The 144,179-nt window shown below is 38.4% G+C and overlaps 2 protein-coding genes across 2 annotated transcripts; one reads left to right on the top strand and one right to left on the bottom strand.

Moving 5' to 3' along the window:
- Window positions 1-2,340: 2,340 nt before the first annotated feature.
- Window positions 2,341-120,594, bottom strand: LOC149843941 (mitochondrial import inner membrane translocase subunit TIM22-4-like). The gene is made up of 4 exons (XM_090000180.1): window positions 120,382-120,594; window positions 120,127-120,317; window positions 119,969-120,041; window positions 2,341-2,950 (listed from the first exon to the last, which is right to left on the bottom strand). The coding sequence occupies exons 1-4, from the start codon at window positions 120,560-120,562 to the stop codon at window positions 2,865-2,867; spliced, it is 531 nt and encodes a 176-aa protein (XP_089856306.1). The 5' UTR covers window positions 120,563-120,594; the 3' UTR covers window positions 2,341-2,864.
- Window positions 91,807-92,919, top strand: LOC149843942 (uncharacterized). Its single transcript, XM_090001996.1, has 3 exons — window positions 91,807-92,174; window positions 92,277-92,602; window positions 92,679-92,919. The coding sequence occupies exons 1-3, from the start codon at window positions 91,825-91,827 to the stop codon at window positions 92,789-92,791; spliced, it is 789 nt and encodes a 262-aa protein (XP_089858122.1). The 5' UTR covers window positions 91,807-91,824; the 3' UTR covers window positions 92,792-92,919.
- Window positions 120,595-144,179: the final 23,585 nt, after the last annotated feature.

Genomic DNA, 144,179 nt, shown 5'->3' on the forward strand with positions numbered 1-144,179 from the left:
TGAAGATCACGACACTGATTTTCCCACGTAGTTTCGTATCCTCTGCATTGATCCTTTGATCATGTATAACATCAATTATTTATTCTTAATTGTCTGTGTGTTGAATATCTATATTCTTAATTGGTTTAAGCAACCGCATGCCCTCTGTGTGTCTGAGCTGAATGTTTGGAATGTTACTATTGTTTACTGTTTAAGACTGTTGGATGATTGTCATAGGACTAAGCTTGATAGATGCATATTCTCTACTTATTCTTTAGCTTTGTGAGCAACTAAGTAAACATCACCACAAAATAACATTGATTTCATATCATCATCATCCAACACATCCATCCATATATGTTGGCTATCTAGGTTCGAAGAAAAAATGTATTAGATGATCATTGACTCCAAATATCCAGTTTTATGAGACATCGAAGCTATAGATTCTTCATAGCTACTATTTTTTAGAGATTGTTATAGATCTCCAAGTAGGGTGATCAGTGTTATGGTAATGTACTATAACTATTTTAGAGTTCATTATTATCAACCTACACCAACCACACAACATATTATTTATCTAATGAAAATAACATGTGAGAAAATATCATCCATTACACTTCATGCATTCAATTAAGATAACTACCTACAACAATCACTCTAAAAATCAATTACCCACTATAAACCCTAAACCCTTATTAAATCTTGTGCACAATAAACTCTAACTCCATTATTCTAACAGAAAAATATCGAATATTAACTAAAGGACAAGTAGACAAATATAAATCAACTACATCACAAACAAATATATATCTATAAAAAAACCTAAACATAGCAAATCCTAAACGATAAATTTGGTGACAAATATTAAATAAAATATGAGAGAACATAAAAAAAACATCTATAACAACAACCAAATACAAATATGCATGGAGCTATTAAATGCTCATATTTCCAAAAAAATAAAAAAATTTAGAATGAAATATAATATATATGTAGCTCATATGGAACTCAACTTTTGACCTAACTGAGGAAGTCAATGAGAATGATGATATCACAACCTCATCGAAATGCATCAAAAAAAATTACAAGACTCACTGCAAGGGGAGAGGGAAAATGCTTAAGGTTCTAGAGGGAAAAGAGTTACAGTTATTTTCATAAATAAACAAAATGAACAAAAATGCCTATATATGATTCAACAACGCATGCAAAGTTACGCAAGTTCGCATGCCAAAAATCTTTGCAGATCAATATGTATTTGCAGATCTCTTGAGAGAAACTTCACATATTAAGAAGATATATATTTGAACTTAGTTAGGTATTTGCGAAGTTTCAAGGTTTGAGCTTAAAACAATGTTTGCAAATATTATTATGTGAACTTCGTGATGTTCACAAAAAAAAATGTGCATATCCTTTAAGTGAGAGTTTATGATACCCGACAAACAAAACGATATATCATGTAAACTTCGTGAGTTTCGCACATGCAAAACGTAAAAGGGTTCTAACAAAGTTGGCTATTTGAGTGTTTGGTCATCGAGCAAATTTTGGCAAATTGTAAGGTTTAAAAAAAAACACATTATTTTTGCCGTAGAGTACAATAATTTTCCATAAAAAAAACTTGGTCACTGAAAGTTTTTCTTAGTGGCATTTGTTTCATACACTTTCTTATGAAAGAGGCGCTCTTTTTTAGGAAATATGCCCTTCCTACAAAGGGTGAAACAAACATGTTTTTGAGAAATATATGATGGGAACCACACGCTAAATGCAAAAAAATAGCTTTCCTGTCAAAATGGGTGCATACCTCCCCAGGAAGCATTTCCCTCAAAAGTGGCCCTTTCAAAGGAAAGAGGCTTCCCTTGAGTGAGAGTGTAACAAACGCCCCCCCCACTGAAGAGATTTGTTCAAATCCAACAAGAATCATTCTCACCTAAATGAGAAGGATTCTCGTCAGCTCCATTTTCTCACGTCAAAGCAAACATGAGAATGAAGCGTGAGAGAGTTTCACTTGTGGAGGCAAACGAGAGTTGTTTTCTCATTTGCACGTGATTTGGAATCATTTGATTTGGAATCGTTTCTGACCTCTATAGCTGAATAGAATAGATTCTCTCACGTCAAAGCAAACATGAGGGAATGAACCGTGAGAGAGTGACTCACTTGCTGAGGCAAATGTGAATTGTTTTCTGATTTGGGTGTGATTTGGAATCACAAGAGGCCCTTGCGATTCTGGATCTCATTTGATTTGGAATCGCTTTTGGCAGGGAAACGCCAATGTGCCCTTAGTGAAAAGTATGTCAGAACAAAACCTCTATAGTTGAATAGATCTAACATCAAGCCAATGGTTACAATGTTTTAAACAGAAGAAAATTAAGAATAACAAAAAAAACAAGGCATCATGCCTCATGATCTAAATGAAAATGAAAAATTTCAGAACTTCCAAACCTTGTTTCTTATAGTTTGAGAGACGTCTCCAACTACTGCTTTTCCATTCTACATTTTTTTGCCGCTATCTGAACAACTTTCCTATAGTTGCACTAATGGATGATTGTCAGAAAAGTTCCTTCTAATGATGGATCACAAGCAATGATGACACAAATAATCATGCACGTAGAGGAACCATGGAATAACCATCTTGATGGCAGCTGCAGAACGCTGAACAAACAGTATTATTGACCTCATTGTAAGCAAATAACATTCCCAACGCCAGAAAGTGCACACATTGCAATGCCAGTGCGCACCAAAGAGACAGCCAAGCTGTCGTGATTCAGTCATTCTCAAACCTTCAGCTTATTATATGCAAGTAATAGAAGAACCGAAAGGCCATTACATGGTGCCAAGAATGCTAAAAAATAAGGGGAAAAATGGATCTTCTGACGTAAGGTATGGCTTTGTTAATCGTGCCTGTCCAAGAATTTCTCGATCAAAACTGAAAATGCAGCAAAACCTGCACAACCTGCACATGCTGCCTTTGGACCACCTGCAGTGCAATTACATCCATTAATACTGATTAACAAAACTAGTACATTCAAACTAGGTTAGGTGCAGTAAATTGCAGTCAACAGATCAATCTTATGTAGTTTATACAAGGGCTGCAATACAGACGGAATGTTCTCAAAGGAGAAAAAAGGGCCATGGTTCAACACATCAATTAAGCAACAATGGACCTTTTCATTTATGTGCCACTCTTAGAAACTGCAGCTTACTCAACGACCTGGTCAGATTTAGTCAATCTCGATCTCAGAGAACCACATCCTTACAAATATTATAGAACTTTGTCAAAGCAATATACTTTATGCATAGTACAGATCTAATTATCCAGTTACAGGATATAAACAATGCAGCTTTAGGTTCTTTGCCAGTGATTTGGGGAGCTTTTTCATTTTTCCAACTTTAGAGATGGACGATGTGGTCTTCAGCCCAAGAAGTTGAAACACTGCCACCTTTATAGTGTTTTAGGTTGCAATACCGTACACTTCCTAGCTTCAAAATTGGACGACATTTCCATGTCAGATTAAAAGAAAGAAACAGTGTCACCTCCAGTTCATCTCAGGGTGCTTCAGGCTGCCATTGAGCAAAAACGTCCAGGCACCCCTTGGGAAGCAAGCATTGCAGTGTCTCAGATTGGAAAAAAGAAAGTCCAGAATGAGGATTCCACAAATATATTCTCCTACATCACATGGACATACCTAAAAAGGACATAGGGACACCCCATTTTCGTGCAGTTTCCCTTAGCAACAGCATATAAGGGGAATGATATAGGAGTAAATTGGACTATCCTTGTGACATAGATATCCTTTTAAATTTGTGAAATCCATTTCACAAAATTAACAAGGTTCAACTCATGGTACTCGGCCTCAACAAAGAATAAAAACCTATCTCTGCCCTGACACCAAATATCAAAATTTTGGACAAGAAAATAAAAGATGATAGTCACCAATGTATGCTCCACTCAGCATGGGATTAGGACCATCTCAAAAGCTGAAAGCAACGAGAGGAGCCCATGAAATATATAGCGAACATATTTAACATTCTGAGAACTGTAGACATATATGCCTGTTAGTAAGGCATCTGTAACAAAGACATCAACATATTAGAGAAAGAATAGGAGGACCCGCCAAAAAAGGATCTGAAAAGAACAAATAGCAAGTCATATGCAGATAAGAATTAGAAGTAACATTTTTTTCATGATAAATAGCTGATAAAAACATAAATATCATGTTTAAAACACAATATTTATGTTTTTGACAAAAAACTCGCGAGAAATTACCGTTTTTAACTTTCAGGAAATTTCTCGGGATATTTTCATAAATCTCACGAAATTTGTCACTATGGCTACAAGTGTAGCTTTATACTCCCCAAGGTTCAGTAGAGTCTATCTTCATCCAATTGAATTCTTCCTTACAAAACAAAAGTTACAGGTGCAAGATCATTAAAGTACGAAAAGTTGATAGTTACGAGATTTCCCCCCTCTAGTTTACCCACTGGTTGCAAGACCAAAAATTGAGGCCATGAAAGCTCTGTATTGTAGAGCAAGACTGGGAACAAATTATATAAACAAGAAAAAGTTACAGAGTCAGAGAAGAAAGGCATACTTCGAGCCTAGGGCATATAGAGGCAGATCTTGCACCCAACAAGCTTTAGATGAGAAGAAAACCTCACACCCATAATCGAAATTTTGATAAACCGACAAAAAAGATTTAAGTTAAGTTTTGAAATAACTCTAACATTTGAGACAAAAAAATCTTGTGAACTTTTTTTTTATTTTCTATATTTTTGACATTTAAAAAGGTTCCATCGGCGGTAGAAACATATGAAAACTATGAGTTGATGCAATCGGAAAGTAGGGATTTGTTTGGTGTCATATGAAACGAGGATCGCAAATCTAAAATCTAGGAGGACTTACCGAGAGGGAAAGAGGATGACACAACGGCACCGGATGGTGATGGAGTAGCCTTTATGTATTGTTGAAGGGCCTCTGCTAATTGAGCGATGGACAAGTCTTTGAGTTCACCTCTGCTTTTGCTTGTCTCCTCTCGTCTATGAGTGTCTTCACTTGTCGAGCCCACCTTTCTTTTGAGCTTAGGGCATTCTGGTTTTATATGCCCCAGTTCATTATAATCATGGCAAATAAATTTTCTTTCACCTCCATTAAATTTTTTTTTAAAGTGAGGAGATCTATATGTCTTCACATGATTCCCGGGTCTTGATATGGCAACGTCGGTTAAAATGTATATATATAATATGTATATATACAATATACATATACATGTATATATGTATACATACTTCAGTATGTATACATATCCATATATGTATATACTAATGTGTGTACATATATATTATATATATGTAAATATGTTGTAACTATTTTTTTCCTTTTTCTTTCTTCTTTTTCCTTTTAGTTAGGTTCCTTTTGGACTAGTCAACATAAAGTTGACAAGTCAATAGAGCTGTTGGAACAGTCCAACAACTCTATTTGTAGTTGTTGGACTGTTCCAACTCTATTGAAACTACCTCTTGTGTATATATATGGGTGAACCCCCTCAGTATTTGTAATGTATTTCTTTGCATTTTGTAATTAATAAAATATATTTTATATATTCTTTGTTGTGGAGGACCCCTTTGTGAGTGTTTGTGAGTGTGTCCTTAGTGGCACTTTCGTGCTTGTCCATTTGGTTTATTGGTGGACATTTTGGTTTGTAATTGGAGGATCGTATTTCTTTACATGGTATCAAAGCAAGGTGCTCTTTGAGATTGAAGAAAGTTTGTTGGCTCGTGAAATTGTCTCTTTCATGCTCGTGTGGGTGGTTGCAACACAAGCTTGCTTTCTTTTTCGTGAATCGTCTCAAGTGTTTGTGTGATCAAGTTATGCTCTCTTAAAGGTTGACTTGTTCGTTGTGCTTGTTGATCTTCTCAAAGTTCGTGAAAGTGGTGTTCATATTTTTTGTGTTTTCTTTCTCATCTTCTCTCTTTCTATCTCTTCTTACACCTGTAGAAATGGGTGACAAAGAAAGTGTCACCATCATGCCCATGAAACTAAACGATACAAATTATGTTACGTGGCCTTCAATTATGAAGCATCACATTTGGACAAAAGGTTGTGGGGATTAATGGATGGTTTCTATCCGAAACCTAAACTAGTCCTCACTAAAGGGGAGAATGAGAAAGAAGTCATTTCCGATGTAGAAAAAACTTAAGTTACAGTTAATTATGAAAAAAAGTGGAAAGAGTGGAGAGTAAGACATGTCAAGATTGTCTTAGCTCATCAACAAAGTTGACATCAAAATCTGCTTTGGCTTTGCGAAATTCTTGCATGTCAACAATGCATGAGAATACCTCAAGAACATGTATTCCCTTAAGGATACAATTTACAAGACAAAGTTTGTACTATGACTCAAAGAAACAAAAGTATTAGAGAATATTATAACAAAGCCTTGACCCTACTTGAACCAAAGTGGCATTCTCCTGAAGATATTGAGCTCCGCCAAAGACAAATCGATGTTGAACATTTTTACCAATTTGTGAATTGTTTGAGGCCAGAATTTGAGTCTGCTAAATTGGTTCTTTTGCATAGAGACAAAGTTCCCTCTATTGTTGATACAATAGAGGAACTAAGCATGGAAGATAACAAGTTGAAAAAGAAATTCTCTTAAGAACAATGAAGAATTTGTGTTGACTGTCTCCAGACCCGAATCTTATGCCCGTACACATAGACCACCTAACTTTGGGAAGCAGACAAAATGACTATGACAACAAAAGAAAAATCATTTGTCATTATTGTCATTGTTAAGATATATATATACATATATGTATATGTATATATACATACATATACATATATGTACTTAACTGTAAACCGAAATACCCATCAAGGGTATTTTGGTATTTTCACTGTAATAGGCGTCGACCCATTAGGGGCTGACAATCTATTTTTCTTTTTTCTGTTTTTTACTTTTTCTGTTTTTTACTTTTTACTTTTTCAACTTTTGAAGTATTGGGAGCAGCTCCAAAGTAGCTGTTGGAGCTGCTCCCAACAGCCATGTTTATGACTGTTGGGAGCCCAACAACTACTTTGGGCTGCTCCCCATGTGGCTTTGTATTATAAATAGGCCTTGTAGTTTCTCAACTCATTTTCATGAGTAAATATATGCAATAACAATTCTTTAGACCTTTGTGTGGGTGGATCGGTGATTCAATCAAGTATTCTACTTGATTGAAAGTGTGTTCTTGCATGTGTATTGGATTTTATCCGCTTCATTACATGGTATCAAAGCTTGGGTGTTCCAAAGGGCGTTTGTTAGAAGAAAGATCGTGATCAAGAGAAGGATCGTGGACTTGGCAAAATACATCAAAATTCCGATTGTTGCATCGGGAAGCAGACCATCTCCAAAAGTCTTGTATTGCATTCCTTTTCTCTCTTTCTCTCCTTCTCCTTTTCTTCTATTTCGCTTTCTCTTGTTGCAAATGGAGAATGAGAGGGAAGTGATAGTCTCCATTCCCGTACGCCTACGCCTAAATGACACTAACTATGTGATGTGGGCATGCATAGTAAAACATAAAATATGGGAAAAGGGGCTTTGAGGGTTGGTTGACGGCACCGAAAAGGAGCCTAAACTTATCCTTACAAAATTGGAGAATGGAAAAGAAGTTGCGCTTCAAGGAGAGAAAATGGCTAAAACCATTTCCGAATATGAGAAAAGATGGAAGGAATATGAGAAGAAGTTCCGCCCCCTGCCCCTTTTTATCATTCCGGCAGGGGCCATGGCCCTTGCCCTTCCCATTCATGTAGGGGCCGATGGCCCCTACCCTTCCCTTAAGAAAGGAAGCAGGAGCCTGCCTCACCTCTTGGAAACCCAGCAGGGGCCGATGGCCCCTGCCCCTCTCTTGACCGACAGGGGCCTCTGGCCCCTGTCTATTCTTTCTGTCGAGCAAAGGCTCGACAGGGGCCTTTGGCCCCTGCGCTCCCTCTCCCTACTCGTTTCCTTGGCAGGGGCCATCGGCCCCTGCCCCTTTCTTTTAAAACCTGGCAGGAGCCGAAGGCTCCTGCCCCTCCTTTCTTTAAAAGCCAACAAGGGCCTCCTAAGGCCCTTGCCCCTCCGTTTGAAGACTCAACAGGGGCCAAAGGCCCCTGCCCCTCTTACTGTTATCACGGCAGGGGCCGATGGCCCCTGCCCTCCTTTAGATATCCGGCATGGGCCGATGGCCCCTGCACCTATCTCTTTTAACGACATGGGTCATTGGACCCTACCCCGTTCTTTTTCATAACTATAGGGGCCGATGACCTCTGCATTGAGTTGCAGAGAAATCGAGTTTTCTCCCTATCCTTATTTGTTTTATGCATGCTAAACAACGTACTTTTGCAGTGTTACGCAACGGAGCCCGTTCGCACCCCGCAAACTAAACCAACGATCACCTACGCTCGTAGACGACTTCCTCGCAATACCCCAAGGTAGGAGAAGTTGCACAATGACTTAAATAATTAAATCAAGCTTAAATAATTAAAGGTTGAAAGGATTTAATTACATATTCACATACATATACGTATATAAGTACGATTTTAATTCAAGGATGCGGTTTCGCGATCCTTGTCCTTTGCTTTCGCATTTCCTATTTCTGTTTGTCGTCGCGCTTTGCGCCCAGGCTTTTGCTTTCATATTTACTACTTCTTGTCTTTTAATTCAAGGACGCAGTTTCGCAATCCTTGTCCTTTGCTTTCACATTTCCTGTTTCTGTTGCCGTCGCGCTTTGCCCCTAGGCTTTTGCTTTCGTATTTACTACTTACTGTCTTTTAATTCAAGGACGCGGTTTCGCGATCCTTGTCCTTTGCTTTCGCATTTCCTGTTTCTGTTTGCCGTCGCGCTTCGCGCCCAGGCTTTTGCTTTTCACATTATCGTCTTTCGTTTATGCCTTGCCATTGACTCAGCGTATTCGGAAGGAATACCTTTTCCACTATTTTGAGAAAATCCTTGATCTAGGACAAGATCAAGTTGTTGGGTGATTGGTTCTTTTGCGAAGCCCATTTACCAAAACCAGTGTCGACTTGCATAGCACCCAGACACTGCGTCATCGGCTGTCAGATTTGATAAAATCACATGCCATATGTTGGCAAGTTGTGGGTCGTTTCGAAAGATTTAAAAGGTTAAAATAGCTTTTTAAAAACATTATATCCTTGCGAGACACACTCCCGAGGCTCCTATTAAAGGACCTATATCCCTTTCCTCGTAAGTGTACTCTTGAACATGTGAGGCATGTTAGTACTACGACGATTGGATGAGATGGTCTTATGACCTCGATTAGTGTTTTGTGCACGTTGTTGAAAACACATATAAAAAGGAATGGATCGCCTTCATAGGCATGATGCTCGTTTTGGTCTAATGGACTAGAGCATAAAGAATGAGGCAACGGCTAAGAAACCCCGTCGCGCTCGATTCAACCTGGCTTCGTCAAGAGAGAGGACGAAGGGTACCAACTCCGATGGACAGACCATTTATAGCTTTTTCGGGCAAAAGACCCATCTTCCCCAGTCATCAGAGGTTAGGGGGGTAGAGGCTACATAAGTTAGCCTAACACTTCTGTAGAAGTTTGGATGCATCCCTATCAGGCCTTGGGGACTTACTCTCTCGACCATCGATTGTCTCCATAGGAATAGGATTCAGTCAGCCAACCGAGGTATCTTAAAATACTTAACATAATAAACACTCGGCTTGGTCTCGACTGTTTCGACTCACGTGCCATGTATGTACCTGCATGGCCGGTTAACAAGTAATAACTAAATTGAGCATGCTCACCTTTCAGTTTGTTGCACGTAGTTTGTTTCTCCAGTTTATTTACTTAGTTTGCTCAATACTACCTGCTGCATAAATTATTTATGCCTAATTTAGTTCTTTCTGCTTTTGTACTCACCTAGTAGTTTTTCGCAAAACTAACCCATTTCATGGGTACAGGTGACAAATAGGTGCATCAGGCGATGGCGCGACTGCGAGATGATTTAACGATCCACTGTTTCTGCTCGTAGTTCTTCTCCTGGACATTTTGGTTTTTGACACGATTTTCCCTAGAGAAAATCCAAATTTTGTACAAACCTGACACTCTCTTTAAATAGAAGAAATGGTTTCCTCAGTATTATTGCAGATCGTCCATGGTAAATCTTTGTTCTCTCGCTAACGTGCCCAAGGTTGTCAAACTTGTCTTTTTTCTTTTAAAGAAATCATTTCCACTGATTTTAAAAATAATCTCTGTAAAGAAAAGGAAATTTTCAACTATTTCAAGGAAATTCCAAAGTTTGAACTTTTGGGGCGTTACATGAATTGACTCTTCTTGAGCCAAAGTGGCATTGCCCACAAGATGTTGAGCTCTGCGAAAATCAAATCAAAGCGGAGCATTTTTATAAATTCATAAATGGGCTTAGGCCCAAATTTAAAGGAACTAAATCCGCTCTTCTCCGTAGAGGAGGGGTTCCTTTAATAGTTGAGACACTTGAAGAATTAACTATAAGAAAATAGATTGAAAAAATCATCCGCTTCTAAGGATAAAGAATCTCTGTTTGCTATGTCAAAGCCCGAAAATCATACGAAGAGTTATAAACCACCTCATTTTGTAAGAAATGAGAATAGTAGAAACCCCAACAACTATGAAAAGAGGGGTGATAATGATTCAAAAAAAAGTGAAAAAATTATTTGCTATCATTGCTATGAACTGGGACATATCAAACTTTTTTGTCCCAAAAGAAAGGAGGATTATAAAGAAGACAAAAGAGTGACTTCGGTTGAAAGGAGTGAAGTTGATGATTCCAAATGCATCGATTTGCTCTCCTTAGCTCAATTAATGGAGGTGTTGCAACCTATGCTTAAATCTCAATCTCCTTATTCGAGAGCGGCCATATCGACAAGTGACAACCATGGTAAGACCTCTTGGATCCTAGACTCCGGTGCTTCATTTCATATGACCCCTAATGAGTCCATATTGACTGAATGAAAGTTTAACTCAAATGATTCTTGTATTTCTATTGCCGATGGCACATATTTGAAAATCAAAAGTTTTGGTATTTATAAAAAAACACCTATCTTTCACATACCAAATATTAGAGTAATATCAAAATTGAACTTAAACCTCTTATCCGTTTCTCAAATTGCGGACTATGGTTGCAAAATAGTTTCTCATCTAATGATTGTCTAATACAGGATCTCCAATCCGGGAAGCCGATTAGGCAAGGCTATAGAAGAAGAAACCTCTATGTTATGGACAATCTTGAATTGCCAAAACAACTTTTTTGTAATTTTGTGGAAAAGAAAGATATAGAAATTTGGCACAAAAGACTAGGAGATCCTAGTGTGACCAAATTATAATTGTTATCATTTCTTTCAAATTGTAAAAGGAAAAATTTTGTATGTGAAGATTGTATTCTTGGCAAAATGAAGTCTTTACCTTTTGGAACAAGACATTTTATAACTAAGAATTCATTTGAATTAGTGCACTCCAATGGGACCCGCACCGGTCGTATCTAAAGAAGGTGTTTCTTATTATGTTGTGTTTGTAGACGATTATAGTAGACACTCTTGGATATTCTTTTTAAAATGCAAATCAAAAGTATTTGATTGTTTTAAAAAAAAATCATAGTCATATACAAAATCAATTTAAAACCAATATTCAAATCTTTAGAACCGATTCCGGAGGAGAATTTATGTCAAAAGAATTTGAAAATTATATTGACTTAAATGAGATTATACATCAAAAATCGTGTCTGTACACCCCTCAACAAAATGGTCTTGTTGAAAGAAAGCATAGACACATTATTGAAACCACTAGAACACTTCTGGTATCTAGAAATGTTCCCAAAGTTTTTTGGGCCGAAGCCGCTTTTACGACAGTCCATTTGATAAATAGAATGTCCTAAAAAAATATTAAAAATGTTTCTCCTATTGAAAAGCTTTATAAAACGTCTCCCGATTATAAAAGGTTGAGGGCATTCGGGTGCAAATGCTTTGTTCTTACCAACAAGAATGATAAACTCTCTCCTAAAGCAATTTCTTGTGTGTTTTTGGGTTATGCCGAAAACCAAAAAGGATATAGATATTATGACATTGAAAGAAACAAATTGTATATTTCTCAAAATGTTACGTTTCTCGAAAATGAAAAAGGTTTTTTTAAGGATAATATCCAAGAGAGTTGTGACTATTCGTTCCTTTTTTATCTAGACAATGATAAATGTGAAAATATTCATGAAAGCCAAGTCATACACAAGGCAAATGAGAATGTAAGTAGAAGCCTTGACAATATAGACCTATCTCACGATAATTTACAAACCTATGCTCGACGTACCGAAGGTCATCCACCATGTGCTTTAGAAAGATACTCTCAAAGCCAAGAAGAAGACCCTTCTAGCCTTAGAAAATCCATAAGAATTTCAAAAGCTCCTAGTAGATTTGTTTCATACGATTCCTTTGAACCAAGGTATAGATCTTGCCTAATGGCTACTCACTCATATGTTGAACCTCAATCATATCATGAGGCTAAGCATCAACATCGTCACAAATGAGTTAAGGCCATGAATGATGAGTTAGAAGTATTAGAAAGAGCAAAAACTTGGGAGATTCAAACATTACCTAAAGGAAGAAAAACTATAAGATGCAGATGGGTTTACAAGGTAAAAACTAAGTACGATGGAACATTAGAAAGATATAAGGCTAGGTTAGTGGCAAAGTGATATAGTCAAGAATATGGGATTGACTATGATGAGATATTTGCCCCACTTACTCGCATGACTACTGTTAGAACTCTCATTGCTATAGCATCAATTAGGAAATGACCTATATTTCAAATGGACGTCAAAAATGCATTTTAAAATGGTAATCTAGATAAAGAAATGTACATGGATCCTCCACCTGCCTCACTTTAGCACATGGAGAGACTCTCTGATTGCGTAAGGCCTTGTATGGCCTAAAACAAACTTCAAAGGCTTGGTATGATAACTTCAGTGATGTGATGACACAACTTCATTTTAAATCATGTTTTACTGATATTGCATTGTTTGCTAAGTCTTCTAATACAGGGATGGTGATTTTACTACTGTATGTAGATGATATGATAATCACAGAAGATGATAAGCATGGAGTTAATCATATCAAAGATGTGCTTAAAGTCAACTTTGATATGACAAATCTCGGTTTTTTATGACACTTTCTTGGAATAGAAGTTGCTTACACACATCGTGGTTATTTTTTGTCGCAAACTAAATATGCAGCATAGATCATTGAAAGATCAGGACTCTCGAATGAAAAATTAGTCGACACTCCGGAAGTCATAAACGCCAAAATGAAAAAAGATGATGGAGAGCCCTTGCAAGATCCAACGCCCTACAGACAAATGATTGGGGCTTTATCTTATCTTTCTATTACCCGCCTTAATATATCCCATGCTCTTCATTCTGCTAGTCAATTTCAGCATCCTCTCACTACAGTGCATATGAGCGTTGTAATGAGAATTGTTAGATATATTAAAAAATCTATTAATCTTGGCTTGTTTTTATCATCATCTTCCTCACTAGAAGTCATTGCATATTCTGATTCTGATTAGGGAGGGGATGTCAATGATAGACGCTCAACCACTGGTTTATGTGTATTTGCATGTGACTCTCTAATTTCATGTCGATGCAAAAAGCAACAAAATGTGTCACTTTCCTCCACAGAAGCTGAGTATCGTGCCATGACGACTACTACGTCTGAGTTAGTTTGACTGAGATAACTTCTCGAAGACTTCGAGGTTCATACTATAGAACCTTCAAAATTGTGTTGTGACAACCAACGTTTAAAAACTCGCCGAGTCAACTCGTTGACTCGGCTCGGCCCTCCAGCGAGTCAACCCGGCTAGGCATACTCGGATTGCCAAGACTCGGGCTGACTCGGCCGAGTCACGAGTCATGGCGTACTTGGGCGAGTTCTGCCACCTTTGCCTTGACAAAACTCGCTGGAAGGATCGCTCTGACTCGGGCGACTCAGACCGAGTCAAGAGTCACTGAAGACCCGCTGGTTTAGTGAAAATGGCAATTTTGAAATTAAAAAAACTTTACCTTTTAACGAAAACCCTTAAAGGGTCTTTAGGGTCTTAGACTCTTCAGTTTTCAAGCATTCTCGAGACTCTCGACTGAAGAGAGGAGAAGCCGAGAAGGTCTTCGACTCTTCAGTTTTCAGCCATCCGACGACAGCTCTGGCATGAACAGCGACGCCGACAAGGATTTTCTGGCGTGAACAGTAACAGCGACGCCGTGCGTTTTTCCGGCACGATTTTCCGACGAGATTTGTGAAGGTATGTATCATTATTTTTTTTGGGAATGAAGCAAGCACATCGATTAAATACATTAAGGCGTCGTTGCAAATCCAACACATCTTATCCAGCAAAAACAGTGTGTCGCCGCGCGATATTCCGGCGAGATTTTCCGGCACGATTTTCCGACGAGATTTGTGAAGGTATGTATCGTTATTTTTTTTGGGAACGAAGCAAACACATCGACGGTGAACAGTAAGGCGTCGTTGCAAATCCGACGCATCTTCTCCAGCAAAAACAGTGTGTCGTCGCGCGATATTCCAGCGAGTGCAGATTTACCGGCGAGTTTTTTCGGAGAGATTTGTGAAGGTATGTATGTTGTATGCACACTGAGGCGAAGCGAGGCGTTGAGTCTTATGTTGTGAGACAGTACCTGAGGCGTACGCCTCAGTACCATGCATTACATGGTGAGTTGCACAACATTCCTCTAAGTTTTCATTTTCGCATGTCATTTCTGTTGCTTTGTATTTTCATTTTTATCCGCATTTTCCCTGCATTAATTGCTTTCTGTTTAATCTCATTGTTGAATCATTTGTTCATCCTGTATTAGAACAGTTTCTCATATCTGCAAATTTTTTTTACCTGCATTTCAAATTTGGTGGTTTTTTTTTATTTCAGTTCATTATTTGTCGTATGTTCATTTCTGTGTATCATTAGTCTGAATCTCATTGCATTTGTTGTTTTAGTTTCGGTAATTTCATATTTTTTTTTTATTTGCAGTTTGTTTTCCAGAATTTCTGTTTGTTTTCATTTTACTAAGTTTATTTTTTTGTTTTGTTATTTTACTGAGTTTTGCTCTTCATTTTGCTAAGTATCATTTTTTTTACTGAACTTCCTGTCTTTCATTACATGCATTGTCTGTTTTTCAATACATTTCAATTTCTGTTTTGTTAATTCTTTGTTTTGTTTTTACTTTTTACTGATTTTTCTGTTTTGTAATTTCTTTTTAATTTCCTATGTGTTAATTTCTTGAATTTCCTATATTCTTCCTTCATAATTTCCTGTTTTGTTTTTTTCTCTTATCTCGCCGGAATATCATCTAAATGTCACATGTAACCCTTTGTTCTTCTAGCAGTTGTAATAACCACGATTTTTTTTATTATAACGTATGTGTTATGGGCCTGGGATCCACCTTTCGGATCCAGGATCCATAAGTAAATTATATAATATTTAAAAAATATATATATATATATGTAATTTAATAAGTTAATAAAAAGATTTATAAAAGTATGCAAGGGATTCATAGTTGGATCCATTTTGGACCCAGCCTATGGATCCACTTCGCAATGGGTTGCGGGTCCAAACTTGTGGACCCTAATAATCAGGTGAACATGCACCGGGTCCCGAGTTCGGACCCGAGTCATGTCCCCTGTAGCAGGTAGGTAACGAAAATATATATATATAATTTAATTTAAAAGCAAGAAAAGCCCTTAGACCCGGGTCGGACCCGACCCGAATCCGTAACCCGATAGGGTTTTTAAAACCCTATATCGGGCTGCAGTTTTTTTTAAAGAAGGGGGAAAAGCAGCAATCGTGCCCAGAAAGGAAGGAAAGGGGGGGGGGGGGGTCGGCTGGCGTAACCGATCCCCACCCATCTCGGCATGGAGGGGGGGGGGGGGGTTCGGCAATAAAAAGGGAGGTGGAAGAGGGGGTCTCACCCTCTTCCCTCATCTTTCTCTTTCTCCCTTCCCTCGTCTATCTCTCTCTCTCGTGTGGGCGTGCAGCGGAAGGCTGGAGGTCGCCGGAAGGCCGCAGCCACCGCAGGCTACGACAGCCCCCTTCTCTTGTCCTTTCCCTTGCGTGCGACCACCACGACACCGGAGCAGTCGAGGCCTGTGGAATAGCTCGCCTTCTCACGACAGCCGCAACCCCCAAACGTTGGATTTTAGAGGTACGGGTTTTTCTTTTGGGTTAAGTGAGGAAAACGAACATGGATTCGATTTCCATGAAGTATTTTAGGGTGGAAGCATGTAGGTGAGTAAATCCAAGCATTTATTCTAGGATCCATGGATGAAATCCATGTGTATTCATGTTTTTTTTTATGCTATTGCGGAATAATACTCGTGTAGTGGTGTTTTTACATTAAAACAGAAGGTTTGATCCATAAAAATAAAAAAAAACTGACTCTCTTATGAATGTGCAGGCTAGTAGTTCTGACCCTTATGAAAAACCCATATTAGGGATTATTAATGCTTGTAAATCTGGAAATAAAGCCAAAAACATGGGCGAACGTAAGTTATGAACTTTATAAACCTGAGTATGTTTGAGTTATGCAAGCATACCTGCTATTCTGCAAATTTTTGGGATTTTGGTATGCTGTCAGCAATAATAGAAAAAAAAAACCAGAGTTAATAATTTTTTTTTTGAATAGGGCCCAGGTATTAAGTCGGCTGGGCTGTGTACTAGATCCAGCCAACTGGGTCGGCTGGGTGGGTCTGGCGGTGTGCTAGACCCAGTTGTGGCTGAGGCAGTTGTTCAAAATTTTAAGATACATGTGTTTTCTAAATTTCCAGATTTCATTAACTGGGTGTATTTCAAAGCATGTAATTAAATTGATTTCGAACTTCTGGTTATGGCTATATATACTGACGAGGAATTTTGTGGGGGGGGGGGGGGGGGTTAATAAAGTTTACTCCAAATTTTATTATATCAATCTGAATCAGTTATTTGAACCTGATTTGTTAGAACAAATCGAGATTTCATCCATTTTAAACTCTGATATGTCTTGGTCAACTAAATAATGTATTGAAAATTTGATTTTTAGTTTAGAAACTGTTAAGCTTATTCATTTTAGACATTTAATTAAACCTGAAGCTAATAGGGGCTGAGCCTGGTGGTTGTGGAGCCTCAGCGGAGTGCATTAGGCTGGGCATTTTCGGCCTTAGCCCCAACTGATTACATGTCGGCTGGACAATGATTTTTGGGCTCGGTGTGTCTTCATTTTGGGTTGGGTGCAGTTAACATATTGCTTTTGTTGTAATGGGTATGGCAGGCTGCACTGTTACGGAGGAAATTGTCTAATAGGAATAGTCCTTGCGTTGGATCGAATCTGAAACAAAAGACCCACTTAGCATGCAAATTCCAGAATTTGCTTTCTTGTATTAAACCAGCCATCTACAGGCTAAAGAATGGATTATTTTCAGATGCATTTACTTGACATAAAATGTTGAATTAAATTAATATCACAAGGCTCCATCTTATGCATGTGTGTACATTGCATCATGGTTCACTTGGTTATTTGAGAAGATTCATGAATAGAGGCATTTAATTGGCATGATTATGTGATCACATGCATATGAAGCTTGTCTAGTTCATAACTCAAAGTTTGCATACACAAATATGCATCGCGAAACATGGGAAGTGAATGCTTGTTCTAAATTATTGTTGTAAGAGAGTGTACTTGTGCATGGACCCATATGGAATTTAGATGCTTTTGCAGGGTCAAAATGGCATGGTTGTTCGTATGTTTTAATTTGATCGATTCATGAATGAACTCTTGCATTTGACATGAGTATGTGCATGTCATGAAAACATGCATATAACGTGGGTGTGTGAATTTATGCTTATGCTATGAAATTTTTGCTTCATACACAACTTACATACATGAATGCGCATTAAAAAGCATGTGAAAAGAATGCATAAATGGCATACTCTTTATGATTTTTGCTTATGAATGTAGTAATGATCAAATTGGATCATTAGGGGCTGGGTGAGCCTCGAGAACCAGTTGTTCTCTGTTTTAGTTATTTTGATGCATTGCAACAAATCAAATGTGATATTATTGTTTTACCACACTGTTCTATGTTGTCACGGGCTGTGGACCCGTGAAAAGCTTAGCATGCTGATGTGCAAGCTTATATTATTAATTCTGCATGTAAATTTGCAAATGTAAGAGAGATGAATTAATAACCAGATAAAAGAGAATAAAGAACAGTGTAATTCACTTTCTCCTTGATGTCCCTGCTTTGGCGTGGGAATCTTGGATGTTGCGGTTTGGGGAAAACCGTGAGGATACAAAAACTCCGTGTGCGTTGTTACCCCTGAACCCGATATTGAGGTTCTTCTCCTTGCCACGGTTTTAGGGAGAGTCCGCCACTATTCTTGGGGGTGTGTAATGAAATGGTGGTCTTCAACAAATGCACAAATAACTCACAAACATGTGTCTATTGGAGACACTACAAGCATGACCCTTGAAAGGGTATAAAGGGAAGAACACTTGAAAATAAAATAATACTTTATTCATGAACAAAATGCTTAAGAAGCATGGTTATTTACATTGAAGGGGTTCACCCCTATATATACAAAAAAATGGGAGAGAGAGGAGAGCTCATTTTGAGCTCTCCAAAAAGAGACGTTGGATTCCAACGTCTCTTAATATAGCTGTTGGACTATAGTCCAACAACATTTATTATTATAGCTGTTGGACTATAGTCCAACAACATTTATTATAGCTGTTGGATTACAGTCCAACAGCTACTTGCACAGTTAAGTTCCAACACACAGTTAAGTTCCAACAGGAACATGACTGGATCAAAATATCTAGTTTCTATTGAACTAGATGCTAAAAAAATAAAATAAAAAAATAGAAAAAAAAATAATAAAAGAAAATATAATAATATTAAATAATATATATATATATATATATTACAATTTACATTTTAACACTCCCCCTCAAACTTACGGTACAATGAGCGAAAGTTTGTCTAAGAGGAAGTGAAATCTAGGAGCAGCGAGAGGCTTGGTGAAGAAGTCTGCTAATTGATATTCTGATATAACATATGGCAGATCAATGGTTCTATGTAAGTATTCATCTCTGACATAGTGACAGTCCATCTCAATGTGTTTAGTGCGCTCATGGAATGTCCGGTTGCTTGCAATGTAGATCGCACTTTTGTTGTCACAGCACATCTTTGAAGCTTGCGTTGCTTTAGCTCCCATATCTGTAGCAATCGTCTGAGCCAAACAACCTCCATAGTAGTGGTTGCCATGGCTCTGTATTCAACTTCGGTGGAGGAAAGAAAGACTTTCTGCTGCTTCTTGCACCTCCACGAAATTAAGGTTTCACCTAGGAACACGCAAAAACCAGTAGTTGAGTGTCTATTATTGGGATCACCTCCCCAGTCAGCATCAGTATATGCAATTAAATTTAATGAAGATGAAGCAGACAAGAAGAGTCCTCGTGAAAGAGAGGATTTTAATTATCTAATAATACGCAAAATCGCTCCCATGTGCACGGAGGTGGGAGCATGCTGAAACTGACTGACTGTATGAACCGCGTGAGTTATATCTGGCCTAGTAATGAAAAGATAAGAAAGAGCTCCAACAAGCTGTCTATAAGGAGTAGGATCATCAAGAAGTTCTCCATCATCAATTGTCATTTTAACATTGACAACTTCTGAAGTGTCTACTTTCTTATCATCTGTAATTCCAGACCTGGAAACGATATCAAGAGCAAATTTAGATTGAGATATCAAATACCCCCGAGGGGAATAAGCAACTTCAATGCCTAAAAAATATCTTAATAAACCTAAGTCAGTCATTTCAAAGTGAGTTTTAAGAAGAGATTTGATATTTGCAACTCCCTGTTTGTCGCCTCCGGTGATGATCATATCGTCCACATAGAGAAGAAGAATAATGATGCCTACATCAGATTTCTTAACAAACAAAGCAATGTCAGTTAAACAAGGTTGAAAACCAATATCAAGCATAACATGACTAAATCGGTCATACCAGGCTTTTGGAGCCTGTTTAAGACCATAAAGAGCTTTTTCTAGACGAAGAGCTTTACCCTTAGGGATACTAATACCAGGTGGGGCTTCCATGTATACTTCTTCAACGAGATTCCCATTCAGAAAAGCATTTTTGACATCTAATTGAAAGATAGGCCATGTTCTAATGGAGGCCAAGGCTATTAAAGTTCTAACAGTGGTCATACGGGCCACAGGAGCAAATGTTTTTTCATAATCGATGCCATACTCTTGGGCATATCCTTTTGCTACTAAACGGGCCTTATATCTTTCCAGGGTCCCATCACTTTTGGTTTTGACTTTGTATACCCACCTACAACCTATAGGTTTCTTACCCGGAGGAATATCTTGTATCGTCCAAGTATTGGCCTTTTCTAGTGCATCCAATTCTATTTTCATGGCTTCTATCCATTCTATATGATTTTTTGCTTGAGAATAGGATGATGGTTCAACATATGATTGTATTAATGTAATGGCGGCCCTATACGTGGGTGAAAAAGATTCATAAGACACAAATTTTTCTGGAGGTTTAGAGATTCTAGACGTTCTTCTAGGAGAGACTTCAGAGTATTTTTGTAATGCACATGGAAGATTTTGCTCTCTACGTCTTGAATATTGTAGACTAACATCCCTATGGATTTGCTCTTTATTATCATCATTTTCAACAACAATAGGACTTTGATCATTGTCAAGGTCACATCCAACATCACATTCATTGGATTTTGAAGTTGGATCAATTAAAAACGAGTATTCAGTGACATCCTTGGATTTTTCAAATTCAAAGAAGCTTTCTTTTTTAAAAAAAGATGCATTTCTTGACACATATAATTTGTCATTTTGAAAATCGAAACACCTGTAGCCTTTTTGTTTATCAGCATATCCTAAAAAGGCACATGGGATTGCACGAGGAGAGAGTTTGTCATTTCTGTTGGTGAAAACAAAACATTTGCATCCAAAGACTCTTAATCTAGAATAATTTGGAGTTAAATTAACAAGCCTTTCTATTGGAGTTGTATTCTTTAATGAGGAAGATGGCATCGTATTAATGAGGTAGGTGGCAGTTAGGACCGCTTCAGCCCAAAAACTTTTTGGAACTTGATTTGCAATTAGCAATGTCCTAGTAGTTTCCATAATGTGCCGATGTTTGCGTTCGGCTAGGCCATTCTGTTGTGGAGTGTGTGGACATGATCTTTGATGTGTAATACCATATAAATTGAGATAGTCTTTGAATTCGTTGGACATAAATTCTCCCCCTGAATCAGTGCGAAAAACAGAAATATCATTTTGAAACTTATTTTTAACCATTTTATGAAATATTTGGAAGTTAGCAAAGACATCAGATTTATGTTTAAGAAAATAAATCCAAGTATGTCTAGAAAAGTCATCAACAAAAATGACATAATATGTATAACCACCTTTGGAAATAACTGGTGCGGGGCCCCAAACATCCGAATGTATTAACTCAAGTGGTCGTGAGGAAACAAAAGTTCTACTAAGAAATGGTAACCTTTTCATTTTGCCAAGAATGCAGTCTTTACAAGAAAAATTTTCAGAATTACAAAATTTTTCCAAACTTGGAAAATATTGAATTTTAGACATATGAGGATGGCCAAGCCTTTTGTGCCATAAATCCAATTCTAATTTTTGAATATTATAACAAAATGCATTCTTGGGTAATTCCAAAAAGTCCATGTAATAAAGTCCTCCTTCTCTATGGCCTTCCCCAATCAGCTTCCCTGACTGGCGATCCTGTACCCAACAACCATGAGAAGAGAAGGAGATATTACATCCATAATCAGATATTTGCGAGACAGATAAGAGATTCAAATTAAGTTTAGGGATATATCTAACTTCTGGGATAAAAAATCTTTTGGATTTTTGAAGATTTTCAAAACATCCTATTCATTTTACTTCGAGAGATGTGCCATCGACTGTAAAAACCTTTGACACACTTGAGTTATTTTTAAGACATTCGGATAGACTATTAACATTTGGGGTCATATGAAAAGAAGCACCAGAATCTAAAAGCCAAGGAAAGTTACCTGGACCGGAGAAAGATGCAACTGCCGCTCCAGTTGAGGCTTCGGTTGAGGAGGATACCCCTTTGAGAAGAGGTTGAAGGATTTCCATCAGTTGAGCCATAGACACAGGTGCATCTTGATCTTTTGACTCAGATTCAACAGATGCAACTCTTTTTTCTTCTCTTCTTTTTAACTTTGGACATTGAGGCCTATAGTGCCCCGGTTCATGACAATGATGACAAATAACTTTTCTTTTATCAAAGTCGCCGTTTTGCCTTCCAAAATGAGGCGGCTTGTAAGTACGAGTATGATTCCCCGGTCTAGATACAGCTAAAACGGAGTCATCATCAACTTTTGGAGTACTTTTTCTAAGTCTATTTTCCTCCATAGTGAGCTCTTCTATAGTATCAACAATAGAAGGAATTTTTCCACGATGTAAAAGGGCCGATTTGGTGGATTCAAACTCCGGCCTTAGACCATTCACAAATTGATAGAAATGTTCCATATCGAGTTGCTTTTGGCGAAGCTCGATGTCTTCGGCACAATGCCATTTGGGCTCAAGAAGAGCCAACTCTTCCCAAAGTTCGGACAACTCATTATAATATTCTCGAATAGTTTTATCTTTTTGAGTCATTGTCCGAACTTTATCTTGTAAATTGCATACATGTGCAATATCTTTAAGGGAATACATGTTTTTGAGGTATTCCCAACCTTATCGGCATGCTCAAACTTAGCTAGACTAGAGCATTTTTTAATGTCTACGCTATTGATGAGCCATGACATAATTTTTGTATGCCCTATCCTCCATTCTTTCCATTTCTTTTCATAAGTAGCTAACGCCTTACTCTTCTCTTCTTCCGTTAGAGGAACCTCTTTATCACCCTCTTTCTTGGTAAGAAATAGTTTAGGTTCCAAATCGGAACCATCCACTATGCCCCATAAACCTTTTCCCCAAATGTGGTGCTTCATAATCGAAGCCCACATTACATAGTTAGTATCATTTAGCTTCATAGGAATGATGGTGATCTTATCATTGTCATCCATCTTTTACAAGGGTAAGAGAGGAATAAATAGGAGGAGAGAGAGAGAAAAATAAAAAGAAAAGAAAAAGAGTAGACAAAGGAATAAGAGAGGATACAAAACCAAATTTTTTTGTAGCACAAGTTCGCCTTTCTTCAAACAAATCTTCTTGAGCCAAGAACAGGGTGATGAAACACCTTTTGTAAATGTGGCACGGAAATCGAGGCAGAAGCACTTCAAGATCTAAGGATTTCGTAGCTTTGATACCATGTAATAAAATGGTGGTCTTCAACAAATGCACAAATAACTCACAAACAAGTGTCTATTGGAGACACTACAAGCATGACCCTTGAAAGGGTATAAAGGGAAGAACACTTGAAAATAAAATAATACTTTATTCATGAACAAAATGCTTAAGAAGCATGGTTATTTACATTGAAGGGGTTCACCCCTATATATACAAAAAAATGGGAGAGAGAGGAGAGCTCATTTTGAGCTCTCCAAAAAGAGACGTTGGATTCCAACGTCTCTTAATATAGTTGTTGGACTATAGTCCAACAACATTTATTATAGCTGTTGGACTACAGTCCAACAGCTACTTGCATAGTCAAGTTGGATCAAAATATCTAGTTTCTATTGAACTAGATGCTAAAAAAATAAAATAAAAAAATAGAAAAAGAAAATAATAAAAGAAAATATAATAATATTAAATAATATATATATATATATATTTCAGTTTACATTTTAACATCAACTTGGATCAAACGGATCGGATCCGATCCAATCTAGAATTAGTTATATCGAGGCAGATCATTTTTTAAAAAATGTGATTTTCAAGCCAACCGTAGCCCGAATTCAGAAAAACAAACTATCAATGTTTTCAGAATTTCGAAACTCATCTAATGATATATTACCTGAATTTCGCATGAATTTAACCTGAATTTTGCTCAATTTTAAAGGTCAAAAATAAAATGTTTAATTATTATCTTAATTGGCTCATTTAGGTCTTCTCAATGGGTCCTAGGCCACACCTAGACTCAGCTGACGCTACCTAAAATCGAGGATTTTATCAACTTTACTAAAACACTTAACCAAATTTTCTGAAATCTCAGAATTTAATATGGTAGAAAAACATACGATATTACACTTGTTGCCCGTATGACCACCATTAGAACCCTAATGGCAAGTGCTTCACTTGAGAACTGGTCTATATATCAAATGGATGTTAAGAATGCATTCCTCGATAGAAATCTTATGGAAGAAGTGTACATGAAAGCACTCCCAGGTATGAGCATCCCTCAAGGGAAGACTCTTCGTTTACAGAAGGCTTTGTATGGTTTGAAACAATCTCTCAAAGCTTGGTACTATAGATTTAGCAGAGTTATGCTTGTGACTGACATTGTTTTGTTTATTAAGGATTCTGATATAGGTATTGTCATTTTACTTCTCTATGTTGATGATATGATCATTACTGGAGGCAATAAACAGTGAGTACAAAATATTAAAAGGATTCTTAAAACTAATTTTTAAATAACTGATTTAGGTTTTCTAAAATACTTTCTAGGTATAGAGGTTGTTTATTCCCCTAGAGGGTATCTATTATCTCAATCTAAGTTTGTTTTTTATATTGTTCTCAAGTATGGTATCATAGATGACAAGAGGGTTGATACTCCAGAAGTGACAAATGTCAAAATGAAAAGTGATGATGGGGAGCCTTTTAATGATCCAACACATTATCGACAACTTATTAGAGCCTTTTCTTATTTGTCAATTATTAGACCTGATATAGCACACGTACACATAGCTAGTCAGTTTCAGCACGCTCCCACAATTGTTCACATGAGAGTTGTTTTGTACATCATTAGATATCTTTAAAACTCTATTTCTAGAGGCTTGTTTATGTCTTCTTCATTTGCATGAGACTTCATTTCTTATACTAAGGCAGATTGGAGAGGTGATCCTAACAATAGGCATTCAACCACGGGTTTTTGTATTAATCTCGTGGTGGTGCAAAAGGCAACAAAAGGACTCTCTTTCTTCGATAGGGGCCAAGCCATGGCCATTACTACAATGGAAGTGGTATGGTTGAGAAGATTGTTGGCTGATATAGGAATCCAAATTCAAGGAAGATGCATTGCGACAATAAGAGTGCATATCTACATTGCTAGCAACCACACATTTCACGAAAGAACCAAGCATATCGAGATGGATTGCCATTATATATGAGAGAAATATCTTCAAGGCATCATTGATCTGCCATATGTCACATCCAGTGTTGTGAAAAGCATTGAGGCGTAGCGAGACGCTCCACCAAAAACCGAGGCGAGGCATAAGCCTCGAGGCGTAAAGCGTAAGACTCAAAAAAAAATTTGAAAACTTAAAAAATATTATAAAAATATCTAAAAATACAAATAAATAAAGAAATGCTTTATTGATTAAATAACAATTAATAAGAAATAGAAAATCTCAAATAAGTACTAAAAAATATGAGATTAACATATAAAAGTAACTAAAAATTGATTACATAACTGAAAAATATATGAGAATAACCAAAAAAAGTTAAAATATACTAATAAACTGATTACATAACTGAAATAACTGAAAAATATATGAGATTAACCAACAAAAGTTTAAATATATGAGACTAACATATAAAAGTAACTAAAAAGCTGATTACATAACTAGAAAATATATATGATTAATCAACAAAAGTTAAAATATATTAAGAAACTGATGAGTTGTGGAGCCTGATTCAGAGCTTTTGCCCTTACAAAAGGGGGGGGGGGGTCCGGGGGCTCCCCCCCGACGCGGGTCCAGCGGGCGGGGGTCCAAGGGGGTCGCCCCTGGCGGGGGGTTATAGGGGGGTAGCGCCCCCCCTGAAGATTTTTTTTTCTTGGGCTTATGTTTGGGACCCGGTTTCTTATGGATCAGACCCGATTTGTTTAGGTTTAGAGTTGTCGCCCTTGCCTAACAAAAACTAATTACATAACTGAAATAACTGAAAAATATATGAGATTAACCAACAAAAGTTAAAATATACTAAAAAACAGATACTTGTTTACAATAGAACAACATAGAAAGACAAACTCTTCTCTATTAATTATTTTATTTGGCAATGACAGGAAAATGAGAAACTATCCTCAATGGTAAGATGAAGAGCACTCGTGCAACTTTATACTGGAGACAATGACTCAGGTCAAAGCTATAGCAACAACTTCTCCATGGCTAATTAAGAAAAAAAAAGAGATTTAAAAGGACAAAAACTGGTTTGGTTTGGAGCTCTTGTGCAAATGCCCCAACAAGGTCCACTTCAGGCTCAAAACTTAATTCAAGAACTTTACCTTTCAAGTTCAATCAATCAAGTTGATTCAAGCAAGCACCTTTCACCTAGGGGTGTCAATGGTTTGGGTTTGATGATAAATAAAAAGGTTAAAAAAGAATCTGGGTCAGACCCGAAGGGTCCAATTAATATATGATATGGTTTGTGAACTTTCTAACCATACATGGGCCAGACCCGAGTTCCAACCGAGATCCTCATATTTCAATGTAAAATGGATGAAAAATATAAATTTACCAAAAAAAGGTGAGGTGCGTACGCCTCACCTTGAGGCGCGCCTCGCCCTAAGGCGTACGCCTCAAGGCGTATGAGGCATGCGCCTCAAGGCTTTTGCGCCTTATGCCTACGCCTCAAGGCACAAAGCCCCTCGCCTTGAGGCGAGGTGCGCTTTTTGCGCCTTGAAGCACGCTTTTGATAACACTGGTCACATCAAAGTATCAATTGGCAAATTTCTTCACCAAACCTCTCGCTGCTTCTAGATTTCAATTCCTTAGCAAACTTTCAGTTATTTTACAGTAAGTTTGAGGGAGAGTGTTAAAATGTATATATACATATAATACATATATATACAATATACAAATACATGTATCTATATGTATATACATATGTATATACATATATATTACATATATAAATATGTTGTAACTATTTTTCTCCTTTTTCTTTCTTTTTCCTTTTAGTTAGTTGTTGGAATAGTCCAACAACTCTATTTGTAGTTGTTGAAACAGTCCAACAGGTGATTAATACAATATATTTTATATATTCTTAGTCGTGGAGAACCCCTTTGTGGGTGTTTGTGAGTGTTTCCTTAGTGACACTTTTGTGCTTGTCCATTTGGTTTATTGGTGGACATTCTGGTTTGTAATTGGATGATCGTATTTCCTTACAAGGACCTTTTCACTTGACTTGTTCACGCCGAGTCTTGTTTCCTCATGACATACTTCGGCAAGTGCCTCACTCATAAGAGGCAAAGTGGTCCTGGGAAGAAAGGATGATCTTGCTCGAAAACAGGTCTAAGCCCATACAAGAAAGAGTATTTTCTCTCTCAACTTTCTTTTGTCTTATTTCGCCTTCCCATTTAGGTTCACGCATTGCCAATTCATCCCATAATGGGGACAATAGACCATAGTAGTCTCTAACACTTTTACCTCCTTGCTTCGTAGTTCACACATTTTCTTGGTGATAGTATAGCCAAGTTATATCCTCTTGAATGAATATGTTCTTGAGAAATGCCCAAGCATCACATGCTTTTATGAACTTAATAATGTTTGTGGCGATCTTGAACTCTATGGTATTCATAAACCATGAGAGAATTTGTGCACTGATCGCCTCTCAATCCTCTAACTTGTCTTGAACCTCCCAATCCTCTAGCTTGTCTTGATATTCTTTTAAAGCTTGTTCCTTTTATTCTTCAGAGAGAGCTTTTACTTGATCTCCTTCTTTTCATGTAAGCTTCAATTGGGGTTCGGTAGTGGTTCCACTAACGTATCCCCATAATTTCTTCCCTTTGATGTGGTTTTCCATAGCGGTTGCCTACATAAAATAATGACTTGTTAAGTTTGAAGGAGATAACGAAAGATTCCCTTTTGACTATGATCATGATCTAAGTGAGAGGGATGGCTTGAATATGACCACCAACAAGAGAGCTCTCAACAATACAATCTTCAAGTTATAAGAGCTTGTGGCTCTTATACCACGTAATGACATGACAAAAATACAAAAACACAAGTACAATTGGCAACATGCCAAGAATACAAGCCGCTATGGGCAATAAAAAAACCAATATAGGCAAACAAAAGCCACTATGGGCAATACAAAGCAACAAGGCTCAAAGGAGAGAGAAACAAGAATAGAAAAATTAATCTTTTATTCACCATAAAGCTCACAAGGAGTGAAGTAATACAATGGGGATTCATCCCCTTATACACACACACAAGGCTAGATCTAGCCGTTGGGAGTGCCCAATGGCTAGTTCAACAGCCATCTGGTACAAATAATAAAAAAGAAGAAAATAAAAAGCATAAAAATATTATATACATTATTTGATATAATATAATATATATACTAGTTAAATAGTATGGTACATACTAACTAGTATATATATATAACTGTACAAAAGTACAGATAATTTAACAATATATATATCATAGCCAATATTTTGCAAATATGATTTTTATCAGTATTTTTAGGTGAGCCAATAATATCAGAAAAATATTGTGATATCATCATGATATTATCGTGATATTTGCACGAGATTTTAAAATTTGTTTTTGTATATATTTTGAGCTTATGTTTTCTTTTTTTGTTTCTTTTGTTTTTTAATAAATTTTCTACTTATTTCTTTTTATTTTAGCAAGAAAATTTAGTACAAATCCTTTATTTCTTATTTATTTCATTATTTTTGTTTTTTAAAGTTTTCATAACTCCAAGATTTTCTCGAGAATTTTTTGGAGAAAAACCAAAAAAAAAAACTCTCAGAAAAAACCCTCAACAAGAAATTGCCAATATCGATATTATCAAACACAATAGAAGAATAGATGAAAATAACCATGATGAAGAGACGCAAGGATATAACATAATAGGTAATGGATTATCTCTGAATTGAATCAGATCCAAAACTGGCCTGACTCGTACCTATGAAGTACCAATACTAGTACCAGTGTCGACATAGGTACAACATCCTTCTGGAGGAATACATGTTTACATAGCCTATCATAGTTCATGAGGTGCCATTTATCTTAGTAATGTCCAGGCACAAAAATTTCTCATATGGCCTCTATAATGGGAGATAAAAACTAGGGTTGGGCATTAGGTTGAGCAGCCAATCAAAAGCTTACCCTTTAAAACATTTCTACATAAGCCCGTTCACTAATCAAGACAAATTCAACATTTCTGATCAAAACGGCCAATCAAAAGCTTTCCCCTTGAAAAGTTTTTACATAAGTCTTCCCACTTCTTGTTTTTTGAGGTTCGTATCTATGATTTTACATGGTTCAAACTCAATGTCAGTGTGCACAATAACAAATAGCAAAGAAACAAATATCCGAACAAGAAAAATAACTCTACATGGTTCGACAATATGCCTACGTCCATGGGGAGAGCCCCAGGATTTTTATTAGTATAAATCAAATACTGAGTTATTTCAAGAGAGAAAATAAACAAATAAATCAAATGAGAACAGCCACACCTGTCCTCGATTGGTCTCTAGGCAGATCCACCTTGTATCCATTATGTATCGACCTTATTCAATGAAGGAAAACCTCAAGCTTAAACCACCGTCTGCAATACCATTCTCAAAGCCAAGAGAAATTCACATTCTTTCACTTTTAGCGTCTTCTTTTCATGACCCAAAAGGAAGCTCCTCTAAAACTACTATTAAGAGAGAACCCTCTCTTTCTTCTCAATAAACAAGGCCCATGGAGAGAACCTCTCTACAAACTTCAAAGAGAGTTCCTCTCCCCCCCCCAACCTCTCTTTTAATCTACAAGGCACCTAGACAGTGGTCTTGTTACTCAAACTCATCCACATTTTAAATTATGAGTTTGAAGAGGACTCTTTAGTATAGCCTATAGGCCTTACATAGGATTCATTCAACAATTTCCACATTGACTTGAACAATTTTCAACCATATGTTTTTAAAGGTCGTCTACCTAGGGCACAAACACTCTAGCTTGTCTTGCCAATAAAGTTTAGGTAATACATGATCTTATGTTTCATCATCTTATTCTTTCCACCTGCAAAAGTTATTCTTTACATGCACGAACTCACGTACTCAACTAAAAGAGCATACGCCACCACATTATCTTTTTGTGCACATCCATAGGAGCATGTCCAGTCCTCTGTAATGGAATCACCTATTATGATGCATTTTGTCATTCAACCTGAGAAAAACCTAATAAAGAACTACGAACATTTCCTTTCTTCTTAATTTTTCGATCCACTTGCATCGAAGTTCTCCCATTCATCTGAACACTCAGAGTTTCTTTTTTTGTTGCTTCACCATGGACCTCTTGTTGATAATTGCGTTAAGACTAGTCATGTTCCCTTTATCCAACTCAAGCAAGTCTCCCTTCGTCTTACTGCCAAGCTTCACATCTCAAATATCCATATTGTTGTCCATCAAGTTAGAAGATATTGTATCAGACCCAACTAAAGTTTTCTCAACCAATCAATGTATAGGTTACCTAACATCTTTCCTTTCATCAATACAAGTGCACCTTTTTTAAGTTTCAAGGTTCCATCCGTTGCATGAAAGTTGCATTCCTTGAAATCCAATACACTTAAAAGAAATCAAGGTCATGTTTGAATGCCTCAAACCTCATATTAAAAACAGTTTTATAAACATGGGGATATGAGATCCCTTGATCTCATATCGAGGATCTATGGCACAACATCCCCCCACCCCAACCAGTTGAGCCAAAATTCTTCAATTCTAAGGTCATTTTGGAGATCTCACATTGGGGATCTGTAACGCCCCCAAAATTTTAACCTTAATTATTGTTTAAATATTAAAATTTTGAGACCAATTTTTTTTTTGAATAATAAGTAAATCAGATCTTATAATGTGAAACAATTTTAAAAAACGGTTAAGACTTTTGGCAAGGTTACACTAAAGATAACAATCAAATCAAAATGTACGAGATATACACATTTCAAACCACATACAATATAAGACTAAAATATGAAGAGTTTTAATTTTATTTCAAATCAGAGTATAAAAACAATAGTCCAGTCTCCACATGATCAAGTACTTAAAACGAAAAGATCATGTTTACCAAGATCACAAGGTAAGAATGGACCCTTGAGGATGCAGCTCGACTGGTCCTTCGCTCCAACTACTCATCATACTTTACCTGCATTATCTGTCCCCTATAAAAAGGGGTCAGACTCGCTAAAGTCTAATAAAGCAACCCAAACTCAAATTTTAAGAAAACATATCAAGCATTTAAAGGTAAGACATGATATATTATTCATCAATCGTCAGGTGATAGGCAAGGGAATGTCTTATGAGTCATTCATTTCAAGCATTCGAACATAAAGCAGTTAAAAGCATTTCATCACTTAATATTCTATTCAACCTTAACTCACATAATAAAACATAATTTATATGCATTCAAGTCATACAAATCATCGCATATATATATATATATATATATATATATGCATCCAAGACATTCAGATCATTGCATCAATTTTATATGCATTGAAAATTCTTATAAACAATAAGTCAAATCACATTTGACCATTCCAACATGAAACGCACCCACGTACCGTCTAAGTAATTTAGTTAGATATTTATGATACACATCAATCATGATACATAGGTATAATATATTCACTCAGACAATCATAATACAATCATTTGCAGTAAAACTATGTAGGCACAATGCATCATTCACCTAATAAGTCAAAGCTAGTCATTTGTAGGCGTGATGTATCATTCACCTATACATTAACATAAGCGTCACAATTGTTAAGACTAGTCAACCATTAGTTATTTTCAAGTGTTTTATCCTTAAAGTTATTTATTTACTCTTAAAAGATGGTTCTTTAGATTTTTTCATATAATGAGGGACCTACTTGTAATTTGTCTTTTAGGCTAACCTCTATTTAAACAAGAGGTGTTTAGCCCTAAAGGTTCACGATTTTTCCCTCTCTCTCTCTACCTCGGTTCCTGTATAGTATTGGATTTCTCCACATGGTATCAGAGCTGAAGGTCTTGGGAGCGTGAGCACGAGTTCGATCTGCGCCAAAAAAAAAAAGGTGTGTGCTCTCCCTCTTTTAATTTGAGTGGCATAGATCTGATAACAGATCCGATGTCTGACAACAGTCAAGACACAGATCTGTAATCAGATCCATAGAGCTCGGTAAGTTCTCTATCAACTGGATTGTGTATCATCAAATATGGGACACAGATCTGTAACAAATCCATAGAGATCGGTGAGTTGTCTGTCATCTGGATTGTGTATCATCAACGTCAACTGTGATGTGCAAAGGCTGTGAACTTAGTATTTTCTGATCTGAAAAGAATTTATCAATTGAACCTGCCCTCAGTCGTGAATCTGAAGAAAATCCTATGCTGTTAATCTTGGATCTGAATGAAAAAAATTTATTCTGTTGGAACCTTTCGATTGATCTAGGGTTGCCATGAATGGTGTATCGCATAATTCCATTTTTTTTATATGTCGTGAATCCTGTACCGTGGGCAGTCTTCATCGGAACTGTGCTTCTAACATAGCTGTGATTAAATACACAAAATTTTTTGTTGTGGTCAGAGATGACGTGGAGGTTTTTTTGCTTGCTCCTATAGAGTTGTTTAGACTGGTTCAGATCTGATCTCAGATCTGATGTCGTGATTCTTCAAAATATCGTGTGGTGTCGTAGCTTATGCAGTGTGTGGAACTGACTGTGGGTTCGTGACATATTCAGATTCAATCTGAAAAAAAAAATTATTTTTTTTGTCGTACATTGCAGCTATGTTATCATTTCCTGCATAAGCATTCTTCATTATGGCTGAAGCTCCGAAGTTTGATTCTAAGAATGAATCTATTGGGGAATATAAGGCTTTTGCAAATCCTTTTTCTTATGGGTCTTCGGTGAAATTAAATGAAACCAATTATGCCAGGTGGTCCGGAACTTTTATGATGTCGGTATCTGGACATCGTAGAAAACATATTTTGTTGGAAAATGAACCGAATGATAAAATGGGAAAATATGTTACTTGGGATGAAGATAATGACATTGTTATGTCATGGATCATGAATAGTGTTGAACCTCATATTGCAGATGATCTAATTTATTATAATACAGCTAAACAGATGTGGGATAATCTTTGAGATACTTACTCTCAAGAAACAAATGTGAGCTGTATTCTGCAAGTTGAACAAGAGATGTATAATTTGCAGCAGAGAGATCAGACCTTGACCCAGTACTATGCATCCGTTAAAGTTGTCTTTGAAAGGCTTAATGCTCACAGGCCTCTGTGTTGTTCAAAGCAAAAGGATCATCAAGAACGGACTATGGTTGCTCGGTTCCTCACAGGGTTATCTTCAGAATTCTCGGTTGCTAAAGCACAAATATTAACTGGGTTTGATGTACCTACTCTAGCCGATGCATACAATCGCTTGAGCAGACTTGTTTTTTTTCTCCCACAATCTCATCCTATATCCCAGACATCTGCCTTAGTTGTTCCTTCTAGTTATGGTCGTGGAAATACTCTGAACATTAGAAGACGAGGTCGTGGAAGAGGTGTGGGAGGTAGAGGTAAACTTCAATGCACATTTTGTGGAAAATCAGGACACTTGGAAGACCGATGCTGGGATAAACATGGATGGCCTGCCTTTCCTGCATCGAGGCCTAATGTTCCAAAAGCTAATGCTACAAAACTAGAGGTAGTAAATGCAAATGAAGTCGCTTCTCCCCATGACTGCATCTCCCTTAGTCGTGCAAAATATGAATAACTGGTAGCTCATCGTCCTTCAAGCTCCTCTTCTCCTGTAGCTGGTGTGGCCTACGCAACAGGGGACCATCTTCATCTCAATGATAGTGGATTATTGACTCAGGTGCATCCAGACATCTGTGTGGAAATTCTCATTATTTTTCAGATCTAAAAGATATTACTGCTCATCGGGGAGTCTCATTAGCAAATGGGAGCTCTTCTCTGGTGGTTGGTCAAGGAAATGTTTCTATATCTTCGTCCTTACAGTTGAAAAATGTCCTTCATGCTCTTTCATTTCCTCAAAGTTTACTTTCAGTGAGTTGTCTTACAAAAGAGCTAAACTATAGAATGATATTTGATCCTGTTCGTTCTCATTTTCAGGATTTGCTGACGGGGAAGAAGATTGGTGGAGGCTATGAAGAAAATGGAGTCTACGACTTACATTATCCAGTGGGAAACAATTTTGCTGCAGTCAACTATTCCTCGAGTCTTGTTCAGTGGCATCGTCGTCTTGGTCATCCTTCATTGTCAAAGCTTCGTCGTGTCATTCCTCAAATTTTGTCTACTACGTCATTTCAGTGTGAAGCATGTCAGTTGGGCAAGCATCATCGGAGTTCGTTCCCTTCTAGTCAGAGTCAGTCAAGTCATAAGGTCTTTGAACTTCTTCATACGGATGTATGGGGTCTTAGTAAGATTCCTACTAGGACTCAGTGTCGATATTATCTTGTTATTGTTGATGATTTTTCTAAGTTGTCTTGGGTGTTCCTAATAAAAGAAAGATCTGAAGTTCCTAGTATTATTAAGTCATTGATTCTTGAAATAAAAACTCAGTTTGAATCTGTTGTTAAGATTATCCGCACTGATAATGTGCTTGAGTTCAAAACAAAAGCCTTGTTGCAATTTTATCAAGACCATGGCATTCAACCTCAAACCTCTTGTGCCTATACTTCCCAACAAAATGGGGTGACTAAGCAAAAACACAGGCACCTTCTTGATGTAGCACGTACCCTTATGATTCAATCCAATGTTCCTACTTCCTATTGAGGGGATGTTGTTATCACAACCTGTTATTTGATCAACTGTATGCCTTCATCATCCGTGGAAGATAAAATTCCTTTCCACATCATGAATCCCAATGCTCCTCTTTTCTCTTTCTCGCCCAAAGTATTTGGGTGTATTTGCTTTGTGCACAGACTTGAACCTGACCATGATAAATTAGCTACTCAAGCAACTAAATGTATTTTTATAGGTTATCCAAAAAACCAAAAGGGGTATCAATGTTATGACCCGATTTCTCATCGGGAGTATGTCAATGCAGATGTATCTTTCCTGGAGTCCGTTCCATATTATTCTCATACTGGATCTCAGATGCAAGTTGATCTAAACGACTCATTTCCCCTTCTTGTTTCTCCTTTCCCTTTGGAATCTGTACCTCCATTACCGGGTCCCACCCTACCTTCCTCACGGTTTCATAATCCCCCATTGGTATATGTGCATAGAGCTTCACCTCCTCCTGAGCCTTCTCCTTCTTCTTCTCCTGAGGTAAGTGTTCCTGATCACAATGATCTTCATGTTGATGAGAACACGCCAATAGCTCTACGTAAGGGGACGCGACAATGTACCTTATATCCTATATCTCATTTTGTGTCTGATGCCAAAATTGGAAGTCAGATGAAAGCTTTTATTTCTGCCTTATCTGCTGAAACTATTCCTTTGAACTATCAACAGGCAGAGCTTGATAGTAGATGAAAGCAGACAATGCAAGAGGAAATTGATGCCTTATTGTCTCAACAGACGTGGGACCTAGTTAATCCCCCATTGGATGATGTAAATGGGTATATAACATTAAGTACAACTCAGATGGTTCTATTGAAAGATACGAGGCTAGATTAGTAGCAAAAGGTTATACTCAGACATATGGTGTTGATTTCTTTGAAACTTTCTCTCCTGTCGCACATCCGTCTAGTTCTCTCTGTAGTTGTTCACCATGGATGGCGTCTGTGCCAACTAGATGTGAAAAATGCATTTCTATATAGGGATTTGTCAGAAATAGTATACATGCAACAACCTCCTGGGTTCGAGGTTGAGGGAGAGTGTCAGAAGGTGTGCAGGTTAAAAAAGGCGATATATGGTCTGAAACAAAGTCCTCGTACATGGTTTCAAAAGTTGTTTGACGTGATGTCAAAGTTGCGGTCAGTGTCAGACCACATATTATTTATTAAGAAAACTAACTCAGGTCTAGTTGTTATGGTGGTATATGTGGATGACATCATCCTTACATGAGATGATATGAACGATATTGTAGCTACAAAGGCTCATCTTCAAAAACATTTTGTTACAAAAGACCTTGGTCCTCTTAGATATTTTCTGGGTATAGAAGTTGCTAGAAGCAGTGAAGGCTTGGTTTTGTCTCAACGTAAGTATGTTCTTGATTTATTAAAAGAGACAGGAATGTTGAGAGCCAAACCAACAAATATTCCCATGGATCACAAAGTTCAGTTGTTGGAAGAAGGGTCAAAACCTGTGGATAGAAAAAGTTATCGCTCTCTAGTAGGGAAGCTACTATATGTGACAGTGACTAGACCTGATATTGCTTTAGCAGTAAGCAAGGTTAGCCAATTTATGAAAAAATCGAATGAAGTACACTGGAATGTTGCAATGATGATTCTCAGGTACTTAAAATCTTCCCCTGGAAAAGGGTTATTATTCAAGAAAGGGGGAACCCTGAAGATAGTTGCTTACTCTGATGCTGATTATGCTGGATCTGTTGAGGATAGGAAATCTACCACTGAATTTTGTGTGTTTATGGGAGGTAACTTAATTTCATGGAGAAGTAAGAAACAAACCGTGGTTGCTAGGTCGAGTGCCGAATCAGAATATAGGGCTATGACCCAAACAACAGCTGAATTGATGTGGGTTCGAAATGTATTAAATGATCTTCAAGTGAAGGTTTCATCTCCTATGGTGATGATGTGTGATAACAAGGCAGCTACGTATATAGCAAATAATTTCGTGTTTCATGAGAGAACAAAACATATTGAAGTTGACTGCCACTATGTAAGAGATATGGTTCAAGCTGGTCATATCTCTACCAAACATCTAAACTCGGAGGATCAAATTGTAGATATGTTTATAAAGCCTCTTGCTAGGCCCAGTTTCTCAAAATGTTGCAGCAAGCTAAGCATGATTGATATCTATGCTCCAGCTTGAAGGGGAGTGTTAAGACTAGTCGACCATTAGTTATTTTCAAGTGTTTTATCCTTAAAGTTATTTATTTACTCTTAAAAGATGGTTCTTTAGAAATTTTCATATAATGAGGAACCTACTTGTAATTTGTCCTTTGCTAACCTCTATTTAAACAAGAGGTGTTTAGCCCTAAAGGTTCATGATTTTTCCCACTCAGCTGCTCTCTCTCTCTCTCTCTCTCGGTTCCTGTGCAGTATTGGATTTTTCCACAACAATCATAACCACATATCAAGATCTAAAATCAATAAGGATATGATTCTCACATCGGAGTTCAGTATATAATCATGTTACACCAGAAAAGTTAAATCTATAGATTCATAACTGGCTATCTTAATCAACTCAGAAGATCATCACAATTCATTATAACATTTTATTTAATCATATAAATATTCACAAGATCTACGTCGGATCGCCCAATTTGGAAAATATACAACCTCACAAGGAGTTACCGCCCTAGACGAATGGTCTGCCTGGTCTTCGACAATGCACTTCCTCACAGGAATATACTGTCTTCGCGGTCTACCCGCTCTTGGACAATGCACTTCCTCACAGAGACTTACCGCTCTAGCCGGATTACGTGATTTGGTCATGCACGCCTTCCCAGAGAATCCTTTGGGAACAGTTCCTTAACGGGTATCATATCCAGTAAACACTATTGTGATACATACATCAATACAATTGACCACTCTCTGGGTCGATAGCCACCAACACGGACACAAGCATGTATACAATCAATATGTATCACATCATACATCACTTCATACGGCACTTAAATCATAAAATTACACATTTAACTAATAAGGTTTCATGAACCATAGTTCCCTATTGAACTTAAACATTTATCGCATGCATTCATAATTTCATATCACGTGGCATTTAAATCATATCATACAGAAGAATATTATCATATGCATCATATCATCGCCACAAGAAACATTGCATTTCATAAATTGAACCTCTAAGCATGTGTAAACAAAACATGAGTTCTATGCATGTAAAAACCCCATGAAAAAAAATTGAACATGGGTCGGATCCAATAACCCATTAGGGTTATAACACCCGATGCAGAGGGCGCAGGTTTTTAAAACCCTCTTCTCCCCCCCCCCCTCCCCATGTGCCGCACTCCCCCTTGCGAAAAGGGAAACCCTTTGAGGGTTTCCCGAATCACACTCCCCCCCCCCCCTTCCATTTTACGAAAGAGGAAACCCCTCTAGGGTTTCCCTATTCGACACCCCCGAACTCTCTTTAAATCAGTACAGAAGGGAGGAGGGCTTCCATCGTCTCCTCGTCCCTCTCGACTCCTCTCCTCTCACATCCCCCTCTTTGTTGCGCCTCCGACGAGCCCCGAAGCCACCAGCTTCCTGCGTGCGACCGCAACCCCAGCGTGGCCTCCTCCCCCTCGATGCGCTCAGTGCCGTCGTCGCCGACAACCTCATAGGTACGCCACCATCTCTCTCTCTCTCTCTCTCTCTCTCTCTTTTCTTCTTCCTCCATCTTCTTTCTCTCCTTTGTTTCCCTCTGCTGTCGGAGGCCCAGTAGGAGGCTGGCAATCCCTGTCATGCCCTCCCACTCTCTCTGTGGTTGTCTATTAGGTCGGCAGGGGACTGACGGCCCTTGACGCAACTTTTCCTTCCCCCCTAAGCATGCCGGAATGCCGACAGGAGGTCGTCGGCCCCTGTCGTGCCTTCTCTCTCTCTTTTCTTACCGAAGGGCTGGCAGGAGGCCGGTGGCCGCCTGTCGTGCCCTCCCCCTCTCTACCGCCTCTCTGTTCCGGCCGACATGCAGAGGCGATGCCCCTGCCTGATCCCCCTTTTCGGTAAGAGCATTGGGGGCTCCGCTAGTCTGGCAGATGCAGTTAGTGCACTGTCACCTTGTGTTGGGACGCTGCAAGTTCGAATCCCAAATAGTATGGTTGTATAGCTGGTCAGGGTTTGCTTAACCCCAGCCTTCAGGTTAGCCAAGCAGGTCTGGGCTCACCTCATTGCCGAGCCCACACATGTCGCCCCCTACTTCCACTGTGTGGGGTCGACACCCCCCTGTTTCCCCTTGACCGGTCGGCAGACAACGGTGATGCCCCTGCCACCTTCTTTCATGCAGTAGGTTGGTAGGGGCCGAGCCCCTGCTACTCTGCATTTCCTGGTAGATCGACATGGGATCAGCCCCTGTCGCCTCTTGTGTTCGTCAGCAAGACGGCAGGGACCGAGCCCTGCCGTTTTTTCGCCTTTCTAGCAAGTCGGCAGGGGCTAAGCCCCTGCCCCTGTTTGCAATAACAGAAGGTTGGCAGGGGACTTAGCCCCTACAGCCATCTGTCTTCTCTAACGATGTGACCTACTGTCAGGTAGGAAGCAGGCCCTTCTTGCGCCTGTTTACGGCAGGCAGGGGTGCAACCCTGCTCCTCTCCTTGTGGATTGGCGGCCAAGGGCGGTGCCTTGCATTTTCTTTTTCGTTTGATGGCCTACTAAGTGTTCCTCATTTACGCAGACTGCACGACAGGTCCCGCTCGTACTCCACGGCCCGAGCTCCGCATCACTGACACTCATAAGAGCACGCAACGACGCAACCTCTCGAGGTAGGAGAAAGTCGCACGAGGACTCTGGATGAATTAAATAAAGTAGTTGAATCTTAAGATAAGAACAACTGATATTTTTATGCATGCGCACATATAGATGAATATGACTGATGATGGTCGGTCCTTTACTTGTATTAATTAGCTAACTATGCTAGTTAACTACACACAATGTTATTTACATCTTGTGTTGTCTCTTTCCTTCAGTTTAGATGTTCTTTGCATATGTTGCTCAGATTTAATTTCTCGCAATTTACAAAGGTTATTACTGCTTTCAATGAAATAAATTGCTTATCTTGTGATGTCCTACTTTATTTATTCTACTTTGTCTATTTGTGCACCTACCAGTTTACTATGAAACTGACCCATTTCATGGGCAGATGGCAAGTAAGACTTTACTGACGGTCGATGGCGCGATGCAACATGGCTCGAGATCACCCTCTTTCTACTGGCATCCTGGCTATTCTCTGTAAGTAAGATTGGTTTGTAAGCTAACATGCCCATAATTGTCAATTTTTTTTTTCTAAAAAAAAACTTCTACCGCTTACGATTTGAAAGATCAAAATCTTGAACTTTGAAAGGTTTTCTCTAAATGTTTTCAAAATTACAAGTTAAAATTTTGGGGCATTACAACTTGGTATCAGAGCAATTAAGAAAGAGATGAATCTTGACCGTCAAGCATCCCATCGCGCTGTAAGTCTTTTGTGTTTGATTTAAATGCTTAAACTAAAAGTAATATCCTTGTTTTGTCCGTCTGCTTGACCAAATGGTAGTCACAACGAGAAGTGGCGGACCGTGTCTATTTCACCATGACAGATTAGGTAGAAAATTAGCGAATAGACACTCTGATAGTCTTGGGTTAAGACTTGTTTTTTAGTACGGATTTTTTCAAGCAAAAGTTTATCAATAAAATCATGTATAAATTTTGAGCCCCTGAGATTCTTATGATTGTGATGCTTACATCAACATTTAGGTGAATGACACCTTATTAAGAGTGACTGGATCATTGTACTTATTACGGGTTTGGGTCTGGACCCGAAACCCATGTATTTATCCCAAAGTCATTGCACTATTTGTATTGGGTCTGGATCTAATATAACATCATGTAATATCCAGACCCAACCTGTTTTCAATATAAATATAACATATAGGTAGGGCACGATCCTATTGTTGAGGATCGTACCTTTCGTTGCTGCAGCCTCTCCCTCTCTCTCTCTCTCTCTCTGGCGTCTTCTCCCTCCTTAGCATCAACCCAACGTCGATGGACACATTCTTACATGGTATCAGAGCGGGATCGCATCTGACTGCAGTTCAAGGGCGTGAATCTGATTCTCTCGAGAGATTTGTTTTCTGTTCCAGGTTAGTAAAACCACAAAAAAAATCTTTTGTTTTGCCTATCGTTTCTCTTTGTTTCCTCCATCAGCGTTCCTTCTTTCAAAACAGATATCGATTCTTCCATCTTATTTATTGGATCTGCTTCTCTTCTTATCGATTCTTTATTTCAATTCAATCTTTGGGTTTCCAGATCTGATTTTGTTCCAGATTTGTTTCTCTTCTCTTCCTATTGCAAAAAGAAATCTTTTTTACCCACCTTCGTTGATTCCAGATCTGATTGGTGCATCAGATCTGATTGGTGCAAACTCTGTCTTTTGGAGTCTGCGATAGATCTGTCAAGACTCTGACCAGTACAAATCGTGCAGTTCACTAACGGTATTAGAGAAACAGTGACCCGTAAATATAAAAAAAAGGGTCGTGAACTTTGTTTGTTTCTCTAACGTGTGGGACTGTCTTGCTGATATATTTCTCGCTATTCTCTTCAATTCCATTTATCCTTATTCTTTTCATGGATTCTCCTTCTCTTCCATCTGGCTTCCTTGGTCAACTTATTTCTGAGAAACTCACCAACTCAAATTACTTAACTTGAAAGAGGCAAATATTGCCTTTTATTAGGAGTTCGGATCTCTCTTGATATCTTGATGGATCTGTCCCTACACCACCAAAGTTTGTTTTGCAAGAGGAGAGAGATGATAAAAGGGAGGTTTCCAACAAATTGGTTCGTAATCAAGAATTCACAATATGGAGGAGAAAGGATCAGGCGGTTGTGGCATATATTACCTCTACTCTTTCCCAAGAGGTATTAGTGGGCATTCTCGATGAATGCTCCGCTATAAAGCTATGGCAGAGGTTGGCGCAAACCTATTCACAGATTTCAGAGGCCAAAATCCTACATTTGAAGAAAGAATTTCAGCTCTTAAAGAAGAAAAACTTGTCAGTTACAGAGTACATGAACAAAGTCAAGACCATCACTGATCAACTAGCCATGGTGAGTTGTGAAATTCCTGACAAAGAAAAAGTTCAACAGGCACTAAATGGTCTTGGATCGGATTATCATATGCTGGTCACATCCCTCCTATGCCTTCTTTACCAAGTTTTGAGGATCTTCGCGCGAAGTTATTACAGTATGAAGTTACCATTCGAGAAGAGATGCACTCCAGCCACCATGATGTATTGGTTACAGGGATGATGACAGGACGAGGACGTGGAGGCTTTCAAAGTGGACGTGGACAGGGAAGGAATAGTCAAGGAGGACGAGGATTGTTGCCCACGCCCAATGCGTCACCCAATTCTTTCCCAGGGAATCATAGCTCCAGAAACATACTGACATGTTTCCAATGCAACAAAAGGGGGCACATCAAAGCTAATTGTTGGTACAATCCACAGAACAAGAGAAAATTCAATGGTGCAAGATCCTATCACAGAGGAAGAATAGGAGAAGACTCGAAGGATGATGAAAAGGATAATGTGAAGAATCTTCTGATATCTGCTCTTTCAAGTTTAAGCTTCAAGCAGAATGAGCAAGGAACCTGGTCCATTGATTCTGGGGCTGCAGCACATATGACAGGTGATGTCAGTAATATTTTAAAACCTGCTCCTTATCGTGGAAAATTTCATATTAAAACTGGAGATGGTACTCTTCACTCTATATCTCATACTGAAAATGTTAACCTTTCACTCCCTAATTCTTCTCTAAATTTGTCCAATGTCTATCATTCTCCAAACATTGTCAAGAACATTGTCTCTGTATCTAAACTTGTTGATGATACTAATTCTTCTGTTGAACACTTCTTCTTCTGTATGTTTCAAGGATCTTCTCACGAAGAAGACGCTCGTTGAAGAAGAACGACAAGGAAACATGTATATCCTCAAGGAACTTCCTTCTTCTGTTCGTAGTGCTTCATCAAATTCATCCATCATTCAGTCAGTCCAGCCAGTGTCGTCTAAAGATTGTTTTAGTTTATCTCAGTGTAATAAGCCAAAGATTTGGCATCGTCGTTTGGGTCATTATAATGGTTCCTTCATTAAGAAACTTGTGTCGAGTGGACCTGTTCCAGAGTCTAGTCTGAGTGTTGAGTCTGATACTTCACTTTGTTCTAGTTGTCAACTATGCAAGAGACATGTTTTTCCTTTTAATTCAATAAATCAAAGAGCTTCAGTACCTTTTGAAATTGTGTACTCTGATGTTTGGGGTCCTGCCCCACAATCTTCCTTATCTGGTAGTCGCTATTATGTAACCTTTATTGATAGCTACTCCATATATACTTGGATTTATTTTATGAAACATAAATCTGAAGTGTTCAAACTCTTTCGTTCATTTTTCGCTTCAGTCTGTAATCAATTCTTGTCTAAAATTCAGCATTTCCAATGTGATGGAGGAGGTGAGTATTTATCAAAGGAATTTACTGAATTTCTCCAAGATAATGGAATAAGTCGTCGTATATCTTGCCCACATACACCACAACAAAATGGTGTGGCGGAAAGAAAACATCGGCATATTGTGGAAAGTGCCTTGAGTATGTTACATGACACTCACGTTCCTGTGAGTTTGTGGACTGAGGCCTTCCACTCAGCTGTGTATATCATAAATCGTCTACCCATGACATTGCTAGAGAACCAATCCCCTTATTTTGCTCTTTTCGGGATTCAACCCGATTATAATGAACTGCGAGTGTTTGGTTTTATATGTTACGTCCATATTGATAGCTCTCAACGAAATAAGTTTTAGAACAAGGCATGTGTGTGCAAGTTTGTGGGATATGTTGACCAATACAAAGGGTATTGATGCTATGACCCCATCACTCACCGCATCAGAGTCTCACAAAATGTTGTATTTGATCAAACCATTGTTCAGGACTCAAGAAGTGTAGATGGACACAACGAGGCCGTTGAGTGGTATCAGTCGTGGCTTGCCACTGAGTTGCTTAACCAGATAGAGACGTATGATGCTTCCCCGCGTCACACGTCACCTGTTGAACCGAGTGAGACTGCCATTGAACCTCAGATGGAAGAATTGAGAAATGGGCAGGTTCCTAGCATGTCTACTTCAGATGCCACAAAATTTCAAGGAATCGTCTATGTACGATGAAACAAGAATAATGATCAATCAATTGATGTGCAACCCAGACGAACTGGAAGAATTCACCATATGAGAGATGGGTCACTTATAACTTCTCTACAAATCTGCAATTATTTGTTTCTCAGAGTGAAAAGCAAGATGAACCCGTCAGTTTCTCGGATGCATACATGTCAATCAAGTGGATTGAGGCCATGAATCAGGAGATGGAAGCCTTACATGAATGTGGAACTTGGAAGATTGTCCCTAGATCCTCAGACAAAAATGTTGTAGGTTCTAAATAGGTCTATAAGATCAAGTATAAACCTGATGGATCCATTGAACGCTACAAAGCGAGACTTGTAGCCAAAGGCTTTACTCAGGAATACGGGCAAGACTATGATGAGACCTTTAGCCCTATTGTCAAGATGGGAACAATCCGATTAATTTTATCTTTGTCGGTTCAGTATGGTTGAACTCTCAGTCAACTTGATGTCAAAAATGCATTTTTGCATGGCAGTCTAAAAGAAAAAGTGTATATGGAGCAGCCCCCTGGTTATGCAGAACGCAGCCCCAACACTCATGTTTGTAAATTACGAAGAGCCATCTATAGACTAAAGCGGGCCTCTCGTTCTTGATTCGATAGCTTCTCTGTCGAAGTTCAACGACATGAATTCATTCGATCTTACCTCGATCATTCCTTATTCATTTTTCGAGATCATTAGGTCAGTACTTTACTCCTCATATATGTAGATGATATTATTATCACTGGGAATTCTGATGAACATATAGAAGCCATAAAGGCTCTCTTGAGTCGAAAGTTTATATTTAAGATTTGGGGGTTCTGCGTTATTTCTTGGGAGTTGAAGTAGACCGGCGAGATAGATATCTTTCATTAATTCAACACAAATATACCTTGGATTTACTGGATAAGGCAGGTATGAAGGACTGTAAACGTTTGTCCACTTCTAGTGTATTGAATCATAAGCTCAGTGCTCTAGATGGGGAGGCATATGAAGATCCCAGACAATATCGAAGCCTTGTGGGTATGCTTCAATATCTCACTTTCACTAGACCAGATATTGTGTACGCAGTGAATCAAGTTTCGCAATTCATGCATGATCCACACACAGAACATATGAATGTTGTCAAGAGAATTCTTCGGTACTTAAAGGGAACACTTGGGGATGGCTTAGTTTATCATCAATTTAAGACTAAAGGAGAGCAACATAGAGTAATTGTGTATGCAGATGTCGATTGAGCTGGAGATCCAGATGACAGAAGGTCAGTGTCTGGCTATTGTGTTTTTATTGATGGAAACTTAATAGCATGGACTAGCAAGAAACAGCGTGCAGTTGCACGATCCGGAGGCTGAGTATAGGTCCATGGCAGCAGCTACAACAGAGGTTACATGGCTGAGACATCTTTTGGTAGAATTAGGAGAAACCATTCTACCCACTACTCTTTTATGTGATAATCAGAGTGTCATCCAGATTTCCTCCAATCTCATTCATCACAGTCGTACAAAGCATATAGAGATTGATCAACATTTTATTCGACAAAAGGTAAAAGACAGGAAAGTTGAACCTGCTTATATTCGGACGGCTGATCAGGTGATGGATTTGTTCACTAAAGGTCTTACCAGCATACAATTTTGGTTCTGGAAGAGCAAGTTGTCCATGGTACATGACCATGCACAACTTGAGGGAGGATATTAAGATTGACTGAATCATTGTACTGGATCATTGTACTCATTACGGGTTTGGGTCTGGACCCGAAATCCATGTATTTATCCCAAAGTCATTGCACTATTTGTATTGGGTCAGGATCTAATGTAACATCATGTAATATCTAGACCCAACCTGTTTTCAATATAAATATAACATATAGGTAGGGCACGATCCTGTTGTTGAGGATCGTACCTTTCGTTGCTGCAGCCTCTCTCTCTCTCTCTCTCTCTCTCTCTCTCTCTCTCTTCTCCCTTCTTAGCATCAACCCAACGTCGGTGGACACATTCTTACACACCTCACAGTGATTTGATGTAAGAATTGTGAATGCTTATGAAGATGATGCAATGATCTGAATGTCTTAGAGATATATAAACTTGAATCTTACTTGCATAACTCGAACAAAGTAAGAGTTACGTATGTTAAGGTTTAGTTGCTTCGTGTTATGATATTGGCATGTTCACGTGTGCAGAGAACTCATGCTTTATTTACACATGCTTCGAGGTCCTATTTTCGAAATGCAATGTTCCTAAGGGCAATGGGAAAATATATTAGTTAAAAGAGGTAGGGGTAGGCCTAGGAAGACTTGGATGGAGATGATAGGAAAGGATATGAATGCTTTGAACCTCACCGAGGACATGGCGTTGGATAGAAATGATTGGAGGAAAAGGATTCATGTGGAAGACCCAAAATGAATTTCTTTTTTGGTTCATATCGCTGACCCCAATTGTTTTGGGATGAAGGCGTAGTTGTTGTATGATTGAGATGTCACGTGATCTGAAATTATGAAAGCATGTGATAAATGTTTAAGTTCTATTAAGATAAGTCGACTAATTAAAGTTTTATCCATGTTTAAGGTTGTTTCTTATATTTTATAAATAATAAGGGACCTAACTGTAATTTTACTCTTTTGGCTAATCTCTACTTAAAAAGGAGATTAGACCTAATTTAATAACAAGAACGACTCTTCCTCTCTCTCTTTTCTCTCTCTCGGTTCTCTACTGTACCAATCTACATGGTATCAAAGCCGACGCTCTTGGAAACGTGACCTTTGGTTCTGCACCAAATCTTGCGTGAAGGTCATCGGATTTCGTGACTTCAAGATCGCGTGAAGGTGGATCATGTGAAGAAAATCGCGTGTTTTCGAGATCGCGTGAAGGTAAATCGCGTGTAGAAGATCGGGTAAGGTGTCCGTTTTTTTTTTGGTGGTACAGATCAGTAGTCTGACAAAAGTCATGACTCAGATCTGTAATCAGATCTACAAGTTGTGGTGAAGCCATGGGCTTTCGGTCGACCCGATCTGGTGAGTGTAGGTATGGGTGTTGTGCAGACGTCGTGAAGCTGGTGACAGGCATTATCTGTGTTAATGTTTTGGTGATGATGGAATGACAGCGTGGGGCAGACGTTCTCAAAGTTTTTTTTTCAGCAGCGTGAAACAGACGTTATCAAAGTTTTTTTTTTCAGATCTGATACAGATCTACAGTATGGATCTGCGTATTGTGGAGCAGATTATTACTAATGTTATGTTGTTGTGCTTATGCTGTTATCAAAGTTTTTTGTTAGATTTGATACAAATCTGCAGTAAGGACCTGCCTAGTGTGGAGCATATATTAGTTTTTTTTTTCAATCTGATACAAATCTAAATCTGGGTGTCGTGGTGAAGACAAATCACCATCGTCGATCTGCGTATTGTGCAGCAACAACAGTTGTTGAGATTTCTGAGTTACTTCTTTTTTTAATCATTATGGGTGAAGCTCACAAATCTGATTACAAGAATGAGGCTATTGGGGAATACAAAGCCTTTGCCAATCTTTTCTGATATGGTTCTTCTGTTAAATTGAATGAAACAAACTATGCAAGGTGGTTCAGGATGTTTATGATGTCGGTGTCTGGACATCGTAGAAAGCATATTTTATTGGAATCTAAGCCAAATGATAAAACTGAAAAATATAATACTTGAAAAGAAGATAATGACATTGTTATGTCATGGATCATGAATATCATTGAACCTCATATTACAGATGACCTAATTTATTATAATACAGCTAAACAGATGTGGCATAATCTTCGAGATACATATTCTCAAGAAACGAATGTGAGTCGTATTCTCCAAGTTGAACAGGAGATATATATTTTACAGCAGGGTGATTAGACCTTGGCCCAGTACTATGCTTCTGTTAAGGTTGCCTTTAAGAGACTTAATGCTTACAGACCTCTGTGTTGCTCAAAACAAAAGGATCATCAAGAACAGACTATGGTTGCTCGGTTCCTCACGCCTATCGTCAGAGTTCACAGTTGCTAAAGTCCAAATGTTGATCGGGTCTGATGTTCCTACTCTTATTGATGCATAAAATCGATTAAGTAGACTTGCCATCTCTCTTCCACAATCTCAACCTGCATCTCAGTCATCTGCTTTAGCTGTTTCATCTAGTTATGGACGAGGAAATACTATGAATGTTAGAAGCAGAGGTCGTGGAAGAGGTACGAGAGGTAGATGTAAACTCCAATATACCTATTGTGGAAAATCAGGACATTTAGAAGATCGTTGCTGGGATAAACATGGGCGGCCTGCATTTCCTCCATTGAAGCCAAATGTTCCAAAAGCTAATGCTATAAAACTAGAGGTGGAGCATGAATCCAATTCTCCTAGTGAACCTATCACTCTTAGCTGTGCAGAATATGAGGAGTTGGTCTCTCAACGTCCTTCAAGTTCCTCTTCTCCTGTAGCTGGTGTGGCCTACTCTACCGGAGACCATCTTTCTCCCCATGATAGTAAGTGGATTATTGACTCTGGTGCTTCTAAACATCTATGTGGAAACTCTAAAAAAAAATCAGATCTAACAGCCATAACTGCACATCGGGGAGTCTCATTAGCTGATGGGAGTTCCTCCCCGGTTATCGGTCAGGGAAATGTCACTAAATCTTCTTCCCTGCAGTTGAAAAATGTCCTTTATGCTCCTTCATTTCCTCAAAGTTTAGTCTCAGTGAGTTGCCTTACAAAAGAGCTAAATTGTAGAGTGATATTTGATCTTGTGCTGTCATTTTTAGGATTTGCTGACAGGGAAGAAGATTGGTGGAGGCTATGAAGAAAATGGAGTCTACTATCTACATCACCCTGTGGGAAACATTTATGCTACAGTCGATTCTTCCTCGAGTCCGGTTCAGTGGCATCGTCGTCTCGAACATCCTTCATTGTCGAAGCTTCATCGTGTCATTCCTCAAATTACGTCTACTACTTCATTCCAATGTGAAGCATGTCAGTTGGACAAGCATCATCGGAGTTCGTTTCCTTCTAAGAAGAGTCAGTCCAGTCATAAGGTCTTTAAACTTCTTCATACGGATGTATGGGGTCCTAGTAAGATTACTACCAGGACCCAATGTGTAAGAACCACAAATTTTACACTAAAACTTAAGAATTATGTGGATTTGGGCCTAGGATCCGTTATTGGACCCAAAAGAAAATTTCAGAAATTAGAATATTTTAGTAATATTATATAAATAAATATTTAAGAAATTAAATATTTCAAATCCTCGGTTCAGACCCAAGTGGATCCAACCCTTGGGTCCACTGCTGTTTAAGCGACCCGGACCCAAATCAAAGTTGGGTCCAGCATTTCGGGTCGTGGTTCGGACTCAGACCCGATCCACCCCCCTGTTAAAATTAAAGAGGGGTTAATAAAGGGGGCAACCCGATATGGGTTGCCCGATAAAATTCTTTTGAGGGGAAACCCTCTCCCCTGCGATAACGAGTGTTAGGGTTCAGTCGAACCCTAACACCTAAGATGATGGGAGGTGGGGGGAGCACCCCGCAGCCGCCGGGAGGGTGTGCTTCCCTTCCTTTTCGGGGGGGGGGGGCACCCACCTACAAAGGGGGACCCCGACCTCTTCCTTCTCCCTCTCTCGCTGTCCCATTCTCTCTCTCTCACCCTTTTCTACCTTTCTAAAACTCGAAGCTCCCTCCAATCCCTAGCCGCAGCTCGAGGCCTTGCAGTGAGGAGCCAACCTCGCCGGTGGTGGTGCTGTCCAGGCCGACCGACCCCTCTCGTAGCTGCCGCAACAACCTCACCGGGAAAATGGTAGGGTTTCTGTGATTGTTTTTCAGGTTAATCATGGGTTTGGTGGGGTACGGGTTGTCTATAACCCAAATCGACTGATAAAATGGGGGGGGGGGGGGGTGCGTACAATAAAAGGAAAGGGACTGCGAATGGGATAAAATGTTGGCTGAGTCCTGTCAGGGGATTCTCGAACCCCTAAATAGCTGTATATGTTCCTTGCTGTTCAAGGAGATCCCCAATTTGGGGTCGTCTGCCACCTCCAAACCGAAAACCCCAAATCTACGATTTGGGGGTTTCAGATTGTTATGAAAAAAAAAGGGAAAATGGTTAATTACATCTGGTATGATTTAGTAGTATATCCTCTTTTGTTAAGCTAAATATGTCATACAGATGACCCATAGGTTATGTAGTTCCTACATTTTGTTCTTTTGAATGTGAATCCCTTATTTTTTCGCATCTTAGAAATCTGTACATGGAATATTGTTATTACTAAACCAAATGGGTAACTAGTAGGATTATTAGCTTGTTGATAACGTACAGAGAGGGCACTCAATCAGATTACATAGTTTTAATTAGGGTTATGTACTTAATTAATAAGTTTTATTTGGGTTTTCACATATAAACCAGGCTTTGTCTTATTGTATTCCCATTAGTTAACCTTAACTGCATACATCGATATATTCTAATTGGTTAACAACAGCTGTTCATATGGATTCGTTCAATTTAGTTAACAATAACTGCTCGCCTTGAGATATTCTAATTAGTTTATGATAACTGCATACATTGGTAGATTCTGATTAGTTAACTTGAAATGCATGCGTAAGTTTGTTGTTTTCAATTGATGAATCATTGTGCGATACTGCAGGCAGTTGTACAAGCCTTGTGACCTTTTGTCATCTGATCGATTAATGTAGAATGCATGCTTAATTCCAGTGTTTTCATTTAATTCATTTTTTTTTATCAAAGTACAGGTCCTGCTCGAGTTCTGGTTATATGTTACTTCATGCCCAACACAGAGTAGAGGTTTTCGGTTATATTCTATTTCATAAATCGCACATATACATGTTTTTTTTTTATTGTACATTGCGCAGTTATATGTTCAGATTATACCCTATTTGATTATACATGGTATTGCACGAAAACACATATGTAGTTGCTGAATAAGTACAGTAATCAAATTAGCTCCTCTGCTGCTCATTCTTTAGCTATTATTGGATATTGCGTACCTTTATATCAGCATGTTGTTTTGTTAAAAGCAATGACAATTGGAGAGTTGGCATTCAAGATAGTGGCTGAACTTAGCATAGTTTAGGATTAACCGATGTTGATTGTTTTAGTTTGTAAAGCTATGCTGAACTATCATAGTTTATGATTGTCTGATGATGATTACTTTATGCTGTAAAGTTATGCTGAACTTATCATAGTTTATGATCAGCCAATGTTGATTATTTTATTCTGTAAACCTATGTTGAACACAACATAAATTATGTCGACAGATGCTAATGGTTTCATCCTGTAAAACATGGCATGTTTATGCTGGCCGATTGAAACTATTCCATTATGTAGACCCTAACTTGTTTAGGTAAATTCCTGTTAGCCTATTTTTTTTTTTTGCCTATGTCTTATGATAACCCATGTTAGCTGTTGAAGATACCGGTAGTTACCATGTGTGTGGGAAATTTTCATTTCAATATTGAGACCCTACATGATAATAAATTATACGGGGCATACATAGAAACTGTCATAGATTAAAGGTTGACTCAACACATAACCTGGTGCACGCAGCAATCTTGGGACTTGTTCCTTGCCTAATGGGCAAGACAGATTGGACTACCCGATACGGGTTAAGTACCTAATGTAGGTACGTGGCCTGGTTCAAGTATATTGGTAATGAAACTAAATAATAACTTTTGTGCTTGACTGGTTTAAAGGCACCGGAGCACTTTGGGTGGGTTATGCAATTAATAAGACAAATGATTGGGACTATACTCTGCACCTTGGTATGATGACTAAGGTTGAGGATCCTACTACTATGATAGTAGAAAGAAGTTGGGGAAATGCCCCATACTTCGGGAAATTAATTAAATGAAAAGATTAACCCACTCAGTTTCGGGCTTACCTTGGAGAGGGTAAGTGGTACAAAACTCTGGGGACATGTGTTAGTTTCGAGCGTAAAGCGACTCATTGGTCCCAGTCCTCAGAGTCGAGGGACCCGGACTACCAATTTTGTCCTAGGTGGTAGATCCATGTTCTTCTGCAGAAGTTAGGGATGCATCCTGTCTTGGTTTTGGCCTTTGGGAGTTTCTCTCGGTCACTGGCCGCTCCCTTGGGATTTCAGTCACAGTTAGAATGTTCGGGTTAATAAAACAACCCTGAATAATATACCCCCGGACATTCTCTTCTGTGATGGTTGCCTTGGCCCGTGTGTACCCGCGGGATAAGAAAAGATAAACACTAACTAGAACAGTTAGGTATCACTGTATGGGAGTCATTAAAGAGATAATTGCTTACTCTTCCATCATGTTTTATATTCGGTGCTTATGATGAAACGACATCCTAAATTGTGTATGTATTAGTTAGTTGAATTAATATTATGGATGTTATTCATGTTAGTGTAAGTTCTGCTTTAATTGCTTAATACCTTGCTTAATTGTTGTAGTTGCATAAAATGCTTCTTGTGCTTAAGTATAATTGTTACATAATCTACCTTTCTATTCAGATATATGTTTATGATTGCTATTGCATCGAATTCCTTATGTGTTTATGTTTAGACTGTAATTCAAACACGACATCCACATCACACTTGACACAAGATCTACTTGCAAGAATAATTACAGTTTTCCTACTTAGACGTGGTAGTCTAATTCCTATAATTTCTATTATTTTCAGGAGAAGAGTAGTTCTATGAGCGATGCGGGATGAGGCGCTGACCGAGACTTGATCTATTTGTTCCCTGGCGGTTCTGTTTACTTTCAGATTGAGATTTTTGTTTTGAGACTCAATGTGAAAACTCTGATGTTGGATTTTATTATTATTGAAGTGGAAATAAATGGTGTGGTTTGCTTTTACCTTCCTGTATTGTTCTGAAATGCTTAACCCGAGAATTATTAGTTGTTTCCGCTTTAAAAAAAAAAAAATTGGGTTAAATTTCGGGGCGTTACAGTTATGGTATCAGAGCCTGGGAACAATAAATCAAGGATCACGGTCATGCCACATCCTGAGATCGCTCTGTGAGTATATTTTTATCATTCTTACTTTATTAGGCATGATAATTGCATTGTTTTCTATATAAGTATAGATATATACATATGATGATTTTAGGGACACTACAATTCAAAGATAGTAAAACTGTGTGTATTGAAATGATTATTAGATGTATCGTCGATCCCAAGCTAGTTCGAGCACGGCGAACGAATGGCAGGACCAAAGGGGTTTCGTGATGGAAACTCTCGGTAATCTGGCTCAAACCATGGACACCCAAATGCGCCATCAGGCGGAGTTAGCCGCAGCCATAAGTGAAAGGCATAATACGAACACAATCACCTATGAGAAGTTCTTGAAGTTGAACCCGCCTACCTTCTCAGGCAAGGCTGATCCTGAATTAGCTGAGAATTGGATTGCAGAGACAAAACGAGCTTTTCGGGTTCTGTCTGTTCCCGAGGATAAGCAAACGGACTTCGGCACTTACCGCTTGACGGAAGATGCACAGAAATGGTGGGACACAACCCGAACCATCCACTTTGCCGGAGAAGATACTATTCCATGGGAAGAATTCAAGCGGACATTTCTAGAGACATATTTCCCCCAGTACGCTCGTGATCAGAAGCATCAGGAGTTCTTGGAGCTTACTCAAGAAAACATGAATTTGGTGGAATACACTACCAAATTTCGGACCTTGGAGCGTTATTGCCCAAATTTGTTCGCGAATGATAAAGCCAGAGCAACTAGGTATGTGCGCGGACTCAAGGACGGATTGCGACCACGAGTGATGATAAATCTGCCATCCACCCTCGCACAAGCCATTGAAGTGGCTACTATGCTGAATGAAGAATGGGAGAGATCAAGGAAGAGTCAAAAGGACACACCGGGGAAACGGGGAGCCGGTCCGCCGCAGCACCACGGTGGCAAGAAGTACCAGCCACCTTACAAGAAGCAAAAGTACAATGGTGAAAATCGTCCTCCGCAGCAACAAGGACAAAATCGGGTGTGCCAGAAGTGCAACCGGTCCCACTACGGACAACCTTGCCCTAGAGACACAGGAGCATGTCTCTACTGTGGAAAAATGGGTCATTATGCCCGTCAGTGCCACAAGAAGATGGCGGATATGCAGAAACGTAATGCCGGAGGAGGACAGCAACATCAACCATCTCAACCGCAGCAAACACCACAGCAAAATGCACAGAAGAGGGTGCCGGGACGAGTATATGCCACCACTGCGGAAGAGTTGGAGAAAGGAAATCTGGTACAAGGTACTGTATTTGTCAATGGCTGTGCTGCACTTGTTCTATTTGACTGTGGTGCTACACATTCGTTCATATCCGTAGAATTTGCAAAATTACTTGGTGCACATACTGAATCTCTGAAACATGAATTATATGTGTACAATCCAGATATAATTCGATATGTGTAAACTACATCCCTGATGTCATAATTGTACTTGAAGGGCAGAACTTACCTGCTGACCTAATCTTGCTCGATATGACTGAATATGATGTCATTTTGGGGATGGATTGGCTATATGAACATTATGCCAACGTTCTCTGTCGCCAAGGAAAAGTGGTTTTGTCCAGACCAGGATTGCCAAAGGTTGAGTTTCGGCTCTCGAGATCTACAGTAAAGGGCCGAATGGTATCAGTATTAAAGGCCCAGAAGTATATGCGACAGGGGTGCCGAGCATTCCTAGTAAATGTATTCTCCTGCGAGTCGAAGGTCACACCTTTAGAAGAACTTGAAGTGGTTCGTGAATTCCCAGAAGTGTTTTCGGATGAGTTGTCGGGACTACCTCCACAGCGTGAGGTGGATTTTCATATCGAGTTGGTGCCTGGGACGGCACCAATCTCGAAAGCACCTTATCGTATGGCTCCAGTAGAGTTGGAGGAGCTGAAGAAACAACTCCAAGAGTTGATGGAACAAGGTTTCATTAGGCCAAGCGTGTCACCATGGGGAGCACCAGTTTTGTTTGTAAAGAAGAAAGATGGTTCTATGAGGTTGTGTATAGACTATCGGATGTTGAATCAAGCGACCGTCAAAAATAAGTATCCCCTACCTCGTATTGAAGACTTGTTCGACCAATTGCAAAAGGCTAAAGTGTTTTCAAAAATCGATCTTAGATCTGGTTATCACCAACTTCGGATCAAGGACGATGATATTCCTAAGACAGCCTTTAGAACAAGGTACGGTCACTACGAGTTCGTAGTTATGCCATTCGGACTGACAAATGCTCCCGCAGCATTCATGGACTTGATGAATCGAGTATTCAGAGCATACTTGGATACGTTTGTAATTGTCTTTATTGATGATATACTCATATACTCAGAAAGCATAGAGCAACATCGTGAACATTTGAGGATCGTATTGGGGACTCTCAAGGAACACCAGTTGTTCGCCAAATTCTCCAAGTGCGAATTCTGGCTCGAGAAGGTCATGTTCTTGGGTCATGTCATATCGCGAGACAAAGTCGCTGTAGACCCGGCTAAGGTTGAAGCTGTATTAAATTGGGGTCAACCGAAGAATATCAGTGATATCAGGAGTTTTCTAGGATTAGCAGGCTATTATAGAAGATTCATTCAGGACTTTTCACGGATTGCTATGCCCATGACCAAGCTCCTGAGGAAAGGAATCAAGTTCGAATGGACGGATAAGTGTGAGGAGAGTTTCCAAATCTTAAAGAAGAAGCTTACCACCGCACCAGTGTTGGCTTTACCTTCAGGTCATGGTGGTTTTGTGGTCTACTCCGACGCATCAGGTACTGGGTTGGGATGTGTTTTAATGCAAAATGGTAAGGTGATAGCTTATGCCTCTCGCCAATTAAAGATTCATGAACGAAACTACCCAACTCATGATCTCGAATTGGCAGCCGTGGTGTTCGCGTTGAAAATATGGCGACATTACCTGTATGGGGAACAATTCGAGGTATTTACTGATCACAAAAGTCTCAAGTACCTGTTTTCCCAGAAAGAGTTGAACATGCAACAACGACGATGGTTGGAGTTTATAAAGGATTACGATTTTACCATTTCCTATCACCCAGGAAAGGCAAATGTGGTAGCTGACTCTCTCAGCCGAAAAGCTGGTTGCAGTTTGTCTAGTCTTTTGACAAAAGGGTGGAATTTGGTGGAGGAATTCATTGATTGGAAACCGTTCGCAGAGGTAGTGGGAAATATCAAATTATCTAATTTGTCTGCTCACCCGGAAATCCTTACAAAGATTATTGAAGGTCAGAAAGAGGATCCCCAGTATGAGAAACTGAAGTCACTAGCCCAACAAGAAAATTCACACTTCTCACTCAAAGAAGATGGCAGTATCTGGATGAAAAAACGACTTTGGGTCCCTAGTGACCCCAAGTTGAAAGAAGAACTATTGGGAGAAGCACATAGGTCCAAGTACACCATACACCCGGGGGGCACAAAAATGTTTAAAGATTTACAACAAGGGTATTGGTGGAATGGAATGAAGCGTGAGGTCGCAAGTTATGTCTCGAAGTGTTTGACTTGTCAACAAGTCAAGGTAGAACATCAGAAACCTGGTGGAATGATGCAGCAAATGGAGATTCCACAGTGGAAATGGGAAGAAATCACCATGGACTTCGTGGTGGGTTTGCCGAAAACACGGAAACAACATGACGCGATATGGGTAATAGTGGATCGACTGACGAAATCGGCTCATTTTCTACCCATACGAATAAATCAATCCCTCGAGAGCTTAGCGGACTTATACGTCAGAGAGGTTGTTCGACTGCATGGAGTACCAGTCTCTATTATATCAGATCGAGATCCTCGATTTACTTCTCGGTTTTGGGGTCAGTTGCAACAGGCTTTGGGTACGAAACTGAAGCTGAGTACCGCCTTTCATCCCCAGACTGACGGACAATCAGAGAGGACTATCCAGACACTAGAAGATATGCTGCGAGCATGTATGCTGGATTGGAAAGGTGAGTGGGACAAGCATGTTATTTTAGTCGAATATGCTTACAATAATAGTTACCATGCGAGTATTGGCATGGCTCCTTTCGAAGCTCTGTACGGGAGACCATGTAGATCACCTGTGTATTGGGATGAAATTGGAGAACGGTCGATAGAATCACCAATCGTGTTACAACATTACACCCAACAGATAAAGATGATAAGAGATAGACTGCTCACAGCCCAGAGTCGACAAAAGAGTTATGCAGATCAAAGGCGCAGGGAGCTCACTTTTGATGTGGGGGATCGAGTCTTTGTGAAGGTATCACCCACCAAAAGTGTGTTTCGTTTTGGTAAGAAAGGAAAATTGAGTCCCAGATATGTCGGACCTTTTGAGATTTTGGAACGGGTTGGAGAAACAGCCTACCGTATAGCCCTACCTCCTCAGTATGCTCAGATACATAACGTATTCCATGTATCTATGTTAAGAAAATATCTTCAAGATCCGTCGCATGTCATCCAATATGAGGACGTAGATATAAGGGAAGACCTAACAATGGAAGAAAAACCAGTGGAGATATTGGAACGAAGTGAGCGAGTCTTGAGATCAAAGACCATTCCTCTCGTTAAGGTGAGATGGCAGCACCATGGCATCGATGAAAGCACGTGGGAACCGGAGGCTAATATGCGAGAAAAATACCCCGGCCTGTTCGAGTAAACACCGACAGGTAAATTTCGAGGACGAATTTTTTTTTTTAGGAGGAAAGGATGTAAGAACCACAAATTTTACACTAAAACTTAAGAATTATGTGGATTTGGGCCTAGGATCCGTTATTGGACCCAAAAGAAAATTTCGGAAATTAGAATATTTTAGTAATATTATATAAATAAATATTTAAGAAATTAAATATTTCAAATCCTCGGTTCAGACCCAAGTGGATCCAACCCTTGGGTCCACTGCTGTTTAAGCGACCCGGACCCAAATCAAAGTTGGGTCCAGCATTTCGGGTCGTGGTTCGGACCCGGACCCGATCCACCCCCCTTGTTAAAATTAAAGAGGGGTTAATAAAGGGGGCAACCCGATATGGGTTGCCCGATAAAATTCTTTTGAGGGGAAACCCTCTCCCCTGCGATAACGAGTGTTAGGGTTCAGCCGAACCCTAACACCTAAGATGATGGGAGGTGGGGGGAGCACCCCGCAGCCGCCGGGAGGGTGCGCTTCCCTTCCTTTTCGGGGGGGGGGGGCACCCACCTACAAAGGGGGACCCCGACCTCTTCCTTCTCCCTCTCTCGCTGTCCCATTCTCTCTCTCTCACCCTTTTCTACCTTTCTAAAACTCGAAGCTCCTTCCAATCCCTAGCCGCAGCTCGAGGCCTTGCAGTGAGGAGCCAACCTCGCCGGTGGTGGTGCTGTCCAGGCCGACCGACCCCTCTCGTAGCTGCCGCAACAACCTCACCGGGAAAATGGTAAGGTTTCTGTGATTGTTTTTCAGGTTAATCATGGGTTTGGTGGGGTACGGGTTGTCTAAAACCCAAATCGACTGATAAAATGGGGGGGGGGGGGTGCGTTCAATAAAAGGAAAGGGACTGCGAATGGGATAAAATGTTGGCTGAGTCCGGTCAGGGGATTCTCGAACCCCTAAATAGCTGTATATGTTCCTTGCTCTTCAAGGAGATCCCCAATTTGGGGTCGTCTGCCACCTCCAAACCGAAAACCCCAAATCTACGATTTGGGGGTTTCAGATTGTTATGAAAAAAAAAAAGGGAAAATGGTTAATTACATCTGGTATGATTTAGTAGTATATCCTTTTTTGTTAACCTAAATATGTCACACAGATGACCCATAGGTTATGTAGTTCCTACATTTTGTTCTTTTGAATGTGAATCCCTTATTTTTTCGCATCTTAGAAATCTGTACATGGAATATTGTTATTACTAAACCAAATGGGTAACTAGTAGGATTATTAGCTTGTTGATAACGTACAGAGAGGGCACTCAATCAGATTACATAGTTTTAATTAGGGTTATGTACTTAATTAATAAGTTTTATTTGGGTTTTCACATATAAACCAGGCTTTGTCTTATTGTATTCCCATTAGTTAACCTTAACTGCATACATCGATATATTCTAATTGGTTAACAACAGTTGTTCATATGGATTCGTTCAATTTAGTTAACAATAACTGCTCGCCTTGAGATATTCTAATTAGTTTATGATAACTGCATACATTGGTAGATTCTGATTAGTTAACTTGAAATGCATGCGTAAGTTTGTTGTTTTCAATTGATGAATCATTGTGCGATACTGCAGGCAGTTGTACAAGCCTTGTGACCTTTTGTCATCTGATCGATTAATGTAGAATGCATGCTTAATTCCAGTGTTTTCATTTAATTCATTTTTTTTTATCAAAGTACAAGTCCTGCTCGAGTTCTGGTTATATGTTACTTCATGCCCAACACAGAGTAGAGGTTTTCGGTTATATTCTATTTCATAAATCGCACATATACATGTTTTTTTTTATTCTACATTGCGCAGTTATATGTTCAGATTATACCCTATTTGATTATACATGGTATTGCACGAAAACACATATGTAGTTGCTGAATAAGTACAGTAATCAAATTAGCTCCTCTGCTGCTCATTCTTTAGCTATTATTGGATATTGCGTACCTTTATATCAGCATGTTGTTTTGTTAAAAGCAATGACAATTGGAGAGTTGGCATTCAAGATAGTGGCTGAACTTAGCATAGTTTAGGATTAACCGATGTTGATTGTTTTAGTTTGTAAAGCTATGCTAAACTATCATAGTTTATGATTGTCTGATGATGATTACTTTATGCTGTAAAGTTATGCTGAACTTATCATAGTTTATGATCAGCCAATGTTGATTATTTTATTCTGTAAACCTATGTTGAACACAACATAAATTATGTCGACAGATGCTAATGGTTTCATCCTGTAAAACATGGCATGTTTATGCTGGCCGATTGAAACTATTCCATTATGTAGACCCTAACTTGTTTAGGTAAATTCCTGTTAGCCTATTTTTTTTTTGTCTATGTCTTATGCTGTGAGATATGGCATGCTTATGATAACCCATGTTAGCTGTTGAAGAAACCGGTAGTTACCATGTGTGTGGGAAATTTTCATTTCAATATTGAGACCCTACATGATAATAAATTATACGGGGCATACATAGAAACTGTCATAGATTAAAGGTTGACTCAACACATAACCTGGTGCACGCGGCAATCTTGGGACTTGTGCCTTGCCTAATGGGCAAGACAGATTGGACTACCCGATACGGGTTAAGTACCTAATGTAGGTACGTGGCCTGGTTCAAGTATATTGGTAATGAAACTAAATAATAACTTTTGTGCTTGACTGGTTTAAAGGCACCGGAGCACTTTGGGTGGGTTATGCAATTAATAAGACAAATGATTGGGACTATACTCTGCACCTTGGTATGATGACTAAGGTTGAGGATCCTACTACTATGATAGTAGAAAGAAGTTGGGGAAATGCCCCATACTTCGGGAAATTAATTAAATGAAAAGATTAACCCACTCAGTTTCGGGCTTACCTTGGAGAGGGTAAGTGGTACAAAACTCTGGGGACATGTGTTAGTTTCGAGCGTAAAGCGACTCATTGGTCCCAGTCCTCAGAGTCGAGGGACCCGGACTACCAATTTTGTCCTAGGTGGTAGATCCATGTTCTTCTGCAGAAGTTAGGGATGCATCCTGTCTTGGTTTTGGCCTTTGGGAGTTTCTCTCGGTCACTGGCCGCTCCCTTGGGATTTCAGTCACAGTTAGAATGTTCGGGTTAATAAAACAACCCTGAATAATATACCCCCGGACATTCTCTTCTGTGATGGTTGCCTTGGCCCGTGTGTACCCGCGGGATAAGAAAAGATAAACACTAACTAGAACAGTTAGGTATCACTGTATGGGAGTCATTAAAGAGATAATTGCTTACTCTTCCATCATGTTTTATATTCGGTGCTTATGATGAAACGACATCCTAAATTGTGTATGTATTAGTTAGTTGAATTAATATTATGGATGTTATTCATGTTAGTGTAAGTTCTGCTTTAATTGCTTAATACCTTGCTTAATTGTTGTAGTTGCATAAAATGCTTCTTGTGCTTAAATATAATTGTTACATAATCTACCTTTCTATTCAGATATATGTCTATGATTGCTATTGCATCGAATTCTTTATGTGTTTATGTTTAGACTGTAATTCAAACACGACACCCACATCACACTTGACACATGATCTACTTGCAAGAATAATTACAGTTTTCCTACTTAGACGTGGTAGTCTAATTCCTATAATTTCTATTATTTTCAGGAGAAGAGTAGTTCTATGAGCGATGCGGGATGAGGCGCTGACCGAGACTTGATCTATTTGTTCCCTGGCGGTTCTGTTTACTTTCAGATTGAGATTTTTGTTTTGAGACTCAATGTGAAAACTCTGATGTTGGATTTTATTATTATTGAAGTGGAAATAAATGGTGTGGTTTGCTTTTACCTTCCTGTATTGTTCTGAAATGCTTAACCCGAGAATTATTAGTTGTTTTCGCTTTAAAAAAAAAAATTGGGTTAAATTTTGGGGCGTTACACAATGTCGTTATTATCTTGTTATTATCGATGATTTTTCTAAGTTGTCTTGGGTATTCTTAATAAAAGGTATTCTTAATAAAAGAAAGATCTGAAGTTCCTAACATTCTAAAATTTTTGGTCATTGAAATAAAAACTCAATTTGAGTCAATTAAGATTATTCGCATTGATAATGCTCTTGAGTTTAAAACCACAACACTATTGCAATTTTATCGGGATCATGGAATTCAACCTCAAACCTCATGTGCTTATACTTCTCAACAAAATGGGGAGGCTGAACGAAAACACAGGCATCTCCTTGACGTAGCACGCTACCTTATGATTCGATTCAATCCAATGTTCCTGCTTCATATTAGGGTGATGCAGTTACCACTGCCTGCTATTTGATCAACTGCATGCCTTCATCATCTGTGGATAACCAAATTCCTTTACAAATCCTGTATCCGAGTGCACCTCTCTTTCCTCTTTCGCCCAAGGTATTTGGGTGTTTTTGCTTTGTGCACAGACTTGGACCTAACTGTGATAAGTTAGCACCTCAAGCCACTAAGTGTATATTTATAGGCTATCCAAAAAAACAAAAGGGGTATCAATGTTATGATTCAATCTCTCGTCGGGAGTATGTCAGTGCGGATATATCTTTCTTGGAGTCCCTTCCATACTATTCTAGTACTGGTACTCGGCTGCAAGCTGATCAAGATGACTATTTTTCACTTCCTGTTACTCCTTTTCCTTTGGAATCGGTGCCCTTATTATCGAATCCAACTCCACCTACCTCACGGTTTCACAATCCTCCATTGGTGTATGTGTGTAGAGCTCCAACTCCTCCAGTGACTCGATCTACTTCTTCTCCTGAGGTAAGTATTCCTGATAGCAATGATATTCATGTTGATGATGACAAGCTAATCGCTCTGCGGAAGGGGACACAACAATGTACCTTATACCCTATATCTAAGTTTGTGTCCGATGCCAGACTCGGTAATTAGATGAAAGCTTTTATTTCAGCCTTAACTACTGAAACTATTCATATGAGTTATCAAAAGGCAGTTCTCGATAGCTGATGGAAGCAGGCTATGCAAGATGAAATTAATGCTTTACTGTCTCAACAGACATGGGACCTCGTTGATTCCCCAGAGGATGTAGACATTGTTGAATGCAAATGGGTATATACCATTAAGTATAACTCAGATGGTTCAATTGAAAGGTATAAGGCCAGGTTAGTAGCAAAAGGCTATACTCAGACATATGGGGTTGATTTCTTTGAGACCTTTTTCTCCTGTAGCACGAATGGGCACCATTCGTCTTGTTCTTTCTGTAGTTGTTCACCATGGATGGAGTTTGTGTCAGCTAGATGAGAAAAATGCATTCTTATATGGAGATTTGTCTGAGACAGTCTACATGTAACAACCTTCTGCGTTCGAGATTGAGGGGGAGAGTCAGAAGATGTGTAGATTAAGAAAGGCGATATATGGTTTAAAGCAAAGTCCTTGAACATGGTTTCAAAAGTTGTTTGAGGTGATGTCAAAGTTTGATTTTAATAGATCAGCATCAGATCACACACTATTTATTAAGAAAACTAACTCAAGCATAGTAGTTATGGTGGTATATGTGGATGACATCATCCTTATAGGAGATAACATGAACGATATTACAGCTACAAAGGCTCATCTTCAAAAACATTTTGTTACAAAAGACCTTGGTTCCTTTAGATACTTTCTGGGCAGTGAAGTAGCCCAGGGCAGTGAGGGTGTGGCTTTGTCACAATGGAAGTATGTTCTTGATTTACTAAAAGAGACAAGAATGTTGGGAGCTAAACCAACAAATATTTCCATGGATAACAAAGTTCATTTGTTTGATGAGGGGTCAAAACCTATTAATAGCAAGAGCTATCGCTCATTGGTAGGAAAGTTACTATATGTGACAGTGACTAGACCTGATATTGCTCTGGCTGTAAGCAAGGTTAGTCAATTCATGGACAAACTGACTGAGGTACACTGGAATGCTATAATGATGATACTTGGGTACTTAAAATCCTTTCTTGGAAAAGGGTTGTTATTCAAGAAAGGAGGCACTCTGGAGGTAGTTGCTTATTCTGATGTTGATTATGGTGGGTCTGTAGAGGATAGGAAATCTACCACAGGATTCTGTGTATTTGTGGGAGGTAACTTAATCTCTTGGAGAAGCAAGAAGCAAACTGTGGTTGCTAGGTCAAGTGTTGAATCAGAATATAGAGTTATGGCCCAAACAACAACTGAATTAATGTGGGTTCGAACAATGTTGATTGATCTTCAAGTGAAGGTTTTATCTCCTATGGTGATGATGTGTGATAACAAGGCAGCCACATATATAGCCAATAATCCGGTATTTCATGAGAGGACAAAACATATTGAAGTTGACTGTCACTACATACGAGATATGGTTCAAGTTGAACATATCTCTACCAAGCATGTAATCTCTGAGGATCAAGTTGTAGATATTTTTACAAAGCCTCTTGCCAGGCCCAGTTTCTCAAAATGTTGCGGCAAGCTGAGCATGATTGATATCCATGCTCCAACTTGAGGGGGAGTGTTAAGATAAGTCGACTAATTAGAGTTTTATCCATGCATAAGGTTGTCTTATATTTTATAAATAATAAGGGACCTAACTGTAATTTTATTCTTTTGGCTAATCTCTACTTAAACAGGAGATTAAACCTAATTTAATAACAAGAACGGCTCTTCCTCTCTCTCTCTCTTTTCTCTCTCTAGGTTCTCTACTGTACCAATCTACAAGTTCAATAGTGAACCATGATTCATGGAACTTTGTTGGTTAAATGTGTGATCTTGTGATTTAAGTACCATATGAAGCGATGTGATGCGTATTGATGATATGTATGTTTGTGCCCATATTAGTGGCTATCGACCCTGAGAGCAGTCACTTGTTTTGATGCATGCATCACTAAATATGGTACCTTATTGAGGACACGTTCCCAAAGGATTATCTATGAAGTTGTGTATGATCAAGATCAGGTAATCCGGCTAGAGCGGTTGATCTTTGTGAGGAAATACATTGTCCAAGAGCGGGTAGCCGCAAAGACGGTGAACTCCTGTAAGAAAGTGTATTGTCCAAGACCAGGTATATCATCTAGAGCGGTAATTTCTTGTGAGGTCGTACATTTCCCAGACCAGGTGATCCGGCGTGGGACTTGTGAATTTTGATTAAATAAAGTGTTATGGTGAACTGTGATAATCTTTTGATATTGATTAATATAGCCAGTTATGAATATATAGTTTTGGCTTTCTGTTGAGGACCTTGTCCGCAAAGGATTCTCTGTGAGGGTATGTATGATCAAGATCAGGTAATCCGGCTAGAGCGGTAGATCTCTGTGAAGAAGTACATTATCCAAGAGCGGGTAACCGCAAAGACGGTAAATTCCTATGAGGAAGTGTATTGTCCAAGGCCAGGTAAACCATCTAGGGCGAAAATTCCTTGTGAGGTCGTACATTTCCCAGACCAGGTGATCCGGCATGGATCTTGTGAATTTTGATTACTTAAAAAGTTATGGTGAGTTATGATGACATTCTAAGGTTGATTGAGATAGCTAGTTATGAATTTATAGATTTTGTTTTCTGTTGTAGAACGATTAGAGAATCAAAACTTTATTGATCTTGAATCTTGATATGAGGTTATGCTTGGGTCTTTAGAGGAAAGATGGGGTCATTTTGAGAATGACACCTTAAGCGAAGTCATGACAGTTGGCCGCACAAGGCCTTGAGATATGAGAATAAGTTAAGGTTATTTCAGACAAAGAGTGTGTTAAAAATAGCAACGACAACAAACGATAACCTGATTATGATAAAATACAAAGACCCCATTCAAGAAACAAAAGTTTATAACGCATATATTTTGTTCAACCGAAACCTTTCTCAAGAACTCATTATGAGTTGTCCTTATCACTTTAAAAGCATACATGTTGGGATCACACACACACAGGTTATGCATCTTCGTCAATACTGATTAACTCATACTACGATCTCTACGGAGAGTCATTCAGTAAAATTTCGCGAACGAAATTCTTTTAAGGGTAGGATATAAAACCCATGAAAAAAAATTGGACCCAGGTCGGATTCGGATCCGACCAAGATCCGATAACCCATTAGGGTTATAAAACCCGACGCAGGAGGGCACGGATTTTTAAAACCCTCTTCCCCCCCCCAACCCGTGCACCCCCCTTACCAAAAGGGAAACCCTTTGAGGGTTTCCCGAATCACACTCCCCCCCCCCTTCCATTTTACGAAAGAGGAAACCCTTCTAGGGTTTCCCTATTCGACACCCCTGAACTCTCTTTAAATCAGTACAGAAGGGAGGAGGGCTTCCATCATCTCCTCGTCCCTCTTGATTCCTCTCCTCTCACATCCCCCTCTCTGTTGCGCCTCCGACGAGCCCCGAAGCCACCAGCTCCCTGCGTGCGACCGCAACCCCAGCGTCGCCTCCTCCCCCTCGATGCGCTCAATGCCGTCGTCGTCGACAACCTCATAGGTACGCCTCTCTCTCTCTCTCTCTCTCTATTTTCTTCTTCCTCCATCTTCTTTCTCTCCTTCTTTGTTTCACTCTGCTGTCGGAGGCCCAGTAGGAGGCTGGCAATCCCTGTCATGCCCTCCCACTCTCTCTGTGGTTGTCTATTAGGTCGGCAGGGGACTGACGGCCCTTGACGCAACTTTTCCTTCCCCCCTAAGCATGTCGGAAGGCCGACAGGAGGTCGTCGGCCCCTGTCGTGCCTTCTCTCTCTCTTTTCTTACCGGAGGGCTGGCAGGAGGCCGTTGACCGCCTGTCGTGCCCTCCCCCTCTTTGCCGCCTCTCTGTTCCGGCCGACATGCAGAGGCGATGCCCCTGCCTGATCCCCCTTTTCGGTAAGAGCATTGGGGGCTCTGCTTGTCTGGCAGATGCAGTTAGTGCACTGTCACCTTGTGTTGGGACGCTGCAAGTTCGAATCCCAAATAGTATGGTTGTATAGCTGGTCAGGGTTTGCTTAACCCCAGCCTTCAGGTTAGCCAAGCAGGTCTGGGCTCACCTCATTGCCGAGCCCACACATGTCGCCCCCTACTTCCACTGTGTGGGGTCGACACCCCCCTGTTTCCCCTTGACCAGTCGACAGACAACGGTGATGCTCCTGCCACCTTCTTTCATGCAGTAGGTCGGCAGGGGCCGAGCCCCTGCCACTCTGCATTTCCTGGTAGATCGACATGGGATCAGCCCCTGTCGCCTCTTGTGTTCGTCAGCAAGACGGCTGGGACCGAGCCCTGCCGTTTTTTTGCCTTTCTAGCAAGTCGACAGGGGCTAAGCCCCTGCCCCTGTTTGCAATAACAGAAGGTTGGCAGGGGACTTAGCCCCTACAGCCATCTGTCTTCTCTAACGATGTGACCTACTGTCAGGTAGGAAGCAGGCCCTTCTTGCACCTGTTTACGGCAGGCAGGGGTGCAACCCTGCTCCTCTCCTTGTGGATTGGCGGCCAAGGGCGGTGCCTTGCATTTTCTTTTTCGTTTGATGGCCTACTAAGTGTTCCTCGTTTACGCAGACTGCACGACAGGTCCCGCTCGTACTCCACGGCCCGAGCTCCGCATCACTGACACTCATAAGAGCACGCAACGATGCAACCTCTCGAGGTAGGAGAAAGTCGCACGAGGACTCTGGATGAATTAAATAAAGTAGTTGAATCTTAAGATAAGAACAACTGATATTTTTATGCATGCGCACATATAGATGAATATGACTGATGATGGTCGGTCCTTTACTTGTATTAATTAGCTAACTATTCTAGTTAACTACACACAATGTTATTTACATCTTGTGTTGTCTCTTTCCTTCAGTTTATATATTCTTTGCATATGTTGCTCAGATTTAATTTCTCGTAATTTACAAAGGTTATTACTGCTTTCAATGAAATAAATTGTTTATCTTGTGATGTCCTACTTTATTTATTCTACTTTGTTTATTTGTGCACCTATCAGTTTGTTATAAAACTGACCCATTTCACGGGCAGGTGGCAAGTAGGACTTTACTGACGGCCGATGACGTGAATGCATTCCAAATTGCATAGAAGCAACTCAAGTAGCTTGGGTTGGACCTTATATAAGTCATGCCCCTCCTAACTATCCCTATTACATGAGAGATTACATTCATGCCACCCATGACCCATGTGGATACAAAATAACCAAATACAAGAAGAAATTACAAGGCATGCCTTGTCGCCCAAATAGGCTTAACTGGCTAGGTGTATGTAATATCGCGTATTTTGGTATTTAGTCATTTTATAATTTCTGTCAAAATTTTGGCTAAGTCTGAGAGAAAAATCATTTGAGGCTCGATTATTAGACTGATGTCTTTGAGTCTGGGCTTGACCCAAGTCTCATCGACAAGGTCGAGGCGAGCCAATCGAAGCATGAGAAAGAGTTTTAATTTCAACCTTTAAATTTAAGCAAAATTCGAGCAAAAATCAGGTTATTTTCGGGCGAAATTCGAAAATTGATATTCGTGTAATATGTCGTTTGATGTGTCTCGGACTATGTCACATGGGTGCGGGTGCGGCGCAATTCCAAAAAAATTGGGCACGGGGACTCGACTATATATATATATATATATATATATATATATATATATATATATATATATATATATATATATATATAACAATAAATTAACACATAAAGATTGTAAAATTTAAAGCAAAAATAAAAAGCAATTCTTAACAACACAAACTTACCAAAATATAACACATAAAGAAGCTTGTGAGTGATAAACAACAAAACTTATCATAAATCTGCCCCATCGTCTGAATTAGAGGAAAGAACAGGATCGAGGTAGTCCATGCTGAGAGTATGCAAATTATGTTCTCCCTCTAAGTCAAAATCTTCTGGATTTACATCCAAATTCTTGGATGGTCCACAACTGCATCAAAAAATGACTATATTAGTATCTAACTTAAAACTTTGAATACAAATATTTAAACACAAACTTTGAATACAAAGAAAAAAAAGTACCTATACTCTTTTTTGGTGCGGCGAGAAATTAATCGTAGATTTAAGTGAACATAAACCAAATCCTCTGCTCTTTTACTAGTGAGTTTGTTTCTTTTAATGTTGTGAATTTGAGCATATGTACTCCAATTTCTTTCACAACAAGATGATATAGCAGGTTGGGATAACAACTTCATTGCAAGACGTTGCAGATTTGGTGTCTCTGATCCATATGTTTCCCACCAATTAAGGGGATCTTCCTCGTCCCTTGACACGAGTGCTGCTAAAGAATCAAATCTCCCAGTAGAAAACTTGTCAAACTCACTATTTACAACCTTAAACATGTGAGGATCATTAAAAAGTCTTCCCTAACATATCATTCTATTTCTTGATATCTCAGGATCTTCATTTGGAGAAACACGACCAACACCTGTTGTCAACCATTTTTTTGCATAGTATTTTGGATTGAGAGACTGTGTCATGCAATGCAAAGGTGTATTGCTTTTATCCCATCTTCTCACTAAAACTGAATGTACATGATTGTAAAATTTTGAATCATCAAGTGCAATATCTTTCTTCTCATGTTTAAAAATGATACTTTGAACTTTTTCAATCATATTATCCCACATTTCATAAATTCTATGAAGCATGGGTACATCTCTGTCAACTTCTCTCAATATTTCTCAAATAAGCTCTTTAAATTCAATAAAATATGTAATTTTATCCCACCAAAAATCATCACAGATGCATTTTTTGATAGCTTGAGCCTTGATATCAACTTCAATACGATAAAAATCTCAATCTTGATCACCCACCATCATCATCAATGCATTCTTGAGTTGCTTAATTCTTTTCATCATAACAATGAGAGAAGCAAAACGAGTTTCAGCAACTTTCAGTAACTTGAGATCAGAATGCCTATTAAATATAGAAAGAGCATAATGATGATTTACAACAAATTTCTAATATTTCGAACAGCATGCTCTATTTCCTCAATCCATAAACACATTTCACGTACATGTGTATCATCTTTTGATGAATTGCAAATACTCTTAAGTGCCAAATTTAAACTGTGTTGCACAAGGAGTCCAAAAAATATGTGAATATGTATCTTCACTTGCCAAATTCATTCTTGCACGATTGCAAACTGGAGCATTGTCAGTAATGATTTGCACCACACTTTCTTCACCCACTTCTTTTATCACTTCGGCAAATAATCTCTTTAAATATTCAACATCTTTATACTCTCCAGATGCATCAACAGTCTTCAAAAAGATTGGCTCATTAAGTGAGTAAGCAATGAAGTTTATCAGTGGTCGCCTTTGTATATCAGTCCACCCATCAGAAACAATCGACACTCCATGTCGTTTCCATGTAAATTTTTGGGTCTTTAACAAGTCTTCAATTCTATTTTTTTTCCTCTATAAGAATAAATGTTCTTAGTTTTTCTGAACTAGGAGGCACATAACCACTCAAATTACAATTAGCCAAAGATGTAATCATATCTTTCCAGTATGGACTTCTAGCTACATTAAAAGGAATTGAGCTTGAGTAAAAGAATCGACCAATCTTTTTATCAATTTCTGCTCTTGTCATGTTTTTGAATGACGTTTGTATTGTTTTATTGCTTTTCATCTTTCTTTTCTTTAAAAGTTCTTCTTGTATATCACTAGCAATAGGAAAAGACAAATTAATCGAATTGCTTCTCATCTCTGCAATTTTCTTCTTTTCAGCTTTCTCTTGTTCTTTTTTTAATTGTTTTAACATATCTTTGTCAACCCCAGAACATGCCCTAATTCTTTGACCACGAATATGCAAAAGATGTGCTTTCACACGCGTGTAAGAACCTATGAAAACAGTCTTACATAGATTATAATGAAACTGCACATTTCCACCACCACCACTACTAGCTTTTACCCCTTTTGTCACAAGCCTCCAAAGTGGTTGAGAAACTTCTAATTCAGGGTTAGAACTTGAACCAAATGCATTGACACTACCGCTAGAACTCGCCATTATATCTGAAAAGTGAAAACTGAAAAGAAAATAAGTAAATAAAATAAAGTTAATAAACACTTCAAAATAATAATAATAGGAGCTTCAGGTTTGTTCCCCCTGTGCAAATCAGGTTCAAAGCAGGCCCTCCTCTGCAAACCAGGTTCAAAATAGGGGGCCTACCCCCTATCTAACGCAAAAAGGAGGGGCAGGGCAAGCCCCTGCTGAACCTTATCTGTGTCAGGGGCTTTTCCCTTGCCAAAAAGCCAAAGGCAGCAGGGGAAACGAGGAGGGGTTGAGCCTCTCCTCGTTTCCCCTGCTGTTCGGCGGGGCAAGGCTCGGCCTGTCAGTCGATCCCCCTCCTTCCCCCACTCCTACTTCTTACCCCTGCGATAAGAGGGAAACGAGGAGGGGCTGAGCCTCTCCTCTATGAATCAGAGGCATAGGGAGGGGCCGAGCCCCTCTTCTGCGAGCATAGGGTGCAGGGAGGGGGACGAGCCCCTCTTTTGCGAGCAGAGGGTGCGGGGAGGGGGGAGGGGCCTACCTGACATAAGCGAAACGAGGAGGGGTCAAGCCCCTCTTCTGCGAGCAGAGGGTGCAAGGAGGGAGGCTGCGAACAGAGGGTGCAGGAGGGTCGACATACCTGTTGAGTGTTGAGGGAGGGGGAGACAGTGGTTGGCACCTGTGCGTACCGTCGCCGGAGACTGGATCGCCGACGTGGGTGTAGGAGAAAGCTGCAGGGGCTGAGGGGGAGAGGCAAAATCAAGAGGGTAAGCCCCTCCCCCTGTCGATAAACCCCTTTTAGGGTTCGGCTGCAAAAGAAATTTGGATATGGGTTGGCTCCGGACCCGACCCGACCCAGATCCAAAATGTAATTTAAAAATCGAAATGGACATTTTTGGACTCAGTCAAAGTTAACCGAGTCCAAAATGTGGACGGACTCGGCCTCGACTCGTTGACCGAGTCCAACTCAGCGTTGACCGAGTCTGGGCTGAGTCCGAAACCGCACCCGTGTCGGGGCGTGTCGACTCGGGTGTGGCACCTCCTTAGCCAAGTCTGTATGACATAGGTCTCGAAATTCTGAGCGCAACGATATTTTACTTTCCTGAATTCGGGTTCCGGTTGGCCCAAAAATCGCATTTTTCTTAAAATTGAGCAGTTTGTCGAACTGGATCCGAAGTTGGATCGGATTGGATCCAAGGCATTGTTAAATAATGTAGCATAATTTAATATGTAATCTCATAGTTTTAGTTTACTTTTAAGTTTAGTTAGGATTAGTTTAGTTTATTTAACTAGGTTAGGTTTCTTTTCCTTTTTTAGTTTAGTTTTGGACTTATTTTGCTTTATGCTTTTTTGACCAAAGTCAAAAAGCATAAAGTAGAGAGAGTTGTCCCAACAACTCTATTTAGAACCATTGGGAGCCCAACACTCCCTCCTTCCCTCTCTCCCTTGTATTATAAATATGGGGTGTTACCCCCATGTAACTTACACTTTTGTAAATCCCCCTTTTGGGACCCAAGATATTGAAGTTGATATTTTTTTTATGTTTGTGCATTTGTATTTGTGCCTTTGTGCACTTGTGAGAGTTCTCTTTTTATGCCTTTGTGCACATTTTGTGTTTCTAGTATTATGTTTATACACAAAATCTTTTTTTATAGAGATTTTCACATGGTATCAGAGCAAGGTAAGGAAAATCCTGTGATTCTTCACAATATCTAGTGCCTCGAAAAGCGTGCCTTCAGATTTTTCGAGATTGGCTTGAAGACTTCTCTTCATCAAATATTTTAGAAGATTACTACAAGAGTTAAAATCTCTTTGTGGTACGTATTTTTCTCCTTCATCTTATCTCTCTAATGGGTGAAAAAGACTCTCATTTCTCTCTTGGCTTTAAGCTCAATGGTTCCAATTATCATGTATGGGCCGGAAATATGGAAGCTCATATTAAAGAAAAGGGGCTTTGGGGATATGTTCAAGGTTCCATAATGGAACCCGAACCAAAAATTACAATGGTTGAAAGAGGAGAAATCAAAATTCTTGAAGGAGAAGAAAGACAAAAGGCTCTTGAAGAATATTCAAAGAAACATGAGGAATGGGAAATGAGAAACTTCAAGATCCTATCTTGGATCTTCTCATCCGTTGAAACCAAGATCAATGCCAACATCATCAAATTCAAGAAAGCCTCTGAAGCTTGGCATTATCTTGAGAAGATGTATACTTCACGAGACTTATCTCACAAGTACTATCTTCAAAAGAGGGCCTTGACCATACAACAAAATAAGATATCTATTCGTGAGTACTTTGCTGAATTATCCTCTATTTGGGATGAGCTTGCCATGCTTGAGCCCAAGTGGAGTGGCGAAGCTATTGAACTTGGATACAAGCAATTAGAAAAAGATCACTTCTTTAACTTCATAAATGGTCTTTGACCCGAATTTGAACAAATTAGGTCCTCTCTTCTATCTTCTTTCACATCTCCTTTCATTGAAGATGTTCTTACCAAGTTAAGTGGACAGAAAACTCGTATGGGCATTAGCAAGCAAAATCTAAGTGTTCTTGCAATGCCCACAAATCAAGATGAATGTGATGGAGCTAATGTCGTGTCTAGGCCCGGCAACAACTTGAGGACATATAAACCTCCTCACTTTAAAAACCAAAATCAAGAATACAATAGTGGTCAAGGAGGAAGAAGGAACAATAGCAACATTGTGTCACTTTTGCAAGGAACCCGGTCACATCAAACTGGTTTGTCATAAATGGAAGAAACTACTTGCAATGACAACCACATTTCAACCACAAAAAGAGGAATCTACAAGTGGAGCTCTCTCTCTAAGTCAAATTATGAAAGCTCTTCAACCTCTTCTTAAGGGAGCTATTTCTGGTGCCGCCGTATCCACTCTTTCTCCTTCAGGTAAAACTTTTTGGCTTTTACTTTTTTTGCTTTTAGATTCGGGTGCATCTTTTCATATGTCTCCAAACATCTCTTCTCTTTTCGAATATTCTAAAAGTTTGTCACCATCTTTGGATGGCACTTCTCTTGAAATTAAGGGGATTGAAAACTTTGAAACTCAAAATTTCTTTATTCCCAAAATTAGATTTATACCTAAATTGAATTTGAACTTACTTTCCGTCTCTCAACTCTCGGACCTTGGATATGACATTCAATTATCATCTAATAAGTGTTTAATACAGGATCACCGGTCCGGGAAGTTGATTGGGGAAGGCTCTAGAAAGGGAGACTTGTACTATGTGGATTCTTTCCAAATCCCTAAAACCCCTTTTTGTAATGTGGCTCAATATAAAGACATAAAAGTTTGGCACAAAAGACTTGGTCATCCCAACATCACCAAGTTATCCTATTTGCATTTTATTAAAAAACTTTGTAAAAGTACTTTCTTTTGTAATGATTGTATTTTTGGAAAAATAAGAAGTATGCCTTTTGAACAAAGATCTATGTTTACCACAAAACCTTTTGAAATTGTCCATTCGGATGTTTGGGGACCGGCACCCGTCATATCCAAGGGAGACTTTGCCTATTATGTGATTTTTGTGGATGATTTTTCTCGATATTGTTGGATATATTTATTTAAACATAAGCACAAAGTGTTTCATGTTTTAAATCATACCATATAATAATTAAAAATCAATTTAATAGTAATTTAAAGATTTTTAGGACCGATTTCGGAGGCGAATATCTTTCCAATGAATTTAAGAAATATCTTGAAGACTATGGTATTGTCCATCAAAGATCATGTTCAAAGACCCCACAACAAAATGGGTTAGTCGAAAGGAAGCATAGGCATATCATTGAAACCACTAGAACCCTTCTTATTTCCCAAAGTATTCCAAAAAAAAATTGGGACGAAGTGGCTCTTGCTTCAGTTTATCTTATTAATCGTCTTCCATCCAAAATTTTAGATAAAATCTCTCCTTTTGAAACTCTATATGAAAAAAAAAACCGATTATAATAGATTGAGAGTTTTTTGTTGTAAGTGCTTTGTCCTTATATATAAGAATGATAAACTCTCACCTAAAGTCATTCCTTGTGCTTTTCTTGGCTACTCCGAAACCCAAAAAGGGTTTCGATGTTATGATACTAAAAATGATAAGTTATATGTCTCAAGGAATGTAACATTTTTGGAAAATGATAGTGGTTTTGAAAAGAATGAATCTCATTTAGAAAATGTCGACTATCCTTTTTTCTTTGATCTTTTATCTAAAGATGATGATATCTCTAGTGATGATGAATCAACATATAACAATGACAATGAAGTGGTTGAAATCAACAATAACTCTAACCCTACTACCTCTCAAGAAGAAAATATAACTAGATACCCTTTAGCTAGCGTATCTATGCCCCCACATGATTCAAACCCTAGAAGAACCAAGAGAACTAGAAGAACTCCCTCTAGATTCGTATATTTTGATTCTTTCTCTCCTAAATATCGAGCATGCTTAAGTGTCATTCACTCATATTTTGAACCAAAATTTTTTGAAGATGACAAACGATGTATTGAATGGAGAGAAGCCATGAAGAATGAACTCAAAGCGCTTAGGAAAGCCAACACTTGGGAATTTCAAACGCTTTCCAGTGGAAAGAAAACTATAGGATGTCGATGGGTGTTCAAAGTCAAAACCAAGAGTGATGGATCTCTTAAGAGTTATAAAGTTCGTCTTGTAGCTAAAGGGTATAGTCAAGAATATGGAATTGACTATGAAGAGACATTTGCTCCAGTAGCTCGTATGGTTGTTGTCAGATGTCTCATCACCATTGCTTTCATTAGAAAATGAAATATTTACCAAATGGATGTCAAAAATGTCTTTCTAAATGGTGATCTTAATGAAGAAGTCTATATGGTTGCTCCACCTAGTATGAAAATTCTTAAAAATAAAGTTCTTCGTAAAGCTCTTTATGACTTAAAACAAGCTCCCAAGGCTTGGCACGATAGGTTTAACAATGTAATGACTGAAAATGGCTTTACTTCATGCTATACTGACACTGCATTGTTTGTTAAGAAATTTGATGAAGGGATTGTTATATTACTGTTATATGTTGATGATATCTTAATAACAGGTGATGATGTCAAAAGAATCAAGAGCATTAAATCTATCCTAACTTCAAGATTTAAAATGTCATGACTTAGGATTTCTGACATATTTTTGGGGAATTGAGGTTGCCTATTCTCACAGAGGCTATTTTTTGTCTTAAACTAAACTTGCTTGTGAGATTCTTGACAGATCAAGAATCACAGATGACAAAGTCTGTGAAACTCCTGAAATAGTAGGTTTAAAGATGAAGATTGATGATGGGATTCTCCTAAAAGATCCCACACCTTACCGGCAACTGGTTGGATCTTTAACATATCTCAGCATTACGAGGCCTGATATTTCTCATGCAGTACATGTTGCTAGTCAGATTCAACATGCACCTACTACAGTTCATATGAGCGTCATTCTCCGCATCATCAAATACATAAAGGGTACAGTAAACAATGGGGTATTTCTATATTCTTCTTCTAAATTAGATTTAATTGCTTATACTGACTCTGATTGAGGAGGTGACCCAAATAACCGTCACTCCACCATTGGTTTTTGTATTTTTTAAGAAAATCTTTAATTTCTTAGAGATGCAAGAAACAACATAAGGTCTCACTTTCATCCACAGAAGCCGAATATAGAGCCATGGCATCTGCTACCATGGAGATTGTTTGGATTCGCAACTTGCTGGAAGATATGAATATTCAAGTTCAATGGCCCATAAAACTATGTTGTGATAATAAAAGTGCAATTTACAGTGCCAAAAATCACACATTTCATGAGCGCACGAAGCACATTCAGATGGACTGCCACTATATTCGTGAATAATACTTAAGAAGAACCATAGACCTTCCATATGTTACATCAGAATACCAACTAGCAGACTTCTTCACCAAAGCGCTGTGCTCTCCAAGATTTAACTTCCTTCTCAGCAAACTTTCGGTTATGTCACCCTAAGTTTGAGGAGGGTGTTAAATAATGTAACATAATTTAATATGTAATCTCATAGTTTTAGTTTACTTTTAAGTTTAGTTAGGATTAGGTTAGTTTATTTAACTAGGTTAGGTTTCTTTTTCTTTTTTAGTTTAGTTTTGGACTTATTTGGCTCTATGCTTTTTTGACCAAAGTCAAAAAGCATAAAGTAGAAAGAGTTGTTGGACTCCCAACAGCTCTATTTAGAGTCGTTGGGAGCCCAACACTCCCTCTCTCCCTTGTATTATAAATATGGGGTGTTACCCCGTTGTAACTTACACTTTTGTAAAGCCCCCTTTTGGGACCCAAGATATTGAAGTTGATATTTTTTTACGTTTGTGCATTTGTATCTATGCCTTTGTGCACTTGTGAGAGTTCTCCTTGTATGCCTTTGTGCACACTTTGTGTTTCTAGTATTGTGTTTATACACAAAATCTCTTTTTATAGAGATTTTCACAGGCATATGATCTAAATTATTATGGATTTGGATCGTATTCAAGACCTACTTTAATTTGGATTTAATTCACATCTTAATCCATTTTCGTTTTGGGTATGGGTTTGGATTTTGGATCTAAATCTAAATCCAAGCTCAACGTTTTTCTAGCTTTTAATTCAATAAAAAACTTTAATTTGGAGTTTAACAAGGTTGATAAGCCTTCTGGGTTAATTTGGCTATTTTTGGAAGTTTTTAGATAATTTTAATTAATTAATTAATTAAATTATATTAATTCCGAATTTTTATTTTAGGGCTAAGTAGGACCTCTTAAGAGAGTCATACTCTTGCTTAAGAGAGGTTAAGAGAGAGTTTTTGTAACGCCCCAAAATTTCAAACTTGTGAACCTTTCAGAAAACAAGCAAGAGACTAGAAAAAATCTTTTTTCTTTCAGAGTTTGTTTATGAAATCAACGGAAGACTATTCTTTTATTGAATTTAGAAAGGCAAGCTGACAACTTTGGGCACGTTAGCTAAAAGAACCAAAAAGTACAAAATTCGGATATCCAAAGAAAAACCCTTGACAAAACCCAAAAACGTCCAGGACGCGAGCTAAGAGCAGGAAAAAGAAAATCTTGAAGTCATTTTGCCATCGCTCGTGGTGTACCTAATCATCACCTATACCCATAGAAAGGGTTAGTTTCGCGAAAAACTAGTAGGTGCACAAGAGAGGCTATAGAAAACTGAATTAAGTACATTTAATTCAGCATGCTAAGCAGTTTAAAGCAGATAAACAGTTAAACAGGTAAGCAGTTCAAAGCAGGTAAGCAGTTCAAAACTCGATTGAACCAAATGTATGTGTGATTAAACTTTTGTCTTCGCAAAAGTTTATACAGAGCCATAAAAAGGGTTTAGCAGAAGACTATAAGAATATTATATTCTACTTGATTCGACATGGATGAAGAGACACAATGAGACATTGCTCTAGCTTGTTTTCGTTCCTTCAACGGTGTCTCTATATTTAATCATTATCAGGTCATCGTTTGTCGCTCTCACTACTTATAACAAACTCTTTGTCCTGAACAACCTTAATTTATTCTCATCTCTCAAGGCCTTATGCAGCCAACTCTCACCTGTTATGACTCGCTTAAGGCATCATAATTTCTCAGAAAAACCTACCCTTCCATAGAAGGTCCAAAACATAATAATGATCTAAAATCAATAAAGATCTGATTCTCACATCTGGGTTCAACATGAAATCATGCTAAAACAAAAAGTCAAATCTATAGATTCATAACTGGCTATTTCAATCAATCTTAGAAGATCATCACAGTTCACCATAACTTTTTATGGTAATCAAAATTCACAAGTTCCACGTCTGATCGCTTGGTCTGGAAAATGTATGACCTCACAAGGAATTATCGTCCTAGATGGTATACCTAGTCTTGGACAATACACTTCCTCACAGGAGTTCACCGTCTTTGCGGCTACCCGCTCTTGAACAGTGTACATCCTCACAGAAAATCTACCACTTTAGCCGATTACCAGATCTTGATTATACATACCCTCAAAGAGAATCCCTTCGGTAACCCGATCATCAACAAATATCATATCTAATAAAAATTATTGTGATACACGCATCAACACAAATGACCGCTCTCAGGGTCGATAACCACTATTATAATTAACAAGATCAACGTAGGATCACCTGGTCTGGAAAATGTACAACCTCACAAGGAATTATCGCCCTAGATTGTTTACCTGGTCTTGGACAATACACTTTCTCACAGGAATTCACCGTCTTTGCGGCTACCCGCTCTTGGACAGTGTACATCCTCACAGAGATTCTACCGCTCTAGCCGGATCACCTGATCTTGATCATACACACCCGCGCAGATAATCCTTTGGAGATCAGGTCGTCAACAGATACCATACTCAGTGATACATGCATCAATACAATCGACTACTCCGAATAATTGACCGCTCTTGGGGTCAGTAGCCACCAATATGGGCACAAGCATGTATACCAACAATATGCATCGTATCACTTCATATGGTAAATCAAAACATAAGATCACACATTCCTCCAATAAGGTTCCATGAACCATGAACATTTATCGCATGCTTTCAACATTTTTTATCACGTGGCATTTCAAATCACATTCGACCATTCCAGCATTAAATACACATGCATACCTTCCAAGACATTTAGTCAAACATCCATGATACCCACATCAATCATGTTATACAGGTATGATATATTGACATAGACAATCATAACGCAATACTCTGCAATGAAACTATGTAGGCGTGATGTATCATTCACCTAAATAGTCTAAACTAATCATTTGTCGGTGTGACATGTCGTCCACCTATATGCTAACATAAGCATCATAATCATAAGAATCTTGAGAACACACAAAAAGTCTTAAACTAAGACTATCAAAGTATCTATTTGATATTCTCTATGTGTTCACAGTATTGTGCATTTAGCATTATTTGAGGTCGCACGACTGGCTCATCCGATCATCGCAGTACTAGCGTGCAGTGCACGATTACGAGTACTCTAGGATGAAAGGGGTATAGTTCCTCAATAGGAGCCTCAACAAAAGTGTTTCGCAAAGATATAATGTTTCTCAAACTTTACTTTTGACATTCTTTATCTTTGAAACAACCAACTTGTGCCAACATTTGGCATGCGATTTTCTAGAATCTCATCTGCTATCGTGGTATCTACATGCCTCGCATAACTCGATACCGACCTCGATAGACGGCATACGGGTTTCTCAACAGAACCCCCGCTATGAAGTTTGCTCAAGCCCCAATTCAGGGTTACCCGAGATATGTCGGATAGACAAACAGAACCAGTCAATCACATCTTTCCAAATACTTCGATTTGGGCAGTCTTTGATGCTTTTACGCAGCTCCCTAAATTCTCAAGTCTACTTTGCAGGACTGTTCACTTGAAAAGTCAGGATCCCTCTCCTTAGACGATGATGTATCGTTAAGCTCCCGACTCAACTTATGTCGCAAGAGGAAGAGTGGTAAATGCCTCTTGCATCCTCAACGAGAATGCCTTTATAGCATATGCAATGAGCGAAAACTTGAGCAGCATCTGCAATGGCAAGGCAGTAACGAAACATTTGCAAAAGCAAGAGCCTGAGCGCAAAGCGCGATGGCATAGTAAAGACATGACAGAAAGTAAAGGACAAGGATCGCGAAACCACATCCTTGAGTTAACTGCGTACTCGTATAAATATATATATGCATATATATTTATTTAATTATCTTTTTTAGTTAATTGAACTCAATTCAATTGTCCAAGTCTTCCGTGCAATCTTTCCCTACCATGGGGAGTTGCGAGCTTGTTGACGTCTACAGGTGCAAGCAATTAACGGGTCGGGTCGTGGGGCGCGAGCGAGATCCGCCGTACGAGCTGCAAAAGCAAGACGTCAACATGTTATCTCAATCAGAAAGGTAGAGACAATAGGGACGTTGTTGTTGCCCTGTCGTGAAAGAAGTAGAGGCAGGAGCAGCGTGCCCCTGCGAACCTACCGAACGCGAAAGAAGCAAGGGCAAGGGCTGCAAGCCCCTGCTGACCTGTTGTCAGCAACCACGGGGAGGCATGGTGCTGCACCCCTGCCTGATGAAGGCAACGAGGGAGGTCGGGGCTTCGCCCTGCCTGCCGGAGGAGCAAACAGGCAGGAGCCAAGCCCCTACCCGTTAGCACAAAGGGGGAGGCAGAGGGCTTTACCCCTGCCTGCCGAACTACTCAAAGAGGAAGGGGCTTGGCCCCTGCCTGACGCTAGAGAAGAGGGAGCAGGGAGGGGGCTCAACCCCTCCCCTGAACAACGACGGTGCAGGGAGGGGGATTGACCCCTCCCCTGCCGGAAAAAAAAGAGCAGGGAAGGGCTCAACCTCCTCCCCTGCCGTAACAGGGAGCAGGGAGGGGCTCGACCCCCTCCCCTGTCGTAATAGGAAGTAGGGAGGGTAATCGACCCCCCTCCCCTGTCGTAACAGGAAGCAGGGAGGAGGTTGGGCCCCTCCCCTGATAAAGAAGGTGCAGAGAGGGGGTTTGACCCCTCCCTTGGCCGCAGGGAGCACAGGGAGGGCTTGACCCCTCCCCCCCCCCCCCGACCACACACACACACCAAATACGGCACGCAGGGAGGGGCTTGACCCCTCCCCCGCACCCCCCCCCCCCCACACACACACACACACTCACACCAAATACGGCACGCAGGGAGGGGCTCGACACCTCCCCTGCAAACAGAGGCATCGGGAGGGGGTTGGGCCCCTCCCTCGCAAAACACATCGCAGGGAGGGAGCTTTGCAACTCCCCTGCGATTTAAGGCAGCAGGGAAGGGGCTTTGCCCCTCCCTTGTGACTGAGGGAGGCAGGGAGGTGGCTCAGCCCCCCCCCTGCGCAAACGGAAAAATGAGGGAGAGGGAGACGGAAGAAAAAGGAGAAGAACGAGGGGAGCGTACCTGGAGATTGTCGGAGGGAAGGTCACCGGCGTGCGTTGGCAGACGAGCGAGAGGGGGAACGACGATCGCTGCCAGGAGGAGGGTGGTGGTCGACGCGTGGGGGAGGGGCTCACCGATTGTCCCTCCCCCTGCATGTTTTATCTTTAAAACACGCAGGCAATGAGCAGTGAGGCGGTGCCCGATCACCTGTCTCCTTTTGGATCCGGGTCAGGTCCAAATCTGGATCCGACCTCAGTCCAACATTTTTTTTCCGAGGGTTTTACAGTTTTAAAAAGAAAAAATACCAAATGTGGAAAGGTCAACCTTTAAAGAGTTTTAAAAAAAAATGGAGAGAAGAGTTTCTCTTATTGGAAACTCTTTTCTCAAGCCCTTTTGGAAAGGGCAGGATAAAGGGGGGGGGCACCCCCTCTCCCACTCCTTATACAAACAACAACTACGCCGACCTCTTCTAACTAATATATTTTCCCATTTCTCCATCCTTCTAACTGGATCATCATTAGGCCTTCGCCGAATATGTCCAAACCACCGTAAACGATTCTCTCTCATCTTATTTTCAATGGGTGCAACGCCTACCTTCTTACGTATATTGTATTTTCACACATCCATCTAAGCATACGCATCTCAGCTACACTCATTTTTTGAATATGATGTCTCTTGGCAACCCAACATTCTGTACCATATAGTAAAGCGGGCCTAATAGTCGTCCTATAAAACTTTCCCTTCAACCGCAATGGCATTCTACGATCGCACAACACTCCAGTTGCACTTTTCCATTTCATCCACCCAACCTTTATCCTATGATTTACATCTCCATCAATTTCTCCATACTTTTGAATGATAGATCCCAAATATTTGAAACAATCATCCACCGGTACTTCTTGCTCACCAAGCTTCACTACACTCCCATTACTACTCCGTTGCTTACTAAACCGACATTCCATTTATTTTGTCTTACTCTTACTCAACTTAAAACCTCTTGCTTCCAATGTCTGTCTCCATAATTCTAGCTTAGCATTAACCTCAGCTCTAGACTCATCAATCAAAACAATATCATCAGCAAACAACATACACCATGGTACATTTTCTTGAATTGATCTCGAAAGCTCATCCATCACTATAGTAAATAGGAAAGGGCTTAAAGCAAATCCTTGATGTAACCCAACCGTTATAGGAAAATTGGTTGTCACCCCTCCACAAGTGCGGACATTAGTTACTACTCCTTCGTACATATCTTTAATTATACTAATGTACTTGAGAGAAACACCTTTTTTCATCATTGTCCACCAGAGAACGTCCCGAGGTACTCTATCGTATGCCTTCTCCAAATCAATAAAAACCATATGCAAATCTTTGTTTCTCTCTGTGAACACCCCAAATTTTTCAAAAGTTTGTAAATATACCCTTTTTTGCCCTTTGCACCCATTTTCTAGGTAATTGAGTCAGTTTTAAATCTAAATGTCAGTTTATTTCTCAGGTTAAATCCAAATCTGAGCTTTGTCATCTGATTAATAAACCAAATTCTCAAAATTACCAAACTAACCTTTTGAAAGGCTCAGGCAGTTCGTCCGGTGTCCGTTTGAATCCATCATGTTATATTCCTCGATTTGAGGTTTAAAACTCGAATATTTTCTCAAAACTTGAGTCAAATCCCATTTTCTGAAGAAATTTCCCCAAAATAGCCTTGAATTCTCAGAAAAAGACTCTTTTGTAAATATTTCTCAAAAATACGAAAAAATTAGTTTTAAATCTTTGTTTTCTCATAAATTTTAGGGTTTTATTCTAAAAATATCAAAAAAATATAGAAAATGAAGAAAAGAACCAAAAAAGTATAAAATAAAAAATAAAATAAATCAAAATAGTAAAAATTGCAGAAAAATGGCTTTAAAAACCCGTTTTAAGGATTTTTTTTAAGAGCCCTTTTTTTGGAAAACTCTTGAAAAGGCTCTTTACAACCCTCGAAAAGATGAGTTAGGGTTTTCAGACCCTCTCTCTCACCTTCTCCCTATCGCAAGCTCTTCTTCCGCCCATCCCCTCTCTCCATCGCGCTCTCTTCTTGATCCCTTCATCGCCAACAACCTCGCCCAATCCCCCATCAGCCTCTTCATGACCCTCCGATCAATGGCATTTTCGCTCAACCCTTCATTCCCAACGGCCTTCGCCCCTTTTATCATGTTTCGTTCATCTCCAACCACCATCCATCAATCCCCATCACCTTCCAGATCCTTCCTCTATTTGCTATATAAACAACCACAAGGGAAGACTAAAAGGGGGGATCAACACCATCGACCGAAGCTTCTCTGATTCCTCCTCTTCCTTGCCCCCTTTTCGATATTTCCTCTTCTTCCTTGTTTTGATTCCGAAGGATCCGCCTTGACCCCTCATTCTTCTTCCTCTCATGTTCTTCTTTACGGATTGGAGGAGCTTGCATCTCAAAATACAAGAGGTCGATCGTTCTGAAGCATCTACAAAACAAGAGTTGCGGTTACGATATACAGAAGAGCCTCCACAAAGCCTCGATCGGTCATCAGTAGAATTACAGGAGCAGCGATCTATTCCTCCATCTCTCAACTGAAGCGGACAAGGTAAGAACCCATCCCTCTAGTTTCTGATCTTTGATCTCCTTTGTTCCGGCCCCATTAGAAGCACTAACGTGATATCAAGTTTTGCTTATATCAAACATTGATTCACGCACATGGTGCAACATCAAATGGAGATTCTTAGACTCTGACATCTTATTCCTCTAATTACAAATTTTCTTTAGTCTTAGATTTCTTATTCTTCACCATGCATTTTCTCTGTAATTTTCTGTAATTCGTAATGTGAAGGTACTTTCTTTTTTTTTGGTGACAATATCGCCTGTTGTGCGTTGTGTACATTGCGTCAACATCCTTCATCTTCCATTATCATTTATGCTATTTGGTTAGATTTCCGTAACATTCCTGCTATTTGATTGATTTTCCGCTACATTTTGTTATCGTGGTTTTTACTTATATTTCATTTGTATTCGTCCTTATACGCTTGTTAGTGAATTTCCACACATTTTTTTTTTAATTTTAGTTGATTGATTCCAGTTTTGAAATTTTGGCATCCTGTTTTCTTCTCCCTGCGTTGCAAATTATGCACCCCATTTCAATATATTTCATCTACATCGTTTTTTTCTTTTCATCTGCCTTTACCTGTATGTTAGGATTGCTATCGTACTAAACCTCTTGCATCATTGGTACAGAGTATTCTCTACATTTCATTATCCTCTGCTCATGATTCATCATCGTGTGAATGTTTTCATCCCCCATATAGTTTTACTCTGTGTACATGTTTCAATTTTTGAGTTTATTGAATCTTGAATATGTATTGGCTTTTGACGTAAGTCATAGCATCATTGGTACAAAAATCCTCCGATTAGATCAAGAATCCTTCAGAACCAACTTTAACCCCCCCTTTATTTTAACATCACCCTTTAACATCGACCTGTTTTGATCATTCTCTCTGCATTGAACATATCTCTGTCAAAAGCTTCCACTAAGGAGACATTGGTGGAATGTCTCGATGTTACTGATATATCATCATATGATTTTGCTGAAACTAACATGGTTAAGTTTGATTCAAGGTAATACTGAATTAGTTAACAGGCCTTCAGAGGATTGGCCTAAACAAGGCAACATGGTAAGCCTGGTACCCACCATTGATAATCTTAAGATGGAGTCTCTTCGTCAGCAAGTAATGGGTCAGCCTCAGCCCCATCTGGAGATGGAGCAGCTGCCCATGAGGAATCCGTAGATATCTGTGATGGTGGTTCGTATAGTTGGAATTATATCATAGAACTCTATTAGGTGTCAGGTTGTGCTGCGCCAAGGTAAATCCGATGATATAGTGGGGTGTTATTTTCTTTTTTTTTAGGTGAACAGCCAGATTCAAATTCTATTCCATTCCTTTCTCAGGGATTGTAAACACATGTGATGAAACAATATGTTTGTTCCATGTTGAATATTCTATACCTTTACCATGGAAGCATATGTACTCTTATATAAAGTCATTCTCGTATCATTTAATAGCACTGTACCCCTTTTATCAGGTGAAGCATCAATTATTTCCAGCAAAAATCTATAGCCCACCTCTTTCTTTTTTTTTCTTTCTTTCTTTTTTTTTCTTTTTTTTTTTCCTTTCTTCCTAGCTTTCTCCCTTAATCAAATTTATGCAGCTCTAGGTGATTCTGAGTTATAGGTAGATACTTTTGGAATGGCTATCATATGAAAATGATCTCTGACAAGTGTATGTTATGGGAAGTTTCAGCAACATTCTGTTTTAAAATGATGCCACTTGTTGATATGATATCCCCATGGAATGAGCAACCCTCCTTTTTGATATTCAGAACGTAAGTCCTGTATTGATCCCTAATAGCATTGGTAGAGTAATACCAACGGAACTTTCATAGGTTGCTCTATCTCTCTCTTGAATCAGAATTTTCGGGTTTTGTTTTATTTTTTATACATAATTATTTGTCCCTGTGTACCCTGTGGAAGGTAATTAATGTTTATAGTGGTAATTCACAGCTGACCATGGCCTTATGACCACAAACTCAGTTGAAAGGCCTATCAGTCGTATGTTCTGGAAATTTTGGAGAACCGATCCTCTACCTAAGGCTCCTGGCATCATTGTCTAAATTTTGTCTTGGTGCATTGTCTGGATATCTGAAATTGGTTTGGCTATTCAGAAAGTTTTCTTTTTTTTAGTATATATCTGTAATCTTTCACAGCATTTTTTTTTCTCCTGGTTTCGTCTTCATGATCCCTTCATGTTATCATCTCAGCACCCATATCTTCGTTCCCTGTTCCATCCTTTTATATGTGTTGCATAACCTCATTAAAGGTTCACAATTACTCACCATTTTATTACCTTCAGCAGTCTCTCACTCTCATATATGCACAATACATGCATATCATCTGCTAGTTGTTCCCTGCTCAACCCCTACTGTTGTAACTTTTCACTCATCCACAGCAATGCCTAACATTGCTGTGATGATCCATGCACTTACAGCAGTGCTCACTGCTGCAGTGTCTCCTTCATTCACAGCAATGCCAACCATTGCTGTGATGTTCCACCCACTCACAAGCAATTCAGGTTGCTGTACTCACAGTCCCATCCCCTGTTGTAATCTCCCAACTATATACATTCACCTCCATTACCTTACAGCCCCCTGCACATTGTTGTATCTCCAACAGAATAGGTATTACCCACCTTCCCAATATTCACCCCCCTGTTAATTCCACCACATATCCACTCAATCCCCATAACAAATTGACACACCTGCTGTCATCTTTCCCTGTGAAAGTCCACTATCTCACCTTTCACTGCAGCAACCCCATGCACTTAGGCGTATTGCTTCCGCAATAGCAATATATCTTTTGTCCTACGTATCGCACTTACATATAGCCTTCACATATTCACTGTCAGCCGATCTCTTATTTGCCTGTGCCCTTCAACCCACAGCTGCAAAAAAAAAAAACCTCTTGAGCCAGTAATCATTTGGTCCAAAGCTGCCATCACAAACATCTAGTTGGTCTGAATGATCAATTGACAGCTTCTCAATGTTAGATCCCATCGGTTTCTGCTTCTGCAATACAGTAGGTTTCTTCTAAGTGGGACAATTTTCGTAACCCAAATCTAACCAGCTGTTTCTGCAATATAGGCATCACAACCCTGCCTTCACCAATACATTAGCTGCCCATATCCTGCCATAAAATCCCTACACTCCAAGCTACCCTCAGGCATCAGCACCATGCATATCGTATATATACATATAAATATGTTTAGATCTTATGAAGAGTTTCTAGTCGTAGGAATATACATACATGCTTTCATGCATTTCTCATATACATCTAAGATGAATCCATTCCCTCATATATATACATAGCCCTATATATTTTATTACGCTCTTCATCTTATGTATAAAGTATTATCTTTTCTTTTTCATGTGTGTTTTCTACTGTATATTAACACTTGATTTTTTGCAGAAAATGTGTAAAGGGTATGGCTTTTCTTTGAGATTAAGAAATTTTGTAAATTCAATTTCATTCAAGATCTGTAATAGTTAGATATTAATGAAAACTCTACATTTTCAGTCTTAGATTAGAATGGATGAGCATGTAAATAACATTTGTTTTATTATCTTCCTTTATTTCTGAAAATTCACAAATGGAAGTACGAATGGCACGTACACCATTCTAATAGGATGTGATTAATCCTAAGTTGATGATTTGCATCAATCGCCATAGTCAGGATGTGAACAAAACTTAGAATTTTCATCTTTTATGGAATAACCAGGGTTACCGGAAGCGCCTAGCTAAAAGGAGAAGCGCGCTTCCCCGAGACGCGCTTCGGAAGCGCGAAACGCGACGCTTCCGAAACGCACAGGGAAGCGCACATAAAAAAGAAGAAGTGCGTCCCCCTTTAAAGGGGGACGCGCTTCTCTTTATAGGGGGACGCGTCCCCCTTTAAAGGGGGACGCGTCCCTCTTTAAAAAGGGACGCGTTTCCCTTTAAAGGAAAACGCGTCCCTTTTTAAAAGGAATCGCATCCCCTTTAAAGGAAATCGTGTCCCCCTTTAAAGGGGGACGCCTTTACGAAATACCAAATTTACCCTTTTTTAAAACGAAATTGACACGTAAAAAACAATAAAAAAATCTGAATAAGGGTAAAACAGACATTTTACAAAAAATCGTGAAAACTTAAGGGCGAAGGCAGGGTTTTTCTTTTTCACCCGACTTCTCTCTCTCTCTCTCTCTCTCTCTCTCTCTCTCTCTCTCTCTCTCTCTCTCTCTCTCTCTCTCTCTCTCTCTCTCATTTTCGGCCACCGGCGACCGGCGACCTCCGACGACCAGCGACCTCCGACGACCAGCGACCTCCGACGATCTGCGACCTCCAACGATCGGCGACCTCCGACGATCTGCTACCTACGCGGATCTGCTACCTCCGACGATCGGCGACCTCTGACGATCGGCGACCTCCTCCTTTGTTGACATCCGAAGACCTCGATCGAGCAATGTCTCTGTTCAGGTATGTTCCTCTCTTCCACTGACGTCCGGCGACCTCCTCCATTGCTTAGCAAGGTTGTAAATGCGCAGGCTCAACACCTCGCTTCGCCTCTGAGGCTCACAACACTGCCCCCCACATGAATCCTAGCTACGCCACTGCACTGAATCAATGAGGCGAAGCACCTCGCTTCGCGTCTGAGGCGTACGCCTCAGGTAATGAGGCGCACGCCTCAAGTAGGTAATGAGGCGCACATCAGGTAGGTAATGAGGCGCACGCCTCAGGTAGGTAATGAGGCGCACGCCTTAGGTAATGAGGTGCACGCCTCAGGTAGGTAATGAGGCGCACGCCTCTCACAACACTGCCCCCGAACTTCGGGGGCAGCGTCCCCGAATTTTTTTTTTTTTGACATAAAATAAAAAATGGCTACAATTATTAATAAAAATCTATTTTATATGGACAAATCGAACTATTTGCTGCAGTCAGGACTGGGTAGGACTGGGCTGGGCTACAAAAATGAATAAAAATTTATTTCATATGGAATCAGGGCTGGGCTAGCCGGCTAGGACTGGGCTTTTAAAAAAAATAAATAAATAATTGTTACGGTAGCCTCCGGAAACAGTTATTTATTTATTTTTTTTTAAAAGCCCAGTCCTAGCCAAGCCCTGATTCCATATGAAATAGATTTTTATCCATTTTTGTAGCCCAGCCCAGTACCCAGCCCTGACTGCAGCAAATAGTTCGATTTGTCCATATGAAATAGATTTTTATTAATAATTGTAGCCATTTTTTATTTTATGTCAAAAAATAAATTGGCTGATTCACAAATTTTGCTATATTCATTGAGTCTTGGACTCTTGGCTGATTCATGTACTGATTCGTTAAATTTGATTTGATGGGCATATTCTGATGAAAATAAATACAACTAGTCTGCAGTTCTTTTTAGATTGGATTTATCAAGCTTCTACCTATTTGTGATTTCCTGGGTTAAATTAAATCTGTGGTGTTTCAAGTTTCAACTGTCATGTTTGTTTGAGATTTAGTTTGATTAAACTTGAATTTTAAGGCTTGATGTTTCCTCTGTATTCATTACGGGTGTTAATGCTATTAGAAAAAGGAAATCTGATTGGTTTCATAGTTCTGAAATTTAGATTGTGACTGCGAAGTTGTGTGATACATATTGTCTGGATTATTTTAAGAAATGAGCATGATTAGTTTATGTGCGCTGACACTGAAGTTGTTTAGTAAACCCCACGGTATTTCACGGGAATTCGATTGCAAGGGGCGTTCATGGTTCACTTTGAGTCTTTTTTTTTCCTTTTGTTTTCGCATTCCACTCTCCATCTTTTGCTGTTAATAATAGTTTTTTTAAAGTGTTCTAAAATGATTCCTATACTTTTATGATGCAGGTATATTTGCCTGTTCTTTGCTTCATTAATGACCATCACAAGCTATGATCACGATAATTATGATGACGATGATGATTCTTCTTACAATTTGGAGCATGAATCGTCTAGTGGTGTTGGGAAGGATAATGCAAGAAAGGGCAAGATTCCATATGAGTTTGAGAACAGAAATGAAAATTGTTTTGATGAGGAAGATGAAGAAGAATATGACTACTATTCTGAAGATGACCAAGATGATGAACCACCTAGCATGCATAAAACAACAGTGCTATGGCGCCATGTATTGAAACAAAAGAAGAGTGGGCAAGGAAAGCAAGGTGGAACCCAAGTTTTTATGTGCAGGCACTGCAAAAATATTTATCATGGGTGATATACTCGGGTTTTTGCACATCTCATGGGATCTCCAAAGGGACAAAGTGTTGGGATTGTCTTTTGCCCTGTAGTTGCAAAAAATGCAGAATTGGCAAAAAAAATTAAGAGGCAAGTTCGTCGAGTGGAGGTTTCATCAAGTGCATTTGAGTTGAGGAGATCAAGAATTGATACTCCGAAGAAGCCTATTAGTATGACTACATCATCTAGTGGAAGTCGAAAAACAGTTGATATTCGTGATACCTTTAAAAAGGTAGAAAGAGATGATGTAGATCACAAAATTATCAGATTTTTGTGTGCAAATGGCATACCTTTCAATGTGCTTCGATCACCATATTGGGAAGAGATGATATCTGCAGTTAGTAAAGTGCCTGGATATAAACCCCCATCATATGAAAAAGCGCGAACAACGTTGCTTGACAGTAAGAAAGAGTGTGTTCACAGGGAGTTAAATGAATTTCGAGAAAAGTTTGAGGAGTTTGGAGTTTCCATTGTCTCAGACGGTTGGACAAATATCAAGAACAAACACTTGATAAATATACTTGCCTCAAACTGTTTTGGCTCGATGTTCTTGTATGCAAGCGATTTTTCTAATGTGCAACAGTCAGCTGCAAACATTGCCGAGTTTTTGAAGACGGGATTTAAACTTGTGGGGCCTTCTAATGTAGTGCAAGTAATTACAGACAATGCAGCAAATTGCAAGTTAGCAAGTGAAGAATTAAAACAAACGTACAAGTATATTTTTTGGTCACCTTGTGTTGTGCACACACTTAATTTGATCTTCAAGGATTTGGCACATGAGTTTCATTGGTTGGGAGAAACATATTTGCAGAGTAAAGAAATTGTGAAGTATATCACAAATCATTCAAAAGCACTAGCAATCTTTAGAAGTAATGAAAAATTAGAATTAATAAATATTGCAAAAACAAGGTTTGCTTCACATTATACTACTTTGAAACGCTTGCTTGATGTGAGGGAGAGCTTAAGGCTCACAGTAATTTCAGATAGATGGAGCGATTGGAAGCAATCATGCACGGATGACACTATGAAAAAAAGGGTTGTTACAATAGAAACAACTGTTCTTGATGAAGAATATTGGGATTCTGTACGTTTAGCATTATTGATTACAAAACCCATCTATAAGATGATTAAATTTTGTGATCAGGAAGGCCCTATAATTGGTGAAGTGTATGAAGGCATGGACAACATGTTGGGGGAAATCAAAGACAATCTAAAAGGACAACCAGATTTATATGAAAAGATTCATAAGATTGTCTCAAATAGATAGGATAGAATGAATATGTCTCTCCATAGTCTAGCCCTCATGCTTACTCCAAAATATTACGAGTCGGAGTATCTCAAAATCCCAGCAGCAGGAGGGGTCAAACGAGTTTCTCCTGGTAAAAATTGTATTCTATCAATTTAATAAAGTTTAATGATTTAATTATTTTATTATTTCATTTGCATTTTCTTGTTATAGTTACTAAACATTTTTTTTTGCAGAAAAGGATAATGATATCTTAGACGGTGCAATGCTCGCGCTTGAAGTCATATCTTCTGGAAATGAAGAGCTATCTACACTTTATAGGTCACAACTTATGGCTTTTGCATCAAGAAGTGAAAGATTTAGCCGAAATGCAGCAAGAATAGATGCACTGAATCCTATAATGTCGGTGCTTAATTGGTGGCGTTTTTATGGTGGTGATACACCTGAGTTGAGAGCATTAGCCATTAAAGTTTTATCTCAACCTATTAGCACATCTTCTGCAGAAAGAGTGCGGAGCACCTGTAGTTACATTCACAATGTTAAAAGAAATAGACTCAATGAAGATCGTGTTGATACCTTAGTGTATATTCATTCCAATCTTCGATTGATTGACAGGTATAATTAAACTGTGTTGTACTTTTGTTTTGGTATTTTTTTTCTCCTTTTCTATCATTGATTGTTTATTAGCATTCATATTTTATATTCTTGTTATAAAAGGTGCAACGATCGCTACAAAGAAGGGCCTAGTCGAAAATGGGATATCAATCCAGAACTTCCTATTGTAGAAGAAAATACGTTGAGATTAGAGGATATGCGATGGAGAGATTTGGATGATAGTGCACAACAATCAAGCACTATTTCCAAATCCAAACATAAAGATGCACAACCAAGAGTTCCATTACCTCCAATAATCATACGTACAAATGAAGTTGAAGAGGATACAAATCAATCCATCAGAGCTAGTAGAACTGCAGATATACAAGAGCGACCATCAGTTCCTCATGGTCGGATTGATCGTTTCTTTAGCCGGAGACCTAGGCAAGGTATGTTGATATTGTGTTTTTTATATTTTAAATTATGGTTTTTGAACATTTTAACTTTTTAACGTATTCATTATAGGAAATGAAGGAAGGAGCAGAAGACATGGTCGTGGAGGACAAGATGCACGGGATGATGCAGAAAGTTCGCGATCTATTACTGACTTGAAGGGGAAGAGAAAGATGACAGATTAATGAACTCTTGAATTATTATTTTTTTTTATGATGTAGTTGGAGTAGTCCAACTTAAAAACTTTTATGTTACTTTTTTGTCATGGTCTTATAATATTTTTTTGGTATACTTTTATTTTGAATCTTGCATGATGAAGTAAAGTAGTGGATTATGTTAATTTTAAGGTTAGACTTAGAGTTTAGAACTTTGTAGCTTATAATTTACAATTTAGAAAATTTATAGCTTCTTAGGTCGCTTCCGGTTCGCTTCCTATGTCGCTTCCGAGACGCTTCCTATGTCGCTTCTGAGACGCTTCCCGGTTCGCTCCTAAGTGGTCCCACGCTTCCCGCTTCTTAAATTTTTTAAAGTGCCTCGCTTCCCGCTTCCGCTCCCCGTATCGCTTCCCGCTTCCGCTTCCCGTATCGCTTCCCGCTTCCGCTTCCCGTATCGCTTCCCGCTCCCGCTTCCTCAATTGGCAACTCTGGGAATAACACTTGATCCACACTGGATCCATTTTCAAAAATCATCATATTTTCAAATATTTTCTTCTTTTATCAGGGTTTAACTTAAAATTAACTCAACATATATATCAATGGCCATAGTCAGGATATATTGAGAGTTGATTTCATTTTTAAACTCCAATAAAAGCACCAAAAATGTATTTTATTCTTTACTTGAATTTAAATGTGATTATTATATAATACATTCAATGACCATAGTCAGGGATGTATTATATCTTCAATCTTATTTTAATTCACTTGAAGAATAAAATATGACTTTCCAATCCAATTTCAACAAATTCTTCAAATTCATTCATCATTTAGGATAGAATTGCATCATATTTTCAAAATTCTTTCTCAAAACTCCAAGTGATCTCAAATATCTTTCTTCAATCTCTATTTCAATTCATTCTTCTATTTTATTTCAAAGATTTAAAATTTCGATTTTAAAGTCCAATTTGACTTTGAAATTTCAAATTCAAATATTCAAAATTCCATTTCCAAATTCGAATCCAATTTCAAAGTTCAATTTAACTCTGAGATCTCATATTCATCTTCTGATTCAAAACCGAGTCTATTTTCTTATCTTCAAATTCTAAATCAAAATTTGGGATTGATTCTGAATCTCAAAATATTGTTCTTCCTAAGTTTTAAAATTCAATCTGGGTTTTTCAAGACCCAGACCCATCTTCAAAAGTCCCATCTGGACTTTCAAAAAATCCAAATCCAAAGTTAGAACCCCATTCCATCTTGGATTCCAGATCTTGGATCAAATTCCATTTAGAATCCAGAATTCAACTTCATCATTGGATCTCAGATTTCGGATCCAATTCCCATTTAGGATTCTAAATCCGGAACCCAACTCCATCTCGGATCTCAGACTTCAGATCCAAAATCCACTTTAGGGTCCAGAGTCCAATTCTCTTTTAGGATCCAGATTTCAGATCCGACTTCATCTCGGATCTTAGATTTTCAGATCCAGAATTCAATTTTTGGATCTTAGACTTCAGATCCAATCCCATTGAGAATTCCAGAATCAGGATCCAATACCACCTCGGACCTCAGATCCAGTTTCATCTTGATATTAGACTTTAAATCAAAATTTCATTTTCAAAACCAATTCCAATTGTCAAAGCTCGTTTCAAATTTATTCTTAAGTCTAAATTCAAATTCAAATTCAAATCCTTGTTTAGATATTGACTTCAAAGTCGATTCTTGAAAATCGACCCCAATTCAAAGTCCATTATGACTTTGAAGAATCATTTTTATTTCAAAATGCCAATTCTAAATTCCTTCTCTCTCCAAGTCTTGATCATTCCAAGACTTGAAAATTCAAGTCTCTTATTCCCGATCCATCTCAAATCCTAGGTCGGATTCAAAATCTAAAATCAAATCAAATTCTTTGAATCATCTCTTCACTCCATCACCAAGATCATCTCAGAAAACTTGAAAATTTTCAAAAATCATTTTTTCAAAAGAGCATACATCCCTGCATTCACACAAGCATGATTCTTTGTGCATCTAGACTTAGGATAAATTCTTAGATAATATTTTAGCAAAGCAAAAGGTGTAAATTCGATCATTGGTTTGATTACCCCTAGTAAAGGCGCCAGGAACAGTCGAACCTCGTACCGACGAGCGAATCCCGTCTCTATATTTTCCAGCAAATTTTCAAAACGAAGACGAGTGATTTTTAAACAATTTTCAAAATTTTGGTCAGATGCGACCTTGCAAAAGAGTTCCTCTCTTCTTTCCTTTCTTATTCTCTCTTCTTTTCTATCTTTTATTCCCCTTTAAAAAAGGAAATAGAGGTTAGAAAGGCAAAGAGAAAGGAAAAGAGGAACGAGAGGAAAAATTTTGCATGATCACAAGAGTTGGCGACCGAGACGGGACATGTTTTCGTCCGGTCGAATTTGTGCCTTTTGCTTTGCTTTGATATTATCTAAGTCTTTATTCTTCTATGTCAGCTTCATTTTCATGCAAACCTTAGGAGCCTAGACTCTGTCCTAAAGCTGACATAATACATATAGGATCTAAGTATGGTTTGGTAGGACCATATTGAGGAGATTATTCCATGTTCACATTAGACTCAGGTCTGAAATACAACTCTCCTCAATTCTAGGGATTGAATGCAAACAATGTATGCAAGTGTATGTTTCTCTTCATTTTAATCTATCTTTTTAGGACTTGCATTAGAGCTTTCTGGTTTTATCTGCATGTTGAACATGTTTTCGAAAACATCCCTACCTATATTGTCCCGGTCTTCACGTTGCTGGGTTGTTTCACTGAACCATAGTTCGGGAGAGAGCCTCACAACTGGACCACTTATTTGGGTTCACGCCCCCTACCACGTACCTAAGGGCCATAGTCCGAGATACATCGGTAGGAAGTCCGGATTGTCAGAAAGAAGGTACAGCCTGACACCACTTCTGAGAAATCAGAATCAGCCGAGGAAGCATCAGAAGAGGAAGAGCAGTTTGTATACAATCAGAATCCTCCGCAGCAGTTTGTGAAAATCACCGCAGAGCCTGAATCTGTGAACAAACTTATTCCAGTTGAGGATCCAATGCGCAAGCAAATGAAGGAGATGAATCGAGCAATCAAGGACATTCAAGCTAAGAGTAAGGGTAAGCAGACCTACACTGGCGAGGATTTTTACGATGGCCTAGATGGGGATGATAATCTGGAGAATCTTCCTCGCAATTTTCTCAAGTTTGACGGAACTGGCAACCCTAAAGCCCACTTGGCTACATTTTATGCAGAGTGCAGCCGTTTCAGGAAAGATAACAGGGTCTTGTTCATTTGTTTTTCCCGCAGTCTAGAGAGTATAGCGGTCAGGTGGTATGCCGACCACATCAATCCTATCGAACTACGAGAGTTCGATAAAGTAGTGAACTTGTTCATTGAGCGCTTCCTATTCAATATTAAGGTTTCACCTACGCTCAATCACCTTTACAACCTGAAGCAAAATGAGAATGAGAGAGCTGGCGAATTCATCCACAGGTGGAGAAGCACCTGCAACAAGATGAAGGTTCACATTCCAGAGAAGCATGCATTGCAGATAATCCTCAACAATTTCTCTCAGCCCCTGAGAAGCCTCATTGCCACTTCTCCAGCAAAATCCTTTATCAAGTTGATTGAGCGAGCCGAATGGCTCGAGCCAGGAATGGAAAATGGGCTCTACGAGGGCATGCCGCTGGTCAAGAATATCCAAGACCAGAAAAAGAAGGTACCATTCACTCACGCAGCTGATACCTCCAGCCATGATCATGACAACAGCAGAAGAAACAAAAATGACAGTAAAAGAGGCTAGAACCACAGTGCAACTCAAGGGGAAAAGTCTTCCAAGCAGAATGACAAGCCGTCTCAGTCTAACTTTCTGCAAAAAGAAAAGATAAAGCGCGAAGGTTGGAGTAATGACCGCGAGTTCACTCCTCTGAAGCAAACGCTCGAAGAAGCCCTTGAATTCATGCTTACCAAAGGATTGGTGAAACTCCCAAAAGTCACGAATCCTCCCACAGTCATGGGAAGGTTCATGAATCAGTTCTGCAAGTTCCATCGAGCAGTGGGGCATGACATCGATCACTGCTTCATCTTCAAAAATATTGTTCAGGATTGCATCGACAAAAGTCTCCTTGTTGAAGGCGTAGAGGAAGACGAGTTGGCCATCATGACCAAGCCTTTCCTAGACTACTCAGAAGATTGATCATGCCAGAATTTTCTGCTTTCCTCCCCTATTACCAGTCACCTTGTAGGGGCTAGTCAACCCAGTCTTTTGTGACCTTTTGGTCAAAGTACTTGTAAATATTTCAGTCTTTTGTTATCAGTTTTGCTCATCAATGAAATGTCAATTTTCTTCATATCTTTGATACTTCCTTCCTCTGCCACACAGGGGCATTGGTTTTTGAAAAATTATATTTTCATTTCAAAAATCTTCTTCGTCATCGGCTTCTATTGAATCGCATTAAATTCCTATTCTTCTCAGAAGGAGGGACGATCCAGACATCGTTCATGAGAGAAATGATATTACCTATGAGGGTTTTTCAAAATCATGAAATTTTGAAAATTTTCTGCAAAGTCTTCGTTACGATCGCCAAGGGTTCAATATTTTGGTCCAATCTTTTTAGAAAACCAACCCTTGTATTGATCCTCTATTCCAAAATTGGTTTCAAATCATTATCTTCAAAAATCAACCCTTGTGTTGATTTTCTTTTCCAAAATTAGTTTCGAACCATTATCTTCAAAAATAAACCCTTGTGTTGATTTTCTTTTCAAATTTGGTTTCGAATCATTATCTTCAAAAATCAACCCTTGTGTTGATTTTCTTTTTCAAAATGGGTTTCGAACCATTATCTTTAAAAATCAACCCTTGTGTTGATTTTCTTCAAATTTGGTTTCGAATCATTATCTTCAAAAATAAACCCTTGTGTTGATTTTCTTTTCCAAAACTGGTTTTCGAGTCATCATCTCCAAAAAATCAACTCTTATGTTGATTTTCTTTTCTAAAATTGGTTTAAAACCATTGTCTTCAAGATCAACCCTCGTGTTGATCTTCTATTTTCAAAATTGGTTATTCGCACCATTATCTTCAAAAAAAAAAATCAACCCTTGTGTTGATCTTATTTTACAAAGCTAGTTTCGGACCATTGTTTTCAAAAATCATTTGATCTCCTTCTTCAAAATAGGTTCGAACCATTTTCAAAAATAGACCCTCATGATGATCTCTCTTCAGAAATCGACCCTCGTGTTGACTCTTCTTCGAAGAACAGCTCCCACGTCAATCATTCTCCCAATTTCACCTTGGGGTTGATTTCCTTCCCAAAAAACGATTTTCCACCTGTCTTTTCAAATAAACATTCTCCTCTCACTTTAAAGATCCCATATGCAGGCAGGATCAGACAAACTCGTTTTTCTCAAATCTTATAAATTTTCCGTTAATCTTGTTATTTTTATTAATGTCATTCGGTTTATTCATATTTTTATCAAGTTTACATTAATTTTATCAATTTTTATCAAGTTTTATCAATTTTTCCTCAATTTTATTAAATTTTATCAACTTTTACCCTTTCAGGTTAAGGGATAAACCTGATGCCTCTTTCCCATGAGATATTCTCTTCTCCTTTTTCCCTTTCAGGATAAGGGATGAACCTAAACCTCAACCTTTGAGGTATTTTCTTTTTCCCTTTCAGGTTAAGGGATAAACCTGAAACCTCGACCATCGAGGTATTTTCTCTTTCCCTTTCAGGGGAAGATAAACCTGAACCTCGTTCATCAAGGCATTTCTCCTTCTTCCTTCAGGATAAAGGATGATCCTGAAGTCTTTTATCATTAAATTTTCCACCAAATTTTCACCAGACTTTCGTCAGTCTTTATCAATTTTTATCCTTTGTCAATTTTTGTGAATTTTATTGATTCTTTATCAACTTTTATCTATTTTATTTGATGCTTTGTCAATCTTTTTTAATCTTTTCTTTATTAATTTTTTATCAATTTTATTCTTCATCAACCTTTATCACTTTTTATTAATTTTATTCTTCATCAACCTTTATCACTTTTTTATCAATTTATTTCCTTTTTCCTCTTCAAGATAAAGGATAATCCTAAAAACCCCGGCAATCATTCTCATTTTAATTTCCAAGTGCCTTGAAGATGCCGATCTCCTCTTCTGACTCTCGATCAGAAAATCCAGAGCTCGTGCGGGTGCATTTTCACAATCTAGTGTTCGTACTGGTATATCTGCAAAACCCAATGCTCGTACTGGTGCAATTTCAAAACCCGGTGCTTTTACTTGGGCATTTTCGAAAATCAGTGTTCGTTCTAGTACCATTTCAAAACCTAGTGCTCATACTGGGGCATTTTTTTAAAAAAAAACTAGTACTTGTACTGATGCATCTTCAAAAATCCAGGGCTCGTACTGGTATGTGTGCAAAATCCAGTACTCTCACTGGTACATCTAGCACCCGTGCTAGTGTCTGGCTGACCGATCAGTTAGCCCCTCAGGTTCAGTCTTTGCACTAACCATTCATCAAAAATCAAAAGCTCTGAATCCAATTTTGACCTTCGGGTTATTCAAATCTTAATTTCAAAACTTTAGGTTACAATCTTTTCTCAATTTTTCCTTAATTTTTGTCAATCTTTCATTAATTTATATCATTTCTCATCAACTCTCCTTTGAGATTCGAGTTTCGACTCGAACTTCCAACTTTTTCCTCGAGATTTGAACCTTGACTCGAACTTTCCAGCTTTCCTTCAAAGATTTGAGTTTTAACTCGAGTCTTCTTTTCTTTCAAAAATCTGAACTTTCATTTGAGATTCGAGCCTTGACTCGAACTTTCCAGCTTTCCTTTGAAGATTTGAGTTTCGACTCGAGTCTTCATTTCTTCAAAGTCTAAGCTTTCCAGTTTTCCTTTGAAGATTCGAGCCCCGACCCGAACCTTCCAACTTTCCTTTGAATATTTGAGTTTCGACTTGAATTTTCCTCCCTTCAAAAATCTGAATTGGTCTAGTTTTTCCTTTGAAGATTTGGGTTTCGACTCGAACTTTCTCCTTAGAAACCAAACTTCCTAGCTTTCCTTCGAAGTCTCGAGTTTTGACTCGAATTGCCCAAGCTTTCTTTGGAGAATCTGAGTCCTGATTCGGATGTTCTTTCAAAAAAATCAACTTTTGAGTTGGGCTTACCTTCAAAATCCAGTTTTATGCCAAGCTTGCCTTCAGAACTCTAAATTGGTATTTACCTTCAGAATTCAGACTCGTGTTGGATTCTTCTCCAGAATCCCACTGATGTGTCAAAACTCGATGTTAAGCAAAGTTTTCGTCATCAAGGATTTCAGGAAGATCTTGCCAAATTGCCATAAAATAGTTGTTGATCTCAAACTTTTATTACATAAAGAATTTCCTCAAATCTCCTTAGTATTCTTTCCAAAAGGGTGAAGCTTTTATGAAGAAAGGCTCAAACTTCAAATTTTCTGTTGGTCAACCAAGAAGATGAAGAAAAATCCTCGATATGACTGGCGAAGGAAAATTCAATGACGTTGAAAAGCCATAAGTGAGCTGATATTGATCATAGCTATGGCACATTCTTAAAGATTATTCTTTAGCAGTAAGACAGTGGAAATATCCTGGGCAGTAAAAAGGACCTACCCAATCCATATCTCCTCAGTCATCTAAGCTGCAATCAAATATCCGCAAAAGGGATCTCTCAATTGTCGTCAAGATGAAGACGAATATGCGAGCTAGACCCCCGGGGCCAAAGAAGATTTGGATCATCTCCGAGACGAAGGAGTTTGTGAAGGATCCTTCCAAGAAAAGTTCAAATCACCGTTGAGATGAAGACGGATGCGATGAACCTCCCGACAAACCCTAAAAGATATTTGATTTCTGCTACCACCAAGAAATTTTGACCAAACAACCAATGTCATCAAGCCTAATTCCTGAGAAAGAAAAAGAAGGATCGAAGCATCTCCAAGATGAAGGAGTTTGTGACGTACCCTTCCCCGAAAAAGAGAGAAAAGTCAAGACATCTCCATAAATGAAGGATGATGTAAAAGCCCAAGAAAGCTCCATGACTCAAAAGAGTGTGAAAAGATCATCATGGGAAAATGCTCAAGATATCAAACTGCCCAAACTGTTAAGAATCTTCTTTATCTATGTGAAATTCTTCTATCAATATATTTTCATTCTAACGTTTTATGAAGCTAATAATATTTCCTCTCTTTTCATATCAAGGAAATTGATAGCATCCTTGAAGAAAACCAACAACAATAATTTGACTTTGATTCTGGATTCTATAGAGTTAACCCAGTTGGGGGTAATACTCTAGGTGGAAGAAGGAACATCTTTCAAAAGTGCTTACCTTCAATTACCTTGAAACAACTATAATTTTTATCATTTTGGCAATATTTTCCAGCTCTCCTGATAAGAAATAATAACTTGATGTCTGTTTTGATACATTTTGGTGTTGCCTTTTCCGTCTTTCGCTTTGATCGAAAGATTTGCCTTCTCTTTTCTAAAAGGATTGCCTTATTCATCTTTTGCTTTTATCGAAATATTTGCCTTCTCCTTTATAAAAGGATCGCCCTCCTCATCTTTTGCTTTGATCGAAAGATTTGCCTTCTCCTTTCTAAAAGGATTGCCCTCATCGTCTTTCGCTTTGATCGAAAGATTCGCCTTCTCCTTTCTAAAAGGATTGCCCTCCTCATCCTTCGCTTTGATCGAAAGATTCGCCTTCTCCTTTCTAAAAGGATTGCCCTCCTCATCTTTCGCTTTGATCGAAAGATTTTTCCCTCTCCTTGTTAAAAGGATCGCCTTATTCGTCTTTCGCTTTGTCGAGAGACTCGCCTTCTACTTTCTAAAAGGATCGTCTTATTCGTCTTTCGCTTTTTCGAGAGATTCGCCTTCTCCTTTCTAAAAAGGGATTGCCTTATTCATCTTCCGCTTTGATCGAAAGATTTGCCTTCTCCGATTGAAATCTTCATCTTTCGCCTTGTCGAGAGATTTGTCTCCTTGATAAAAGGATCGCCTTATTCATCTTTCACACCATCGAAAGATTTGCCTCCTATTACCTTATTAATCTTGTCGAAAGAATTACCTCACACATTCCCAAAAGAGTTGCCTCATTTAGTTGAAGTATCTCTTCCTGTCCCATCACGGTTTCTTCATTCGATAATTCCGTATGGTCGTACCCGCTCACGTTAAGGGTCAAACCTGTACTTTCTGCGAGAGGTCATTGATTTCAAAAGCTATTTCAGTCTCAACGATGAGACGACCAAGATCATCCATTTTTCAAGCTTTAAGAAACCCCATTTTTCCTCTTTTCGCAGACCCCCTTTCGGATTTGTTCGTCCAAACTCCGAAAGGTCCCATCATGGAATCTTCGTTCGAGGATTCCATTTGGTCGTCCCCTTCAAGTTAAGGGTTAAGCCTGAACCTCGCCCTCCGAGGTATCTTCCTTTTTCAGGTTTGGGTTAAACCTAAGTCTCGTTCTGACGAGGTTTCTCGTTTTGACGAGGTATTTCCTTCCAGTCCCATCATGGTTCTTCCCATCGAGGAATCCATGCTTTGTATATCCATATAGAACAGGATTTTACTTAATTTCATCTCACGAGGCATTTCTCTCAAGAATGTCTCATCGAGGTCCACTTATATTCCTTTCCCCATCCAATTCATCTTGATATATCTTCGTCCCATCCAGGTTAAGGGCTAAACATGAATCATTCCAAAAGGCTGATCTTGTCTCACCCATGAGACTTGATCAAAAATTTTTACCTTTCATCATTTCGGGATCTTTGCCCAAAATCCCATCACGATTTCCTCATTTCTATTGTTCAGTCATATCATTTTCGAGGATTTCGTCTCCAAAGAACCATTCAAGATAAGGTTTTTAGCCTGAAAAGTCATGTTTTCAAAGTAAATCTTCCACACCCAGTTCAGGTTTGCTAACTGGGGCATTTTTTCAAAATTTGGAGTGTTTTCTTTGCCACTAAATTCGGCTTTCAGCCAACTTAGTAGCAAAGAGGGGCATTTGTGAACACCCCAAATTTTTAAAAAGTTTGTAAATATTCCCTTTTTTTGCCCTTTGCCCCCATTTTCTAGGTAATTGAGTCAGTTTTAAATCTAAATGCCAGTTTATTTCTCAGGTTTTACTTAAATTAAATCCATTTTATATCTCTGACTCGATTTCGGATTCGGGACCATTGTCAAAATCCAAATCTGAGCTTTGTCATCCGATTTATAAACCAAATTCTCAAAATTACCAAAATAACCTTTTGAAAGGCTCAGACAGTTCGTCCGGTGTCCGTTTGAATCCATCATGTTATATTCCTCGATTTGAGGTTTAAAACTCGAATATTTTCTCAAAACTTGAGTCAAATCCCATTTTCTGAAGAAATTTCCCCAAAATAGCCTTGAATTCTCAAAAAAACACTCTTTTGTAAATATTTCTCAAAAATACGAAAAAATTAGTTTTAAATCTTTGTTTTCTCATAAATTTTAGGGTTTTATTCTAAAAATATCAAAAAAATATAGAAAATAAAGAAAAGAACAAAAAAAATAGAAAAAAAAAATCAAAATAGTAAAAATTGCAGAAAAATGGCTTTAAAAACCCGTTTTAAGGAATTTTTTTAAGAGCCCTTTTTTTGGAAAACTCTAGAAAAGGCTCTTTACAACCCTCGAAAAGATGAGTTAGGGTTTTCAGACCCTCTCTCTCACCTTCTCCCTATCGCAAGCTCTTCTTCCGCCCATCCCCTCTCTCCATCGCGCTCTCTTCTTGATGCCTTCATCGCCAACAACCTCGCCCAATCCCCCATCAGCCTCTTCATGACCCTCCGATCAATGGCATTTTCGCTCAACCCTTCATTCCCAACGGCCTTCGCCCCTTTTATCATGTTTCGTTCATCTCCAACCACCATCCATCAATCCCCATCACCTTCCAGATCCTTCCTCTATTTGCTATATAAACAACCACAAGGGAAGACTAAAAGGGGGGATCAACACCATCGACCGAAGCTTCTCTGATTCCTCCTCTTCCTTGCCCCCTTTTCGATATTTCCTCTTCTTCCTTGTTTTGATTCTGAAGGATCCGCCTTGACCCCTCATTCTTCTTCCTCTCATGTTCTTCTTTACGGATTGGAGGAGCTTGCATCTCAAAATACAAGAGGTCGATCGTTCTGAAGCATCTACAAAACAAGAGTTGCGGTTACGATACACAGAAGAGCCTCCACAAAGCCTCGATCGGTCATCAGTAGAATTACAGGAGCAGCGATCTATTCCTCCATCTCTCAACTGAAGCGGACAAGGTAAGAACCCATCCCTCTAGTTTCTGATCTTTGATCTCCTTTGTTCCGGCCCCATTAGAAGCACTAACGTGATATCAAGTTTTGCTTATATCAAACATTGATTCACGCACATGGTGCAACATCAAATGGAGATTCTTAGACTCTGACATCTTATTCCTCTAATTACAAATTTTCTTTAGTCTTAGATTTCTTATTCTTCACCATGCATTTTCTCTGTAATTTTCTGTAATTCGTAATGTGAAGGTACTTTCTTTTTTTTTGGTGACAATATCGCCTGTTGTGCGTTGTGTACATTGCGTCAACATCCTTCATCTTGCATTATCATTTATGCTATTTGGTTAGATTTTCGTAACATTCCTGCTATTTGATTGATTTTCCGCTACATTTTGTTATCGTGGCTTTTACTTATATTTCATTTGTATTCGTCCTTATACGCTTGTCAGTGAATTTCCACACATTTTTTTTTTAATTTTAGTTGATTGATTCCAGTTTTGAAATTTTGGCTTCCTGTTTTCTTCTCCCTGCGTTGCAAATTATGCACCCCATTTCAATATATTTCATCTACATCGTTTTTTTCTTTTCATCTGCCTATACCTGTATGTTTGGATTGCTATCGTACTAAACCCCTTGCATCATTGGTACAGGGTATTCTCTACATTTCATTATCCTCTGCTCATGATTCATCATCGTGTGAATGTTTTCATCCCCCATATAGTTTTACTCTGTGTACATGTTTCAATTTTTGAGTTTATTGAATCTTGAATATGTATTGGCTTTTGACGTAAGTCATAACATCATTGGTACAAAAACCCTCCGATTAGATCAAGAATCCTTCAGAACCAACTTTAACCCCCCCTTTATTTTAACATCACCCTTTAACATCGACCTGTTTTGATTGAACATATCTCTATCAAAAGCTTCCACTAAGGAGACGCTGGTGGAATGTCTCGATGTTACTGATATATCATCATATGATTTTGCTGGAACTAACATGGTTAAGTTTGATTCAAGGTAATACTGAATTAGTTAACAGGCCTTCAGAGGATTGGCCTGAACAAGGCAACATGGTAAGCCTGGTACCCACCATTGATAATCTTAAGATGGAGTCTCTTCGTCAGCAAGTAATGGGTCAGCCTCAGCCCCATCTGGAGATGGAGCAGCTGCCCATGAAGAATCCGTAGATATCTGTGATGGTGGTTCGTATAGTCTGGAATTATATCATAGAACTCTATTAGGTGTCAGGTTGTGCTGCTCCAAGGTAAATCCGATGATATAGTGGGGTGTTATTTTCTTTTTTTTTTTAGGTGAACAGACAGATTCAAATTCTATTCCATTCCTTTCTCAGGGATTGTAAACACATGTGATGAAACAATATGTTTGTTCCATGTTGAATATTCTATACCTTTACCATGGAAGCATATGTACTCTTATATAAAGTCATTCTCGTATCATTTAATAGCACTGTACCCCTTTTATCAGGTGAAGCATCAATTATTTCCAGCAAAAATCTATAGCCCACCTCTTTCTTTCTTTTTCTTTTTTTTTTCCTTTCTTCCTAGCTTTCTCCCTTAATCAAATTTATGCAGCTCTAGGTGATTCTGAGTTATAGGTAGATACTTTTGGAATGGCTATCATATGAAAATGATCTCTGACAAGTGTATGTTATGGGTAGTTTCAGCAACATTCTGTTTTAAAATGATGCCACTTGTTGATATGATATCCCAATGGAATGAGCAACCCTCCTTTTTGATATTCAGAACCTAAGTCCTGTATTGATCCCTAATAGCATTGGTAGAGTAATATCAACGGAACTTCGATAGGTTGCTCTATCTCTCTTTTGAATTAGAATTTTCGGGTTTTGTTTTATTTTTTATACATAATTATTTGTCCCTGTGTACCCTGTGGAAGGTAATTAATGTTTATAGTGGTAATTCACAGCTGACCATGGCCTTATGACCACAAACTCAGTTGAAAGGCCTATCAGTCGTATGTTCTGGAAATTTTGGAGAACCGATCCTCTACCTAAGGCTCCTGGCATCACTGTCTAAATTTTGTCTTGGTGCATTTTCTGGATATCTGAAATTGGTTTGGCTACTCAGAAAGTTTTCTTTTTTTTAGTATATACCTGTAATCTTTCACAGCATTTTTTTTCTTCTCCTCTTTTCGTCTTCATGATCCCTTCATGTTATCATCACTCTCATATATGCACAATACATGCATATCATCTGCTAGTTGTTCCCAGCTCAACCCCTACTGCTGTAACTTTTCACTCATCCACAGCAATGCCTAACATTGCTGTGATGATCCATGCACTTACAGCAGTGCTCACTGCTGTAGTGTCTCCTTCATTCACAGCAATGCCAACCATTGCTGTGATGTTCCACCCACTCACAAGCAATTCAGGTTGCTGTGCTCACAGTCCCATCCCCTGTTGTAATCTCCCAACTATATACATTCACCTCCATTACCTTACAGCCCCCGGCACATTGTTGTATCTCCAACAGAATAGGTATTACCCACCTTCCCAATATTCACCCCCCTGTTAATTCCACCACATATCCACTCAATCCCCATAACAAATTGACACACCTGCTGTCATCTTTCCCTGTGAAAGTCCACTATCTCACCTTTCACTGCAGCAACCCCATGCACCTAGGCTTATTGCTTCCGCAATAGCAATATATCTTTTGTCCTACGTATCGCACTTACCTATAGCCTTCACATATTCACTGTCAGCCGATCCCTTATTTGCCTGTGCCCTTAAACCCACAGCTGCAAAAAAAAAACCTCTTGAGCCAGTAATCATTTGGTCCAAAGCTGCCATCACAAACATCTAGTTGGTCTGAATGGTCAATTGTCAGCTTCTCAATGTTAGATCCCATCGGTTTCTGCTTCTGCAATACAGCAGGTTTCTTCTAAGTGGGACAATTTTCGTAACCCAAATCTAACCAGTTGTTGCTGCAATATAGGCATCACAACCCTGCCTTCACCAATACATTAGCTGCCCATATCCTGCCATAAAATCCCTACACTCCAAGCTACCCTTAGGCACCAGCATCATGCATATCGTATATATACATATAAATATGTTTAGATCTTATGAAGAGTTTCTAGTCGTAGGAATATACATACATGCTTTCATGCATTTCTCATATACATCTAAGATGAATCCATTCCCTCATTATATATACATAGCCCTATATATTTTATTACGCTCTTCAGGATATATTGAGAGTTGATTTCATTTTTAAAGTCTAATAAAAGCACCAAAAATGTATTTTATTCTTCACTTGAATTTAAATGTAATTATTATATAATACATTCAATGACCATAGTCAGGGATGTATTATATCTTCAATCTTATTTTAATTCACTTGAAGAATAAAATATGACTTTTCAATCCAATTTCAACAAATTCTTCAAATTCATTCATCATTTAGGATAGAATTGCATCATATTTTCAAAATTCTTTCTCAAAACTCCAAGTGATCTCAAATATCTTTCTTCAATCTCTATTTCAATTCATTCTTCTATCTTATTTCAAAGATTTAAAATTTCGATTTTAAAGTCCAATTTGACTTTGAAATTTCAAATTCAAATATTCAAAATTTCATTTCCAAATTCGAATCCAATTTCAAAGTTCAATTTAACTCTGAGATCTCAGATTCATCTTTTGATTCAAAACCGAGTCTATTTTCTTATCTTCAAATTCTAAATCAAAATTTGGGATTGATTCTGAATCTCAAAATATTGTTCTTCCTAAGTTTTAAAATTCAATCTGGGTTTTTCAAGACCCAGACCCATCTTCAAAAGTCCCATCTGGACTTTCAAAAAATCCAAATCCAAAGTTAGAACCCCATTCCATCTTGGATTCCAGATCTTGGATCAAATTCCATTTAGAATCCAGAATTCAACTTCATCATTGGATCTCAGATTTCGGATCCAATTCCCATTTAGGATTCTAAATCCGGAACCCAACTCCATCTCGGATCTCAGACTTCAGATCCAAAATCCACTTTAGGGTCCAGAGTCCAATTCTCTTTTAGGATCCAGATTTCAGATCCGACTTCATATCGGATCTTAGATTTTCAGATCCAGAATTCAACTTTTGGATCTTAGACTTCAGATCCAATCCCATTGAGAATTCCAGAATCAGGATCCAATCCCACCTCGAACCTCAGATCCAGTTTCATCTTGATATTAGACTTTAAATCAAAATTTCATTTTCAAAACCAATTCCAATTGTCAAAGCTCGTTTCAAATTTATTCTCAAGTCTAAATTCAAATTCAAATCCCTGATTAGATATTGACTTCAAAGTCGATTCTTGAAAATCGACCCCAATTCAAAGTCCATTATGACTTTGAAGAATCATTCTTATTTCAAAATGCTAATTCTAAATTCCTTCTCTCTCCAAGTCCTGATCATTCCAAGACTTGAAAATTCAAGTCTCTTCTTCCCGATCCATCTCAAATCCTGGGTCGGATTAAAAATCTAAAATCAAATCAAATTCTTTGAATCATCTCTTCACTCCATTATCAAGATCATCTCATAAAACTTGGAAATTTTCAAAAATCATTTTTTCAAAAGAGCATACATCTCTGCATTCACACAAGCATGATTCTTTGTGCATCTAGACTTAGGATAAATTCTTAGATAATATTTTAGCAAAGCAAAAGGTGTAAATTCGATCATTGGTTTGATTACCCCTAGTAAAGGCGCCAGGAACAGTCGAACCTCGTACCGACGAGCGAATCCCGTCTCTCTATTTTCCAGCAAATTTTCAAAACGGAGATGAGTGATTTTTAAACAATTTTCAAAATTTTGGTTAGATGCGACCTTGCAAAAGAGTTCCTCTCTTCTTTCCTTTCTTATTCTCTCTTCTTTTCTATCTTTTATTCCCCTTTAAAAAAGGGAATAGAGGTTAGAAAGGAAAAGAGGAACGAGAGAAAAAAATTTGCATGAACACACTCTATCTATTTCTCTCAATAAGTTGTCTAAGAAGATGTATAGCTTTCATAGTTGATCTCTCAGGCATAAAACCAAATTGATTCTCCGATATCATGACAACCTTCCTCAACCTAGACTCAATCACCCTCTCCCAAAGTTTCATAGTATAACTCATGAGTTTTATACCACGATAGTTTGTGCAATCTTGTATATCACCTTTATTTTTATATAGATGCACCAAAGTACTCTTCATCCACTCATTAGGCATCTTATTTGTCCGTCAAATCTTGTTAAAAATATTTGTCAACCATTCTAAACTTTTTTCTCCCAAGCATTTCCAAGCCTCGATAGGTATACCATCTGGGCCAATTGCCCTTCTTGATTTCATTTTCTTCAAAGCTTCTGTAATTTATTTCTTTTGAATCTTGCGCATGAAGTCACGATTCATCTCGTGAAAAGGAGTTGAGAAGTCTCCAAGATCCTGAGCATGACTTCCATTAAATAGCTTATCAAAATAATCTTTTCATCTCTCCTTAATCTCCTCATCTTTGACTAAAACCCTTTCTTTTCATCTTTGATACATCTAACCATACCCAGATTCCTCGATTTCCTATCTCTCATCTTTGCAAGCCTATAAATATCCTTCTCGCCCTCTTTGGTATCCAACTTGTCATAAACCTCCTTATATACCTTAACCCTCGCGTTTCGAACTACTTTCTCCCACTCCTTATATAAAGGAAAAAAAAGGAAGGGAAAGAAAAAGAAAAAGGGGAAAGAAAGAAGAAGAGAGAAAAGAGGGGAAGAAGAAGAAGGAGGCCATCTTCTTCTATCATCCGATGTTTTTCACCATTTATCTTGTTTTTTTTTTCAATCTACGGTTAAGGTATGGGTTCCTCTTTTTATTTGAGTGAGAAAAAAAAACATGGATTCGATTTTCATGCGGTATTTTAGTAGTAATACATGTGGAGGAGTAAATCCGAACATTTACGCTAAGATCCATGGCTGAAATCCATGTATTTTCATCCTCTTGAAGGTTATTATGGATTATCATACTTGTGGAGGTATTTTTATGTTAAAATAAAATTTTATCCATGAAAAATATTATTGTTATGCATGTACACCATGATATTATCGATTTCTATGAAAAAATCATGTTATAGATGGTTAGGGTATGTGAAATCTGGGTACAACCAAGCAAAAACGTGGCTGCATGTATGCTTATGATAACAAATGAGATTTATTTCATAATCCGGTTGTGTACTTTATGAATCTGAGTATATTCGATCTGTGCATGTGTACCTTATGCAAAAAAAATCATGTACATGCATGCTGGGACTTGTTTTTAATGTATTAAGCATGCTCGATGTCCTGAAATTTATTTTAGTGTTTCTGTTGGCATGCTGTCATCAAATATATATATATATATATATATATATATATATATATATATATATATATATATATATATAAATGTATCTTTTGTTGTGTTGGACCTCAGCTGACTGTCGGCTGAGCCAAGTGCTGGCAGCCCCAGCCGACTGGGTCGGCTGGGCTGGGGTTTCAACCCGGCCAGCTGGTTGCTCGCCATGTCAAAAAAAAAAGAAAATTTTATTTTATGGGCCCAGCCGACCCCAGTCAGGTGGGGCAGTCGACCCCAGTCGATTGGGTCGGCTGGGCTAAGTACCTGACCCAGCCGACTGGGTCGGCTGGGTGGGTCTGGCTGCGTGCTAGATCCAGCCGGGGTCACGTGTTTTAAAAATAAATAAATAAATAAAATAAAAGGGTTTTATTTAGTTGTGGGGTATTTTAAATATTTCTTTTAGTCGGGTAAGTGCGAATTTTGAGTATGTGTTGAGGACACATACAGCCATACAGGATTTAAAATATGATTTTATGCTCAGGGTACATGTAAATAAAGATTAAATTAGCATGTGTAAGGTTCAGCTCTTCTTGAAATTTCCAGATTTCTTTACTTACTTCATATTCAGCCCTATGTGTGCAAGAGCCTGATGCATTTCATTTTGTTGCATTTGACCCAATAAGCTGAAATCAAAGTAATAGCTGCAAGGCTGCATCCTAGCATGTGCGTACACTAATTTGATGTCTTAGCACGTGCACCATCACTTGAATGTCTAAATGCTGATTAAGTTTTGTAATTGCATGAAAGCATATATGTGACATAAACATGTAAGTTAAAGCATGCTTTGACATGAATGCATAGACTAAATGAAATCATGCATGCAACATGAACATGTGCATGGAATGAAATTTAAAATGAAGTTGTGAACTCACGCATATGTATATGTATATTATTGTTGCATGCACATCTTTAACTTGTCATAACTGAATGTGCATTGAAAAGCATGTGATATGTAATGAACGCATGAGCATGTTCTTAATGATTTTTGCATATGAATGCATGGGTGTTCAAAATGAATCATCGTGGGCCTGGTGGGCTTTGAGTTGTGGTTTGCTCCCTCTTTATTTACTTTTAAATGCATCACAAAAATCACATTTATTTTTATTTCGTTGTATTGCACTGTTCAATGTGTTTCTACGGGCGGGAGTCTCGTGATGGCTCTCGCAGGGGTAGATATGAGCTTTCGTCTGAATTGCAAAACTTAATAATTGGTTTTTAATAAAAAGATAATGAATAAGAACAGTGTAATATATGTTCTGAGATCTCCCATCGAAAGAATGAGAATCTTAGATATTCAGTTTTGGAGGACCACAAGGATACAAAAACTCTGTATGCTTTATTCTTTTAGCCCTGAAGCCGATATTGAGGTTCTCTCTCCTGGTCACGGTTTTAGGGAGAGTCTGTCATTTTACCTGTAGGTGGTGTCTAGACACAGTTGTTGTTTTGGTATACCAAAAAAGTGACACTATTGGATGTGGAGGTCCTCAGTGTCCCGACATTAGATGTGCAGGTCTAATGTTCCAAAGGTAATTCGATCGAGAGCTAAGTTTGAAACCCAGTAATAAAATATAACTTGTGTGCTAAGTTACCCTGTGAACCCTACTTGACTTCGATAAATTTTTACCCGTTTGATGTATCCGCGGGAAATGGTAATTAAAAAGAGGAACTTAAATTGTGTACATTTAATAGGGACATGCATACAAAAGAAAAACTATAATGAAAGATAATAATTTACTCATGTATTGCACTGAAGTCATGCATATTCCTTCTATGCATTAGATCATGCATGTTTACCTGTTCACTTAACTGTTAAATGTTAATGAATGCATAATATTGTTCCCTAAAGCATGTTAAACGATTGTATTGCTTAAATTGTGATCCTTGTTACTTATTAAATGTTCTCTCATACTTAATAATTGTCTATAATGCATGAATGCTTAATCGAATTATGAATTTGTCATAATTGCATACCTCTAAGTTATTGCATGAAATCTTATTTGTATTCTTTTTTTGTTTCATTAGAGGTACTTATACTCAGAATTTCGGTTCTGACACCCCTACTTCTGTGGTTTTTCGCAGTCGCAGGGGATCAGTGAAGCGACTAGCTTTTGAGAGAGCTACGAGTGTCACACTTTTGCTAGACCGTTCGCAAAGGGACAGCGTAGCTCAGTTTTTCTTTATTTACTTTTATGTCATTTAAATAACTCTGATATATCTCTTACAATTATTATTTAAAAACTCTTTCTTTCATAATTAATAAATAAGAGGTGATAAATGTAGAATCTCTTGTGGTTGGTTGTTTTATCCAATTGGGAGTGGAACTGTAAAGGCCCCGGGTTTCTGGAAATATTTCCGTAATGAAAAAAAAATTACATTTTTAAGGGGTATGACTTGAGGTCGTTATAGTGTAGGTGCATGTTGTTAAATTATGTAATTAATCATGTAATGTAATATATATATTATATATATAAGGTAATATATATACATATATTAATATATATGTATATGTATCTACTTATTATATATATATAATATATATTTTTATTTGTTTAGTCGTAGGGGTAGTTTAGTCTTTTCCATTGTTTTACGCACATTCACTTTTATGAATGTGATTGTAAATTAATTTTATTTTTTCTTTCTTTTTATTTTTTCTTTCTTTTTATTTTTCTATTTCTTTTTAAAGTACCAAAAGGTACCTTGGGGGGGGGCACTAAAATAGACGTTGGGTCCCTCCAACGGTCACATTTGTGATCGTTGGAGGGGCTCCAACGTCTATGAGTGGAGCCCCTCCAAGGCCCCTTTTGGTTGTTATAAATAGGGGCTCTCCCCTTTGTATTTTCTCATGGCTTTGAGTCAAAGCCCAAGTGCTCAATAAAGTGATTCCAATATTTTTTATGCCTTTGTGCATTTGTGAGTTTTTGTGAGTTGTGCTTTTGTGCACAAGTGTTCTTAAGTGTTCTTATTGTGCATGTGTGTCGGGTTTATTATCGAGATACTTTTACATGGTATCAGAGCCTCGTTGAAGAAGGAGGATCGTGTATCTCTTCACTTGTGAAGTGCCTCGAAAAACATGCCTAAGTTATTGAAGTTTTGAAGTGAATCATCTTCTTAGGGCAATATTTTAGAAGCATCTTTTATCGACAAAGGTTTGAAAATCATTTGAGGTACGTGTTATTTTCTATCCTCTTCTCTCTCTAATGGGTGAAAAAGACTCTCACTTCTCCCTTGGTTTTAAACTTAGTGGTTCAAACTACCATGTTTGGGCCGGCAATATGGAAGCCCATATCAAAGGGAAAGGTCTTTGGGGTACGTTCAAGGTTCAATATCGGAACCCGAACCCAAACTTACAATCATAGAAAAAGGGGATATTAAGATTCTTGAAGGTGAAGATAGACAAAAGGCCCTAGAAGATTATTCCAAAAAGCATGATGAGTGGGAGATGAAGAACTTCAAAATCTTGTCTTGGATTTTTTCATCCGTAGAAACCAAGATCAACGCCAACATCATTAAGTTTAAAAAGGCCTCTAAGCTTGGTTGTACCTTGAAAAAATGTATACTTCAAGGGACTTATCTCACAAATATTACCTCCAAAAGAAAGTTTTGATCCTTCAACAAAACGATTTGTCTATTCGAGAATATTTTGCCGAACTATCATCTAATTGGGACGAGTTTGCTATGCTCGAACCAAAATGGAGCGAAGAAGCAATCGGGTTAAGACACAAGCAACTAGAGGAAGATCGATTTTTCAATTTTCTAAATGGTCTTAGACCCGAATTTGAGCAAATTCGGTCATCTCTTCTATCCGCCTTCACATCCCCCTCTATTGAAAATGTTATCACTAAGCTAAGTGGTGAGGAAACCCGTATGGGGATTAGTAAAAATAATCCTAGCATCCTTGTTGCACCTTCTCAAAATGATTATGAAGCGGTTAATGCTGTGTCAAGACCCGGGAATAATATGAAAGCCTACAAACCTTCTCATTTTAAAAATCAAGGACATGAAGGAAATGATCGATATGGCAAAAGACACTATAGCGAATTAACTTGCCATTTTTGTAAAGAACTCGAGCATATCAAACCCATTTGCCCCAAATGAAAGAAAATTCTTGTCGCAGCTATGGCATCCCAACCAGAGGAACGACCTTCTTCATCAAATGAGCATGTTTCCCTTCAACAAATTGTGGATGCTCTTCAACCTCTTCTCAAATGAGGCACTTCCGGAGCCGCTATGTCATCCTCCTCTTCTCTCCGTAAGACATCTTCGCTCCTAGATTCCGGTTCTTCATTTCACATGACTCAAAGTTCTTGTTTTCTTTCTGATTTTTCTAAAAATTCTCTTTCATCTTTTGTCTCAACCGCGGATGGAACACCTCTTGAAATTAAAGGAATGGGCAATTTTGAAAAACAAGACTTTTTTATTCCAAAAATTCGTCTTATACCAAAACTAAACTTAAATTTACTCTCCGTTTCTCAACTCTCGGACTATGGTTGCGATATAAAATTCTCTTCTGATAAATGTTGGATACAGGATCGCCAGTCCGAAAAGTTGATTGGGGAAGGCTCTAGGAGAGGAGACCTCTACTATGTTGATTTTGTCAAAATTCCCAAAAATCAATTTTGTAATGTTACTTAAAACAAAGATATTCATGTATGGCATAAGAGATTGGGTCATCCCAACATTTTTAAAATCTCTTATTTGCCTTTTATTAAGCATCTTTGTAATGAAATTTTTGTATGTAATGAATGTATTCTTGGAAAAATGAAAAGTCTTCCTTTTTCTCAAAGATCTATGTTTACAACAAAATCTTTTGAAATTGTTCACTCCAATGTATGGGGTCTGGCTCCGATGATATCTAAAGGAGGTTTCCCATACTATGTTATCTTTGTGTGCGATTACACTAGATTTAGTTGGATATATTTTCTTAAACATAAACATGAAGTTTTCTCGATTTTTAAAACATTTCATATGATGATTTTAAATCAATTCAATGGAAGTTTAAAAATTCTTAGAACCGATTCGGGTGGTGAATATCTTTCCACTGAATTCAAAAGTTATCTTGAAAATCATGGTATTCTCCATCAAAGGTCTTGTCCTAAAACCCCACAACAAAATGGGTTGGCTGAACGAAAACATAGGCATATTATTGAAACAACACGAACTTTGCTCATTTCACAAAATATTCCGAAAAGACTCTGGGCTGAGGCAGCCCTTACATCAGTCTATCTCATAAATAGACTCCCATCAAAAAACTTGAACAAGGTTTCCCCATTTGAAAAATTATACGAAAAAGAACCTGCTTATAGCAGGTTAAGGGTTTTTGGTTGTAAATGTTTTGTCCTTACTGATAAAAATGACAAACTCTCCCCCAAGGCCATTCCTTGTGTCTTTCTTGGTTATTCTGAAACTCAAAAAGGTTTTCGTTGTTATGATATTAAAAATGATAAACTATATGTTTCCAGAAATGTAAGCTTCTTGGAAAATATCAGTGGTTTCGAAAAATTTGAATCTAATGACGAGAATATAGACTATTCTTTTTAAGATGATGATACTAGTGATGATGATACTAGTGATGATGAGTCAAATCAAAATGACTCAAGTAATAATGAAACAAATTTTGTGCCCCCAACGCTTCATCAACATGTCAATGGAGAACCACATAGAGATCCCATAACCTACACTCATAGAGATAGGAATACTTTCATAAGTGCCCTCGAAAGATATGATGATGCTAGTGGGACTACTCCTCAAAGTGAGGAAAACCTTCGTAGGACCGAAATACAAAGAAAACCCCCATCTAGGTTCATCTCATATGAGTCTTTTTCACCTAAATATAAAGCATGTATAAGCGTCATTCACTCTTACATAGAACCTAGAAACTTCGAGGAAGCACGAAAATGTCTGGAATGGATAGTCGATATGGATAATGAACTTGAAGCTCTAAGGAGAGCAAAGACATAGGAATTTCAAGACCTCCCTAAAGATAAGAAAGCAATAGGGTGTAGATGGGTGTTTAAGGTTAAGACTAAGAGTGATGGGTCCCTCGAGAGATATAAGGCTCGTTTAGTTGCAAAAGGATATAGTCAAGAATATGTGATTGATTATGAAGAGACATTTGCCTCAGTAGCTCGAATGGTCACCGTTCGATGTCTTATAATCGTTGCCCCAATCAACAAATGGAACATCTATCAAATGGATGTTAAGAATGTTTTTTTAAACGGAGATCTAAACGAAGAAGTGTATATGGATGCTCCTCCTGGAATGGAGTCTCCTAAAGGAAAAGTGTTTCGCCTTCGAAAGACACTTTATGGTTTGAAACAAGCCCCCAAGGCTTGGTATGATAGGTTTAACTCCGTAATGTTAGAAAATGGTTTTTTATCCTATTTTACTGATACTGCTTTGTTTGTTAGAAAATCTAATGCAGGGATTGTTATTCTACTTTTATATGTGGATGACATGCTTAAAACCGGAAGCGACTCTAAAGGAATTAAAAGCATAAAATCGATTTTAAATGATAAGTTTGAAATGTCTGACTTGGGTTTTTTAACTTATTTCTTGGGTATTGAGGTAGCATACTCTCATAGAGGGTATTTTTTGTCTCAAACTAAGCTTGCATCTGAGATGATTGACAGGTCAGGTATTACAGATGATAAAGTTTGTGAAACTCCTGCTATAGTAGAAGCTAAAATGAAGATTGATGATGGTGTTCTTCTCTCTGATCCTACTCCCTACAGACAACTTGTAGGATCGTTGATGTACCTGAGTATTACCAGACCAGATATCTCACATGCGGCAAGTCAGTTTCAGCGTGCACCAACTTCTATTCACATGAGTGTCGTCTTACGTGTCGTAAGATACCTAAAGTGTACTCTTAATAAGGGAGTTTTTCTGTCATCCTCTTCTGAGTTAAAATTAATTGCTTATACTGACTCTGATTTGGTAGGTGACCCAAATAACCGTCACTCCACCACTGGTTTTTGTGTATTCTTAGGAGACTCATTAATCTCATGGAGATGCAAGAAGCAGCAAAAAGTGTCTCTATCATTAACTGAAGTCGAATATCATGTCATGGCAACTACTACCATAGAAATTGTATGGATTCATCAGTTGCTGGAAGACATGGGAATCACAATTGAAGGGTCTACCAAGCTATGTTGTGACAACAAAAGTGCGATTTATATTGCTAAGAATCACACTTTTTATGAGCGGACCAAACACATAGAGATGGATTGTCACTATGTTCGGGAGGCGTACCTCAAAGGAGTCATTGACCTTCTATATGTCACGTCAGAATATCAGTTGACGGATTTTTTCACTAAAGCCTTGTGTGCTCCGCGGTTCAACTTTCTTCTTAGCAAACTCTCGGTCATCCTGCCCTAAGTTTGAGGGGGGGTGTTAAATTATGTAATTAATCATGTAATGTAATATATATTTTATATATATAAGGTAATACATATACATATATTAATATATATGTATATGTATATGTATCTACTTATTATATATATAAAATATATATTTCTATTTGTTTAGGCGTAGGGTAGTTTAGTCTTTTCTATTGTTTTACGCACATTCACTTTTATGAATGTGATTGTAAATTAATTTTGTTTTTTTCTTTCTTTTTATTTTTCTATTTCTTTTTAAAGTACCAAAAGGTACCTTGGGGGGCCCACTCAAATAGACGTTGGGCCCCTCCAACGGTGACATTTGTGACCGTTGGAGGGGCTCCAATGTCTATGAGTGGAGCCCCTCCAAGGCCCCTTTTGGTTGTTATAAATAGGGGCTCTCCCCTTTGTATTTTCTCATGGCTTTGAGTCAAAGCCCAAGTGCTCAATAAAATGATTCCAATGTTTTTTATGCCTTTGTGCATTTGTGAGTTTTTGTGAGTTGTGCTTTTGTGCACAAGTGTTCTAAAGTGTTCTTATTGTGCATGTGTGCCAGGTTTATTATCAAGAATATTAAGGTCTTGATCTTAGTATCTTGTTTGGAGATACTTTTACACATGTATCAGTGCAAGCCCTAGAGAGAGGAGATAAAGAAAGCTAGTCGAAAAGCATTCTCACATGCCATATTAAAGAATCTTGTTAAATTTCAACTTTTGAACACCCATTGGTGAAAGGGCTTGAAAAACAAGAGCACCTTATGGATGGTGCCTTGAAGTTGAAGATAAAGAAAATGAGAAAGAGAGAGATTATTAGAAGAAAAAAAATCTTGAACGTGTCTAGAGAGGTACACCCCTTGGGCTTTGGTATTAAGAAGATAAAGAAAGGATTCTCCCTTGAAGATAAGTTTGAGAGGTGCTTCCTTTGAATGTTGTAAAAGGAAGAAAGAAAGACAAAGTGAGAGAGAGACAGGACACGTCACTCTTGGGATTGAAAGAGATACCTCTCATGGACTCTAAAGAGTATTGCAGCTGGTGGTTTAACCTTGGGTTTTTCCTCCATTAAACAAGGCGAAGATGCAATCAGTACAAGGTGGATCTTAGCTAGAGACAAGGTGGAATCAGTTGGTTTGATGCTACACGCATCGGCAACCCATTTGGTGGTAGAAAGACTGATGTTCCAATTTGTCTATTTTATGATACCTTGATACTTGATTCATATTAATGATGACTCTGGGACTCTCGTGAACTTAAGCAACAAACCACATAAATCTATGTTTTCTATATGTGTGCTCTTTGCTGGTTGTCATTATGAGTGGGTGTTCCCTAATTGCATCAACAACGGATTTGAACCTAGAGAGATCCTGGGCATGGGCCTCGAACTGCAACACAACCATCAAGAAGAATGAAAGAAAGAAACAACTAAAACACCAAAGAATTGCTAATCCAAAATATAAATGCCATGAGGAAAAACATCAATAAGCAACATTGGAGTCCAAACATTATAAGAAATAATGAAGCAACACAAGGGTTGTGTGGTGGTAACCATAACTAAGAAGTAATGCATACCTCTCAAAATAGAAATCTTGACAGTTTTCCTCTTTAAACTACTAATTTTGAGTTTCCCTCGGTCCATTGAGGATGTTAAAGCATGGGTTTAAGATCAACAAACTGAAGGAATCGGAGTAACAGCAGACCCCTTGACTGCCTTATAGTACATATCGCATTATTGCAACATGTAAAACATTCACAACCCCTCGAATGCAAGAAGCCACAGAAAATCAAGGCGAAAACCAAATTTAGCCAAAAAAATCACCATGGAAGCCAATGTATCAGCATTAACAACTGACAACAAACTTCAGGCACCACCCCTAGCCGGTCACACAATTAATCAAACACTTCATCGACACAGCTAACAAACAATAACCAATGCACAATGTCATGCCAATGCATATATAATATGGGTAATGAAAGGCAAGTATACTCTGCAAATGAGAAATTATCGACAGCTCAATGATGGGTACCTCAAACTAGTCCATATTCATAAAATGTCAGAATCAAGTGCAGTGAGAGCTAAAAATGCCATGTACATGCTGAAAACAACCATCAATCCCAAAAGCAAAATATGATCATAACCAAAGAAATACTAATTGAGATTTACCTTTTGCGGATATTGCCCCACCGGTAACACATCCAGCCACAACCGTATTAGTCGTATCGTGCTTAGCCCTCGCCTGAAACAACATCAATATAAGACTCCAATAAACAAGAAGTCTGTAACCAATACAAAGAGAAACAATCGATGGTTGTCGTCTAAACCTTCTCCACAACGCACTCCGCAGCAGAGAAGATGAGACCCATGACCGCAAACGTCTTGGCGGAGCCCCAACTTCTACTCCCCATCTGCTTCGCCGTGTAAACGAGCTGCTGTCTGGTGGTCATCTCTTCCTGCATTATTGGGTTGTCCAGCGCCCCCAGGAACAAGCCCATGAACAGACCAAGCCCTCCTCCTGCAATTGCAATTCACTTTGAACAAAGAGAGAGATGGTGGTGGTGGTGGTGGTGGTGAGTTACCCATGATGCCACTGACTGCGCTGCGAACGGCGCAGTTGTTCCAGATGTCTTGGCCGCGGATCTCTTCGGGCGTGGGCAGCCTCAGAGGTTGTACAGACTTCTCGGCCTCTTTCGTGCCCGTTGGTGGGCCTTCTGATTCAGGCACTGAGGACGAGGATGGTGCTGCTGAGGTTGCCGCCATCTCTCTCTCGCGCGCGCGCTCTCCTGTAGTTCACACCCCCACTTCAAAGTGCACGGTATCAGTATAATGAAATGTCACACGGTCATCTCACGGTCCTTTTTGCACCATCATTGCCACTGACACGGTCTCTCTTATTTTGGGTAGGGGTGGGCAACGGGCCGGCCGGCCAGGTAGTGGACCGGGCTAGCCGGTCAATTGACGGACAGGGCCAAAATCCCTGTCAATTGACGGGCTGGGCCAAAATTCCGGTTCGATCGGGCAGGCCCATTGGGAAACTCCCACCCCACGCCTAGCTCGTTAGGACTGGGCCTGGCTGGGACAGGCCATGCTACCCTGAATATATATACAAATAATATATATGTAAAATCATATTATATATTATAAAATATATGTAATATATATATATATATATATATATATATATATATATATTACTTACATATGTACATAAAAATTCACACACTTGGGCCCAATTGGGACGGCGGGCCGGGCCAAACCAATAGTTCAGTACAGGCCAAGCTTGGGTAGCATTTATAGGCTCAAGACCAGCATGTGGCCGGCCTGCCCACCCATTATTCAGCTCTATTCAGGGCCGTAGCTAGGATTCATGTGAGGGGGGGGGTGGGGGGCTCAAACAGGGGTGTACGAAAAAAAACGGTGTGATAGTCTCGGGTTCGGGGGAAGCGCCCCAAAAAAAATTTGAGATAAAATAAAAAATTACTACAATTATTAATAAAAATCTATTTCATATGGACAAATCAAACTATTTGTTATAGCCTTTCTCAATGTCAAAGGAAAGTTCTTAAACGTTATCTAATGGCAATATATAACACTGGTGCGATAAATTGAAGTTTATAACAATGCATAAATTTTATTTATGATAAAATAAATCAAAATACAAAAGTACCAACTAAAATGGACCCTGACGGTTACCCGCAACATAAAATTCATCTATAAGAGAATCTATAACTAAAGTCGTAGTATATTCTCGTTTGATGTACAATGTCATACAGCCAGCAAGAAAATCGTCGTCCATTTTGTTACGAATTTTCGTCTTCACATGCTTCATCACTGAAAATACTTGTTCTGTAGTGGCCGTAGAAACTGGTAATGTTAATACAAGACGAAATAATCTAGTTAGCATGACATAACTTTCTAACATTTCACTTGCAACCAACTTTTGATACAAATCAGGTAGAGTTGGTGCTTGAAATTGAGGATCAGAAACCACATCAATCTGATAATGTTGTAACTCTGCTTTCAAGTAAAATATATTTTGTGGTGTAAAATTTTGAGGATAGAACTTCTCTGCAAACTTGCAAATATCAGCTATACTAAAGGATTCAAATGAGTTTCTAGGATCCAATGTCACATTAAGAGAAAGAAGTTCGACCGATATGTCATTAAATCTAGTATTTAACTTCACCAACAAAAAATCTATAGCTTTATTGAAAACATCAAAATGATAGTGATGCTCAATTGAGGGATACTCACGACCACAGGATCGACCAACCATATATAAACTACTGAAGTCAGGTAGGCAAATATCATTTGTTGAACAAAATGATGTTACCTCTTGAAGGAATTCTTCCCAACCATCTTCTCTCAAAACTTAAAGCACGGTCTTTGTAGTGTAGACAAATCTCATAACAGTCAAGATATCTTGATTTTTCTTTTGAAGGGCCTGACATAGAATATCATTAACTGCAAATATTTGATTCATCAAATGCAAGACAAATACAAATTCGAAACTTGTAATGCAAGCGTATGCACCATCAACTTCAGCCTGAGATCTAGCACTTGGAGAATTTTCAATCAGGCACTCAAATACTTTACATGTTGCAACGTACATATCCATCAAGCTCTTTAAAGATTCATAATAAGAACTCCAACGAGTAGCTCCAGCTCTATACAAATTCTCGATCTGATTAGCCACACTTCCTGTCGACCGTTCTTCAGTTTCTAACAAATGCTCAATTTCTTTTCTATGTGCAACTTTCAACTCACCAACACGCTTAGGCGAAAAAGTAATAATGTTAACAACATTATCCAAATGAGAAAAGAATTGCCAAATATCACAAACATCCTTAGCTGCAAAAACCAATGTTAATTGCAAATGATGCGCAAAACAATGGACATAATATGCATAAGAACAATCCATCAAAAATAAAACTTGGAGCCCATTCCAAGCACCCTGCATATTACTAGCACCCCGTATATAATATATACATAGGAATATATGCATAGGAACTCATTCAGGAACAAAAAATAGGATTTATCCCCAAAATGGGTAAATTATTATTTTTTATTTTAAATAAAATTTGATCAAAAATAAATATAGTGAATTATTTCAGGTCAGAATCAACCCTACTTCGGAGTTGATTTGATTAAATTCACTCCAATCCACTCTAATCCACCTATAATTTGATTAAATCAAACTATCACATATTTGATTAGTCAAATTACCGAAAAGATCGGTGTCTCATCGTCATGCTTGATTGGTGTCTCGTCATCTCGCTCACTCAGAAGCACGGAAGCAACGACGGAGACTTAGAGGAGAAGCGTGGGCGGTCGGCGTCGGAGGAGAAGCTCGATCGGCGTCAAAGAATAAGCTGGGCGGCTAGGCAACATTGGATCGATCGTCGGGAGTCGGGGGATTTGGGGAAGACGAAGGCAAGGGCTAAGTCACTCAAAATCAAGATCGAAGAAGAAGAGGGGCTGAGGGGTAATAAGTTAAATGGGTCAGATCCAACATGGACGGGTGCCCGCCCTCGCCAGGTGCTGGATTCGACCCAGGAATCTAGGCTAGGACTGGGTTTTTAAATTTTTATTTTTTTTTTAACTATGCCAGGAGGCAGGATTGGGCTACCCCCACTGAGCTTTAAAAAAAATGAATTTTGATATGATAATTTTTTTAAATGATTTTTTTTCACTTGTTTGTCTAACATGAGAAAAACATAATGCAAATATGAGAAATAGAGACTTGAAATGGTGGTTGGTGGGTGGAAGATGAAGATAAAGGAAGCTCTTCTTGTGGCCTATGGGATGGGAATGATTTCTATAATCAAAATGATTTTTTCACTCATCAAAAATCATACTTTTTAAAAACTTTTCTTAAAAAAAATAGTAATAGTTAAAAAGTTAATAAATTTTTTTTATTGCACTTGCCATTTTCTCATTTCCAAAAATGCCCTGAAAGCCTAAACCAAATTAAAACTATCCTCCACTTCTGATTGTACAAATATTTGTGCATTAAGCACCTGATCAACCCTCGGGGCAGGGCCCATCAGGTGTGGGATCCATGACCTGATTAAGGGCGACGGAGTGCTTAATGCACAAAATTTTGTGCAATCATGTTGCACTCTATCCGGACTTTCCATAGAAAAGAGGAGTACTACGGAGTTTACACTATGTACATGGCATAGACTCATGTCCACTGTCGTGGACATGACACCTCTCAGTTAGTAATAAGATGTCCAAATGGTGTATCCGTACTAGGTCAATAGATACACCAAAAAGCAGCCCACCCTTGCAAATGGATCACACTAAGAGGGTAAGAATCAATTAAAAAATAATAATAATAACTTTGATTATTTTAATTCCAAATTATTTTACAAACTACATCTATTTGGTACTTAAAAGGCATAATTTCATAGATGTCTTTTTACCATAATCTGACTCCACTTATATAATTTGATTCCAAGTTGTTGTTGTTTTGCATTTAAGAAAAATATTCTAGATTTTGATTGGAGGCCATAATGAACCAAATCCATTTTTACTTACGTATTCCACCTTGCTTCACTTTAAGCATATAAACCAATAAATGTTTCCATTAATATCTCTTTGCTTTTATATGTGGGCCTTTACTATATGTTTAAATGAATCCAGACAATTTTAGAGCACCTAAACCAAGTGTTGTGTCAATTTAGACCGAGAGCACAAGTGAGTTGAATTAAGCTTTGATTAGGTTCCCTTGATTGCATTTTAAAGTTGTCTAAAATCAAATTCAAACCCAAATTGATATGAACAAGGTAGAGTTCATGTTAATAACTTCCATCACAGTTCGACCCATGTTTGTTAGCCAAACCCAATTCGATATGAATGACGTTGGGTTCAGACCACATACTGATATATTCAAGCTTGATATACATTAAATAGGTTGATGGGATTCATGCCGATGTGGTTAATTAAGTATACTCGGGCCAATCCATGTACAATATCTACCTCTCTTTCTTTCTAAGTGTAACCCTTCGGGTTTTCAAAATAATACTAAGTCAAAAATTCATGGATTTTTTTCTTTGTAGTGGAACTTAGAAAAATTTTTTAGCAGCAAAAATATACGATAATGAGTCATCGATTTTAGAAAATACAGAGCAAGTCATAAGTATGTGGTCAAACACTCATTGACCACCAAAGTGTTTCATTTATATAAAATGAGTTGTTTATTACAAACATCACTACTTAGAAAAGCAATGTTCCATAAAACTAGATTTTATAAAAGAAGCGGTACAATACTATCTGCAGAAAATCTAAAACTCAATGTCGTCTTGCTCCGTATATCGCATTGTATGTTCAATACCTATATTTTCCATTAAACGGGGTCAGAACCATTGTTGGTCTGATAAGAAAGCATTAAAATTAACTAAAGTATAAACTCAGAAAAATACACAAACTACTTAGGGTCACAACTCGAAGTAACAATGTTAAAGTCTCTATGTCTTAACGTATATCGTGAAAGCCTCCTTGGGCCATGATTTGAACATTTCGCTCGAGTCTTCAAGACTTTGCATATATCACGTGAGCTTCTTTAGAGCTTCAATTGAAACATCAAGCTCAAGCCTTCAAGACTTGGCACATCTGTATCCCACGAATCCAAGCGTAAGCTCTTCGAGCTTACCTTAGTCGTGCTTATATAACAGGGGCCTTTGCCCTATCGGTCTAGCAATATATCGATATTGACTTCTTTCTCAAGGTTATGCAAAACTTATCAAAATAATGTGTATTTATTCATACATTCATATATCACTGAACCTATAATTAATGCATTGTTTCGGTATTTACCATTCACCTCTTGGTATATAGGAGAAATTTGAACTTCGGCATCAGAACAACATTCTGGGGTTTATAATTCTATATATTTTAGATACCCCGAAGGCCTGATGACCCTGTCCATGATAGGGAGTATAACTCATACCAGGATAACCCAAACATGCTATTTTCAGATGCATCCTTTACTGCAGTAGTGGGGTTCAATCCTCAGATCTTAAGGATAACTCGACCTCCAAACCTTCTGATTGACAGACGGACCCTTAAACTCTTTGGTTCATGACAAATACATGTCACTCGCGAATGTACCATCACCATCTTTCACGGTGAGTAATAGTCATGAAGAGGTTTGGTGGTCTAACTATTACTTGTGGGATATTTGAATGCCACTCGGGCAAACAGTGCATTATGCACTAAGAAAATATGTACCACAACCCCATTCAGTGTTCTTAAGCACCATCCACTTTGTGGTTCAGAAACTATCATGAAGTTTTATTCATATGCATGTCTGGCTGTACTTTCAGCATCTATGACCATCACAAGCATTTCACCTCTTTCGGGTAGACAACGAACTCCAACACTCTGGCCCTTACGAGTCTAGTTGTACAATAATATTTTACATGAGAATGCATATGCTACGATCTCAACGGATCGACTGCTCGATGTATATAGCCACAACGAGCATTGAGTCTAGTTAAGGTGCAACAACTATTCTGGTGCACCGGCCCTTACGAGTAAGGTGCACTTACAGGCAAAGGTGGAACCAACCATTATGACAAGGTTTCGACAATAGGGCATTATTGTGCCATTCAGGCAAGTCTTTTGTCAAACATTGTGGTAGCACTTTGTCTACTTGACGAAGGAAGCGGGATGACCCTTTCTACTTTATAGAAAGTATTTATCAGAATTTCGGCAGCATCTCATCTATATGACGGAGTACATGCTACGCCTTTTATGAGCTTTGTTGAGTTTTTTCATAAATTTTGGCAGTACTTTCTCTCTTTGACGGAGAAAACGTTGCGTTCTTTTAAGCTCGGCGAGCATCTTTTCAACAAATTTGGCAACACTTTCTCTATTTGACAGAAGAACAATATGCTTAACTCAGGGATAGATATGCACAATTGTGCATACTTTGCATCCATCGAGGTTCATTGGAACCTTAGACCTTAGCTAGGCTATGCGCAAGTAACTTCGGTTTTTACGAGAAGTAATTTTACGCAAGAGCAAAGCTTTTTCAATAGGAGCTACTTTCGTTAATAAAAATCTTGATCGATGAGCGATATATGGAATCACATTGACGATAGGAGTTGATCTTCATTTAAACACTTATTTATGCATAACTATATATAATATAAACATGGGCCTATGTGATATAACACAACGGCGTAAATGAAGGCATATTTAATGTTTGGCGAAGGAAACTGAACTAAATAACTTGCAAAAAGCAAGTATATATATACATAAAACAAGAACCTTGGCATCATTCAACACAACACTAATATTAAATGCATAAACAAAATGTAGAAAGTAGGAGCCTTGGCACATTCGACTCGACGACAATCTTAAAAGCATAAGCAAATACATATATGTGTAATATATGAAAAGTAAGAGTCTTATCATCGTTCGACACGATGACAATCTTAAAAGCATAAGCAAATATATATATGTAATATGTGAAAAGTAAGAACCTTGGCATCGTTCCATGCGACGACAATCTTAAAAGCATAAGCAAATACATATATATGCGAAAAGCAAGAGCCTTTATCAAAAAATATCCAACAATAGTCATAAGAGTATGCATGTGAACATCAAAGTGTCCTAGAGAGCATAAACCAATGACTAGGGCTAGATACTATTTTTAAGAACGCATATACCGTGTTTTAAACATAAATATTCAACGATAGTTGCAAGGGTACACACGTGAATACCAAAGTTTCTTAGAGGGCGTAAACCAAGAACTAGGGTTAGATACTCTTTTTATGAATATATATGATGTATACCACACTAAAAAAATTAGCAATCACTTGATAAAGAGAGATTAGTGAGCAAACTTACTCTCTAGTGGGTGGAAATGGCTTCAGTTGTGCTTTAGCCTGCTTCGAACATAGTTTTGACTAAAATGGGTTCAAACCTTCTTTAGAGAGGCTAAACTAGGTCAAATGAGTTCAACTTAATTGAGAAAAAAGAAGAGCAACTCAAGCTGCTAAGACCAAGTGGTTTGGATCCAACTAGGTTTATTCCAAGTCAACTGGGTCAGGTGAGTTCAGACTTAGCTTAAGTAGGCTAGGTTTAGGTTAGGTGGGTCAGACTTAGGCTAGGACTAAAAGCGGTTGACTTAATCAAGCTTGACTAGACCTAGTTGGGCTCAAGCTAGGTCAAGTAGGCTCAGACTAGGCCAAAATTAGGTCAAGTGGGTTCAAGTATTCTAGGCTAGTTAGGGGAGGTTCTAGAGAGAAACAAGTAGAGAGAGAAGGGGGGGGGGACGATTTTTCAAAAAGGGGAAGAGGGTTCTATTTATAAGCAAAAGGTGGAGGTTCTAAAGGACAAGGCTTGTATATTTTACCCTTTTACCCCTCATTTTTAGGATAAGGACAAATGGTTCCTTTGATGTGGGGCTCACTTGAATTTTTCATAGGATATTTTGTGGATCTCATAAGATATTTTTTGAGATATTTTTAAGTGGGGTCTGTCAACATTTTTGTGAGTCCTACAAATTTTTTAGAGTTTTGTCATTTTTTTTTCAAAAAATTCTGAGTACGTCATTCTCTTCATATCGACGAAACTAAGAAAGTTGATTCATACAAATATGTTAGTTTTACTCAGGGAGAAAGTTATGGCCCTCTGACTGTTTGAGCATATATTTGTGAGGATACGTATGTTATAAATATAATTTGCTCATTGAAATCGATTTGTTTTGCATTTTGGGTTTATATGCTATTTTCACATAAATACCCTGTATCTCTCTCCGTTTATGCGTGAAAAAGGTTTAATTGATAAAAAATAATGTATTATCCATGTAAAATAGTGCTTTGTTGAAAAACCCTTACAAATTACTGAAACCCTCTTATATCCAAAAGTTTTTTTTTGTTCATGATACATTTGCCCATCTGCAAACCTAACACAAAGTTCGCAGACCATTGTTGTTAATGTCTCCAAAATATATGAACTTTCTTTTCTATAAAAAAACAACAGAAGGCCACAAGTCATGTTTGCAAATGTCCTTAAAATGTGTGAACCTCCTTTTCCTAAAACCGCTTAAGAGGCATAGGCAAGATGATATTCACAAATGTGTAAGGACATTCACATGCATGATTTGCGAATGTCATACTTTAACTAAATATTTTTATATTTGCAAATGTCCTGACCTTCACATGCAAATATCCTCACACATTTGTGAATGTTTTCCTTACTGCACCCCTTATACAATTTTAGTAAAAAGAGAGGTTCACACATTTTTGGGACATTCACAAACATGATTTGAGGTCCCCAAAATGTGTGAATCTCTTTTAACTAAATACTTTCTCCTAATATTTTCATGTGAATGTCCTCACACATTTGTGAACGTCCTTTTGCATGTGTCCTTTATGCAATTTTAGTAAACGGAGGTTCACATATTTTTCGGACTTTCACAAACATGATTTGTGAATATCCTCTAGAATGTGTTATTTATGTAATATTTTTTATTTTAGTAAGAAGGCGTCCACACATTTTGGGGACATTCCCAACATTGACTTGTGAACATATAGATATGTTTGTGTAAAGGCAAAAATATCTTGCAAAATTCATGAATCAAAATTTTATGCATAAAGTGGATTTTGTCAAATTGACATGCATTTAAAAAAAAACACCATTTTTTCGAGGACGGTAAATTTTCATTGATTGATTCTTTTCACCCTATCTTCCTCCAACTAAGTTTTCAACCCTAATTTTCCTATTACAAACAAACAAGATATTTTTTCAATTTTGAAAGGTTTTCATATCAAAACTTCTCATAAACAACGTGCGCTTTTAATGATGAAGGTCACTGTTGTAAATTGACTTGTGATTTAACCCAAGTTATAGGATAATAACAAACATATGCCCTTATTTGACAATTTCTAAGAAAAGTTTGGCCCATATTAGGAAATTCAGAAATATGTGGCACATATTTAGAATTAAGGGCAAAATGTTGGCCGCTAAATGGAATTTTCCCTATAGTATAATTTAGTTTGTAAATGCGCTAACCTGAGTTTTAGTTCAATAGGTCAATTTCAAAACTTATCGCGCATAACATTTGCCTTTTTATTTTTTGTGTAAATAAGCTAGTTGAGGTTTGTTCTTTTGGCTTTGGTTTGTTGTGAGCTACAACTTGGCTCAGCTCAATATATAACACATGCATGAGCTTAACTTCAATGCTTCAAACTTCATTTCTTTACCAGCCATTAGAGTTTCGTCAAGTCTATGTTAAGGCTGAAAAATAAGCTGAGTTGCTTGTGGCTTGGCTCATAAATAACTAGTTCTAACTTATAAAATAGGCTTGACAATTTGAACATAAACCATATGTATTTGACGTTGGGATATGATAACTGAAAAATCCAACTTGTTTAGACTTTGGATTGAATTGAGTTGAATCAGCCAATTTTTGACCAGCAGATAACGTGTTAATAAAAATATGAAACAATAATAAAAATATTTAAAATGTATTTAAACCTTTTAAAAGATTAAAAATGCCAAATCAACTCGTTTCTATTAAATTTTAGATGATATGATACGAATCAGCCACAAGGACACTGCTGACTACAATGCTGCAAACAATGCTTGAGCTAGACACTGGTTATGAGCTCGATCTCGACTAGGCTTGCACTCTGTTAAGCCATAAATCTCGGCTCGTTGGGCTCGCTTTACTCCAATTTCACAGAGTTGCTACTGCTCTCTTCTTTATTTATCTTTTTCATACATCACCTGATTGACAATTTTTTTGATGTATAACCGGAAGAAACCATACCCAACACAAAGACCTGACCACACTGGCTTAGCCTAACATATCTATGAATGACATAAATCTCTAAGGCTATGGCGTCGGCTTGTGCTAAGGAAAGACACTCGAGAATTAAACCTTTGACCATCGAGTGTATATCAAGTCAGAGCAAGCAGTGATGATAACCTTAGTACTTGATCTGATGCCCTTCATCCATGTGATGAACGTCATCCCAAATGCCACGGACGGATCCTATGCCTTATAGATGGGTCCTATCTATTTTTTTCAGAGTCCTTGATGCCTTGATGAATGCCATCTAAGGTTTTCAAAATGAATGGTTGAAAAAATAGTTCCTCTATGGCATTTGGGATGCCGTTCATCACCTGGATTAACTGCATCAGAGCAAGCACTTTGACCTGGTACACACTCTTGACTAGGGGTGCACACCCAGCTAGGTTTGAGCCGAGCTTGAACAGCCTATGTCTGGGATCGGCTCGAGTCGAGCTAAAACAAATCTCGGCTCGGCTTGAGCTGAACATATATATAAAAAAAATTCAAGAGTTTTTTTTTTAAATTTGTCTCAAAGCAGTTTTGAAAGAAACTAAAGTGGCGAGACTTACCCACTAAGGTAACACCTCTCATATAACTATGTGAACCGAGCTTAATCCGAATTATCGAGTCTAACCGAGCTAGACTACCTGCTCAAGCTCGACTTATTTACGTGTACCGAGCCTAAACTTTTGTTGAGACTCAGCTCATTTATTTTTTGAACGAAATCAAGTCAAGCCCAAGCCGAGACCGACCTAGCTCTGCTCATTGTGCATCCCTAATCTACTCTACAACACCCGTCTAAGTGGCCAAGGCCTCACCCCAGTACTGCCTGGTTGACAAATGCACATTTTTTCACCTTGATCGACACTCTTACTCAGCATATACCTTTTTCTCAAAGAAGGACCGCAGAAGACACACAAGGATTCCCAATAAAAGTTAGGCTGGAGCCCGTATAAGGTCATTTGTCAAATGAAATTTTTTCTCATTCGACAATCCTGATCGTTGAGAGTTGTGCTACGATGGTTCCACGTGGCACACTCATTTCCCGTCCAAACATCGTTAACGGTATCACGCCGTTAACGAATTCAAATAAAATAATAAAAAACACAAACTTCCACCTTGGATTTCGTGTAACCTTTTCCCCTGTCTCTTCCTTTTGCAGAGTCGTCTCCTTCCTCTCTCTGTCTTCCACCATTACCGCGCACAGAAGACGACTGGAGCATCGTCTTCGCCACTTCCACCTGCGAGAGTGACTTCCTATTTCTCTCCTTCCGCCATTACCACATACAGGAGATGACTGGAGCATCATCTTCACCACTTATACCTGCGAGAGTGACTTCCTCTTTCTCTCCTTCCACCATTACTGCATACAGGAGACGACTGGAGCATCATCTTCACCACTTATACATGCGAGAGTGACTTCCTCTCTCTCTGCTTCCACCATTACCGTGCACAGGAGACGACTAGAGCATCATCTTCGCCACTTATACCTGCGAGAGTAACTTCCTCTTTCTCTCCTTCTACCATTACCACATACAGGAGACGACTCGAGCATCATCTTCACCACTTCCACCTGCGGGAGTGAGTCTCCTCTTACCGCTCTCTCTCTTTCACTCTCCTTCCCTCCCTGTCTCGCTCTTTGTCTCTCATTTTGCAGCGTCGTCTTCTGCCCTATCCTTCCTCTCTCTCTGCTTTCACCATTACCGGGCAGGAAAGAGTGGAGGCCCAACGAGCATGGTCTCCTCATTTTCCTGTAACAAATAAAAGGGAGAAAGGGATGAAAGGGGAGAGAGAAAAAGAGAGAAAGAAGAGGATTTCTGGATTGAATCCTCTGTGCAGGTAATGGGGGAAGGTGGTCCTTCGAAGCAACGGGCAAGGAAGAGTGAGATCACGGAGGAGAATGATCGATACAGCGAAGATGATGCTCATCGGACTTACGCGATCTCACACTCTTCCTCGCCCGTCGCTTCGAAGGACCTCTTTCCTCCATTACCTGATCCAGGCCGGTTTTTATTTGTTAGGGTTTCTTTTTGTGTATGCAACAGCAACGAGAAGCCATTTTATAGTTCGCTATTGGGTTTCATTCTCTTATTTGTTGGGAGATTTTATGTTTTTCATTGGCAAATTTTCTGATAAAATCCAAGTTATAGCCAGTTTTTAATGGTTTTTCGTTTCATTTTAATAAAAATGCATTTTTTTTTGTTAAAAATACCAAAATCTAAACTAAACATTATTGCTTGAAACTGAAGTTTGTTCTCTTCAGTTAAAAATACCAAAATCTGCATCAACTTATACACAATTAACGGTACACAACTATATCATTATTTTTTTTAAATAATGGTTGAAATTATCGACTTGTATATTAATTTTATTCATTATTTGCAGAAACAAGTCCATGGACATCAAAAGCAATGATCAAGTTCCTGTATTCTAAGCAGGATTCAGCTTACTGGCATGTGCGACTCATGAAGGATGACACTAGTCCCAGTAGAAGATGATAATGAAAGTCATGTGCATCTCATGAAGGATGACACTAATTTGGAGAGTGTCAATTTATTTGCAATTTTATTGTTACAACATTTAATGAACTTGGATAAATGCAATGGTGGCTGTCCAAACAAATCTCTCGTTTTTTAGATTGAAAGGAGCTCTCACTGCGATCGTTGCTCCTGCTTTCGTTCTCCCTTCCACTTCTTGTTGAGTGCAAAGTTCCTTAATTGTTTTTGTATTTCAGTCTGAGAAACATACACATGCAAAGACTAATTTTTAATGGATATGTATTTTGATGGCAGTAAGTTGTGCTTATTCTTATTATGTTGTGTGGGGGGGGGGGGGACCATTGTAACAATTGAATGTATTTATGACCTCAGTGATCAGTGATGTAAATAAATTTTGTTGGGAAGAAATTCAAGGTTTGTTCCTGCAATTTTAATATATGAAATTTGGAGACTGAAATTGGGAGAAATGTTAGGGCCTAAGGGAAGTGCAAAATGTCAATCTGAATGTAATAGAGTCGTTGATACAAAGCTAACTGAACTTGAATACAAGCTTGTATCATCAGATAAATTTCCACAGCCATACATAAAGTAATAGTTGCTCTGAGAACGTGTATTTGGGCCCAAATCAAATGCTAGCATGCAAACAGTTTCCCTTCTTTCAACCTATACCCCAAGTTGCACCATCAATAGACTCCTTGGATAAAGGTCTCAAAGATCAAACAATGTCCCTGAGTAATTACACCAAGCACTAAAGCACTAAACAGTTGCCTCTAAGTAATTAGAGACTGATGAAAATAAGCCACAATTGACTGAAATACAAAAATACAAAAGATCAAACACTTTACAATCTCAACAAAACTGGAAATACATAGTACACATTATTGCTGAATACGACTTGGACATAGCTAAAATACATAATAAATACAAATATCTCTATGCATAAATTTGTACACACTGAGATTGCACTATGATCTCAGCGTAAAAATATGACTGTGTTCTGTTCTTGAACTGCACAGTCTGCCAGACGACACACAAACATGCTAAAAATGGCAAAATTCTCCAGCAACATCCTGGTCCAAACGCAACTACACACTTCAAACTACACGTGGACCAAATCTTAGCTCCAGATTATACATGGATTGAGAGATTTGTGTTGCACAAGTTGCCAAACACAAACAGAGTGCTCTGCACAGCTACTGCATTACTATTCACCGGAAAATTGGGGTTAAAGGCACAAGCAGTTCCTGCAGAATGTTGATCCAAAGTGGTCATATGCAAAAAAGATCACCTGTTTGCATCCATACATATTTCGGGCACCCGAAATATCACCATCCATATCACATAAATGCTTTCACTTGTACATGGAGTTTTGGTAAGTTCATACCAACAAACAAATGAAAAATCATGGATCATCATTCTAGCACCCATTTTTCTTGAGAGGGTGTTGGTGTTCTCCCTCGAAGACGCAGGGTGTTCGGAGGTCCGAATGAGCGCCATGTATATAAGCACGTGCGGTTGGTATCCCCGTGTGTGTCAGCATCACTTAGGATCGGAGTCTGGTGCAGTTGCAAAGACATAAGTACCCTTTCTCACCATTCTCGCCATGAAACGATGGTTCGAGAAAAGGACAAAAATGTCCTCCATCCAAAAAAGGGAGGATGATCTTAACTCTTCAAAAAGTTCAAACGTTCCTTTTTCGCCCTAAGCAGTAAACTCCTATACTGCCAGCGGATCACCCTTTGACGATGCACCATCTACTATAACAGGAGCTCCTTTTGATGACACACCTTTTACCATCGTCTACTGCCGTTGGAACACCCTTTGCTGTCGTCTCGAGTCCAGGTTCCCGCCATAGTTTTTAGCTTGTGTTACAACACAATGTCACCTTCTCGTTCCTGCCTTATGTTACAAAACATTCTCGGGTTCGCTCCTACCATGTGGAGATAACTATAAATTGATTGTCTCGTTCGATCATTGATGGGAGTTATAGGGGCATTTGTTGGCCATCTCTTTTTACAGTCTTCTCTTCTTCTTCGTTTTCGTTAGGCAGTATGGAAAAAAGCAAGGACGTACAAACATTCCAACAAGTGCTATTAAGGCATCGTGAGTACCTTTCCATGTCATCATGCTATTGTTGAAGAACATATGTCATCGTGAGTGCCATTAAGACATTGTTTTGTTATTGCAGGTGGATGTTGTCTTTTCTACGGTTAGAAAATTAAAGATATTTGTAAGACACTAACACCTATTGACAAGAATCCTTGTTTACAGATGCGAGGAAGGGCCTCTACCCCATTCACTCAGTATATGCAATGTAAAGCAAATCGCGGTTGTAGTAACACACCACCGATTTGTGAGATATTGTTTTGTTTGTTAATATTGATTTGTAAGCTATTATGCTGAATTTCTGTATCGATTATAATATATTAAGCGATATATATATTGATATGTGTTTTGTAGTGTCGATTTGTAAGCTATTATGCTGAATTGTCGTATCGATTTGTAATATATTATGCGCTATGTATATCGATTTGTAAGATATTATGTGGTTTCTAGTATCGATTTATAAGATATTTGTAGAAAGAATTTTAAAATATGTGCATGCGAAAATACATTGTTGTGCGCTTGCGGTGGCGATTTTCATATTCAAATCATTGTTTATTTAGCGATTTTTATTGAAATCGCTTCACAACATCGTAGATATAATTAAATCACTATCACGTGAATTGCTATCGTCAACACATATATGACAAATCATTTCTTTTATTGGCATGGTAAATAACAACTCGATGCATAGTATAAGCAAATAACAAATCGTTGTTACTTTTATATTGTGATTCATTCAATCGTTTCTTTGACTTGCTTAACCTTATTGGTATCTGTTGTTATATACATCTTGAATAAATTGTAGTAAACATATGCGCTGGCTAATTGTTGTCTCATCTAGCCTTCACATATACACATTGTTGTATATATATTGTAGTTGAATCATTGCACAAAAAGTTGTTCTGTAAATCAACACTATTAAAAGTACCAAATAAATTTAATTAAATTACATATATGTTTCATAACCAACCCAATCCAATCACTCATCCACCTAAACCCATAAATACAAATCGACATAAAATTCAACGATAAAAATTAAGGTAAATTCAACAATAGATATCGATTTACAGCATGATACTAATTTACGGTTTATGCAGAAATAATATTTTAGTAATATTTGCAAATCGATACGAGTAAATCGTGATATTACATATCGATATCGTTCATAAAGACAAACAAAGATATACCATTGTCGCGGTAGCTTCTTAAATACAAATCGACATTATTTACAACCACATTCATTTACAAAAAATATGAATATCTAGTTACAATACATCATAACAAATGGTTTGGCCTTGAAACGATTTACACAATGACTTATTCATAAATGGCTGAAAAGAAAAATAATAAAAAAGCAACACGATGTTTAGACTTAATAAAGTACAAATCGAAAATAATTCAACAATACAAATCGAGGTAACTTTATAATTGAAAATCGATTTTGTTCACAAAGGCTAACAAAGACATATCATTGACATCGACAAAGCCCATAAAAGCAAATCGCGATAGGATAAATCCTTTTTGCCTTATGTCTGTGGTTGTACATATCGTGACCAGATACTTTCTCTATGGAAAACAATTCACGATCTGTTATAAAAAGAATTATATAATCATAGAATGCTACGTTACATAATGAATTGTAATTGGTTGCAAGCCAATCAATGTCATGCAAATCGCGATAGCATATAGCCTTCATACGTACATATCATAATTTCTACTATAAATCATTGTGTAAATTGCGATAGGAATACCGTAAAAGCAAATCATAATTTCTATTGTATACAACTCTAATCACTTTTACGATTTTCATTAACGAAGGCAAAATATTACAACGATTTGTTTATTGGCACTAGTATTTTACACTTATTAAAAAAAGAATACATTGTCCAAGCCTAAAACCCTAATCTATTTAACCTCTCCTCCTCTTTTTTGTGGCTGCACATCTTCTTCTTCTTCCTTTTTCTCCTCCGCCTTCATACTTACAAATCATTTCAACCTTTTATCAATCATTGTGTAAATCGCGATAGGAAGACTGTAAAAGCGAAACCTCCATTACAGCCTGTTGTCCTTTATGATTTTCATTTACGAAGGCCAAACATTACAATGATTTGTTCAATGACACTAGTGTTTTACGATTGTTAAAAAAAAGAGTATATTGTCCAAGCCTAAAACCTGTTGTCCAGGTTGTCCATCATCACCGACCCGACCCATTTTCTAGGTCTAAAACCCTAATATATTTAACCACGCTTCCTCTTTTCTTCGATATACTTTATGAGAAATATGCTACAGTCGTGCGGGCTCCATCTTCTCTGCCTATTGGAATCCATACTTTATGCAGGTTCGTCAGCTCTGCCTCGAAGCTTTCTGCACTAGCCTGCAGGCATGAACACATATGAAGCCTTATATGTGCTTAATCTAAAACAAACGAGGGGACTACGATAGTGGCGTATTTATCGTGAAGTATACTAAAGTTTACGCAGAATATAATAATGGCAATTATGCTATAATCGTTCGGTTTCATCTTCTTTGCTTGTAGAAACATATCGATGATGATGGGATTCCATACATTCTACAACTTTGTTAGCTATGTCTCAAAGCTTTCTGCACTATCAATGTTTTTATGCAGAGCATCCAGAGGTTCAGAGTTCAAAAGCGGAGTTGGATCCCAATCCAACTCTCTAGACCCAATCCAAACATCGTTACCTGAGGCAATCCACCCACTTGCAAGACATCTCTTGTCTTAGTGGATCCACAATTTAGTCGATGCTCACCTTGATCCTTCGCTTGATTCTATTACGCTCTTCACGAAATCATATTTTTGGACATTTTATCGTCAACCTTTATTTTATGTAATTTTATTTTATTTATTTTATTTTTAGGTGTCAGATTCTACGGATCCAGATAGTTCTAGTGCCATGTAGGATTGTTTTGCCGTACTAGAGGGTGTATAGGGTACTCAGGGTAGTTTTCTTTTTTCTTTTCCGATTAAAAAAAAACCCATATCGTGATGGGTTTTTGGAGCAAAAATATCATTTGGATCTTGGATCTTATCCAAGATCCAATTCAACCCAAACCCTACTTGGCACCACTTTGGGTTGGACATATATAACCCCCTTTTTGAATCATTTTGACTATAGGAGGTCAAAAGGGGCTGTTGGAGGGGTAATAATACCCATTTTCCAAATGAGCCCATGCATTGGGCAAGTGGGCGACAACCTTGAAAGAAAGCCCCTCTTCTTTGTGTTTGATTGGGGCTGGGGGTAGGCCTAATGATGGCCAGCTCCTTGAGGGCTTAAGACCCCATGGAGGTCGACCATGGTGGGGGTCTTTTGCTGGAGAAGAAACAAAAAGAAAACAAAAAAAAGGGAAGGGAAGAAGGAGATGCAAGCTTTTGTTTTGGAGAGAAAGGGAAAATTGTGTGTGAGAGAAAGCCCCTTGTGGGCGTGAAGCACGACTAGGGGACGGTTGTGGCTACTCTAGTTCGTGAGTGCTGGAATCTTGAGAGGCCAACAACGAGTTACTGTGCAAGGAAATCAATCGATGACAACTGCTGCCCAGCAACACTCCTTCTTGACCTTCACACTGCTATAGTGTTTGATTTCCTCATCACTCTTCTTGTTGGCGTTACTAATATCATTGCTTGATGAATAAAATCTGTCAAATTTTGTTATTGTTATCTGAATGCATGCATGTGGTGTGTGTGAGTTACGAAGTGAGGCTTCTGTTCATGTTTTGTGGCTGAACCTATCGAGTTTTATCCATTTTGTGTTCTGTCAAAAAATTGGATTCATGGTTCTGGAGTTGTCAGAGACAACTCCAAAGAATTGGCTGTATCTGATAAGATTCTGGTCCGATTCTAGTGTTCTTTGGCTTTTTGGAAAGCTAAGACACAGGCCTACAATATTGTTGTTGAAATTGCGGCCTGATTCACCATCAGGGTCTTGGAAATTTCCTGTCAAGCAATCGGTCAGACAGAATTTGTCAAACCCTGTCCTGTCAAGAGCACTGTGAACAATGTTTCGTATTTTGAGAATTTCTCATGATTCCCTCCATAAAAATTTGATCTGTTTGATTATGTAGAAATTTATGACAACAATATAAATATTTCATGTTTTCTATTTTAATCGATTCAGCATGAAAGTAGCCTAAAAAAATCTATCTTTCTGTACTTGTCTTAGCTCCGAATATAATATTCATTGTTATAGCATTCTGTGTATGACTTTTTAATTTTTTAATATCTGAATATGTATGGTGTGAAATCAAAATCCGAAAGCTAGTTTGGTTAGCTAACAGTCGTCCGCACCATAGTAAAGTTTGGGGTTTCTTCTGAAACCATCATCTGAGTGCTTGAATCTGGGGCGACTCGCGTGACCAACTAAAACTCAATTAGCTGGTTAGGCTAGTTAACAACTACTTCATCAGAGATTTTAAAATTCAGTAGAGGCATCTAGGATTGCTCAAACTTTGTGAATCATAGCTTTCTGAAAAGGTCAGAATCTGACCTTTAGTTCGTTTGTTGGGAGTTTTCGCAAAATTCATCGTCTGAGGAGTCAAAAACCACTCTGAATAGACTGTCTACCGAACCCAAAGAGCCTGTCATAGATTTGACTATCAACCTCGGTTTTGAGTTTGTAGAGCAGACATTTTTTATCTGAATTCAGTGATTTTAGATTTATTGGAAAGGTATGTGAGTCACGCATAACTTTGTTTTGGACTACCTCTATCAAAATAGAGCGCACAGATCCCCAAAACCCTATTTCCTAGAACCCTATTCAGACTCATTTTATTGAAAACTTCCACGCATTTTGAGATCCGTTTGGATCTTGGATCATGGATCGGTGCATACTGAGTCCACATCATTTTTGGTATCAAAGCCGGATGCGGGGTTTCTCAATCCAACACCATCGTGGGTCTAGAAATCAAAGCCAAGTTGTTGGGTTTCTTAATCTCACATGATCATGGGTCTAGAAGTCAGAGATCGAGGTTTGTCAGTATTCTTAATCTGACATGGCTTAGGGAATCTTAGTTGTCATTTGTTGTTTGTTAATTTTTTTTTTAGGGTTTTGGTCGTCATGGATTGGCGACAAGGAGGGTGCAGTCATAATAATAAGAATCGATTTCAAAAATCTCATTGGTCTCAAAATATCAGTCCCAATTTTGAGTTTGTGGAGCACACATTTATGATCTGAATCTAATGATTTTGGATTCATTGGAAAGGTGTATGAGTCACGCACAACTTTCCTTTGAACCACCTCCATTGAAACAGAGCGCACGAGTCCCAAAAACCTTATTTCTTAGAGTCCTATTTAGACTCATTTTAGTGAAAAGCTTCCTCGCGTATTGAGATCCGTTTGGATCTTGGATTGTGGATCGATGTGCACTGAGTCCACATCATTTTCCTTCTGCAAATTCATCTTACAATCGCTTGATGTTCTCTTGGAGCTCTTTACTGAGTTTTTGAGCACCTTTTTTTGTGAATGTTTCACGGACATTAGCAAAATATTCAATAAATGATTTATCACATTATATTGCAATTTCTTTCTACAATACACAAAATAAATCAAATATACGATATAAAAGAGATAAATTTTGAAGAAGCTCATAATGCGGTTTAGAAAATATACCCCCTTTGCGATGAAGCAGTGTAGTTGTCAACGTCTCTTTCCTCGCCATCAATACCCCCTTTGCGATGAAGCAGGTTATATGTTCAGCTCAAGAACATGTCATTTATAAAAGAAACGTTGGTTCGTCTGTTCCTTACTCATGAAGCAAAGCGACGCAACAACCTCCTAAACTTGTTTGACATGTCATTCATTTATAAAGGAAACGTCGTTTCACGTACTGCTCCTTTTCAAAAATCACATGCAAAGTATATAATTGTATAAACAAATAATTTACATTGCGCATTAATTTAAAAATATTGATTTATATTTATCAAGTTACCTAGATTTATACTTTGCCAATAAATATTGTGTCGTTATACCAAATAGTGTTACATAACGATTTACACAATGACGTCTGTATCGTTGAAGTTAACTCGATTTGTACATTACTAAATCTAAACATCGTCTCAATTTGTTTATTGTTTTTCTTTTTTGCTTTTTATGAATCAGTCATTGTGTAAATCATGATGGTACGTATCGTTCACTTAGACAAAGCTCATAAAGGCAAATCACAATAGGATATTCAAACAAATTTGTTTCGATTGTTGGATGGGTTTAGGTGGGATGGCTGTACAGATCGTGATAGAACACCTTCTATAAAAAATAAATCGTGATCTCTTATAGTATTGGCTGCAAGTCAATCGATATCAAGCAAATCGCGATAGCATGTAATCCTTATATGTAAAAATCATTTCAGCCTTTTATCAATGTTTGTGCAAATCCTTTCAGCCATTTATCAACCATTGCGTAAATCGCGATAGAAATACAACTCATAAAAGTGAATCATAATTTTCACAGTACACAACACTAAATGCTTGTTCATTTTTATTTACGAAGGCCGATCATTACAATGATTTGTTCAGTGATATTTGTGTGTTATACTTATTAAATTAGATTTATACACTTATAGAATATCACATTACAGAAAAGAATTATAGAATTACTACAAAGAATTATAGAATCCCAATAAATAATTATCCGGACGTCGATTTGTATTCATGAAGTTACCGCAACAACGATATCAATATGTTTGTAAAACCCTAATATAGATCTGTGTAAAATCTTATTCTATGTAAAACCCTACCTGACCTGACCCGTTGTCCAGGTCTAAAATCCTAAACCCTAAATAACCTTTGCGGCAACACATCTTCTTCTTCTTCTTTTTTCTCCTCCGCCCTTCTTCTTCTTCTTCTTTTTTCTCCTCCGCCTTCGTCTTCTTCTTCTTCTTCTCCTTCTTCTTCTTTCTTGTATTTTTCATTTTTTTTTCTTCTATGTTCCTTCTAATTGTACTTGATAGATGAAATTCGAAGCTTACGCAGAATATAACGACCATAATCATCCTTAATCGTTGCCGATATACTGGTGCAAGCACAAATATTATGTATGATAGATAGAGGGTGATGCTAATGACTATCTATTTGATCTATTCCTACTGCTTAATCTTCAAAATACTTCAAGCAAAGTATGCTACAGTGGTGAGGGCTCCATACTTCTCTCTAAAGTAGTGCACAACAGTTTTTGATATACTCCATTGTTTGCAAACCATAGTTCGCAGCTGGAAAAATATTTGCCAAATGGTGTAGTAGGCTGCCATTACTAATGAGCTTGTTTGCTTGGAGAGAATGTATCTTCAACTGCACATAGAATCGCTTTGCAGCAGAAAATGAACTCGACGATGAACAATATGGATGTTTTGTTGATCTCTTTTGTAAAAATGAGAGTCTCTAAAAGACAAATATGCGTTTGATGAAAATGTCCTCCTATAAATAGGTTACCACACCTTGATTGCATTAGAAGCACATCATTATTTGGACGTGGGTTTCATACTGGTGATTATATTTGTCTTCTTTGATGATAATGGTCATGTATTGTATCTAAGTCAAACCATTGGTCATGATGTATTGTAACTAAATACTAACATTTTTTGTAAGTAAATGTGGTTGTAAATCATGTGGAATTGTAATTATAAAGTTACTGCGATAATGATATATCTTTGTGAAAAAAATTGATTTGTATTTAGGAAGTTAATTCGATTTGTATCGTTGAAGTTATCTTGATTTTTACTTTATTAATTCTAAATGGGACGTCGATTTGTAGTGTTGAATCAGTCATTGTGTAAATCACTATAGAACATATCGTACAAATTGCTATAGCACGTAGCCTTTATACATACAAACCATTTCAGCTATTTATCAATTTTTGTGTAAATCACGACAGGAAGACTGTAAAAGCAAATCATAATTTTCATTGTGCACAACGCTAATCGTTTTTACAATTTTCATTTACGAAGGGCAAACATAACAACGATTTGTTCACATAGACAAATCTCTTAAAAGCAAATCACGATAAGACAAATATTGTTATTTTATGAAACTTAAAGAATATTGGTTGTAAGTCGATTTGTATTTATCAAGTTACCTAGATTTGTAGATCACTAATAAAAATTGTGTTGTTTAGTTTTTGTTTATCTTTTTTCGCCTTTTATCAGGCATTATGTAAATCACGATAAGATAAATCCTTGTACATATACTGTATTTGAATTGTTATACATGACATTGTCCTATAACGATTTACAAATTGACATCTATATCAGAGACAACAATTTGTCTTTGCTACAAATAACAATCCAACTTATTGGCATGTTTAGTAAAATTGAATTTTTATTTCAACCCAGAGAGATTTACATAATTTGTATACATAGTCTTATAAAATTTATATACAAAATTTGTATATATAGTTATAAAATCTGTTAGAAATCGTTGCACATCATATTACGCTTGAGGGGTCACGTCGTTCGTTTCCTTCTAGGTATTCTTGCCTGTTGAGTTTTTTTCTCTTCCACAATTAGAAACTCCGTCAATTTTTTGCATAGTTTTGTATAGAATTCAAGTATATCATCCTGCAACAAAAAGGTAGTGTGACACCAATATATAAACAGAGTCCCCAATAATAGAGGATAATAAAACATGTTTAAGTGTAGAGCATACATCATCAAGATTAGGTTCTCTTCCATTGTATATTGCTTCATCATACTTCATTACAGATTCGCCACAATCGACGCCATTATTTTGTAAAGGAGCATGGTGTGCTGAGCAAAACCTCTACTCGCCAAGGTCGACAACCAAAATGTCTTTGACGAATCCTCCCTGTGGTTAATGCAGAAGCAAGTAAATTCTTAGCCACCAGACAAGATACGATACACTTATAAATAGAAACTTACCAAATGCATAATATCATGTTGTACACCAGTGTGAAAGTCCAATGAGTTGTAGCACCATAGTTGTTTTTCCTGTAAA

Source organism: Nuphar pumila, chromosome 3 (genome assembly GCF_984573655.1).
Source record: "Nuphar pumila chromosome 3, dmNupPumi1.hap1.1, whole genome shotgun sequence".
Classification (NCBI taxonomy): domain Eukaryota; kingdom Viridiplantae; phylum Streptophyta; class Magnoliopsida; order Nymphaeales; family Nymphaeaceae; genus Nuphar; species Nuphar pumila.

Excerpts from the sequence above, each read along its gene's own strand:
- LOC149843941 (XM_090000180.1), bottom strand. The coding sequence starts at position 120,562 with ATGGCGGCAACCTCAGCAGCACCATCCTCGTCCTCAGTGCCTGAATCA. Across the intron at positions 120,042-120,126 it reads CGGAGTGCGTTGTGGAGAAG|GCGAGGGCTAAGCACGATAC; the intron begins GTTTAGACGACA and ends ATGTTGTTTCAG. Across the intron at positions 2,951-119,968 it reads TGGGGCAATATCCGCAAAAG|GTGGTCCAAAGGCAGCATGT; the intron begins GTAAATCTCAAT and ends ATTGCACTGCAG.
- LOC149843942 (XM_090001996.1), top strand. The coding sequence starts at position 91,825 with ATGCTCGCGCTTGAAGTCATATCTTCTGGAAATGAAGAGCTATCTACA. Across the intron at positions 92,175-92,276 it reads AATCTTCGATTGATTGACAG|GTGCAACGATCGCTACAAAG; the intron begins GTATAATTAAAC and ends TTGTTATAAAAG. Across the intron at positions 92,603-92,678 it reads TAGCCGGAGACCTAGGCAAG|GAAATGAAGGAAGGAGCAGA; the intron begins GTATGTTGATAT and ends TATTCATTATAG.